This window comes from Oncorhynchus gorbuscha, linkage group LG01 (assembly GCF_021184085.1).
Source record: "Oncorhynchus gorbuscha isolate QuinsamMale2020 ecotype Even-year linkage group LG01, OgorEven_v1.0, whole genome shotgun sequence".
In the NCBI taxonomy this organism is placed as follows: domain Eukaryota; kingdom Metazoa; phylum Chordata; class Actinopteri; order Salmoniformes; family Salmonidae; genus Oncorhynchus; species Oncorhynchus gorbuscha.
Window position 1 is genome coordinate 31,042,092 of NC_060173.1, and position 123,946 is coordinate 31,166,037.

At 42.7% G+C, this 123,946-nt stretch overlaps 4 protein-coding genes across 8 annotated transcripts; 3 read left to right on the forward strand and 1 right to left on the reverse strand.

Annotated features, from left to right (window-relative positions):
* Positions 1-24,008: 24,008 nt before the first annotated feature.
* On the forward strand, positions 24,009-44,699 carry chkb (choline kinase beta). Of its 3 annotated transcripts, none has more exons than XM_046349733.1 (12): positions 24,010-24,232; positions 24,476-24,837; positions 25,057-25,165; positions 30,760-30,873; positions 33,943-34,076; positions 34,249-34,353; positions 37,458-37,516; positions 37,912-37,999; positions 39,162-39,270; positions 41,782-41,888; positions 42,216-42,297; positions 42,556-44,699. In XM_046349733.1, exons 2-12 carry the CDS (start codon positions 24,491-24,493, stop codon positions 42,610-42,612), a joined length of 1,311 nt encoding a protein of 436 aa, XP_046205689.1. In that variant the 5' UTR covers positions 24,010-24,232; positions 24,476-24,490; the 3' UTR covers positions 42,613-44,699. The 3 variants fall into 3 exon arrangements, 2 of the variants coding, with proteins under 2 accessions (XP_046205689.1, XP_046205699.1); XM_046349743.1 differs by having other exon boundaries at positions 24,010-24,219; XR_006838813.1 differs by having other exon boundaries at positions 24,009-24,837; positions 41,782-41,949; positions 42,556-42,608.
* Positions 44,700-48,228: 3,529 nt separating this feature from the next.
* On the forward strand, positions 48,229-61,822 carry LOC124035901 (carnitine O-palmitoyltransferase 1, liver isoform-like). The gene is made up of 19 exons (XM_046349764.1): positions 48,229-48,392; positions 49,254-49,413; positions 49,657-49,796; positions 49,952-50,123; positions 50,290-50,391; positions 50,551-50,688; positions 50,819-50,896; positions 50,990-51,097; positions 53,469-53,553; positions 53,754-53,949; positions 54,043-54,228; positions 58,328-58,433; positions 59,108-59,224; positions 59,379-59,543; positions 59,636-59,770; positions 60,374-60,526; positions 60,655-60,768; positions 60,940-61,032; positions 61,130-61,822. The coding sequence occupies exons 2-19, from the start codon at positions 49,273-49,275 to the stop codon at positions 61,241-61,243; spliced, it is 2,343 nt and encodes a 780-aa protein (XP_046205720.1). The 5' UTR covers positions 48,229-48,392; positions 49,254-49,272; the 3' UTR covers positions 61,244-61,822.
* A 2,499-nt stretch (positions 61,823-64,321) lies between these two features.
* On the reverse strand, positions 64,322-72,008 carry LOC124035902 (selenide, water dikinase 1-like). 2 transcript variants are annotated; one of them, XM_046349780.1, is made up of 10 exons: positions 71,857-72,008; positions 67,653-67,781; positions 67,243-67,339; positions 67,061-67,164; positions 66,740-66,847; positions 66,387-66,541; positions 66,116-66,206; positions 65,818-65,917; positions 65,468-65,680; positions 64,322-65,347 (listed from the first exon to the last, which is right to left on the reverse strand). In XM_046349780.1, the coding sequence occupies exons 2-10, from the start codon at positions 67,746-67,748 to the stop codon at positions 65,133-65,135; spliced, it is 1,179 nt and encodes a 392-aa protein (XP_046205736.1). In that variant the 5' UTR covers positions 67,749-67,781; positions 71,857-72,008; the 3' UTR covers positions 64,322-65,132. The 2 variants fall into 2 exon arrangements, with proteins under 2 accessions (XP_046205736.1, XP_046205745.1); XM_046349789.1 differs by having other exon boundaries at positions 71,843-71,902.
* Positions 72,009-85,211: 13,203 nt separating this feature from the next.
* On the forward strand, positions 85,212-96,603 carry prpf18 (PRP18 pre-mRNA processing factor 18 homolog (yeast)). Of its 2 annotated transcripts, XM_046349800.1 has the most exons (11): positions 85,212-85,388; positions 85,767-85,844; positions 87,648-87,674; positions 94,004-94,108; positions 94,209-94,322; positions 94,567-94,716; positions 94,921-94,989; positions 95,205-95,345; positions 95,429-95,500; positions 95,619-95,774; positions 95,925-96,603. In XM_046349800.1, the coding sequence occupies exons 1-11, from the start codon at positions 85,323-85,325 to the stop codon at positions 96,003-96,005; spliced, it is 1,059 nt and encodes a 352-aa protein (XP_046205756.1). In that variant the 5' UTR covers positions 85,212-85,322; the 3' UTR covers positions 96,006-96,603. The 2 variants fall into 2 exon arrangements, with proteins under 2 accessions (XP_046205756.1, XP_046205765.1); XM_046349809.1 differs by lacking the exon at positions 87,648-87,674.
* Positions 96,604-123,946: the final 27,343 nt, after the last annotated feature.

The window sequence follows — 123,946 nt, forward strand, 5'->3', positions numbered from 1 at the left end:
AAATGCAAACTAGTAGTGTATTCAAGGTTTAAAAAGATTTGGCCTTACTACAAATGCATCAACTCCAACAAAAATATAAATGAATTATAATCCACAGAATAATTGACATTTTCTGGTGCAGGATTATTTTCTTGCTGTGACAAACGGGTCAAATGATCTCTAAAAGGAAGATTGGTGATTTTAATCTATCCGATCCCTGACCATCAAGATGAAAGTTATTCTCTCTAACCTTACAAGTTATTTAATGAAATATGTTCCCTAATAATTTCATAGACATTAGTTAAGTGGCTGGTTGACACATTTTATAGAATCTATGCAATTGGTTATTAGGAAAAAATCCAGCCTCTTAGCAATTGGGCCATTGCTGATGCCCTCGACAACCCTCAGCAGCCACTAACCAATACATATTTTACATTAACAGTGTAACTAGACACCATCTATAAAGGCTGTGAAGTAGTGGCGTCAAGTGATATACGTTATATTGATGAATATAAAATATACAGTTGAAGTCGGAAGTTTACATACACTTAGGTTGGAGTCATTAAAACGTTTTTCAACCACTCCACAAATTTCTTGTTAACAAACTATAGTTTTGGCATGTCGGTTAGGACATATGCTTTGTGCATGACACAAGTCATTTGTCCAGCAATTGCTTTACAGACAGGTTATTTCACTTATAATTCACTGTATCACAATTCCAGTGGGTCAGAAGTTTACATACAGTCAACTTAGTGTGCCTTTAAACAACTTCGAAAATTCCAGAAAATGTCATGGCTTTAGAAGCTTCTGATAGGCTAATTGACATCATTTGAGTTAATTGGTGGTGTACATGTGGATGCATTTGAAGGCCTACATTCAAACCCAGTGCCTCTTTGCTTGACATCATGGGAAAATCTAACGAAATCAGCCAAGACCTCTTGGTGAGCGTTTTCTTGTTTGCTTATGGCAGAATATAACACATTCAATGCAATCTTACTGCCAACCTCTGACTGAGGTGGTATGTAAACAGCTATGAAAAATACAGATGAGAACTCTCTCGGTAGGTAGTGTGGTCCACAGCTTGTCCTTCTGTAGCTCAGTTGGTAGAGCATGGCGCTTGTAACGCCAGGGTAGTGGGTTCGATCCCCCGGGACCACCCATACATAGAATGTATGCACACATGACTGTAAGTCGCTTTGGATAAAAGCGTCTGCTAAATGGCATATATTATTATTATATTATTATATTACCTCAGGCGAGCAACAGCTCGAGACTTCCTTAGATATAGTGCACCAGCGTATTTTTTTTTACAAAAATACATAGTCCACCACTCCTTGTCTTACCAGACGCTGCTGTTCTATCCTGCAGGTACATTGTATAACCAGCCAGCTGTATGTTGATATTGTTGTCTTTCAGCCACAACTCTGTGAAGCATAAGATGTTACAGTTTTTAATGTCCCATTGGTAGTTTCAACTTCTGTGTAACTCGTCGATTTTATTGTCCAAAGATTGCACGTTTGCTAGCAGAATTAAAGGAAGTGGGTTATTCGATCGCCTTAGAATTCACAGAAGGCAGCCCGCTCTTTGGCCCCTGTTTCTTCGCCTCCTCTTCACGCAGATTACGGGGGTCGGGGCCTGTTCCCGAGGGAGACGTATATCCTTCGCCTCAGGCTCGTCAAAGTCGTGAAAGAAGAAAAATGATTCTGCTAGTCTGTGGTGAGTAATCGCAGTCCTGATGTCTAGAAGTTATTTTCGGTCACAAGTGACGGTATTGGCAACGATATGTACAAAATACGTTTTCAAAAATAAGTTAAAAACGCAGAAAAACATACAAAAAACACAATCGGTTGGGGGCACATAAAACGTCTGCCATCTTGTTGTCACCTTAGCTTGCTACATAACTTCTGTGTGATTGGAAGCACGAGCACCATCAATCAGCCTACACCACTGTGAACACACCTGTCGTTACTATGAAAACTAGCCATGTCAGCAAATGACTGCTGTCTGAACACACACAAATCCAATTTGGTCACTTGTAACTTGCTGTTTGGACAGTCAGTATTCCAAAACGGATGTCAAAAACAAAACTGAGCATTAAGGTCTGTAGTGTGAACTAGGCTTCAGAGTGTGATGTTGGAATGTAGTGTATATGACAGGATTCAAGACTTTAACACTCTAAACTGGGTAATTCGAGCTCTGAATGCTGATGCGCTGAAAGCCGTAGTATATGAGAACATATACCCCGTGTATGACAAGATTTATTTGTAATATTCTAATTACATTTGTAATTAGCCAAATTGAAAAAAGGGGCCGATCCTTAAGAGGTTTTAAGGACTGGGGAGTTTTTCAGGATAAAAAATAAACAGAATGGAGCTAAGCACAGGCAAAATCCTAGATGAAAACCTGGTTCAGTCTGCATTCCATAAGACACTGGGAGAGTCATTCACCTTTCAGCAGGACAATAACCTAAAACACAAGGCCAAATCTATACTGGAGTTGCTTACCAATAATACAGTGAATGTTCCTGAGTGGCCGAGTTATAGTTTCGAAGTAAATCTACTTGAAAATCTATGGCAAGACCTGAAAAAGGTTTTCAATCAATGATCAACAACCAATTTGACAGAACTTAAAGAATTTAAAAAGAATAATGGGGAAATGTTGCACAATTCAGGCGTGGAAAGCACTTGGACTTACCCAGAAAGACTCACAGCGGAAATCACGGCCAAAGGTGCTTCTACAAAGTATTGACTCTAGCAAAAAGACAGTACCAGACAACAACAGATATAGACAGAAATGATACTGTACTTATCACTCCTGGACTCCTCTAGCTATGAAGCATCAGAGCCGGGACCGAGAGACTGAGAAACAGCTTCTATCGCCTGGCCATCAGCCCCACACCTTGAGACTACTGTCCCATGAACGCTGGTCACCTCATATTCTGTTTATATGCTGTTGTTTACTCACTGTGCCTTCAAAGTATTCATACCCCTTGACCTATTCCAAATTTTGTGTTACAGCCTGAATTCCAAATATTAAATTCAATATTTTTCTCACAAATCTACACACAATATCCCATGATGACAAAGTGAAAACAGGTATTTATAGAATGTATTCCAAATTAAATACAGATCCTATTTACATAGGTATTCACACCCCTGAGTCATTAAGCCAGTGACTCTGCCCCTGTAATAGGGTTAGAGGCAGAGAATCCCAGTGGAGAGAGGGGAACCAGCCAGGCAGAGACAGCAAGATCGGTTCATTGCTCCAAGGCCTTTCCGTTCACCTTCACACTCCTGGGCCAGACTACACTCAATCATATGACCTACTGAAGAGATGAGTCTTCAGTAAATACTTAAAGGTTGAGACCGAGTCTGCGTCTTTCACATGGGTAGGCAGACCATTCCATAAAAATTGAGCTCTATAGGAGAAAGCCCTGCCTCCAGCTGTTTGCTTAGAAATTCTAGGGACAATTAGGAGGCCTGCGTCTTGTGACCGTAGCGTATGTGTAGGTATGTACGGCAGGACCAAATCGGAAAGATAGGTAAGAGCAAGCCCATATAATGCTTTGTAGGTTAGCAGTAAAACCTTGAAATCAGCCCATGCCTTAACAGGAAGCCAGTGTAGGGAGGCTAGCACTGGAGTAATATGATCACATTTTTGGGTTCTAGTCAGGATTCTAGCAGACGTATTTAGCACTAACTGAAGTTTATTTAGTGCTTTATCCGGGTAGCCGGAAAGTAGAGCATTGCAGTAGTCTAACCTAGAAGTAACAAAAGCATGGATACATTTTTCTGAATCATTTTTGGACATAAAGTTTCTGATTTTTGCAATGTTACGTAGATGGAAAAAAACTGTCCTTGAAACAGTCTTGATATGTTTGTCAAAAGAGAGATCAGGGTCCAGAGTAACGCCGAGCTCCTTCACAGTTTTATTTGAGACGACTGTACAACCATCAAGATTAATTGTCAGATTCAAAAGAAGATCTCTTTGTTTCTTGGGACCTAGAACAAGCACCTCTGTTTTGTTCCTTGTTTAAAAGTAGAAAGTTTGCAGCCATCCACTTCCTTGTGTCTGAAACATAGGCTTCTAGCGAGGGCAATTTTGAGGCTTCACCATGCATACCTGTTCACTCCTCTCCTTGAAGGCTTTACAGACACTCCACTTCTTGGCTACAACCCTTCCAATTTAGTGTACCCTGCGTGTTCAACCCATGTGGAATGCCGGGTCTCTGGCAGTGTTTGGAATTGCCGATCCTCGGTCAAGAACGGTAAGTTCATCTCAGCCCATGCTGCCCTTGACTTTTTAGCCCTGATGGATACATTGATCACCCCAGAGAACTTCTACTCAAGCTTCTCTCTTCATCTGACTACGTTATCTCTCATAGTCCAAGAGCATCTGGTCGTTGCGGTTGTGACACAGGGCTACTCATTTCTCCTAACTGGAGATTCTCTCTTTTCTACCTCTCTCACCTGTCCATCTGCTCATTTGAATTCCATTCTGTCAGATGTCCACTCAAGCTTAACATTGTTGTCATCTATTGCCCACCATGCACCCTTGGAGAGTTCCTCAATGAGCTTGACACCTTAATAAGCTTATTTCCTGACGATGGCTCACCGCTCTTCATACTTGGCAACTTCAACCTCTTGACATCTGCCTTCAGTTAATACTTTCCAACTCTCTCTTTCCCCTCCTTGGCTATTTTGACCTCACCTTTTCTCAATCCCCTCCCACTCACAAAGAAGGCAATACATTGACCTCATCTTTACTAGAGGCTGGTCGCCTACTATTCTAATAGCATCCCCCCTCCAGGTCTCTGATCACTACTTTGTTTCCTTTTCTGTCTCCCTTTCCTCCAACCCTATCCACTCATGCCCTACCCAGATAGTCATGTGCCATCGCAATCTTAACCTTCTCGCTCCTACTACTCTCTCCTCTTCTATCCTATCATCTTTCCCTTCTGCTAAATTCTTCTCCCTCCGGTCTCCTGATTCTGCTTATTTGACCCTACTCTCCTCTCTTTCCTCATCCTATGACTCACATGGTCCCCTTTCGTCCCGGTCGGGCCTCCCCTCCTGCTCCGTGCCTGAGGGACTCATTGCAAATTTCCACAACAGGGCTGCGGGCAGCCGAGAATTTTTTTGAAAATATAAACTTCCAGGGGACCTATCATCCTTTCACTACGTCCTCTCTACCTTTTCACTGCATCTGATGCTTAAGCCACTTTCTATCACTCTAAATGTCAAGTTTCTGCCTCTCACCCTAGGAAATTATTTTGCTCCGCCTTCTCCCTCCTTAATCCTCCACCCACTCCCACTCCGCCGACAACTTTGTCAACCACTTTGAAAAGAAGGTTGATGACATTTTCTCCTCATTCAGTCAGCCTATTAAGTCCACTGGTCCCACTCATACGGAACTACCTTACTCCTTGACCTCTTTCTCACCTCTCTCTCCATACAGAATCCTGTGACGAGTTTTGTCTGGGCACCCGACAATCTGCCCACTCAACCCCATCCCCTCCTACCGTCTCCCATTCCTGGGGTGGCAGGGTAGCCTAGTGGTTAGAGCGTTGGACTAGTAACCGGAAGGTTGCAAGTTCAAATCCCCGAGCTGACAAGGTACAGATCTGTTGTTCTGCCCCTGAACAGGCAGTTAACCCACTGTTCCTTAACCCACTGCTCGCTCCGGGTTTGAGTGAGCGGACGCATCCGCACTTCGGTCCGCAGGAGACACTGCTAGCTAGCCAACGTCTACCGAATAGAACTTCCACACTCAACAACCCGGTCGCATTCTGCTTCGCTCCACAGGTAGTATCACATTTTCATTTCATTTCATTACAGTACAACGGTTTGATTTGTTTGATCGTAGCTAGCTACATAGCTAGCTACATAGCCGTCTTTGTATCAAAGATAATTGTGTAGTCTAGAGCGATTTTCTAGGTTAGCTAGCCAGCTATTGTCGTTCTTTTAACGCAACGTAACGTAATCAACACTGCTAGCTAGCCAGCTAGCCCCCGAATAGCAGCACTGTAGAAACTATTACACTCAACGGAACGACTTGATTAGTGTAGTGTCAACAACGCAGCCACTGCGAGCTAGCCTACAAAGTCAACAACGCAGCCACTGCCAGCTAGCCTACTTCAGCAGTACTGTATCATTTTAATCATTTTAGTCAATAAGATTCTTGCTACGTAAGCTTAACTTTCTGAACATTCGAGACGTGTAGTCCACTTGTCATTCCAATCTCCTTTGCATTAGCGTAGCCTCTTCTGTAGCCTGTCAACTATGTGTCTGTCTATCCCTGTTCTCTCTCTGCACAGACCATACAAACGCTCCACACCGCGTGGCCGCGGCCACCCTAATCTGGTGGTCCCAGCGCGCACAACCCACGTGGAGTTCCAGGTCTCCGGTAGCCTCTGGAACTGCCGATCTGCGGCCAACAAGGCAGAGTTCATCTCAGCCTATGCCTCCCTCCAGTCCCTCGACTTCTTGGCACTGACGGAAACATGGATCACCACAGATAACACTGCTACTCCCACTGCTCTCTCTTCGTCCGCCCACGTGTTCTCGCACACCCCGAGAGCTTCTGGTCAGCGGGGTGGTGGCACCGGGATCCTCATCTCTCCCAAGTGGTCATTCTCTCTTTCTCCCCTTACCCATCTGTCTATCGCCTCCTTTGAATGCCATGCTGTCACAGTTACCAGCCCTTTCAAGCTTAACATCCTTATCATTTATCGCCCTCCAGGTTCCCTCGGAGAGTTCATCAATGAGCTTGATGCCTTGATAAGCTCCTTTCCTGAGGACGGCTCACCTCTCACAGTTCTGGGCGACTTTAACCTCCCCACGTCTACCTTTGACTCATTCCTCTCTGCCTCCTTCTTTCCACTCCTCTCCTCTTTTGACCTCACCCTCTCACCTTCCCCCCCTACTCACAAGGCAGGGAATACGCTCGACCTCATCTTTACTAGATGCTGTTCTTCCACTAACCTCATTGCAACTCCCCTCCAAGTCTCTGACCACTACCTTGTATCCTTTTCCCTCTCGCTCTCATCCAACACCTCCCACACTGCCCCTACTCGGATGGTATCGCGCCGTCCCAACCTTCGCTCTCTCTCCCCCGCTACTCTCTCCTCTTCCATCCTATCATCTCTTCCCTCCGCTCAAACCTTCTCCAACCTATCTCCTGATTCTGCCTCCTCAACCCTCCTCTCCTCCCTCTCTGCATCCTTTGACTCTCTATGTCCCCTATCCTCCAGGCCGGCTCGGTCCTCCCCTCCCGCTCCGTGGCTCGATGACTCATTGCGAGCTCACAGAACAGGGCTCCGGGCAGCCGAGCGGAAATGGAGGAAAACTCACCTCCCTGCGGACCTGGCATCCTTTCACTCCCTCCTCTCTACATTTTCCTCCTCTGTCTCTGCTGCTAAAGCTACTTTCTACCACGCTAAATTCCAAGCATCTGCCTCTAACCCTAGGAAGCTCTTTGCCACCTTCTCCTCCCTCCTGAATCCTCCTCCCCTCCCCCCTCCTCCCTCTCTGCAGATGACTTCGTCAACCATTTTGAAAAGAAGGTCGACGACATCCGATCCTCGTTTGCTAAGTCAAACGACACCGCTGGTTCTGCTCACACTGCCCTACCCTGTGCTCTGACCTCTTTCTCCCCTCTCTCTCCAGATGAAATCTCGCGTCTTGTGACGGCCGGCCGCCCAACAACCTGCCCGCTTGACCCTATCCCCTCCTCTCTTCTCCAGACCATTTCCGGAGACCTTCTCCCTTACCTCACCTCGCTCATCAACTCATCCCTGACCGCTGGCTACGTCCCTTCCGTCTTCAAGAGAGCGAGAGTTGCACCCCTTCTGAAAAAACCTACACTCGATCCCTCCGATGTCAACAACTACAGACCAGTATCCCTTCTTTCTTTTCTCTCCAAAACTCTTGAACGTGCCGTCCTTGGCCAGCTCTCCCGCTATCTCTCTCTGAATGACCTTCTTGATCCAAATCAGTCAGGTTTCAAGACTAGTCATTCAACTGAGACTGCTCTTCTCTGTATCACGGAGGCGCTCCGCACTGCTAAAGCTAACTCTCTCTCCTCTGCTCTCATCCTTCTAGACCTATCGGCTGCCTTCGATACTGTGAACCATCAGATCCTCCTCTCCACCCTCTCCGAGTTGGGCATCTCCGGCGCGGCCCACGCTTGGATTGCGTCCTACCTGACAGGTCGCTCCTACCAGGTGGCGTGGCGAGAATCTGTCTCCTCACCACGCGCTCTCACCACTGGTGTCCCCCAGGGCTCTGTTCTAGGCCCTCTCCTATTCTCTCTATACACCAAGTCACTTGGCTCTGTCATAACCTCACATGGTCTCACCTATCATTGCTATGCAGACGACACACAATTAGTCTTCTCCTTTCCCCCTTCTGATGACCAGGTGGCGAATCGCATCTCTGCATGTCTGGCAGACATATCAGTGTGGATGACGGATCACCATCTCAAGCTGAACCTCGGCAAGATGGAGCTGCTCTTCCTCCCGGGGAAGGACTGCCCATTCCATGATCTCGCCATCACGGTTGACAACTCCATTGTGTCCTCCTCCCAGAGCGCTAAGAACCTTGGCGTGATCCTGGACAACACCCTGTCGTTCTCAACTAACATCAAGGCGGTGGCCCGTTCCTGTAAGTTCATGCTCTACAACATCCGCAGAGTATGACCCTGCCTCACACAGGAAGCGGCGCAGGTCCTAATCCAGGCACTTGTCATCTCCCGTCTGGATTACTGCAACTCGCTGTTGGCTGGGCTCCCTGCCTGTGCCATTAAACCCCCTACAACTCATCCAGAACGCCGCAGCCCGTCTGGTGTTCAACCTTCCCAAGTTCTCTCACGTCACCCCGCACCTCCGCTCTCTCCACTGGCTTCCAGTTGAAGCTCGCATCCGCTACAAGACCATGGTGCTTGCCTACGGAGCTGTGAGGGGAACGGCACCTCAGTACCTCCAGGCTCTGATCAGGCCCTACACCCAAACAAGGCACTGCGTTCATCCACCTCTGGCCTGCTCGCCTCCCTACCACTGAGGAAGTACAGTTCCCGCTCAGCCCAGTCAAAACTGTTCGCTGCTCTGCCCCCCCAATGGTGGAACAAACTCCCTCACGACGCCAGGACAGCGGAGTCAATCACCACCTTCCGGAGACACCTGAAACCCCACCTCTTTAAGGAATACCTAGGATAGGATAAGTAATCCCTCTCACCCCCCCCCCCCTTTAAGATTTAGATGCACTATTGTAAAGTGGCTGTTCCACTGGATGTCATAAGGTGAATGCACCAATTTGTAAGTCGCTCTGGATAAGAGCGTCTGCTAAATGACTTAAATGTTAAATGTATGTAGTAAAATAAAGGTAAAATAAATAAATAAAAATTTAAACATTTAAATTCCTCACTTCCCTCAACTCATCCCTGACCACTGGCTGTGTCCCCTCTGATTTCAAAATGGCCTGAGTTGCTCCTGTTATGTCTGTACAGTAGGATAGTCACTCAACAGGTTATTGGTTACAGTTGTTGACCCTGGTGTTATGTTACACCCCACATTCTGTATTGTTCAGTTGACATTATGGTTGCTTCTATCCTTTAAACTTAACATTTGGCGACTAGGATGGCTGAATTTTCCCTACCACCACCCTCTCCCTTTGTCGCTCTGCCTGGTGAGCCCCCGGTTCCATGGATTGGATGGATTAAATCTTTTGAAATGTACATTGCTGCCCTGGGCTTACAATACATGAGTGAAGCTAGGCTAAATGCATTGCTGCTACACTGCCTAGGCACATAGGGACAGCGCATGTTCGGGACACTCTGTTATGCTGAAAAATATGGCAATACTGTGACTATCTTAGAGACACTCTTTTCTACACCCCCCAAAGTGCCCTCCTCCCTCGGTTTATGTTCTGACAGAGAAACCAGCTGCCTTGTGAGTCTATAAACCAGTATGTGACAAATCTACGGAGCTTAACTGGCGCATGCAAATTTGGGGCAATGCAGGATGAAATGGTGCCTGACCTAAAGTTAGAACATACAAACTACGAGAAAGTGCATGAAAGACCGTTACTTAAACCTGATTATTTGTCATTGGCAAAGGCACTCCAGCTGGCTTTTCAAGTGGAGTCAGCAATAGAATGCCCTCTCTCCAGTCACTTGCTTTCACTGACACGGACAGCTCAGCTCAGACACTAATACACACAGGCGCTTCACCCCAACGAGAGAGAAAGTGATTCAAAAGCTATGAGAGCATGTTACTCGCTTCAAAACCACGTCATCCCCGTGGAAACTGCAGCTCCTCTGCCCACAATTCCAGAGATCAAAACTGTCCGACACGCGGCCAATCATGCTGGAATTGTGGCAAATTCAACCACTTTGCTAAAGTCTGCAGGTCTGCACCAGCTGACACTCAACAACGGTATGTTCCAACCACCATCATTCACAATATCAGCTCTGGACAAGATGCATTTAAAACATGCACTCTGATGATTGATGAGGTCATCCTGCCCCTCCTCAAACTTATTCTCCCATCAACCACTGGGCACCCGCTCAACTTCCCTATGTGGTTAGGGCAACTCCAACATTGACATTGTGGGGTCCCTCCAGCTTCCTGTTAAATACAGTAATAAAGCTTTGCCTGCTGTTCAGTTCCACATGTCTTGCCATGGTGCCAACCTCCTGGGCCTCAACCTGTTAAGCAGCCTAGGCTTCTCCCTCTTGGACACCAGTGGTTCAGAGATCCTCACTATCACCACCCCATGGCAGCACCCTAAACTGTTCGATGGCTTGGACTGCCTCACCTCCTTTGCACACTAGACCCCCGTCATACAACCTGTACGCCACATCCCACTGGCCCTTCGCGCAGACGTTGATGCCAAGCTCTGGCGCCATATAGAGGAAGACATCATCGAGCATATCGATGCATCCCCCTGGATCTCAAACCTGGATGTGGTAAAGAAAAATGTATCATCAGTGGGCCTGCGTACCTGTGTAGACAAAACAAGGCCATCATCCCAGACAAATACCCCCTGCAAAAGAGCCCACTGACCTGTTCTACGGCTTCACTGTGTTCACCAAGCTGGACTACATCAGTGAAACCTACAGGTGCCGCTACACCCCAGAAGCTGCAACCAACTTAGGGGTTTTCCGCAACAGGTGTCATGTTCTTTTGGCAGCAGCTGGGGGAAGAGCTTAATCCAAATGCATGGGAGGGAATCCCAGGAATTGTTCATTGGCCCACCACCATGGTCCATGATGAGCACCTACACAGCGTGTTGACTGCACTGCTAAAACACTGTCACTCTCAATGGAGAAAAGTGTTTATTCTCTGTCCCGGCCATTGACTTTGTGGGATTTCTCTGTATGCCTGGCAGATAACTCTGCTTGGATGTCGACCCACCATCTCAACCAAGACGGAGCTTCTCATCCTCCCAGGGAAGGCCTGCCCTCTCAAAAACCTCTCCATCAGTTGACATCAACAGTGTCACCCTCTCTGTGTGCAAAGAACCTTGGCATGACCCTGGACAACAACATCGTTCTCTGCAAACATCAAAGCAGTGACTCGCTCCTGCAGGTTCATGCTCTACAACATCTGTAGAGTATGACCTCACACAGGAAATGGAGCATGTCCTAATCCAGGCACTTTGCCCCAAACGTTTTGTACTCAGGACAAAGTAAACTCAGTAAAAAAAAAGAAAAGTCCTCTCACTATCAACTGCGTTTATTTTCAGCAAACTTAATGTGTGTAAATATTTATATGAACATAACAAGATTCAACAGAAAAACTGAACAAGTTTGTCACGTAGAGTAGGCCAGAAGGCTAAACTGGATAACCTAACCTCTATCAAAATAAAAAGATGGCGGAGCCGCAAAAGTTATTCTGTGCAAAGGTGTTTATTTACAAGTGATTCCGGAACAAAAAACAACAGTACTGCCATCAACGTCTACCTTATGGGACAGCTTAAAAACAATGCTGCCCCATCCACAGCTCAATCCAAAAATGCCTTTCCATGACTGAAAGAGAGGCTCCTTTTGTAGGGCTAGCCCCTCCCCTCAGAACAATTAACCCTAATTAATTAATCAATTAACAATACAAACCTACATTTTCCATGAACTAAACATACTAAAGGATATACATTGCAACACGGTTTTAAACAATATCACAACATACCATTTACAACATTACATCACTACTGACAATATCTTTCAATATGCCCATATGCATTAATGAGCCATTTGGGACAGGCACTATAAAGCCAACCCAATTCCCTTAGCTCGGGTCCTTTTCCAGCATACCCGGAAGCTACAGAGATGGAGAGAGAGGAACAGAACAAACAAACAATGCGCTCATCCACAACATTGATAAGTATAATAATTATTTTATCTCTCAAATATGAACATTGACAAGTGTGAAATGCATGCACCAAGAGAGAAGTTAAATTTGTGTGTCGACCCACATTGTTAACTTATCTTAGAATGGCGCAGGGAGGAGTGATGAATATGTGTGTGCGTTAACGAACCAAATGCTGCCCGCGGCCAGTGACGGACTTCTACGTCACATTACCTTCCTCCTCTCCTGAAGCGACCATGTTCGGGAGCCTTGATAGGTAGTCCGCAGTAACGTTCTCTTTTCCTGCCTTGTGACGGACACAGAACCTGAAGGGCTGGAGCTCCAGATACCACTTGGTCACACGAGAATTCCGGTCCTTCATGGTCTGGATCCAGGTCAGTGCTCTGTGGTCCGTGTGCAGGTCAAATTCCCTCCCAAGAAGGTAGTATCGGAGGCTATCTAGGGCCCACTTTATAGCCAGGCACTCCTTTTCGATTGTAGAATACCTGGTTTCCCTGGGCAACAGCTTCCGACTCAGGTACAGCACAGGAAGCTCTTCTCCTGGCTCCCCTTGGGCCAGTACAGCTCCAATTCCTACAGCCGAAGCGTCCACCTGCACGAGAAATCTCTTCTGAAAATCAGGGGTCTGAAGAACAGGGAATGAGCACAGTCGGTTTTTCAGTGTCATGAAGGCTTCCTCACACTCCTCAGTCCACTTCACAGGGTTGCTGGCCCCCTTCGAAGTGAGGTTGGTCAGAGGGACAGCGATGGTCGAAAACTGTGGAATGAATCTCCGGTACCACCCTGCCAGACCTAGGAAGGACTTCACCTGTGTCTTGGTTCTGGGTTGAGGGCTATTCCTGATGGACTCCACTTTCTCCACCTGAGGCCGAACTTCACCCTTACCCAGCTGGTAACCCAAGTACTTTGTCTCCTGTTTCGCCCACTCACACTTCAGGAGGTTAAGCGTGAGGCCTGCTTCATGGATCTTCCCCAGGACTCTGCTAAGATGCTGTATGTGCTCCTCCCAGGAGTGGCTGTAGATCACCACGTCGTCCAAGTAAGCAGCACAGTAATCGTCACAGTCCTGGAGGACCTTGTCCATCAGCCTCTGGAAAGTCGCAGGGGCCCCATGAAGGCCAAACGGCATGACCTTGAACTGGAACAGGCCCATTGGCGTCCGGAATGCAGTGTAGGCCTTGGATTGTTCATCCAGGGGCACCTGCCAGTACCCTTTGCATAGATCCAATGTGGTGCTGTAATGAGCTCTACCTATTCTCTCCAGTAAGTCGTCAATGCGGGGCATGGGATAGGCATCAAACTGGGAGATGGCATTCACCTTACGGAAGTCCATGCAGACGTGCAAAGAGCCATCCTTCTTTGGGACAATGACAATAGGGCTGCTCCATTCACTTGAAGATGGCTCAACAACATCCATCTCTATCATGGTGTGGACCTCTTCCTTGAGGGCTACCACCAGCCTCTCAGGTACACGGTAAGGATGCTGGCGGACAGGGTTCTGGCCAGGTTTCAAACGAATGACGTGTTCTAGGACTTTGGTTCTTCCTGGTCTCTGACTGAAGAGGGCCGGAGACTTGCCAAACAGCTGCTTCAGCTCATCTTGCTTGTCTTCTTCCAGGTGAGCCAGTATGACTTCTGCTCGTTCTTTCCATGCCTCTGTGACCCCATCCGACTCATCCTCTTCTACTCTGCGGACCAGAAAGGACTTTCCTTTGGAGAGTTCCTCTCTCTCCTCCCAGGCCTTGAGAAGGTGGAAATGGTAGGTTTGCTTCTTCTTACCCTTGTCCGGGTGCAGCACCTTGTAGGTCACTGGGCCCATCTTCCTCCCGATTAGGTACGGTCCTTGCCATTGCGCAAGGAGCTTGCTGGTAGACGAGGGAAGGAGGAGCAGGACTTTCTGTCCTGGCTCAAACTCTCTGTGGCGAGCGTGCTGGTCATAGCCTCTCTTCTGGGCCTTCTGGGCTTGCTGAAGGTTTGCTCTAGCTTCCTCACGGTACTGTTCCAACCTGTCTCGCATCTGGAGGACATACTGGACAATCCCCTGTCCTGAGGTAGCTACTGGGGAACCTTCCCAGCACTTCTTCAGCAGGTCCAGTGGTCCTTGCACTGGCCATCCATAGAGGAGTTCGAATGGCGAGAAACCTGTCGATGCCTGAGGCACCTCCCTGTAAGCAAAAAGCAGAAAGGGTAACCACTTATCCCAGTCTTTACCAGTGTCAGCCACAAACTTCCTCAGCATGTTCTTGAGCGTTTGATTGAATCTCTCTACGAGCCCATCCGTTTGGGGATGGTAGGGAGTAGTCCTCAAGCCTTTAATGCCCAGCTGTCGGTGGAGTTGAACCATCAGTCGCGAGGTGACGTTTGTCCCTTGGTCCGTCAGGATTTCATCTGGGATTCCTACACGAGAGAAGAGCTGAACAAGAGCACTGATTATTTTTGGAGTGGTTATGGAACGGAGTGGGAAGGCTTCTGGGAACCGGGTGGCATAGTCACAGATCACCAATATATACTTGTAACCTGCACTACTCTTCTCCAAGGGTCCAACAATGTCCATTGCAATTCTCTTGAATGGGGTAGAGATAACTGGCAGTGAACATAGAGGAGCCCGTTCAGACCTACGGACAGCACTGGTTTTCTGGCACGTGGGGCATGATTTGCAGTATTTTTGTACATCAGTATACACGGAGGGCCAAAAGAAACGGGAGCCTAGCCTAAGATAGGTCTTATGTTGCCCTAGATGGCCTGCCCATGGAACTGTATGTGCAAGGTTGAGAACAAGTGGTCTACAGGTAGATGGCACCACCAACTTCCTGCTATCTGCCTCTGACCCAATGTAGAGTATGTGGTTGTCTACTGTGTAAATCCCCCCACATGAAGATTGACTGTCCCCAGCTAAGGCCTTGTCAAACAAACATTTCAAGGTTGCGTCAGACTTCTGCAGTGTAGCAAAATTTTGTGGAACATCCCATTGCACCTCTAACCCAGACACATCAGCAACAGGTACAGGGGTTCCCACATACTTCTCAAGACGCCGCTGGCGGCGTGACTTTCTGGGCCCTTTGGTTCCCCCCTCGCACAGACTATCACACAAGTCAGGCAGAGGTTGTAAACCAGCTTTGGCCTGGGCACGAGTGACAACTGAACATGCCATCTGAACATCAGACTGGCAAACTGACTGCTCATATAGCTGACCCCCCACACTTCCCAACAGATCAGAGAGTACAGGCACATCCCTCCCCAAAAATCATCTCAAAAGGTAGCTTCTCCATTACCCCAACTTTGAGGAGGTATTTCTGACCCTGAATCTCAACTGTGAGCTCAGCTGTGGGCTGCTGTGACTGGTCCCCATGGACACATTGGATCAGTGTCTGATGACCATAATCAATGTCATTAACAGGTACATTACCTTTTCTGATCAATGACAGGGAACTGCCGGTGTCAATCATTGCAGTAAGACCTTTACCATTCACTTTTACAGGTACCAAGCATGACCCTTCCCGAGTCTGTCTATTCTGAACACCATCCCCCTCTCTGGGTACATAACAGTAACCTGAGAGCTTGGATTTACGTAGCGGACACATTGAAGCTTTGTGCCCCTGCTGCCGGCAGTAAAAACAGGTCAGACCCCTCCCATCAGAGTGAACTGCATGATCCCTTACCTCCCTCCCAGACACATAACCCCCAGAGTTACCTCCACCATCTCTGGCGTTTCTGATGTCCCTTGTGTCTCTGAGACTCCTTGGAGCGGGTGCTGCAGGTTGTGGTGGGCCCCCTTTACGTGCATTAAGATACTGCAGTGCAAGCTTGGCCGCCATAAGCCCGTCCTTGGGCTCGTGCTCTCGGACCCAGGTTCGAATGTCGTGTGGTAGAACTTGTAGAAGTTGCTCGAGGATGATGACCTCCCCGATTTCGTCCTGTGTCTTCTCCCCCGGTCGAACCCATCGTCGGTAGAGACCCTTGAGGCGGTGGTACGTCTCTGTCGGCGACTCACCCGATGGCGTTGATGCAGCTCTGTAGCGTTGACGGTAGGTTTCCGGTGAGATGTCAAACTTCACCAGCAGTGCTTCCTTCAAGCCCTTGTAGACATTGGACAGCCCCTCATCCATTGCTGTGTAAGCCTCTAAGGCCTTGCACGTGAGCAATGGGACAAGCCTGCAGGCCCACTCTACCTCAGGCCACTGCCACGTCTTAGCCATGCGCTCAAACCTCAGCAGGTAGTTTTCAATGTCCTCCCCCTGCTGGTATGAGGGCATCTTTGGCTCCTTCCTCAGGAATGCTGGAAGATGGACGTTAACACTGCTGGACTGTTCTCCTGGTGCTGGCCTCATTACTGCTTGGGGTGCCTGCTGTGGAGTTGAAGTCCCTGCTGCATCGAGCCTTTGTCGTCCTGGTGTTGGAAGACCCAATCTTGGGCTCTCACTGACGAGTTCCGCCTGGTGGGGAGCTGTGAGGATAGATTGGCGTAGGCCACGTAACTCCTGCTTGAGGTCTTCGTCCCTCCCCTCAAGGCAGGTGAAAAGTTGCTGAAAAAGGGTTACCATGGTTGGGTGTGGTTCTGGTCCCCCAACTGCTCCTTCAGTCATCAGCTCACCCAGTTCTGGTTGTCTTTGGCCCCGCGGTCGGGCTCCTAGTTTCTCATACTTGACCTCTTCTTCAACAGACGATTCCATGGTATTCCACCCCGGTTCAACTTCAGGTACCTTTTCTGACAGTTGATGCTGTTGCTGAGAACGCAATCCTGTACGCATTCCTTTACCTCTCTTGTTGGAATTCACTGATTTGCGGTACGCCATCCCACCACTGCCACCATATGTCACGTAGAGTAGGCCAGAAGGCTAAACTGGATAACCTAACCTCTATCAAAATAAAAAGATGGCTGAGCCGCAAAAGTTCTTCTGTGCAAAGGTGTTTATTTACAAGTGATTCCGGAACAAAAAACAACAGTACTGCCATCAACGTCTACCTTATGGGACAGCTTAAAAACAATGCTGCCCCATCCACAGCTCAATCCAAAAATGCCTTTCCATGACTGAAAGAGAGGCTCCTTTTGTAGGGCTAGCCCCTCCCCTCAGAACAATTAACCCTAATTAATTAATCAATTAACAATACAAACCTACATTTTCCATGAACTAAACATACTAAAGGATATACATTGCAACACGGTTTTAAACAATATCACAACATACCATTTACAACATTACATCACTACTGACAATATCTTTCAATATGCCCATATGCATTAATGAGCCATTTGGGACAGGCACTATAAAGCCAACCCAATTCCCTTAGCTCGGGTCCTTTTCCAGCATACCCGGAAGCTACAGAGATGGAGAGAGAGGAACAGAACAAACAAACAATGCGCTCATCCACAACATTGATAAGTATAATAATTATTTTATCTCTCAAATATGAACATTGACAAGTGTGAAATGCATGCACCAAGAGAGAAGTTAAATTTGTGTGTCGACCCACATTGTTAACTTATCTTATAATGGCGCAGGGAGGAGTGATGAATATGTGTGTGCGTTAACGAACCAAATGCTGCCCGCGGCCAGTGACGGACTTCTACGTCACAAAGTTCCACAGACATGTGACTAACAGAAATGGAATAATGTGTCCCTGAACAAAGGGGGGGGTTCAAAATCAAAAGTAACAGTCAGTATCTGGTGTGGCCACCAGCTGCATGAAGTACTGCTGTGCATCTCCTCCTCATGGACTGCACCATATTTGCCAAGGCACCTGCATGTTACCGGACATTTCTGTGGGGAATGGCCATAGCCCTCACCCTCTGATCCAACGGGTCCCAGACGTGATCAATGAGATTGAGATCCGGGCTCTTTGCTGGCCATGGCAGGACACTAACATTCCTGTCTTGCAGGAAATCATGCACAGAACAAGCAGTATGCTGGTGGCATTGTCATGCTGGAGGGTCTTGTCAAGATGAGCCTGCAGGAAATGTACCACATGAGGAAGGAGGATGTCTTCCCTGTAAAGCACAGCGTTGAGATTGCCGGCAATGACAACAAGCTCAATCCGATGATGCTGTGACACACCGCCCCAGACCATGACGGACCTTCCAACTCCAAATCGATCCCGCTCCAGAGTACAGACGTCGGAGTAACGCTCATTCCTTTGACGATAAACGTGAATCCGACCATCCCCCTTGGTGAGACAAAACCAAGACTCGTCAGTGAAGAGTACTTTTTGCCAGTCCTGTCTGGTCCAGTGACAGTGGGTTTGTGCCTATAGGCGACATTGTTGCCGGTGATGTCTGGTGACATCCCTAGGTTGGCTGGTGCTTGAGGGGCGTTTATCAATACCGTGGAGCAAACTCACACTTCCTGCATGTTCCAAAGAGGGATTTTGCTTCAGATGTTGAAAGAGATTTGTCGTATTACCAGACTTTTTATCAATAATATATTTGTTGGAAGCTGCTCCTTCTCCATGGCTATCACTGCCACTGTTTTCACCTATATCACTCATTTTTCGTGGTTAAATAGTGGCTACTCCATCACTCGAGGTGCTAAGTGGGCGTATACCTCTCCACGTGCATATCGTCACTTCTCTGCACGTTCTTGCTGCGTCAGAGGTGAAATGGACTGCTGTACCTAATTATTCTATATCGACATTATCAAAAATGAATCTCAACATTTTTATATCGTTAGAGGGAATAATTACCTCAATAATTATTGATATTGATTTATTGCCCAGCCCTAACGGACATTGCAATTTCTTGCCCTGGCCACATCTGCAGTCCTCATGCCTCCTTGCAACATGCCTAAGGCATGTTCACGCAGAGATGAGCAGGGACCCTGGTCATTTTTCTTTTGGTGTTTTCCGGTGTCAGTAAAGGCCTCTTTAGTGTCCTAAGTTTATCACTGTGACCTTAATTGCCTGCCATCTGTTAGCTGTTAGTGTCTTAACGACCGTTCCACAGGTGTATGTTCATTAATCGTTTATGGTTCATTAAACAAGCATGGGAAACAGTGCTTAAACCCTTTTGCAATGAAGATATTTTGATTTTTACGAATCATCTTTGAAAGACAGGGTCCTGAAAAAGGAACATTTCTTTTTTGCTGAGTTTATATTTCTTTGCCACATCACTTTAGTGCCTTATTGAAAACAGGATGTATGTTTTGTAATGTGTTTTATTCTGTGCAGGCTTCCTTTCATTTAGAATAGTATTGTGGAGTAACTACAATGTTGATTGGTCAGTTTCTTCAAGTGCAGTTGCAAAAACCATCAAGCGCTATGATGAAAGTCGCTCTCATGAGGATTGCCACAGGAAAGGAAGACCCAGAGTTACCTCTGCTGCAGAGGAAAAGTTTTGTATTTATTATGGAGCCAAGGCATCAACTACTCTTCCTGAGGTCCAGCAAAATTTAGGCAGTTATACAATTTTAAAAACATTACAATACATGAATTACAGAATTCACAACACACTAAGTGTGTGCTCTCAGGCCCATACTCCACTACCACATATCAACAACACAAAATCCATGTGTGTGTATAGTGCGTATGCATGTTTTGTGCCTGTTTGTGTTACTTCACAGTCCTCGCTGTTCCATAAGATGTATTTTTACCTGCTTTTTAAATCTGATTCTACTGCTTGCATCAGTTACCTGATATGGAATAGAGTTCCATGTAGTCATGACTATGTAGTACTGTGCACCTCCCATAGTCTGTTCTGGACTTGGACTGTGAAGAGACCCCCCATGTCTTGTGGGGTATGCATGGGTATACCTTCAGCTTGTCAACAACTCAGTTCATTAGAGTTACCAGCCTCAGAAATTGCAGCCCAGATAAATGCTTCAGAGTTCAAGTAACAGACACATCAACTGTTCAGAGGAGACTATGCAAAATGTTTTAGCTTTAATTTACAATCTGTAAAAACAGCAGTACCAGTCAAAAGTTGGGACACCTACTCATTCAAGGGTTTTTCATATTTTCTAATAATATAATATGCCATTTAGCAGACGCTTTTATCCAAAGCGACTTACAGTCATGTGTGCATACATTCTACGTATGGGTGGTCCCGGGGATCGAACCCACTACCCTGGCGTTACAAGCGCCATGCTCTACCAACTGAGCTACAGAAGGACATTGTACATTTTAGAATAGTGACATCAAAACTACGAAATAACACATATGGAATCATGTAATAACCGGAAAAAAAGTGTTAAACAAATCAAAAATATTTGAAATTCTTCAAAGTAGCCACCCTTTACCTTGACAGCTGTACACACTCTTGGCATTCACTCAACCAGCGTCACGGGGAATGCTTTTCAAAACAGTCTTGAAGGAGTTCCCACATACAGTGCGGCAAAAAAGTATTTAGTCAGCCACCAATTGTGCAAGTTCTCCCACTTAAAAAGATGAGAGAGGCCTGTACTTTTCATCATAGGTACACTTCAACTATGACAGACAAAATGAGAAAAAAAATCCAGAAAATCACATTGTAGGATTTTTAATGAATTTTTTTTGCAAATTATAGTGGAAAATAAGTATTTGGTCAATAAAAAAAGTTTATCTCAATACTTTGTTATATACCCTTTGTTGGCAATGACAGACGTCAAACGTTTTCTGTAAGTCTTCACAAGGTTTTCACACACTCTTGCTGGTATTTTGGCCCATTCCTCCATGCAGATCTCCTCTAGAGCAGTGATGTTTTAGGGATGTTGCTGGGCAACACAGACTTTCAACCTCCTCCGAAGATTTTCTATGGGGTTGAGATCTAGAGACTGGCTAGGCCACTCCAGGACCTTGAAATGCTTCTTACGAAGCCACTCCTCTGTTGCCCGGGCGGTGTGTTAGGGATCATTGTCACGTTGAGATGTGTCTGTTACTTGAAGTCTGAAGCATTTATTTGGCATTTATTTGGTTTATCTTCTGCAGAAGAGGTAACTCTGGGTCTTCCTTTCCTGTGGCGGTCCTCAGGAGAGCCAGTTTCATCATAGCGCTTGATGTTTTTTGCGACTGCACTTGAAGAAACTTTCAAAGTTCCCGTATAGACTGACCTTCATGTCTTTAGGTAATGATGGACCGTTGTTTCTCTTTGCTTATTTGAGCTGTTCTTGCCATAATATGGACTTTATATTTGACCAAATAGGGCTATCTTCTGTAATACCACCCCTACCTTGTAACACAACTGGTCGGCTGAAATGCATTAAGAAGGAAATAAAGTAACTTTTAACTAGGCACACCTGTTAAATGAAATGCCTTCTTGATGCTGGTTGAGAGAATGCCAAGAGTGTGCAAAGCTGTCAAGGCAAAGGGTGGCTACTTTGAAGAATATCAAATATATTTTTGTTTAGCACTTTTTTGGTTACTACATGATTCCATATGTGTTATTTCATAGTTTTGATGTCTTCACTATTATTCTCAAATGTAGAAAATAGTAACAAATTTAAATAAATAAAAACCTTGAATGAGTAGGTGTGTCCAAACTTGACTGGCACTGTATATTATGTAGGAAAAAGTCAGTTATAAATTATTCTGTCTTGGTTAAAAACAAGTTGTCATAGGCATTTGATTATATTTTCAATATACTTGCCCTCTCGTAAAATTCTGTAAGAATAATGTGAACACCAATTATTTATAGTAACAAAAATAAAGGGTTAAATACATAAAACAAATAACGTTCTGATCTTTCTTATATCGCCCAGATATAGGACATACACTTCAGAAAAACTTTCTGTTCCATGTAGTGAATATGTTATTCAATGTGTTTGTATGGGCTAATAGCAGTATGTCCAAATACAATGTTCATCAAATACTTATTAAATATTGTTGGGGGATACTTCAAGCTGTCTTAGAATTAAAACAGCAATAGTATCCTTGGTATGACCTTAAAACAATTCCATATAGCTTAGTAGGCATGATTACCAACAATGAGACCCTCGGAGTGTGGTGTCAGGTAAATAGCCTCTCACTCAATGTCAGCAAAACAAAAAAGAGATGATCGTGGACTTCAGGAAACAGCATTGGCCACTTTAATAAATGGAACACTAGTCACTTTAATAATTCCACGTTAAGAATGTTTACATGTCTTGCATTACTCATTTCATGTACAGTGCCTTGCGAACCTCTGAGACTATCACAGTGCAGGTGCATTTATACAGAGACTTGATTACACACAGGTGGATTGTATTTATCATCATTAGTCATTTAGGTCAACATTGGATCATTCAGAGATCCTCACTGAACTTCTGGAGAGAGTTTTGCTGCACTGAAAGTAAAGGGGCTGAATAATTTTGCACGGCAAATTTTTCAGTTTTTGATTTCTTAAAATAGTTTGAAATATCCAATAAATGTCGTTCCACTTCATGATTGTGTCCCACTTGTTGATTCTTCACAAAAAAATACAGTTTTATATCTTTGTTTGAAGCCTGAAATGTGGCAATAGGTCACAAAGTTCAAGGGGGCCGAATACTTTCGCAAGGCACTGTATATACTGTATCCTATCTATTCTTTACTTTATCTATTGCATCTTAGCCGCTGTCATTGCTCATCCATATATTTTCTACTTATATATTCTTATTCTTTTACTAGATTGTGTATTAGGTTTTGTTGTGGAATTTGTTAGATATTACTGTTGGACATAGAAGCATAAGTATTTCGCTACACTCGCAATAACATCTGCTAACCATGTGTATGTGACCAATAAAATGTTCTTTGATAACTTCACCCGCTTCTATTCATAATATAATGCCATTTTTAAAAAAGAAATCCAGAAAATGTTTTAATTAATCAGTATATTTGATGTTAAGTGGCATGATGGGATGCATTTACTCATGCTTTTTCCATAACCTAGTCCTCTGATTGGAGAAAAACAGCGGGAACCGGGATTCATCAGACCAGGCAATGTTTTTCCAAATGTCCAGTTGTTTCGTTCTTTAGCCCACACAAATGTTGTACTGGACTGTCAGTTGACTAATTGTAGCCCGTCTGTTGCTCTGCACAATTTGCCTCCTTTGTCCTTTTTCATCAATCACCCGTGTTCAACCACCGGCCTGCGGGTTGGCCAGATGTTCTTTGGGTGGAGGACTATTGATACACACTGGAAACTGTTGAGCGTGAAAAACCCATTAGCGTTGCAATCTAGTGCACGGGACACCTACTACCATACCCTGTTCAAAGGCACTTCAATTTTTTGTCTTGCCCATTCACCCTCTGAATGGCACACATACACAACCCATGTCGAAATCCTTCTTTAACCTGTCTCCTCCCCTTCCTTCATCTACACTGATTGAAGTGAATTTAACAGGTGACATCAATAAGGGATTATAGCTTTCACCTGGTCATATGTCATAGAGAGGGGTAGAAAGTGCCCCATGAAATAACATTATATATAGATTCTACAGACCCTAGTGAATAATCCCAACACCTAAACAAGTTTTCTCTCTAAAAACCAATGTATAATATACCGTGTATGCATTGGGGGCATTTATTTGACCTTGGAACATGTTTTAAACCCCAAATGTAATGAAAATATCACTCAACAATATTTAATATTCCTTAATGTTTAACATTTAAACATTTTTTTTTCATATATCATGAATAAATACAGATTAATATTGGAACTCTTCTACTATTACATGAGAGACTTTTATTATGAACGTTTCCAAAATTCCGTGACCCGGAAGTACTTTTTGAGTGTTGCTGATGACACACTGACGCTGGTCAAATTCAGCAGAAAACGAGGAAGCGGAGATATGAAGTACTGTATCTCTGGAGAAAGTATCTAACGGGTGGCATACAGTAATCTACCGAGAGGACATTACCACAATTATAAGAAAGAGCTAGAAACTAACAAGGTTAGTTACAAATATCTTTGACATTACTCTCCAGCCTTCAAGGTGGACATCTCACCACTGGTAACGTAATACAGTATCCTTTCATCCCCGTTTTATTTTTGTAGCTAGCTACTGTAACTTTAGTTATTTTTGTTGAAGTTAGCTAACCTAACTAGCTAGTTAGTTTTCTAACTGTTACTGCCTAATTAACAGTTTTTATGCAATGTTATTGGTAGCAAGTTAACTAGCTAGTTATGTCTGATCATTCAAGTTAATTTAGCCAGCTAACTGAATCTGACAGCGAGTTGGGACTCAATTCATTCTGAACTACAACCAGCCAAGTCAAACAGCGATGCAGTCGGGCCAAAATGTGATGGAGTGTCACAGCGAAGGGGCGCTTGACAAATCTGACAAGACTGCTACTTTGAGATACATTCCCACTCTGAAGACTGACACTGGTCCAACCGTGGATAATAAAAATGTTGGGGACACCCTGGTCATCAATGAGAGCAACCTCAGGGCGCCGAGTCCCCGTGGAGCAAATGGCGATGACGACTCTGAAGCGGAGTCGTACCGGGATGGGCGGACAGAGGTGGTGGACATGGATATGAAAGGCAGAGCGTTCGCCTGGTGCCGAGACTTCCTTTCCGGGTCATGGAAAAGCATTCCCGAGGCAGATTTTCAGATCAGCATTGTCAGGTAATCTGGGATGAGGATTGAAAGATCTGGGACTTTTTCTCACACAGGCAAATCATAATCTCTCTCTCTCTCTCAAACACACACTTAAAATAATGCCACACTATCTGACAACTTTGAGTATCCTATATGGTATTGTACTGTGCTCCACTCCGTCCATGTTAGCACACATGAACGTGACAATCCAATGTCCAATTTCTCTTTCTCTCTGTTTGTCTACAGTGGTGGACTCAGCAACCTGCTGTTCATGTGCAGTCTGCCAGACCATGCCCACACTATTGGAGATGAACCTCGCAGGGTCTTGTTGCGAGTTTATGGGGCCATCCTACAGGTCAGCCACCTTAAATCAAGCCGATAATTGTCCCAGATGGCTAATGGAGTTTGTCTAGCTATAGCCTAGATTTAGTTTAACTCTTCCTGTTCACATTGAAGTGACTGGGAATTTATAATCAGAATTAGAATCGCCTTGATTCGCCAAGTAAATAAATACATCTAGCTGATACTGGCTTTCTAGAACAGTCTGAATTAAAGCTTTGCAAAAACTTGGCAAGTTTCTGTACAAGCCAGAATATTGAATACAATTACAATTGAAGTCGGAAGTTTACATGCACCTTAGCCAAATACATTGAAACTCAGTCTTTCACAATTCCTGACATTTAATCATAGTAAAAATTCGGATCACCACTTTTATTTAAAGAATTTGAAATGTCAGAATAATAGTAGAAAAAAATGATTTAATTCAAGCTTTTATTTCTTTCATCACTTTCCCGGGTCAGAAGTTTACATACAGTCAATTAGTATTTGGTAGTATTGGCTTTTAAACTGTTTAACTTGGGTCAAACATTTCGGGTAGCCTTCCACAAGCTTCCCAAAATAATCTGGGTGAATTTTGTCCCATTCCTCCTGACAGAGCTGGTGTAACTGAGTCAGGTTTGTAGGCCTCCTTGCTCACACATGCTTTTTCAGTTCTGCCCACACATTTCTATAGGATTGAGGTCAGGGCTTTGTGAAGGCCACTCCAATACCTTGACTTTGTTGTCCTTAAGCCATTTTGCCACAACTTTGGAAGTATGCTTGGGGTCATGGTCCCATTTGTGACCAAGCTTTAACTTCCTGACTGATGTCTTGAGATGTTGCTTCAATCTAGCCACATAATTTTCCTTACTCACGATTCCATCTATTTTGTGAAGTGCACCAGTCCCTCCTGCAGCAAAGCACCTCCACAACATGATGCTGCAACCCTGTGCTTCACGGTTGGGATGGTGTTCTTCGGCTTGCAAGCCTCCCTTTTTCCTCCAAACATAACGATGGTCATATTGGCTAAACAGTTCTATTTTTGTTTCATCAGACCAGGAAAAAAAAAGTACGATCTTTGTCCCCATGTGTAGTTAGTTGCAAACCGTAGTCTGTCTTTTTTATGTCAGTTTTGGAGCAGTAGCTTCTTCCTTGCTGAGCGGCCTTTCAGGTTATGTCGATATAGGACTCGTTTTACTGTGGATATAGATACTTTTGTATCCGTTTCCTCCAGCATCTTCACAAGGTCCTTTGCTGTTGTTCTGGGATTGATTGGCCCTTTTCGCACCAACGTACGTTCATCTCTAGGAGACAGAATGCGTCTCCTTCTTGAGCGGTATGACGGCTGCATGGTCCTACCGTGTTTATACTTGTGTACTATTGTTTGTACTGCCTTGTGGAGGTCCACAATTTTTTCCCGAGGTCTTGGCTGATTTCTTTTGATTTTCTCATGTCAAGCAAAGAGGCACTGAATTTGAAGGTAGGCCTTGAAATACATCCACAGGTACACCTCCAATTGACTCAAATGGTGTCAATTATCCTATTAGAAGCTTCTAAAGCCATAACATAATTTTCTGGAATTTTCAAGCTGTTTAAAGGCACAGTCAACTTAGTGTTTGTAAACTTCTGACCCACTGGGTGTGAGATACAGTGAAATAATCAATCTGTAAACAATTGGTGGGAAAATTCCTCGTCATGCACAAAGTAAATGTCCTAACCGACTTGCCAAAACTATAGTTTGTTAACAAGACATTTGTGGAGTGGTTGAAAAATGAGTTTTAATGACTCCAACCTAAGTGTATGTAAACTTCCGACTTCTACTGTACATACACACTGATTATACAAAACATTACGACATAGCTTTCACATGACATCAATAAGGGATTATAGACTGAACACCTGTAAAATCGACTATGTACAGAAATTGCTGCAATTTCTAAATGATTCACCTGATATGTGTAAAATAAAAAATACCCTCAAAGCAAAGCTGACAGTCTGCACTTACAGAGCCAAAACAATGAAATGTGTCACTGTCCAAATACTTTTGGAGCTCACTGTATTGGAACATCAATTTTCAATATTATCGCATCGCAATACATATAGAATCGCAATACAATAGTATCGTGAGGTCCCTGGCATTTACCCTAGAATATATAGATGAGAAGAATAGACTATGTGCAAGTGACATTATCCTAAGTCATACTGCTGGGGTCATGTCCTAGCTCTTTTGAATGTGCTTCAAGATTGTCATCATATTCATGAAAATGTGGTCATTTAAGTGTGTGTGTGTGTGTGTGTGTGTGTGTGTGTGTGTGTGTGTGTGTGTGTGTGTGTGTGTGTGTGTGTGTGTGTGTACACTGCTCAAGAAAATAAAGGGAACACTTAAACAACAAAATGTAAGGCCGTCAATCACACTTCTGTGAAATCAAACTGTCCACTTAGGAAGCAACACTGATTGACAATAAATTTCACATGCTGTTGTGCAAATGGAATAGACAGGTGGAAATTATAAGCATTTAGCAAGACACCCCAATAAAGGAGGGGTTCTGCAGGTGGTGACCACAGACCACTTCTCAGTTCCTATGCTTCCTGGCTGATCTTTTGGTCACTTTTGAATGCTGGCGGTGCTTTCACTCTAGTGGTAGCATGAGACGGAGTCTACAACCCACACAAGTAGCTCAGGTAGTGCAGCTCATCCAGGATGGAAAATCAATGCGAGCTGTGGCAAGGTTTGCTGTGTCTGTCAGCGTAGTGTCCAGAGCATGGAGGCGCTACCAGGAGACAGGCCAGTACATCAAGAGACGTGGAGGAGGCCGTAGGAGGGCAACAATCCAGCAGCAGGACCTCTGCCTTTGTGTAAGGAGGAGCAGGAGGAGGAGCCCTGCAAAATGACCTCCAGCAGGCCACAAATGTGCATGTGTCTGCTCAAACGGTCAGAAACCGACTCCGTGAGGGTGGTATGAGGGCCCGACGTCCACAGGTGGGGGTTGTGCTTACAGCCTAAAACCGTGCAGGACGTTTGGCATTTGCTAGAGAACACCCAGATTGGCAAATTTGCCACTGGCGCCCTGTGCTCTTCACAGATGAAAACAGGTTCACACTGAGCATGTGACAGATGTGACAGAGTCTGGAGACGCCGTGGAGAACGTTCTGCTGCCTGCAACATCCTCTGGCATGACCGGTTTGGCTGTGGGTCAGTCATGGTGTGGGGTGGCATTTCTTTGGGGGGCCGCACAGCCCTCCATGTGCTCGCCAGAGGTAGCCTGACTGCCATTAGGTACCGAGATGAGATCCTCAGACCCCTTGTGAGACCATATGCTGGTGCGGTTGGCCCTGGTTTCCTCCTAATGCAAGACAATGCTAGACCTCATGTGACTGGAGTGTGTCAGCAGTTCCTGTAAGAGGAAGGCATTGATGCTATGGACTGGCCCGCTCGTTCCCCAGACCTGAATCCAATTGAACACATCTGGGACATCATGTCTCGCTCCATCCACCAACGCCACGTTGCACCATAGACTGTCCAGGAGTTGGCGGATGCTTTAGTACAGGTCTGGGAGGAGATCCTTCAGGAGACCATCCGCCACCTCATCAGGAGCATGCCCAGGCATTGTAGGGAAGTCATACAGGCTCGTGGAGGCCACACACTACTGAGCCTCATTTTGACTTGTTTTAAGGACATTACAACGAAGTTTGTTCCGCCTGTAGTGTGGTTTTCCACTTTAATTTTGAGTGTGACTCCAAATCCAGACCTCCATGCGTTGATAAATTTGATTTCCATTGATCATTTTTGTGTGATTTTTGTTGTCAGCACATTCAACTATGTAAAGAAAAAGTATTTAATAAGAATATTTCATTCATTCAGATCTAGGATGTGTTATTTTAGTGTTCCCTTTCATTTTTTTGAGTATACACATACACACACATACACACACACATACATGCATAGATATATAGCAGTGAAAAAGTATTTTCCCTGTTGCTGATTTTTGATACTGAATGTTATCAAATCTTCAACCAAAACCTACTATTAGATCAAGGGGACCTGAGTTAACAAATAAAGTTATGCAACACCCAATTCCCCTGTGTGATAAAGTAATTGCCCCCTTACACTCATTACTGGTTGTGCCACTTTTAGCTGCAATGACTGCAACCAAATGCTTCCTGTAGTTGTTGATCAGTCTCACATTGCTGTGGAGGAATTTTGGCCCACTCGTGCGTGCAGAACTGCTTTAACTCAGTGAGATTTGTAGGTTTTCAAGCATGAACTACTCATTTCAAGTGCTGCCACCAATATCTCAATTGGCATTAGGTTTGGACTTTTGACTAGGCCATTCCAAAACTTAAAATGTTTAGCTTTTGAAGCATTTTCATCTTGACTTGATTTTGTGTTTTGGATCATTTGTCTTACGGATGGCCTGACGTTCTCAAGTAGAATTCACTGATACGGAAAATAATGAATTGTTCCTTCTATTAAGGCATGTCGTCCAGGTCCTGAGGCAGCAAAGCATCCCCAATCCATCACATTACCACCACCATGCTTGACCATTGTTATTCAGTATCAAAAATATGCAAAAGTAGAAAAAATTAGAAAGGGGCAAATCCTTTTTCACAGCACTGTGTGTATATTTATAATTATGTTTATTGATTTAGCCATACCTGATTTCCTTTCATCAAAATATTTGACGCTCAAGAAGTAAGACACATTGCCAAAAGTCTTATTCGGACCACGTCTCCTGCTGCTTTGCTAGTCAGTGTTCCTGCTGAGGATTTAGAGGATGGTAAGAACCCATTAGTTACAGGCCATTTGTGTATTATATTAGATTAAGCAGTTAAAAAAAAAAAATCTTTGCCAGCCAATACTTTTTTTCAAATGTTTAATTGTAGACCAGCAAGCTGTCAAAATATTTGTAGTTCATGTCTTTAGATTTAATGAAACGGATTAAACTTTTTTGGGTCGTGCTACTTCTTGGCTGTAAAATACGGCAAGTTAATTCACTTGGAAACACGTTTTAAACAGTTTAAAATATATATATCTTAATTCGTCACATTTTCATGACTTTGACGGTGCAACTTTGAGGCTCATTCTTAACCTACAAAATAAGTAATACAGAAATAAAATGACGTTTCGCTTGCACATCGTATTATAATTAAACAATGCCTTTGTTTATTCAAAGCAACTTAGTCATGATGTGTGCTTACCTTTGAGTAATCCCGGGAATCAAACTGACTATTCTGGCGTTGCAAGTGCAATGCTCTACCAATTGAGCTACATGGGCTAAGCATTGCTACACCACATGAGCTAAACATTGCCACATTCCATATACAATATGTACATTGTAGATCTACACAGGATGAGAATTCCTGTGTTGAGATTAGTCATGTAGAACTGACAGATGGATAGATAAGCCTATTGTCTGTTTCTCATATTTGCTTTATGTACAAAAAATGCACTGCGATAGGGAAGGATTCATGACAAAGACATGGCAGAGGCTAGACCTTCCATCAAACATACAGATTACTGTTTAGTACTCAATATTACACAGTCCCTGAGCAGAACATCTTCAGTCCTCATCAGCAACCTATGAATTGCTTCAATGGTTTCTGACTCATCTCGTGTGTGTGTGTGAACAGGGAGTGGATTCTCTGGTCTTGGAGAGTGTGATGTTTGCCATCCTGGCGGAGAGAGCCCTGGGGCCACGGCTCTATGGAATCTTCCCTGAGGGGCGCCTGGAACAGTACCTGCCGGTATGTACACACACACACACACACACACACGCACAAGAATAATCAAATCTATAAATATTGTAATATCCAGACCTTGCAACTTTTGCTGTGTGTTAGGTAGGCACACATTCATAACTGACTGAAATTTTGAAAAGGCTTTTAATTAAGTACAACTGGAATTTATATAAATGCCTAGAATATTTAAATTTTGGAGAATCTCATACAATGGTTTAAAGTTATGTATTTATTATGGATCCCCATTAGCTGCTGCCAGGGCAGCAACATTTATTTGAAAAACATTACAATACATTCAGATTTCAAACACTGTGCCCTCGGGGCCCTACTCCACCACTACCACATACAGTGCCTTGCGAAAGTATTCGGCCCCCTTGAACTTTGTGACCCTTTGCCACATTTCAGGCTTCAAACATAAAGATATAAAACTGTATTTTTTTGTGAAGAATCAACAAGTGAGACACAATCATGAAGTGGAACGACATTTCTTGGATATTTCAAACTTTTTTAACAAATCAAAAACTGAAAAATTGGGCGTGCAAAATTATTCAGCCCCCTTAAGTTAATACTTTGTAGCGCCACCTTATGCTGCAATTACAGCTGTAAGTCGCTTGGGGTATGTCTCTATCAGTTTTGCACATCGAGAGACTGAATTTTTTTTCCCATTCCTCCTTGCAAAACAGCTCGAGCTCAGTGAGGTTGGATGGAGAGCATTTGTGAACAGCAGTTTTCAGTTCTTTCCACAGGTTCAATTGGATTCAGGTCTGGACTTTGACTTGGCCATTCTAACACCTGGATATGTTTATTTTTGAACCATTCCATTGTAGATTTTGCTTTATGTTTTGGATCATTGTCTTGTTGGAAGACAAATCTCCGTCCCAGTCTCAGGTCTTTTGCAGACTCCATCAGGTTTTCTTTCAGAATGGTCCTGTATTTGGCTCTATCCATCTTCCCATCAATTTTAACCATCTTCCTTGTCCCTGCTGAAGAAAAGCAGGCCCAAACCATGATGCTGCCACCACCATGTTTGACAGTGGGGATGGTGCATTCAGGGTGATGAGCTGTGTTGCTTTTACGCCAAACATAACGTTTTGCATTGTTGCCAAAATGTTCAATTTTGGTTTCATCTGACCAGAGCACCTTCTTCCACATGTTTGGTGTGTCTCCCAGGTGGCTTGTGGCAAACTTTAAACTACACTTTTTATGGATATCTTTAAGAAATGGCTTTCTTCTTGCCACTCTTCCATAAAGGCCAGATTTGTGCAATATACGACTGATTGTTGTCCTATGGACAGAGTCTCCCACCTCAGCTGTAGATCTCTGCAGTTCATCCAGAGTGATCATGGGCCTCTAGGCTGAAAGTTTAACGGCCAGGTCTTGGTAGATTTGCAGTGGTCTGCTACTCGTTCAATGTCAATATTATCGCTTGCACTGTGCTCCTTGGGATGTTTAAAGCTTGGGAAATCTTTTTGTATCCGAATCCGGCTTTAAACTTCTTCACAACAGTATCTCGGACCTGCCTGGTGTGTTCCTTGTTCTTCATGATGCTCTCTGCGCTTTTAACGGACCTCTGAGACTATCACAGTGCAGGTGCATTTATACAGAGACTTGATTACACACAGGTGGATTGTATTTATCATCATTAGTCATTTAGGTCAACATTGGATCATTCAGAGATCCTCACTGAACTTCTGGAGAGAGTTTGCTGCACTGAAAGTAAAGGGGCTGAATAATTTTGCACGCCCAATTTTTCAGTTTTTGATTTGTTAAAGTTTGAAATATCCAATAAATGTCGTTCCACTTCATGATTGTGTCCCACTTGTTGTTGATACTTCACAAAAAAATACAGTTTTAAATCTTTATGTTTGAAGCCTGAAATGTGGCAAAAGGTCGCAAAGTTCAAGGGGGCCGAATACTTTCGCAAGGCACTGTATCTACAATACAAAATCCACGTGCATATGTTACTGTGTGTAGGCACAGACGCATGTTTGTTTGTTGCTTCACAGTCCCTGCTGTTCCATAAGGTGTATTTATTTGATCCATTTTCGAATAATGCTGTAATGTATCAAAATTTGGAAAAGGGGAAGGGATCTGAATACTTTCTGTAAGCACTGTATATATTTTGTGTGTTTTTTGTTTTAATATATGGGGGGATTGGAAATGATGCGTAGATTGCAGCTTCCAATGTATCTGCAATATTAAAGCTGATCTCCCACCATAATAATATATATTTATTTTATTTATAATTACTTGAATATAACTTGTGAATGCCTCATGAGCTTAGTTTAACTGTAGTACCTGATCAGAATCCCAAATAAAAGCTTTTTTTTTTACATCATTGTAAACAAATGTATACCCTCAACATGGTTAACTATAATCTCATGAATGGTCAGTCCTTGCTTCAGCCCCATCTCTTTGCTGTTAACCAAATTAGTGGTGGGAATATCCCTTTGTTATTGTTTGAACAGCAGACTGCCCCTTTAAAAACAGTATCAGTTTAACAATGTGCAATACCTATGCATCGCTATATTGATCAGTTTGAAATGGAAACCATTCACAAGTGCTTCCAGAATGCATGATGATGACGGGTCTTCTCTCTGACCATCACATTACTTGTAATTTCTTATTTACACTTTCTGACAAAGCCTCGAATAGATTTGACATTCGCAAACTGTCCGTTTCAACCATGTGTTTGACAGTATCTCTGCCTTCGTGTTTTTCACTGTGAGCTAAATGTATACAGATTCACATTCCATGTGTGTAGAGAAATGTCTGCATGTCCTTTTTTGTCCTGTGTTTATTTTACCATACGCACTTGTCATGTGTGTTCATAAAAATGTCTCTCAAACTCATATCGAACTCAACATACAGGTTGACAACATATCTCAATTGATAGTTTTAAGTTAGCATCTTTGTACTAATTGAGGGAGGACAACCGGCGCTGGGATTTATGACTGACGAATGCACCTTCTTTTCCATAAAGGTCCAGACTTTTGGGCAGATGTTGCAGAAATGTCACATACATTTTAAGTGAATATGAGTGTAAAGTCCTGTATCTTTGTGCTTATCTCCCAGAGCAACCGCCTGCGTACAGAGCAGCTCTTTGTTCCGGAACTGTCCGCTGAGATCGCCTCAAAGATGGCCCGCTTCCATAGGATGGTCATGCCCTTTAACAAGGAACCCAAGTGGCTGTTCGGGACCATTGGCAGGTGAGGATAGGATGGAACTGCTCTCTCCAAGTCAAAGCCTACACCAAGTATTGCCTGAGGAGTACTGTAAAATGATGTATTGATTTGAATTTGAGGTAACTGTTTGCAGGTAGAACTTTTCATCAGCTGTTTTCCACAATACTCAATAATGCTCTGTCTGGTGTTGTCTCAGGTACATGGATCAGGTGATGAACTTAAAGTTTGCCCGGGAGGCTCACGTCAAGAAATACAACAAGCTGATTAAGTACGACCTCCCAGCAGAGCTGGAGAGTCTCCGGTGAGTCAGGAGATGCTGGGGAAGGGAATGGTTGGAAAGGACAATGATCTGGCAAGGGAGATGGGAGGAGGAGGGAGTGGCCAGGGAAAGTAATGCTATGGCGGGGGAGCTAAAAGGGAAAAACAGGAATGTTTAGGGAAGGCGGGAGCGTTGGTAGATCCATGTCACAATAGACCTCGCTCAACTGCACACACACACACACACACACACACACACACACACACACACACACATACACATGAGCAATCTCTCACATCCACAAACATGTTACTCTCTAATAAATATGTAGTTCTCTCTGCAGCCGTTAGAAAGTTGACCTCTCCCCCAGTGCCTTTCTCTGACACTGCCCTATCAGGAGACTGTTGGACTTTAGCTTCCTGTGACACCACACACACCCAGACCAGCAGTGTGTGCCCCATAGAGATAGTTGGAGAAGGACGCAACTTTGTATTTGGCCTATTATGCGTCTCTGAGAGCATGGGCAGTACCATTGAGGCCATCTCCATTTTGAAGTAGTACATTTTCTTCTACTCCTTCTATGAGTTGGTAACAAACTGAAAGGGTGCATACTGCCACCTGAGGGGTATACCATGTACCAGGTTTGAGGAGTTAGTGAGGTAACATTGGTCAACTCTGAGTTCAACTCAAGATAACCGGTCATACGAAATGGCTCACCTGTTAGCCAGGTACATTTCTATGGCAATGAATCCTTCAGAACTAACCTGCTATGGGCAGGCTAACTCAGGGCTAACTCCATTTTATCCTGAATGAGCCACAAGTTGAGGACTAATGAAATCAGATGCCCTCCCTCTGGCAAAGATTGTCATCATCCCCTTCATTTGAGGAAGACAACTGATCAAATATTTTACTAATATAATTTAAAAAATCACATCACACATTTAGTATGATAGCCTTTGCATTACAAACTGTATGTATTTCGTGGTTGTAGCCTTTGCTAGTGTACCCATGAGTTGAACAGTCAAATTAAGGTTCCAAAACCCTTCTATGGATGATGTCTATGACCACAACGCGTCAAGCTGTTCCACAGATAGATGGAGCAATAGGAGTGTGAAAATGGTGCTCGTGCATTAATAAGCACACCAAAGACGCCATTAACAATAAAGACTGCACATAAAGGCCTATTTCACACCATAGCCTGCTGATTTTGCAAGATAATGTTTCTTTCATTTTGATATTGGCACAAATGAAAATGTGGCACTGAGTCGCCCAAGGATTCACGTTTCAGCATTGTCTCAATGAAGAGTTCGGCCTTTCACAAGCCATGTGCGAGATGCACGCACAGTTACAAGCCTGCTAGAGTTAGCGGCAACTGGACGAGCAATATTCACCGTCGTAGTACGGATAAAGCTTGACCTGGAATGTGAAGCTAACTGAAGCTGGATAGCTTTATAAAAGCCTGAGTAGATTGCTCTGTAGTATACCTCTCCAGAGTGTGTTGTTTGAACAGGTATAAGGCAAAGATTGGCGATTATTGCCACTTGCTGTTTATGGAATGTTTGCTCAAGTGTAATTCAATGGCTGATCATTCCCAATGACTTGGATGGAATTATTTGAACCTTCCGTAACCCATAGGAAGTCCCACTGAGTTAACTACTTCAAAATGTTAACTCAATGGTGCTTCGGCGCTGCCCATGCTCAAATGTGCTTTTGGGCACTAGAGATGTCTATCTAAGTCTATGGTGTGCCCTTACTGTCTGGCAGCCAGTCCCCTACACACCTCAAGGTCGCCTGCTCTAATAATAATGATAGCTCACATTCATATAGTTTTCTACTACGTCAAGGTGCATTCAAGCAATCAGTCACATTTTATCACATGCTTAACAGCAACCTGGACCAATATTATACGCATCTGTACAGCTTTGTTCTATCATTAGTGGTGTATCTACATGTCAATGTACTAGCCACAAATTGCTTTGTAATAGTTGTAGAGCTACTGAAAGTGTTACCACATACAGTGCCCTCAGTAATTATTGAGTCAGTGACAATTTGTTGTTTTGGCTCTGTACTCCAGCACTTGATTTGAAATGATACATTATTTACAGATCTCATACCCATCCAGCATCCTCACTCATCACTCATTCAGGGCTATCTGTAATCATGGTAGCATCCACATTAATGTGGAAGTGTTTAGAAACATATTCTATTATTTACAATAAAAGTGATTCCAAAATGACATGATACATTATTTACCATTCATTTCTATTGGGCACAAAATAATCTCAAAAGCAACCAAAAAAACAGCAAATGGATCCAACAAGTTTTTAGTGTCCCAAACTTGATGAAGTCTTTGTGTGCTAGGAATATGGGACTAAATACTGAACTTTTGCCTACTTTAATACCTACATAAGTGAATTTCTTCCAATACTTTTGGTCCCCTAAAATGGGGGAGGGACTATTTACAAAAAGTGCTGTAATATCTCAATTGATTAAACTCTCTAAAATTAAATCTATCTGTACTATAACCTCATAGTCATTGTATCATTTCAAATGAAAGTGCTGGAGAACAGAGCCAAAACAGCAACACATTTGGCACTGCATCTAAACCTACAGCCACTGCACAGTTGGCTAATGTTAGTGTGGTTGAGACTTCTGTATATCTACCTGTGACTATATCAGGAGCATAGATCAACATATCTTACAGAACCGGCATTCTGAACATGGCTGCTCAATCAATCACATATCACAATCGCGTACTTTACTTTTGCTCAGTTCATTTCCTATTGAGCTACCCTTGGAGAGGCATGCATGACATGCCATTATTGCACAATCCAACTAAATAGTTACTCCTCTGCTATGTCATGGTGTCCAGTACTCATTGCTTCCCATAACTACTCTACCGTCATGATCATGCACTTGAAATCGTGAAGGGAGTAATCAGGTCTACCAAATAGTAAAGGGAATGTGTGTTGTGTAATTCCGTAGTCTGTCTTTGTCTACAATAAAACATATATTTTTTGATATTGTACAGACTGATAACCTATGAGCTGTTGACATGTACCATAACCTCTGCCACTTAAAGTTAACTGAAAGTTGAAGTGTGTACATAATACATTAATGTCATGTTCTCTCTCCCTCTCTGGCAGAGTGTTGTTGTCAGCGACCCCATCTCCAGTGGTGTTCTGTCATAATGATGTGCAAGAAGGTAAAGGTCTATCTTCGTGCTCTCTTCCCTTCACTCTCTCTACCCATCACCCTCGCTCCCCTCTAACCATATTTACCTCTAATTTGGGCTGCTTGACCCTCCCCCTGGCTCAACAGTGGATGTCCGTCACTTCCTGAAATGACAGGATATTAACGAAGTTGGAGAAAGAAGGGGTGGAGGGTATCTATTTTTAGAGACTGAACACATTCATATGCAACACCCTCAGGCAGGTGCAAACCAATAGAGTACATGGTACAGGTGGTGGCTGTAGATTGCCTATGTATACATGCAGTTGACTCCTGAAGTGCACATCAGGACACACTGTGAATGTACAGTCATATTTAACTCTGGAGGAGGAAGTGGGAGTGTTGTAACCTCCTGTCTCTTGTCCTCAGGTAACATTTTGATGCTGGAGGACAGAGACCACACCTCCACTGGGAAACTCATGCTCATAGACTTTGAGTACAGCAGCTACAACTACAGGTAAAGGCCTTTTGTGTACATACACACTCAACTCTTACACCTGTAGTTTTAGTTGTGACCACAAATACTCTCAGCTACAACTACACAGGATGCTGGAGGAAACTGGTACAAAAGTATCTATATCCACAGTAAAACGAGTCCTAGATCGACATAACCTGAAAGGCCGCTCAGCAAGGAAAAAGCCACTGCTCCAAAACCACCATAAGAAAACCAGACTACGGTTTGCAACTGCACATGGGGACAAAGATTGTACTTTTTGGAGAAATGTCCTCTGGTCTGATGAAACAAAAATAGAACTGTTTGGCTATAATGACCATCGTTATGTTTAGAGGAGAAAGGGGGAGGCTTGCAAGGCGAAGTACACCATCCCGACCGTGAAGCCCGGGGGTGGCAGCATCATGTTGTGGGGGTGCTTTGTTGCAGGAGAGACTGGTGCACTTTACAAAATGAGTGGCATCATGGGGGAGGGAAATTATGTGGATATATTGAAGCAACATTTCAAGACATCAGTCAGGAAGTTAAAGCTTGGTCACAAATGGGTCTTCCAAATGAACAATGACCCCAAGCATACTTCCAAAGTTGTGGCAAAATGGCTTTAGGACAACTAAGTCGAGGTATTGGAGTGGCCATCACAAAGCCCCGACCTCAATTCTATAGAACATTTGTGGGCCGAACTGAAAAAGCGTGTGTGAGCGAGCGAGGAGTCCTACAAACTTGACTCAGTTACACCAGCTCTGTCAGGAAGAATGGGCCAAAATTCACCCAACTTATTGTGGGAAGCTTGTGGAAGATTACTTGACACATTTGACCCAAGTTAAACAATTTAAAGGCCAATGCTACCAAATACTAATTGACTGTATGTAAACTGACTCACTGGGAATGTGATGAAATAAATAAAAGCTGAAATAAATCATTCTCTCCTATTATTCTGACATTTCACATTCTTAAAATAAAGTGGTGTTCCTAACTGAGAGGGGATTTTTACTTGGATTAAATGTCAGGAATTGTGAAAAACTGAGTTAATGTATTTAAACTTCTGAATTCAACTGTATGTCTCTACAAGTAAAAGGGACAGATCTAAGTATTATATTATCCATATGTAGTGGCGATTGTCTCTTTCTTTGATTGTCGTCTTAGATTGTGCTGCAATGTGTTTGTTTAGGGGTTTTGACTTTGGGAACCACTTCTGTGAGTGGTGCTATGACTACACATACAACCAGTGGCCCTTCTACAAGTGTACACCTGACAACTACCCCAGCAGAGAACAACAGGTGACTATAACCTCTACCACACCTATATCAAAATGCCCTCTAACATATCTATGCAAACACAGTGGTTGTGTCCGAATACCCATGCTGACGTACTGCATACTATGTACTCGTCGTTGCATACTATTTAGTACATACTGTTTAGTAAAAAGTATGCAGTATGCCATGGTCGTAACGTAATATTGGTTGGTGACCGGTTGAGTGGGTGCGGTAGGGCAGAGTACGGGTGGATTTTTCCAAATTTGACAGACATGCATCGCATTAACCAGTCTGATAATAGCTCATTTCCAAATTCACTACATTTCTCTGACTAGAATAGGAAGAGTTATATTCCTACCCGGGCTGGTTATTGGCATCACGTTCAACCTATACCATAGCCCATCTATCCAATAACTGAACACAGAAACCGATAATTTGGTTCAATTTCAACATGATTTATTAGTGAAACCAAAGTGCTGTAACGTATATAAATACAATTGCTTTGTACACACACCCTTTTTAAATGTTCAACTCAAAAGGCTACTGCACAGAGAAATGTGGACGGTCAGGTGATGCGCTAATTCAGAACCACTGGACATCAACATAATAAACTAAAGCACTGATTATCAGAATGATTGCCAAGGCTTAAATTAAATAATTACATGGGTTCAAATCAAAAGGCCTGCTTTAACATGACATCAACAACGCAGCCGAGTCCCCGTGCCAACACATTCAGAAATCAAAATATGGTTTTGCATTTAGTTTAAAAGCTCTGACAAAGGTCAAGAGAACAAGAAACACTTTTTTAATGAGAAAACAGAAATCCACTTTGGGTTTAAAAAAAGACGTTTTTTCAAAGATGTAGCCTACGATGAAAAATCTAATTTTAAGGAGAACAAAAACAACTTCATTTGAACACAACCGCAGAAGCGTTGCTATTCGGCATCTTCCCAATTAAGTAACATAGTTTTGTTGTTTGGCTAAATAAAGATAACTAAGGTCTATCACGCGCAGCCCACCTCTTCCAATGCATTGTGGAAAAGTGTACATCAAATTTTACCAGATGAAGAGCCAAAATTAATATCATCCTGGCATTTAAACCATACTAGATTTTAGAAAATTCACGTACTATTAAATTCTGTTTTCGCATACTGAGAATACGTCATGTGTAATTGCGTTGTTTCCCGCTATTCGTTGATTTCCCCACATCTAACTGATCAGCTGTTGTCAAAGCCAAAATGAGTATGACATCTGGGCATTTAAAGTATACTCCATTTCTAAATGTGGAATACTATGAAATTTTATTTTTTTGCATATTCAAACGGCCTACTATTTAGGATGCAAGTGTGGGTATTTGGACTCTTTCTCTCATGCATACTTCTCCCCATTATCACACTCCCTTTTCTCCCTATGAACTATCAGTATGAAGTTTCTGTCTCTTGACTTTACTTCTGGTAGTAGTGTGATGCAAAGGTTCGCATCCATACAAGGGAATACCGTTAATAAGTGATCATTTCTAGATCAATGGGCGTGTTCGAGGGGATCTATTTTGTCTAGTCGGTTACCATCATTAGTCACCACTTTTAAAAGTGTGTTGTATTATGGGGATAAAAATTTAATGACTTGCAACTACATGTCAACTGCATGTTTTTTTTTGTTTAAAAAATCATGATCAAAGGTCATGTAGTTTTTTATGAAGTTGCTGCAGTTGCTTCTCACCAACTTCACCATGCAGCCATTGACGGGCTAGTGAGAGGCACTATTTGTCAATGGATAATTAGGTTGTTTTTGGTTGACCAACGCGACCATGACCTGACTAAAACAGGAACCAACTTTTGCCGCGATTCTAAAGCTACAGGGGATACAAATTAAAGTGATATTCAAGATCTCTCTCTAACCAATTAATTGTACACATACATTTTCAGTTTGAGTGTGTGATATAGAAACATGTATTACAATATTAATAAAGAAAAACCTTTAAACAATAGCAGCTATATTAACACTGCCTTGTTATGAGCCTTGCTATTGGAAAACCACTACAATGTCTGACTTTCATCTGTCGCAGATGCACCTACCCCGACTTCAATCATTAACTGTCTACAGTCAAACACCCATTATCTGTCATCAGTCACTATAACATGTTCATGAGTCCACCACAGAAATCCTTCCAGTGAGCACATGTCACGTTCACTGTTGGTATCCCAATCTTACATCATTATTCTAATAAACACATTATAGCTAGTGTAACTTTCTTTACCAACCACACCAGTAGCCTCCGTGTATCTAGTTTTCCTCATTGTGGGACATAATGTATGTCTGTCCAGTCTTGTAGATAACTGTTTTTCTGACCACATTGTCTAATTGAAACAAAACTATGCATGCACATTTCCAGAACTCATGAAGTCAGCTGGTCTAATCCAATGAAGCAATTGCAAATGCATTATTTTTAAGTTAATGATACAAGCCAGGGAATTCCATTTATAGATGAAGTCGATGTGGTGTCCCTCATCTCTGAGCGAGTGTGTTTCTCTGCAGCTGCATTTCATCCGCAACTACCTGGAGGAGACTGGAGGCTATTCAGAGAGCACCATGCACGAGGACCAAGCTCGTATAGAGCAAGACTTGCTGGTCGAAGCCAATCGGTAGGACACAGACTTCTACCACAGATGAATCCAAAAAGGACAGTTCACTCATAAATCAAATGTATATATATTTTTTTTTATTATCTTAAAAGGAGTCTACAATATGTGCTCTGTTTTGTAACAATGGATTTATATTGCTTTTCCACCTAGAGCTTTACATAATAAGAGGGAAGAGTCACCTTTACCACTACCAATGTGGTACCTTCTTTTGAAAATGTCTAATCAGTGTTGATTTTGGTATGAACTATTCAATGCTACTGTATCCACATGTACAGTAAGTGGCCAGTCTTTTGGCAGTTAATCTAGGGATGAATGATTTCCCCACAGATTCGCCATGGCATCTCACTTCCTCTGGGGCCTGTGGTCTATCATTCAAGCCAGGATATCCAAGATCGAGTTTGGCTACATGGTAAGTACATTAGTAGACTTTACTTCACCTGGTGAGATAGACTTCACCTCACTAGAATGAAAGGATCCAGTAGAGCTTCAGCGTACTGGAACATTGATTGTCATTCACGTGACATTGCAGGTGTTTAGTGGTCACTCTTCCCTGTCGCTCTTGTTTATTTGCCGAGCAATTTGTTCTATGACCTGGCTAAATAGTGCTTCGAAAACACACGATCCCTCTTGAAGTTTACACCTGTTCATTTGATCTCTGTCATTTCAGGACTATGCCCAGTCACGATTTGATGCCTACTTCAAGCAGAAAAAGTTATTTTCCTAAATCTCTAAAAGAACAGATTGACTTCAATGGAATGTACTGTCATTTTTATATCTGCTGATTCTTCCTGTAGGCAACTGTCCTGATGCAGAAACGTAGTTAGCTACGCATATCTGTTAAGTGTTGAAACCAAACCAAATGAGGGGTAAACGCCCACTGAAGAGTCTTAGGTGGATTTTTACAAAATGATCTATTGTTTGAACTTGATGTTTCTAATATACCAGGACCCCATCCATCTAGTAGCATCCAATACGTTGCTCTGACTGCGACAAGTAACAGTGAAGCAGGGACTCAGCTGCACTCCAACAAAATGCACTTATCTTCCCCTACTATGAAATGTGAAATTCTGTGAAAATGCACAGCAAAAAAAGCATGTTATTTGTTTCCATTAGTTACGATCTACTGGTTCCATACATTTGTTTCAAACCCTGTAGTCATGTGCTTTATTTTAGTCTTTCAACTCTGCTTCTTTCTTTACCCCACCTCGTAATTTAATTGTTGTTGAACTTCAGAACGCCCTTGAGTTCAGGGTCGAAATATGCTCATTTTTAGCCGTCTTTTTCCTTTTTGCTTGACTTGTTTGTTAAATGCCTGTTCTATGCATGGACACATTACAGCATGGCAGAGAATCAAGCTGCATATCACAACTCTGTTCCTACTGTAGTTCTGTTTCTTTGTAGTGCAGTAGGGAAATCTGGACTCTTGGCCCTATTCATTCAGAACTAGTAAGAAAAGAACATGCTCCATTGCATAGTAAGTCAAATATGTTCTTAAGCAGGATGTTGTTTTTGACCTTTCTCTATGACTGGTTCTGATTGAATTGGGCTTAAACCCCATGTATGACCTGTCTGTTTTAGCATTTTCTCTTGTCAAACTATATATAGAGGGGTTGCAGTTGTCAGAAATCACTTAGCAATCATGCCAGGCGCCATGTTGGAAGACCAGTCACTGTGGTGGAAGAATGGTGCAGCCTGCTGGCTGTTTGTGAGCATGCACACTGCATTGCACTGCCAATTGTTTCTTAGCAAGGCAATTTGTTTTCTCAGCTACAATATCTTGGCTGCCAATAACGGCACAGAAATTGACCATGGTGATGAACCAAGTAGGTTTAGGCACTTATCATTCAGCTTGGGGTTGCCATTCAGTTGTCAGAAGAATTGATGTGGTGGTCTTCCAACATGGCTGCCAGGAGGTGTCGCATTTCACCTCCTGGCACAAGTGTTGTGTGTCATTCTACCTCTTCACAACAATGGGGGTCATTTTATATTGAATGATAAATGAGCAAATGTAGACCTGAAACAAAATTATTAAAAAATGATTTTTGTTATAGACAATAACAGCTTATTGCACAAACTCTCAGAAGAGAGCAGTATATGAAAAACTATATATATATATAGCTTTTGTCTGGCTTTGATGTCATTGCATTCTGGCTAGGTTTACCATTAATTCTAAAGCTGTTCCATTACTAGTAAACTGGTATAGAACTGTCTGTCACGGTTTGACTCTGCCCAAGGTTTGGATGTTTGTCCTTTTCCATTTCTGACCAAGAACCACAATGGTTAAAGAAAGCTGTCCATGACTTTGAACAACAGATGTTGTATCTTATTTAAATGTGCATTTGGCTCCTGTGCGTGTCTGCCTGCCTAACATTATTAAAACAAAATGGAATATCTGCATGCTTTTGGAATTCAGATCCAAAGATTTTGAAAATGGGATCATGTTTTTTTTTTTCTCCAATGGCAATTATTTGAACACATGGAAATGTTTTTCAGTATAATTCGTTAATTTATTTGTTTGCCCAGTGAAGTGCTCTTTGTTTTGATGTGAGTTATAATAAAGGTGGACCTGTGAGTTTACCCTTTTGTATAATGTTAGAATATATGTTGTGGATGTAGGCCAATGTTCGATTTCCGAGAATATGAAACTGCCTAGTATAGAAGCCAGTGTCTCGTCAACGAGCTAAATTGAGTAACTTTCTTTCATTGCACATCAATCCTGTCCAAAACCCTTTGATGTTCTTGATATTCCCCCTGCAATGCAGCTGCTGTGTAAGTATAACTGAACTGCAAATAAACATGCTTGATACCTGATTGAATATGTCTTCATTTATTGATGATTAGAAATTAAATCAAATGTTATGGCAACAGTTATTTTAATCTCAAATCTATACTGTAGAAAATACATTTTCAGGAATGGGAGCTCCCCCTAATGGGACGTCCTATTTCTAACTTGCAGACTTGGTCCATTTCAAATCGATCCCTGGCTTCATGGCACTTCATGTCAGTCTGCAAGAATTGGATAGATATTCAATATGCCAATAGCTGCACCTCTTACGAGCTGGGAGTTTCACTGTATCACTTATCTGTTCCTAATTTCCAGTGCATAGAAGGTAGGGGATATGGGGTAGCTAGGGCATGATTTATAATAAGCACGAGTCCCCCATGAGGCCTAAAATCAGTCCTGTAAGCGGTTTTCCTGCAGAGTTCCAATGTGGGTATATAACTGACTGTCTGCTCACTCTGCTCTCACATGGGATCAAAGCTGGATTTATGCAAATTTGGGATGTCATTTTTAGGGGTCCAAGCACAGTTGCTGGAGGCCAATTGTATTTCTTGCCATTTGTTCTGTTGCGTATCCACTGGTGTGTGGTGTTCAGGCCAGTCTTATAACTGCTGGTCTAACTTCTCAGACAAGTTACTCTGAGCTGCTACCTATCAAGGAGATAAATGTTTGTTAGGACCCTGGAGTGTCTGTTCATTTTCCATCGTGCTCTGGATTGTTTCTGTATAATGTTAGCGCTTCTTGTTCTCTCTAGCAGGATGTTGTTCAATGTTTCCAGGATCTAAGGTTAAGTATCTGTTTCTCACAGTTGGAGTCGAGTGTAGGCCCGTTTCTCTTCCTGTGACAAAATGACTACAATATTAGCATAATTCTTTAAGAAATTATACAGATTTGACAAGTCCCAACACTGTTTTAAGAGAAAGTTCTGTACAAGAAAGGTACTTCCCTTTTAATATTAGGGTGCATTTGTAAATTCAACTCTGGCTAGCTACTCTGATTTCTGCGCACTCTCGTCTGAGTGTGCCAGAGTGCAGAATATCTGATGAATTTATGAACGCTCAACACCTGTTGAATATGACTGGTGTCAGTAGAATTGCAATTAAATTGTTCCCAGTAGCACAGTTCGTCACTAACAATCTAGAACTCTGTCCAACCATAGGTGTGTGTGTGTGCTACACTGCAGGTTTGTTGTCTCCTTTCTGCCTCTGACTGACTTTCAGTTCACCCTGTTCCTGTCCCATGACCTCCCTCTGGCCACAAGCCTGGACCCCTGTCTCTATGTCCTGGGGAACATCCAGAGGACTGGAGAAAAGCTGCTACTACAGTATGACTCCAGGCAAGGTCAAACAGTCTTGTCTCAGGTAGTGAGTGGTGTTGTTAATTTCAACCTTACATGTTGGTCAATTGCAAGCTGCAATCTAATGAATAACAGCATTGAACCACCTTACACACACACCTGTTCTCTCTCTTTCCCAGAATTGTGGTCTGAGCTGCTCCCTACCCTAACCAAAGCCACTGTTGACCTTCCCAGTCTCTACTTCCTGGGCACCACCGACCGGCTGTTTGTGATTGGAGGAAATAACTCAGAGAACGTGGTGGCAGCATTCTGTGTGGTGTCTGGGCAGTGGGGGCAGGTGAGACAACCACCTGAGTGTTATCTTGAATGAGATTAAGTTGTTTTAAATGCCATAGGCCTATCTATCTAATCCTCCCGTATCTGGTCATAGGTGAAAGGGGCTGAGAAGGTGGCTTTAGCTGGTGTGAGCGGACCAAGTAATTGGGCGTCACTCTAAAGCGGAAAGGTGGAATAAACGAGTCAGGAGTAGGTTTTCTTGATTGAACACAGTTCTCTATTGAGGGCATTTGGGCAACACAAACACTCCAACATAATCAATGAAAATCTCCCAAGGACAAAACATACATCTTCTTCTCCAGATTTAACAGGAACACAATACGACTATCTTTAAACTACAACAAAAGTCACGGGATTGTCACCGTCTTCATGGTTAGCTCCTCTTGTCTCGGTGGCCATCTTCCAGAGATAGTTTTCACCCCTTCTCTGCTGGTTCCATTCTCTCTCTTATAGGGGAAGGAGAATGTCATTAGTACCGTCAGCTGTGCTTAATTGCCTCTGGCTACCTTGTCTACCATGCCTTGTTGGGCTACTATTCGTGAGCCCAGCCTGCCCTCTGGTGGTCCTTCCACACTGGACAAGGGACAGTGTTGGGTGACCAGGTATACATGCCAGGTATAGAACACAGCACTGCTGTAATGCTGGATCGTCACTCCCTCTCTCACTGTCCTCCCTCCTCTACCCATCTGCACCCGCTATGAAGTCCTACTTCAACTCTCCTTCTGACACAAACGTTCATCAATCAATCTGATTTGCCTTGGTTTGCTCTGTTTGGGGTTCAGGCCCAGATTTTTTGTGAGTGTATCTGGTAGCCTAGTGGTTAGAGCGTTGGCCTAGTAACCGAAAGGTTGAAAGTTCATTCCCCGAGCTGACAAGGTACAAATCTGTTGTTCTGCCCATGAACAGGCAGTTAATTAACCCACTGTTCCTAGGCCTTCATTGAAAATAAGAATTTGTTATTAACTAACTTGCCTAGTTAAATAAAAAAAAATTGCTATATGAGGACTGTACCCGTTCTGTGTCTGCAACAATAAGCCATGCTTTCACTCTGCCTTTAATGACATCTTGAGGAGAAAACTCACCAGACAATTGTCGGTACAGTAGGGGGTCATTTGTTTGCCATTCGTTCACTTGGTGACGGCGCGTTGTGTAATATCATGCGTATATAAAAAAATATATACTTTTCTCCGGTTTCTACATATCGAATCGGTTTGGCTCGATTTGCAAATTACGTTCGGAACTCTGTTCAGAGGGGCTAAGTACTCTCAGCTGGCAGACAATCGACAATACTACCGATCTGTACATGCCTTAAATCTCTACCCAGAGGAGGATGGGCTCCCAATCTCGTTTCCGTCCTTTTAAAGAATTCCTATGGAGTTTGCCTTTCCCACCGTTGCCTTTGTTTACTCTTTTTGGGGGGTTTACTTACTAATAAGCACTTTGTGACAAACGTTTTTGTGAAATAGAGGTTAAAGAGCAGTTAAACATATTTGAAACATAAAGCCGTTGATCTTAACTAATGAGAGAAATAGTGAGTGAGATATCCACAAGTGTAGTGCCATTAAAAGGGAACATGGTGGGTTATTACATGACATAGCCACTATAGACGCACTGCTTACCGAGAGACAGCGAGATGAAACTTGCCTCAAAACATGCCTTATAACTATTCATTATTAATGAACCATTTGTCACTGGTTGCCCTGAATGACACTTAATATATATGTAAATAGATTGATGAATCAACATAATGTATTTATAAGTGTACTCTGTAGGGGTTTGAACACTATGTGGTCAGCAGACACGTGAGGTTACAGTCTAGCTCTAGATAGTGTCCAGTTACAGATAGAAAAGTCTGAGAGGGGGGGCATAGGGGAAGTACAGAGAGAGGGGGGGGAGGGAGGGGGGAGAAAGCATAGGGGATAGCATTGCTCTCAGTACCTGAGGAAAGCCACTTCAAGGGCATAGGAATCACACACAGAACACAGAGAGGTTCAGCCCCAGTCCAGAGGAATTCCACTGAGAGAAACCACAGTCAAGGCCTTCTTCTGTTTCACTTCAGAAAGTTTGAATTGAATCCCTAAGCAAAAAGGTATGGAATTACTGAATGTTTGGTTTTTAGATTGCTATAATGTGTAATTTCTTAGGCTACTGTAGCTGTCCATGACACACTAATGTATGTAATCTGTAGCCTAGCATAGTTAGATACCATATGGATTTGTTGTTGGTGCTGGCTATTGTGCATTTCAGATGTTTGACAAACAAAGCAAGCCAAAAGTTAGTAATTGTGTAGGCTCCTTGTGGCACAAAGCCTATTTATTGGAATATGTTTTTATGAATTCACCTTGCAAAATGTTTCATTATGTGGTTTGTGGTGTAGTAGACCTTGCATGCTCTTCCTAGTCTGCAGTGTTTATATTTTTAAACCAGTCCTACATCTGAGCGCATGCCAGTAGCCTAGGCTATATCTGTCATTTCAACTTTGCCCCACTTAGCTGCTGGCCCGTCATATGACATGGAAAAAGAAATTCAAGCCCACTTTTCAGTCAACCGGGCCACAACATAAACAGACTTATGACCTCCACATAGTTAGAAAATATTTAACAAATCCCTGAAATTACAAGAGGGCCGGATTACCGAACGCGCACGCAGGGCATGTGCCATGGGGCCCCTGAGATGGCATATGAACACCTCATAAGCAATGGCAAAATGTGTAGAATTCCAGGAAATTAGCTTTAAAACTGCAACAACAACAAAAAAGGAGGTAGCAAATGTGGTAATGCAGCCCTGTTTCTCTCACCAGAAATTGATTAAGGGTTGACTTTGATTCCCACATCCATCCATTAGCCTAACGTTCGTTTGGTTTGATAATTGTGCAAGAGCAAACATTTTAAAATAAATTCACATGTGTAAACAATTGAAGTTCAACGTCCCTGTCTATCTATCTTAACAGGGTCTTCAACGTCACCGGGATGGCGGAGGCACATCAGGCGGTTGGCTTCCAGTTCACCGTCACCCCAGATGGCATCGACCTCCACCTGAGCCGCGAGGTACTCAAACACATCTACCTGTCAGGAGTGACATCATGGATAAAGCGTGCCATAAGATTTAAGGTTTGTTTTCGAATGATTAAGTAGCCCTACAGTCATTACCAAACCTGAACCTGATAGCTAGTTTGGTTTTTGTTGCAGTCCAGCACTAAAACAACTGATTCAAGTTATTATTATGGCCTTGATTGAATCAGGTGTGTGTAGCCTAGTGCTTGGCTGGGACATAGGCTAGCACATCCAGGACTAGCCTTGTTGGTCTGTTTGTAGGCTAACTATCTAAATTAACATTAAATTATTTTATTTCAGAATGGGATATTGACAGGGGTCTACCCTGCCAGCCCATCCAGTTGGCTGATTGCTGTGATAGCCATCATGAGCACAATGTATGCCAGGATAGACCCATCACTGGGAATGATAGATACCATCAAGAGGACCCTGCCTGTCAGGTCAGTGAGCAAATCATTTAATGATGAAGAGGCATTGGGGAAGAGCGATGCATATTTTTTCAGATTAAGTATGTAACTGTTGGTATCCGTTGATAGAATGTCCTGTTAAAGGACAATAAACATAATTTAGATGTGAGGTTCTCTCCTCTCTCCAGTGACTACATGACAGTGCAGACCCAGACAGTGCTGAGTGCCATCCTGTTTGCCACGGGCCTGTGGCTCTCTCTCATCCTCATGCTGAGGTACATTCTCAAGGCCCTTCTCTCCTACCACGCCTGGATCTTTGAGTCCCACGGCAAAATGAGCTTCTGCACCAAACTCTGGCTGGTACGTCCGTCAAATGTCTCTATTTCAATAGAAACATGACCAAAAGAGCAGCTCACTTATAGTTCAGAATCAAGACAATATATTTTCTGAGCTCTTATTGTCATTTATGAGTATTTGATTATTCTGACAATTAACCCAGTCATTGTGTTGTGTTGTTTCTCTTCAGAGTCTGGTCAAGATGTTCTCTGGGCGCAGACCTCTCCTCTACAGCTTCCAGGCCTCCCTACCCAGACTACCAGTGCCTAGCGTGGACGACACCATAACCAGGGTGAGAGAGGGGGGGTTATGTGTCTCATATACTTAGATTAAAAACAATATGAAACTGATCAAATTTTTTCAGGAAAGTGATGGACCAGGACCAGTGTAGAACCATATATGTACACTACATATCAGTATTATATCATATAATCGCTTTGTGACCTTGCAGTACCTGGAGTCAGTGCGCCCCCTGCTGGATGATGAGCAGTACAACCAGATGGAGGTGGTGGCCAATGACTTCAAGAGAGATGAGGCACCCAAACTCCAGAAATACCTCATCCTCAAATCCTGGTGGGCTACTAACTACGTACGTATTCTGAAGTGTGATGTCAGGTTACATGAAACGATAATGTGGTAACTTTATTTATTAAGTTGTTTTGGTGAGTGCTCAAAGTGCTCTTTAGAACAAATGATTGTAATAGATTATGTTTTTACAGGTGAGTGATTGGTGGGAGGAGTACATCTACCTGAGAGGCAGGAGTCCCATCATGGTCAACAGTAACTTCTACGCCATGGTAAGACATGTCTATATGGGTACTCATACAGGGAACATGGCATTGCTCGAAATGTAACCTTTACCTAATGATGTATTTGATGATCTGCTTTAGGATCTGCTGTACGTGATTCCCACACACAGACAGGCAGCTCGGGCAGGGAATGTGGTTCACGCTATGCTGCAGTACCGACGCAAACTAGAGAGAGGAGAACATGCACCGGTAACGAGTACCCCTCTCTCTGTCTCTCTCACCCTCTTTGTACCCTTGAGAGTATTCAGGTCCCTCCCCCATTTCCCCTTTGGCCCTCAGCCCTCTCTCTACCACTTAAATAACCCAGGTCATCTCCCTCCTTCTCTGTTAACCTAAATCCTCCTCCCACTGCCTTCGACTTGTTTCTGGTCTCAGGGCATTTCAAATGCCCCATGAGCACTAACATATGAAGTCCATAGGAACACATCAAATTTGGTGTCAAATGAAAGCTAAGAGTCTATTTTTTGAAGAATTAAGGCATATATACATTTTCCCTGCTAAAAATTAGGAATAAGCAAAGGCTTAGATCTTTGGTCAAACTCATGGAAAAGAGGTCCTAGAAAACATCTATCAGAAAAAGTATTTAAGGTATTAGAAATACATAAAAAACACAATAACAAATATCAACACTTATATTTTGTTTTGCAGAAATGATTTGCCTTCTGTAAGTTTAACTCTCAGAACTACCCATCCCGGATCCAGGAGAATTGTCATCAACTACACTAATTAGCATAGCGCAACGGTCAAAAAATATTACTAGAAAATATTAATATTCACGAATCACAAGTGAAATATAGTTAAACACAGCTTAGCCTTTTGTTAATCACCCTGTCATCTCAGATCTTGAAATTATGCTTTACAGCCAAAGCAAGACAAGCGTTTGTGTAAGTTTATTGATAGCCTAGCATAGCATTATGTCCAGCTAGCAGCAGGAAGCTTGGTCATGAAAATCAGAAAAGCAATCAAATTAACCGTTTACCTTTGATGATCTTCCGATGTTTCCACTAACGAGACTCCCAGTTAGACAGCAAATGTTCCTTTTGTTCCATGAAGATTATTTTTATACCCAAAATTCCTCCATTTGTTTGTCACTTTATGTTGAGACCGGAAATAGCGGTCACGACAACACCGGGAAAAAAATCTAATTATATCCATAATAAATCGACAGAAACATGGCAAACGTTTTTTATCATCAATCCTCAAGTTGTTTTTCAAATATCTATTCGATAATATATCAACCGGGACAATAGGCTTTTCAGTAGGACCGAGAGGAAAAATTACTACCTCTGTCTTTTACGCAATAATCACTCTGAGATCACTCAGCTGGCCTCTTACGCAATGTAGTCGTTTACGCTCATTCTTCAACATAAAGGCGTGAAACTACGTCATAATGCTGTAGACACTTTAGGGAATACGTAGAAAAAGGAATCTGGTTGATATCTCTTTCAGTGGCCAATAGGGGTGCATAGGAAGACAACGGTTTCAAAACATGAGTCACTTCCTGATTGGATTTTTCTTAGGCTTTCGCCTGCAATATCAGTTCTGTTATACTCACAGACAATATTTCGACAGTTTTGGAAATTTTAGAGTGTTTTCTATCCTAAGCTGTCAATTATATGCATATTCTGGCATCTAGTCCTGAGAAAAAGGCGGTTTACTTTGGGAACGTTATTTTTCTAAAAATGAAAATAGTGCCCCCTAGTTTCAAAAGGTTAATTCATATATATTTTATTTCTGTGACCAAATACCCACATATCTTTGAGATAAAAAAGAAAATATATAATTAAAGTTCAGAGGTAAAAAGTAAAGGTAGACCTACCAAATAGTTAGTGTTTTTACTGATAACAATTTGGTTGATGATATATTAAGTGATTAAAACGTGTCATGAACTGGACCCATTATGTTATGTTACCACCGGCTGTTATTCCACTTCACTAACCAAAATATATGTTTTTCAAAATCAAGCGGTCATATCATAGCTGTCACCCGATTCTTTCTGCAAAGATCTTTGAATCATAATTCGGAGTAGATATTTAAGAGTTTGTCAGCATATTTTGGTGGGATTCCATTAATAGCTAGTTTTCAGTTTTCCCTTCCCCACTCAGACCACTCCCAGACAGTCCTAGTGAAATTCCTGCTTGAGAAATTGCTCTTTGCTAAGAAGATTTTTCTGTGCATTTTTGACCAAGCATAGTAGTACGATTTATACATTTATTTTATTTAACTAGTGAAGTCAGTTAAGAACAAATTCTTGTTTACAATGACAGCCTACCGGGGAACAGTGGGTTAACTGCCTTGTTCAGGGGCAGAACAACAGATTTTTACCTTGTCAGCTCGGGGATTCGATCCAGCAACCTTTCAGTTACTGGCCCAACGCTCTAACCACTAGACTACTCCCCACCTAGTGGTTAGATTAAGGTACTTAATTGTTACCCAGAAATGATTTGTTGTGGTGATAAAACTGGCTGCTTTGGACTTTTAAATGTAGTCCTTGTGCATAGAGTTGTATGGTTTGTTTATCTTTGCAGTCAATGGTTTTTGTTTGGCATACTCTCTCTAGTTGAGGGCTCTGGGGGTGGTGCCCATGTGTTCCTATCAGATGGAGAGGATGTTCAACACCACACGTATCCCTGGCATAGAGACAGGTGAGCACACTGCTGCCTTCTGGGGGCATAACACTATCAAACTATCGCTGGGTAGTTTCATGAATCAATATGAACATGAGTTTGTGTCAGACACATCTTCTGACCATCTTAAACAAAAACTTTCATTCAAGAGAAGTGTGCATTCCCCAACCCCTTATAATGTTCTATGTCCTCACCCCCTCTCCTACTCCTTGGTCCAGACTTTGTTCAGCACCTGAGTGACCGGAAGCACCTGGTGGTGTACCATAAGGGACGCTTCTTTAAGGTGTGGCTGTACTACGGGGGGCGTCACCTCTGGCCCTCTGAGCTGGAGACTCAGTTCCAGAGGATCCTCGACGACACCACGGAGCCACAGCCTGGGGAACTCAAACTGGCTGCCCTCACAGCCGGCAACAGGTATACACACATATAGGCACGAAAGCGCAACCTCCCCTCCTTCCTCACACACACACATCAGAAATAAAATGTTCACCTCTTATCCTCTCCCAGAGTTCCTTGGGCGCGGTCTCGTCTGAAGTACTTCAGCCAGGGTGTTAACAAAGCCTCTCTGGAGGCCATCGAGACGTCAGCCTTCTTCCTCACCCTTGACGACGAGGCACACGGTTACGACCCTGACAAGCTGAGATCATTGGACCTGTACGCCAAGTCCCTGCTGCACGGGAAGTGTTATGACAGGTGAGACAAATGGGAAGTGTTATGGCAGGTGAGACAAACGGGAAGTTCTATGACAGGTGAGACAAATGGGAAGTTCTATGACAGGTGAGACAAATGGGAAGTGTTGAGACAAATGGGAAGTTCTATGACAGGTGAGACAAATGGGAAGTGTTGAGACAAATGGGAAGTTCTATGACAGGTGAGACAAATGGGAAGTGTTCTGACAGGTGAGACAAATGGGAAGTTCTATGACAGGTGAGACAAATGGGAAGTTCTATGACAGGTGAGACAAATGGGAAGTTCTATGACAGGTGAGACAAATGGGAAGTTCTATGACAGGTGAGACAAATGGGAAGTTCTATGACAGGTGAGACAAATGGGAAGTTCTATGACAGGTGAGACAAATGGGAAGTTATATGACAGGTGAGACAAATGGGAAGTTATATGACAGGTGAGACAAATGGGAAGTTATATGACAGGTGAGACAAATGGGAAGTGTTATGACAGGTAAGACAAATGGGAAGTGTTATGACAAGTGAGACAGATGGGAAGTTATTACAGGTGAGACAAATGGGAAGTTCTATGACAGGTGAAACAAATGGGAAGTTCTATGACAGGTGAGACAATGACAGGTGAGACAAATGGGAAGTGTTATGACAGGTGAGACAATGACAGGTGAGACAAATGGGAAGTGTTATGACAGGTGAGACAAATGGGAAGTGTTATGACAGGTGAGACAAATGGGAAGTGTTATGACAGGTGAGACAAATGGGAAGTTCTATGACAGGTGAGACAATGACAGGTGAGACAAATGGGAAGTGTTATGACAGGTGAGACAAATGGGAAGTGTTATGACAGGTGAGACAAATGGGAAGTGTTATGACAGGTGAGACAAATGGGAAGTGTTATGACAGGTGAGACAAATGGGAAGTGTTATGACAGGTGAGACAAATGGGAAGTTCTATGACAGGTGAGACAAATGGAAAGTGTTATGACAGGTGAGACAATGACAGGTGAGACAAATGGGAAGTGTTATGACAGGTGAGACAATGACAGGTGAGACAAATGGGAAGTGTTATGACAGGTGAGACAAATGGGAAGTGTTATGACAGGTGAGACAAATGGGAAGTGTTATGACAGGTGAGACAAATGGGAAGTGTTATGACAGGTGAGACAAATGGAAAGTGTTATGACAGGTGAGACAAATGGGAAGTGTTATGACAGGTGAGACAAATGGGAAGTGTTATGACAGGTGAGACAAATGGGAAGTTCTATGACAGGTGAGACAAATGGAAAGTGTTATGACAGGTGAGACAATGACAGGTGAGACAAATGGGAAGTGTTATGACAGGTGAGACAATGACAGGTGAGACAAATGGGAAGTGTTATGACAGGTGAGACAAATGGGAAGTTCTATGACAGGTGAGACAAATGGGAAGTTCTATGACAGGTGAGACAAATGGGAAGTTCTATGACAGGTGAGACAAATGGGAAGTGTTATGACAGGTGAGACAATGACAGGTGAGACAAATGGGAAGTGTTATGACAGGTGAGACAAATGGGAAGTGTTATGACAGGTGAGACAATGACAGGTGAGACAAATGGGAAGTGTTATGACAGGTGAGACAAATGGGAAGTTCTATGACAGGTGAGACAATGACAGGTGAGACAAATGGGAAGTGTTATGACAGGTGAGACAATGACAGGTGAGACAAATGGGAAGTGTTATGACAGGTGAGACAAATGGGAAGTGTTATGACAGGTGAGACAATGACAGGTGAGACAAATGGGAAGTGTTATGACAGGTGAGACAAATGGGAAGTGTTATGACAGGTGAGACAAATGGGAAGTTCTATGACAGGTGAGACAAATGGGAAGTGTTATGACAGGTGAGACAAATGGGAAGTGTTATGACAGGTGAGACAATGACAGGTGAGACAAATGGGAAGTGTTATGACAGGTGAGACAAATGGGAAGTGTTATGACAGGTGAGACAAATGGGAAGTTCTATGACAGGTGAGACAAATGGAAAGTGTTATGACAGGTGAGACAATGACAGGTGAGACAAATGGGAAGTGTTATGACAGGTGAGACAATGACAGGTGAGACAAATGGGTAGTGTTATGACAGGTGAGACAATGACAGGTGAGACAAATGGGAAGTGTTATGACAGGTGAGACAAATGGGAAGTTCTATGACAGGTGAGACAAATGGGAAGTGTTATGACAGGTGAGACAAATGGGAAGTGTTATGACAGGTGAGACAAATGGGAAGTTCTATGACAGGTGAGACAATGGCAGGTGAGACAAATGGGAAGTGTTATGACAGGTGAGACAAATGGGAAGTTCTATGACAGTTGAGACAATGGCAGGTGAGACAAATGGGAAGTGTTATGACAGGTGAGACAAATGGGAAGTTCTATGACAGGTGAGACAATGACAGGTGAGACAAATGGGAAGTGTTATGACAGGTGAGACAAATGGGAAGTGTTATGACAGGTGAGACAAATGGGAAGTGTTATGACAGGTGAGACAAATGGGAAGTGTTATGACAGGTGAGACAAATGGGAAGTGTTATGACAGGTGAGACGAATGGGAAGTTCTATGACAGGTGAGACAATGACAGGTGAGACAAATGGGAAGTGTTATGACAGGTGAGACAAATGGGAAGTGTTATGGCAGGTGAGACAAATGGGAAGTGTTATGACAGGTGAGACGAATGGGAAGTTCTATGACAGGTGAGACAATGACAGGTGAGACAAATGGGAAGTGTTATGACAGGTGAGACAACATGAGACAAATGGGAAGTGTTATGACAGGTGAGACAAATGGGAAGTGTTATGACAGGTGAGACAAATGGGAAGTTGAGACAAATGGGAAGTGCTATGACAGGTGAGACAAATGGAAAGTGTTATGACAGGTGAGACAATGACAGGTGAGACAAATGGGTAGTGTTATGACAGGTGAGACAAATGGGTAGTATTATGACAGGTGAGACAAATGGGAAGTGTTATGACAGGTGAGACAAATGCGAAGTGTTATGACAGGTGAGACAAATGGAAAGTCTTATGACAGGTGAAACAAATGGGAAGTTCTATGACAGGTGAGACAAATGGGAAGTTCTATGACAGGTGAGACAAATGTAAAGTGTTATGACAGGTGAGACAATGACAGGTGAGACAAATGGGAAGTGTTATGACAGGTGAGACAAATGGGAAGTGTTATGACAGGTGAGACAAATGGGAAGTGAAATGACAGGTGAGACAAATGGGAAGTGTTATGACAGGTGAGACAAATGGGAAGTTCTATGACAGGTGAGACAAATGGGAAGTTCTATGACAGGTGAGACAAATGGGAAGTGTTATGACAGGTGAGACAAATGGGAAGTGTTATGACAGGTGAGACAAATGGGAAGTGTTATGACAGGTGAGACAAATGGGAAGTGTTATGACAGGTGAGACAAATGGGAAGTGTTATGACAGGTGAGACAAATGGGAAAGTGTTATGACAGGTGAGACAAATGGGAAGTGTTATGACAGGTGAGACAAATGGAAAGTGTTATGACAGGTGAGACAAAGGTGAGACAAAAAGTGTTATGACAGGTGAGACAATGACAGGTGAGACAAATGGGTAGTGTTATGACAGGTGAGACAAATGAAGTGTTATGACAGGTGAGACAAATGGGAAGTGTTATGACAGGTGAGACAAATGGGAAGTGTTATGACAGGTGAGACATGGGAAGTGTTATGACAGGTGAGAAATGGGAAGTTCTATGACAGGTGAGACAAATGGGAAGTTCTATGACAGGTGAGACAAATGGGAAGTTCTATGACAGGTGAGACAAATGGGAAGTTCTATGACAGGTGAGACAGACAAATTATGACAGGTGAGACAAATGGGAAGTTCTATGACAGGTGAGACAGATGGGAAGTTCTATGACAGGTGAGACAAATGGGAAGTGTTATGACAGGTGAGACGGGACAGAAAAGAAAAAAAGATGCGTTGTAAAGTAGGCCTATTTCAGTGAGGATAGTTTAGCGCTATATTGCTTTTCTGTGCACTGCCTTTATGATGTGTGTTTCAGTGTTTAACCTGATATGCCTCCTCTCTCTCTCTCTCAGGTGGTTTGACAAATCCTTCACCCTGATCGCTTATAAGAATGGTAAACTTGGTGTCAATGCAGAACACTCGTGGGCAGACGCTCCCATTGTAGGACACATGTGGGAGGTAATGTTATTGATGCTCACGGCAAAAGAAAATGTGGGGAAAAAAAGGAGAAAAATGTACAATTTATACCTAATTTCCTGCAGTTCTACCCATGTTGCATGTGGTGGAGAGACATTTCTGCAGTGTTAAAGCTAATTTTCACAAATTCTACACAATTTGCCATGACTTATTGTGACAGTATAACTTTAGACCGCCCATACCCGCGCAAACCAGGGACCCTCTGCACACATCAACAACAGTCCCCCACGAAGAATCGTTACCCATCGCTCCACAAAAGCCGCGGCCCCATATTAATATGACATCTGAGTGAGAATGACTAACATAATCTATGTGGGCCCCCAGGAGGTCAGGGCCCCTGGGCAGGTGCCCGGTCGGTATTCGGCCATGATTACTACAAGCTGGCTAGAATAACTACAAATAAAAAAATGTGCATGGCTGCACCTTTTGTTTTTACTATTCTTACTCTGAACAGTTAGTTGAGACCCTGACTGAGTTCCTTTTTTGGGGGTTGGGGCCCCCTAGCGACCGCTTATGTCTGGAGCCGGCCCTGTTGATGGTGTATTAATGATGTATTACAAACATGTTATTCTAAAACACAATATATGACATGGTGTGATTCATTGGGAAGTGTGTTGTGTGAATCTAATGGTTGCTGTGCTGCTGTCTCTGTGTAGTACGTCCTAGCAACAGACTGCTTCCATCTGGGTTACACAGAGGAGGGACACTGCAAAGGAGACATCAACAAGGGCCTGCCTCCCACCGCCAAACTACAATGGGACATTCCATTGGAGGTATGGCTTCTAATGTGTTAAGGATCAAAAGTTGTAGCTTTAGTAAAGAGGAAAAGCTAGTTTAGTGTGTTCAGTAGACCAGTCAGTAGTTTCTACAGGCTGTCTTGTGTCTTGTCTGAGCCTTTCTGTTCTCTGGTCTCTCCTCATCACTCAGTGCCAGGAGGTCATTGAGGATTCCTACATGGTTGCCAAGGAGATAGCTGATGACGTGGACTTCCATGGCTGTCTGTTTGATGAGTTTGGGAAAGGCCTGATCAAGAAGAGTAGGACCAGTCCTGATGCCTTCATACAGCTAGCACTGCAGCTGGCTCAATTCAGGGTGTGTGTGTGTGTGTGTCAGTCATGAATAGACAAGACAAACAATATCATGTCTCTAATAAACTGAATGTATTTGTTGTCTATGTATTGTAGGATAAGGGGGAGTTCTGTCTGACGTATGAGGCCTCGATGACCCGGATGTTCCGTGAGGGTAGGACAGAGACGGTTCGCTCCTGCACCATAGAGTCCACAGCCTTCGTCAGAGCCATGCAAGACAATAACACTAAGGTGAGGACACACACCTCTCTTACTGTGTACCTTTGTTAATAATTTCAGAGGCAATATAGAATGCACTAATGACAGCACAGGAGCAGTAACAGTTCCCTTCCACATACATGCTATGCATGCTAGATATAGATCATCAGATGTTTGACTATATCTGTGGTTAAACACAGTGTGGGTGCAGCACTGCAGGTGAGTAGCCTTGTCTGTGGGAGTTACTGATAGACAGTGACATGATGTAACTCTGTCAGTGAGGCTCAGGTCATTCTGACTCTGAGAACTAGGTGACCAGGACCCACATGTCTGTTTCTTGTACCTATCAAGCCAGAGGAGGGTGTCCTCTAGAGCAAGCATGACCAACCCTCCTTCTGGAGAGCTACTGGCTATGCACGTTTTGCTTTTGTTCCAGCCCTGCACTAACATACCTGATTTAGCTATTCAAAGTGCTGATGAACAGTTGATTAGTACAATCATGTGTGTCTGAGTAGGGCTGGAGCAAAACCCTGCAAACCCAGTAGCTCTGCAGGTGGAGGACTGGCCACTACTACACTATCTTTTGTGTTTTTTAGGTTTTGATTGAATATCATCTGTTGTTGTCTCTGTGAGCAGAGTGCCCAGAGGTTGGACCTCTTCCGGAAGGCTGCAGACAAACACCAGAATATGTATCGTCTGGCCATGACAGGCTCTGGCATCGACAGACACCTCTTCTGTCTTTACATCATGTCCAAGTACCTCACCATCGACTCACCATTCCTCAAACAGGTCAGCTCGCTTCTGAGTGTTTGTGTAGTCAACACCATTATATGTCTTAAATTATACTTTGGCAGCCAAGTGATATGATATCAGAGATTTACACTTACCCATCTTCTCAATTTACCCCCCCTGTGTAGGTGTTGTCAGAGCCCTGGAGGTTGTCCACTAGTCAGACTCCTCAACAGCAGCTCAACATGGTCGACATCAACAAGTTCCCAAGATACGTGGGTGCAGGAGGGGGGTTTGGCCCTGTGAGTCTACCGCACGCACACAACACACACAAACACATTAAGAAATTTGCTGGGACCAGATTCTCAAGTCCTACTGCCATTGTGTCCTCTGTTACTTCATATGTCTGCTTCTTACTTCTATGAAGTAGTCAATGTTAGGGGTGATTGGTACTGTCTCTCCTGCGCCCCCAGGTGGCTGATGACGGCTATGGCGTCTCTTACATCATTGTAGGAGAGAACCTCATCACATTCCACATCTCCAGCAAGTTCTCCAGCCCCGAGACGGTGAGACGTGTCACACTACATGATGAACATACATACTACCTTAATGACAATCTAGCTGGATCTTTATCAGGTCAAACAACTGTCTCTTTCTCTGTAGGACTCGTACCGCTTTGGACAGAACATTCGACAGGCCATGCTGGACATTCGTGCGCTATTCGACCAAAACGACAAGAAAGATGTGATGAGTAGACAGGCTGAAAGGTCTTTATAGACTTCATACCACATTTTCATGCTCTGTGACATTACATTATTTCCAAAATGGCTAGTCTCTTCTGGATAATGCCTTTAGAATGGGTCAAGTTATAGATCTTTTGGATATTTACTCAGTTAGCAGGAGGGAACTGTTTTGTAGAAATAAATATTTAATAAAGCATTATGACTTTATTTCGCACTATCCCTTCTATAAAATGGCAGTGAATTTTTAACATAGTATTGAACCAATTTTGGCAAGAGCAATGAAGCACAAAATGCCTTGGTAGCCTTAAAGAACATTGATTCATATGATATAGTAATGTAGGTTAAGGATAGACAAGGCATCTGTTTAGTTCAAAGGCAGTTGTATTTGCATCTGATTGTAATATGTGTACACTTGTAAATAGCACTGTTTTGAGTATTTAAGTGTTGTAATATATAAGGTAGTATATCTGAAACTGTTATCTGAATCGTATGTACAGTTGAAGTCGAAAGTTTACATACACTTCTGTTGGAGTCATTAAAACTCTTTCATCAACCACGCCACAAATTTCTTGTTAACAAACTATAGTTTTGGCAAGTAATTTTTCCAACAATTGTTTACAGATTATTTTACTTATAACTCACCATCACAATTCCAGTGGGTCAGAAGTTTACATACACTATGTTGAATGTGCCTTTAAACAGCTTGGAAAATTCCAGAAAAGTATGTCATGGCTTTAGAAGCTTGTGATAGGCTAATTGACATAATTTGAGTCAATTGGAGGTGTACTTGTGGATGTATTTCAAGGCCTACCTTCAAACTCAGTGCCTCTTTGCTTGACATCATGGGAAAATCAAATGAAAATCAGCCAAGACAAGCAATTTCCAAACGCCTGAAGGTACCACGTTCATCTGTACAAACAATAGTAAGCAAGTATAAACACCATGGGACCACGCAGCCATCATACCCGCTCAGGAAGGAGATGCATTCTGTCTCCTCGAGATGAACATTTGTTTGTGCGAAAAGTGCAAATCAATCCCAAAACAACAGCAAAAGGACCTTGTGAAGATTCTGGAGGAAACAGGTACAAAAGTATCTATATCCACAGTAAAACTAGTCCTATATCGACATAACCTGAAAGGCCGCTCAACAAGGAAGAAGCTACTGCTCCAAAACCGCCATAAAAAGAGCCAGACTATGGTTTGCAACTGCACATGGGGACAAAGATCGTATTTTTTGGAGAAATGTCCTCTGGTCTGATGAAACAAAAATAGAACTGTTTGGCTATAATGAACATCGTTATGTTTGGAGGGAAAAGGGGGAGGCTTGCAAGCCGAAGAGCACCATCTCAACCGTGAAGCACGGGGGTGGCAGCATCATGTTGTGGGGGTGCTTTGCTGCAGGGGGGACTGGTGCACTTCACAAAATAGAAGGCATCATGAGGGAGGAAAATGATGTGTATATATTGATGCAACAGCTCAAGACATCAGTCAGGAAGTTAAAGCTTAGTCACAAATGGGTCTTACAAATGGACAATGACCCCAAGCATACTTCCAAGTTGTGGTAAAATGCCTTAAGGACAACAAAGTCCTTAAGCCACCCAACTTATTGTGGGAAGCTTGTGGAAGGCTACCTGAAACTTTTGCCCCAAGTTAAACAATTTAAAGGCAATGCTACCAAATACTAATTGAGTCTAAACTTCTGACCCACTGGGAATGTGATGAAAGAAATAAAAGCTGAAATAATAGTTCTCTACTATTATTCTGACATTTCACATTCTTAAAATAAAGTGATCCTAACTGACCTAAGACAGGGAATTTTTATTAGGATTAAATGTCAGGAATTGTGAAAAACTGAGTTTAAATGTATTTGGCTAAGGTGTATGTAAACTTAATTCAACTGTATCAGGTCAAACAACTGTATGTGTTTAGAGTGTATTATAATAAAGGATATGTTGATTGTTTGTTTTACCTCTTCTTTGGACTTGAACACATAAAAATGTATACTCTCATACCTGAACTGTGTGGCCAACTACACCACATACATTTCCAGTTGCCATGTATAGCAGAGGAAGTACATTCTGGTGTGCAAAATGCTTAGTTACTACATGGCATAATGACAACATCCTGCTTTAAGAAACAATAGGAGAGAACAAACACAGTCATTCAGTGTAAGAGAGGATCCAGTGTTATTTCAGTTTGTAAGCAGAGTGCCATACAACCCTTTATGGTACCAGACATGAGAAAAGGCCTTACATCAGAAGACTGGAGTACTAAGGGCTAGATTCAATCAGATTGACATCTGCATAGCGGTTGATTTGGCGATGTTGGAACTGCATAGAGCTGTCAAATCCACAAGCGTCTCATTGTGTTACCTTATTGTGGACACTGCCGTTGGATACACTGAAACCACACCAGACTATAATGCAACATCCCATGCAGCCACGTTAGAAGTTCAATCACTTGAATGAGACTGATACGCTATAAATTCCCCATTCAAATGAACAAACATGCTTTAGCCTAACATCAATGGTTTGACATCTAATTAATTATTTCTTAACACCGATAGTCTACACTTTCTAGAGCCGTTTTGAACTTCTAACCCGGTAGGATTAAGGGAGTGGTTTGTGACATACAGAAGCAGCCACTCACCGATAGAATATCTCATACCGCAGTTACAACTCTAAAACATCTGCTATGCGGATGTCGGCCAATGCTGGTTAATGCTCCATCTGATTTGAATCTAAGACTACACTTATCCCAACCAGGATGATTAGACGCAGATTGTACATTTATTGGGATAGTGTGGCAAATCTAGTGTTGGAAAATCTGAGCAAAGTACTTTACCGGCATACAAATTGTATGGAACCTCTAGGTACTGGAAGATTCTATAGAAAATCAGCTAGTGTATGCTCTGCTGCAGATGGATGCACTGGTACTATTTTCATGGAGCAAAGTGTCAACCAAGATTTGAACACTCACCATTTCATCTGCCTCTTACAATACCTGCTTCCTTAAAAAGGTATGTGTGTGCAATACAACAGAGTTGAGACACCATGCTCAGACTTCTTCCGAATCCTTCTCAGTATGATCACATCTCCCATAGGCAAGTATATCAAACTATACCAGGACGTTCTGTTTATTGCCTGTAAGATGACAGAATGGATTTAATGTCCTTGTAACTGATTCTATCACTGATTAGAAGTACAAAACAGCAATATGAACAGAGGGAGTCCAATTTGATAATGCATTCCTTTAGATCCATCAATTTGATAGTGCTCTTGTAAAACTGGCAAGAAAATAAAAATCTATTTGATTTATTTGTTTTTTGGGGGGATACAAAAAGTTAAAGTAAAAAAGCAACCCTTATGTTCACTCTTTCCAGGCATCTGTTACAGCTTTAAACTACAACTAAGCTTTTAAACTGTACACAAAGTGAACGGACAAACAAAAACGCTATATATCACTACCCATCGCTTTAAAAAAAAAAAAACTCTTACACGTACTTGTCGAGAACAAGCACCCTTTAAAAAGAGCCCTGGAGGCAACGGACACCCGAGTCTCCTAAAGATTCTAAATGAATCAACAGAATCGGATAATCATAATCTATTCTTAAACCCAGAAGCTGCCTGCCTCTTCAGTCAAACATAACAGATTACAACAGACAAAAGGCAAATGGATTTTTGCTTAGTTTTCTTTTTAGGGATTTTTTTGTTTTTGTTGATAGTGCGTCCATTGTGTGATGACCTGCCCCTAAGGCTTCTGTCGGTCTGAGGCAGGTGTACATACACCTCAACCCAGTTAATTGTATATATATATATATATACGTATATACATTTGACACACTCTAGGATGGTTTTCTGAGTCTAAAAAACTCGGCCGAGCTCTGTGGTTCCGGTCTGCATTGCAGGGGGAGAGGAAAGGTATTATGAGGTTGCACCGGGTGTGGGATTGACATTCTGTGTGGAGAGCTGAGGAGCGACCTCAATGATTCGTGGTTTGTCGATGATGCGGGCGGTGCGGTTGCCCTTCTCCACAATGCCGATGATCCAGGCCTGGTGGCCCTCGCCGTATTTAGGAGATTTGATCTCAGCACAGAAACGAGCTGCCTGCTCCCTGGGAAGACAGATCAACAGACCCCCTATAGATAGAGACAGAGATGGCTGATGAGTATGTGTGTGAAAGAGGTGAGAGAACCTAGGACAGACAACAGGCCGACAAAAATACATGCACGGCCAGAGACACAAACATTCACACATACCTGATGTCTCGGGGCAGGTGCCGTGCATGAGTCCGAACATGTTCCCGCAGGCCTTGGACACAGCTGCCATCTTGGCGAGCACAGGGAGGTTGTGAATGACGAATGAGACCTCGCTACGCTGTTGCCGTGCCAATGTCTGGGCGTGGCCCAGAATCCCGAAGCCAGTGATGTCAGTGGCGGCGTGAGCGTTGAAGGTGTGCATCAGACCTGCAGCTGGAGAGATAAAAACAACAAATACATCAATATTCACATCACATTCATCCAAACAATGGTAGAAGTTAGACAGGAGAGAAGGGGGAGAACAAGTTGAGGACAGGTACTTGTTCTGTTGAGTCGGGCGGTGTGTGTACCTGTCCTGTTGAGCCGGGCCATGTTCATCATAGCTTCCTGATAGGCCAGCTCTACATCCTCCTGAGTCACCACCAGCTTGATCTTATTCCACTTGTCCGGCTGAGGGACAGACATATACGCACGATTTTAGACCACTTTTGAGGCACGGCAATGACTGATAAAGCGCTGATTGGGTCCAGCTGTCCCTCCCATTGATATTTTTTGAGGGATACAGACATCTCGTTCATTACATTGACATTTTGGTGTTTAAGTTATAATACAGTAAATCAAAGGAGAGGTTTGTGTATTGAGACTTACAATGTCCAGCCACTGGTGTACCGCCACAGCCACCTGAGTCCCAAGAGGTTTGGTGAGAATCAACACATCTCCTGGCACTGCGTTGTCTGGCCTGGAAGACAGAAGACATCACATCATCACCATAGCTATCATTACTATCACAACACAGCACACAGCTCAAATGATCAAAGCAATTAGAGTTTAGAGGCTCAGAGAGAGATCTGAATAATAGTGAAATCCCCAAAAGATTGAAAGACAGGAGGGCAGCTGTCTGTGAGAAGAGGGTTCTTACATGATGAACTCATTGGGTTGACAGACCGTGGTGGCCACCCCACCCAGGACCACCCAGGGGTTAAGAACCGTCTGTCCCCCCGTAACAGACGTGCCTGCTTCCTCCGACGCATCTTTGAACCCCTGGATGATCAGAGGCATCACCTTGTCCCGCTCCTGACAGGGACTCAGAGACAGGGGAGGGACTATTTAGGGCTGGGTGCTACACATTGGTGTGTGTGTGTGTGTGTGTGTGTGTGTGTGTGTGTGTGTGTGTGTGTGTGTGTGTGTGTGTGTGTGTGTGTGTGTGTGTGTGTGTGTGTGTGTGTGTGTGTGTGTGTGTGTGTGTGTGTGTGTGTGTGTGTGGCCATGCACCTTTTCTGACAGTTTGTTACTGATCCCCAGCAGCATCAACATGTTGTCACATTCCGTCACTCCCATTGCGTACAGGTCACTTAGAACATTGGCACACGCAATTCGCCCCTATAGACACAGACAGGAATAAAGAAGGCATTATTGACATGATTTACTGTAGATTTGAATGAAGATAACACATACTCTGCTCAAGGTGAAAGAAACGACTCCAGTCCAAAGCTCTCAGTAACTACTCAATCTATACGATACTCACAGGACCTAAAGCATGTAAGGTATGCCTGAAAACATTAACACAAAGAGGGGTAGAGAATGAGAACCTACCATCATATAGGGGTCGTCCACTATGGGGTAGATGTAGTCTGTCGTCTGGACTAGAGAAAGGCCCCCATGCCTGAGGGGGATGACACAGGTGTCCATACCAATGCCTGCAAAGAACAGTTAATATTAAAACTGTAAAAGTTATCTGAAAAATGGATGTGAATAAAGTGTGTGTGTGTTCATACCAAGTCTGGGCATGACGGCTCCAAGGAACTGTTCATCCTCCTGATAGTGGTTCTCCTGCAGGGCTTCTAGAAGCTTCTGTAGCACATCCTGGGGTACCTATGGAATAACAAGCAGATTACCTCCGAACTACAAGTCAAGCTTAATCATCATCCTAATGTGTTGCATTTGTATTGCTTTTCTCAAACTCACCAAACTTTACATTGTATAGTTATGAAAATAAAGTAAATGTCTGCTCATTGCTCCCAAACATGACTTACTGTTGACGCTAGAGACACCAGCAAGGAAACTTTTGAAAGCAGCAAAGACTAAGTGGCCAATAACATTCTATTCACTGCCATTATACCAGTAGATGGTCTTCGATGTACCCTAATAACTCTGTTCACAGCGCCAGGGGTGTAGAGAAACCCACCTTGCAGCCCGTTCCTTTGAGCTCAGTGAAGCGTGTGAGTCTGAAGCTCTTGTCTAGCTCGTAGCTCTCTGGGTTAAACGACTCTCTGACAGACATGGCTGGAGACACTTTGGGACCTCAGTCAATAACCTGAGAACAGAAGATAGGGAGAAGGGGAGAGAGGGATGAGAAACATGGCTGGAGTAACACTGGACAGTCACCCCTGACTACATATCTTCTCTGTTCAACCAATTAGCATCCAGGATCAGGATACAGCAAAAAAGGAGAGAAGGACCGAGGGATGAGTAAAGGAAAGAGGTTGTGAAACTTGAAATATTCTGTTTTGGTGTAACTACTACTAAACTGAAAAGGCATAGTGGATGCTTATGCAGACATTTGATGAGAACAATTTTGTACCTCAAAGTGCTATTAATGAAGATTAGGTTATATCTCAAAAATGTCCAAAGTAAGTAAAAATACAAAAAACTAATCTAACTAAAAATAGCTGTGCATATATGTACAGTGCCTTGCAAAAATATTCACCCCCTTGGCGTTTTTTCCTATTTTGTTGCATTACAACCTGTCATTTTAATGGATTTCTATTTGGATTTCATGTAATGGACATACACAAAATAGTTCAAATTGGTGAAGGGAAATTAAACAACTTGTTTAAAAAAAAAAAATGCATGCATTTGCATTCACCCCCTTTGCTATTAAGCCCCTAAATAAGACCTGATGCAACCAATTACCTTCAGAAGTCACATCGTAAGTTAAACAAAGTCCACCTGTGTGCAATCTAAGTCTCACATGATCTCAGTATATATACACCTGTTCTGAAAGGCCCCAGAGTCTGCAACACCAAGCAAGCACCACTATGAAGACCAATGAGCTCTCCAAACAGGTCAAGGACAAAGTTGTGGAGAGTTCGGATCAGGGTTGAGTTATAAAAAAAATATCTGAAACTGAACATCCCACGGAGCACCATTAAATCCATTGTTCAAAAATAGAAAGAAAATGGCACCACAACAAACCTGCCAAGAGAGGGCCACCCACCAAAACTCACAGACCAGGCAAGGAGGCCATTAATCAGAGGCAACAAAGAGACCAAAGATAACCTTGACGGAGCTGCAAAGCTCCACAGCTGAGATTGGAGTATCTGTCCATAGGACCACTAAGCCGTACACTCCACAGAGCTGGGCTTTACGGAAGAGTGGCCAGAAAAAAATAAGCAAACATGTTTGGTGTTCACCAAAAGGCATGTGGGAGACTCCCCAAACATATGGAAGACGGTCCTCTGGTCAGATGAGACTAAAATGTCGCTTTTTGGCCATCAAGGAAAACACTATGTCTGGCACAAACACAACACCTCTCATCACCCCGAGAACAACATCCCCACAGTGAAGCATGGTGGTGGCAGCACAATTATTTTTTTTTTTACCCCCATCGGCAGGGACTGGGAATCTGGCCAGAATGATGGATGGCACTAAATACAAGGAAATTCTTGAAGGAAACCTGTTTGTCTTCCAGAGATTTTAGACTGGGACGGAGGTTCACCTTCCAGAAGGACAATGACCCTAAGCATACTACTAAAGCAACACTCGAGTGGTTTAAAGGGAAACATACAGGTGGCTCTACAAAGTATTGCCTTTGGAGGTGTGAATAGTTATGCATGCTCAAGTTTTCCGTTTTCCATTTGTTTAACAAAAAATATTTTGCATCTTCAATGTGTTAGGCATGTTGTGTAAATCAAATGATACAAAACCCCCAAAAAAATCAATTTTAATTCCAGGTTGTATGGCAACAAAATAGGAAAAATGGGGGATGAATACTTTCGCAAGCCACTATCTTTAAAGCTGAATCAGTTGATCAATGGCTTGAACTTGTTGCAAAATCCAATAAATCATAAATTAATCACTCAAAAAAAGGGAAAAGTTAATTTCTTAGATCAAATTGAATTGTATTTGTCAAATGCGCCAAATAGAAGTTGTAGACATTACCGTGAAATGCTTACTTACAAGCTCTTTACCAACGATGCAGTTAAATAAGCCATATACAAGGATTACCAATACCATATCAATGTGCAGGGATACATGGTAATTAAGGTAGATATGTACATGTAGACAGGGGTAAAGTGAATAGGCATCGGATAGATTGAAACTAGCAGCAGCGTATGCGTGTACATATGTGATAATGTGTGCGTTAGATTTTTTATATGCGGGATAAGTCCATCCACACAGATTGTTCCAAAGATCATCTAAGAAACGAGAGCTAGTATTTGATTGTTCTAGTGAGCACAGGTGTGGTTTTCTGAGATAATAAATTAACATCCCATCATGCTTTGGGCCATGTGTAAAAATGCCCAGTTGCCCATTATTTTGGCTACCACGGCAAGAAGAGGTCTCAGTCACTTTGAAAGAGAGGTCTCAAAGTAGCATAGGGGGTTTAAAGGTTGTGTGTCTCAGTCACCAGATCTAAACACAATTTAACACTTATGGGAGATTCTAGAGCGGAAACAGAGACGTTTTACACCACCATCAACAAGACACCAAATTATGGAATTTTTCTAGAAAGAAAGGTGTCGCATCCCTCCAACAGAGTTTCAGACACTTGTAGAATCTATGCCAAGGTGCATTGAAGCTGTTCTAGTGGCTCGAGGTGGCGCAACACCCTATTAAGACACTATGTTGGGTGTTTTCTTTATTTTGGCAGTTACCTGTAGTTTTGGCCAAATTCACAAGTCTTCCATTTATATCCTTTAACATAAACACCTGTTTACAGTGACAAGTACAGCCGAGAAAACACAGACTAAACGTGGTTTCACATTGAGCTATGTTTTCCTCTAGTTCTGCAGAGTATAAAAACTGTGCTTTTGTTGACCACTCACTGACATAACAACCAGAGACCAGTTTCCATGTATTTATTCACATATTTGTTTCACTTTGCTGTGACATATTAAATGCAATGATTTATATATAAACCTTGATTTGCTGATTCTATGTATTGGCCAATAAGAGGCTTTGAAGCAACAAGTTAGCCATATTGGCACTCGCCAGAAGCAGTCCCTCCATGGGAATGAATGGAATTCTACAGTATTTCAATTAAATGTTTCAGGGACAAAATTACATGTATTTAAGTATTTTGTTGTTGTAGTGCAGACAGTAACATTGAAACTTTCAAAAAAGGTAGCTGTAAATGACAAATGTTTTTGTATATGTTTGTTTATTTTATGTTTAGCACACATTAAACTATGCATGAAGGTGTCTAATAGAATAAACAAATCTAGACATTAATACATGCAACTTTGGGGGAGTGCCAAGATGGTGGATTCAAAACAGCGCCTCCTGTCAGTCATCTAGAATATACCATTGATGAGAAGCGTGGACGTTGGACAGAATCAGACCTAACTAGTCGATCTGGTCTCGGGCAATTTCATGGCTAAATAAAACAAAAATAGAATACATTAAATATTAAACACAATCCCAGGCGTCAATGTGTGATCCTGTATTTTATCATGGCTCCGGATAAATTGTTGCGCTTGGGGTCCTAGTCAGTTTGGCTTCTGAAACAGTGCAAGGAGGATATGAAGTTGGGCTGGTGTGCACCGGCTCAAATTAAATCACGCACCAGACATTTTCAGCCAAATCAAATTCGGCAGTCAAAAGTTACCAATATTAATCAATTAGCTAACTATAGACATTAAAATAATCTGTTATCAATAATTGTGTGAGTTTTTCCTGTCTTGCAGCTGCATGCTTGTAGCCTGCCAGAGAGCTAACATTGGCTAAGTAATAGCCTGTTTGCTAATCAATGAGTTTAGCTAGCTGATGTGCTAACTATTAATCAAGTGGGACATCATTTGTGTGACTAATCGAGCTTCATACAATAATTCAAATGCGGATAAAACAAAACTGTATTATTAATCATTTAAATTAGCGAATCCAGAACGAAAAATAGCAGTTTATGTTTCGAAGTAACCGGGAAAGCAGTGCATAAAAATGTCGGCGGTGGAAAAAATTAACCCCTTCCTGTACAGCGCCATGCGAGACGTGCTACAACAGACTTTGTAACAATAAAATAACGCCATACATGCAATTTGCACACAGTTTGTAATCATATGCTGCATTACATATATGTAAAATACCCCCCCTTTGCATTTATAGGGCTGAACCAGAGTTATATTCGTATAACATTTCCCCTTTAATTGCTCTCACCAGTTTATCCTTACCGGTTTTGCTTTAGCGGCGGGTCTCCAGAAACAAGAGAAGGGACAGTACCAGAATGCATTTGGAGTAAATCGGGTGTCCTTGAAGATAGCCTGACGAAAAATCTATTAACTTTTATTTTTTGTTTTACAACAGAATATATTTCATTTTATCGCGTTGGGAAATGCATAAAATAAATAGATGTACATGCATCAGATAATATCACAAGGTGAGGACCGTCATCACAACGGGGGAAATCTTGAGGTAAAAGCACGAGATCACAAAGGGTCCTTCGCAAGGAGACTGGCGCCTTTAACTCCCCTTTAAAGAACCGCAGAGTCTGGCAATAAAAAGTCAACAATGGATTGTACCTTTAAATTAGTCTTCCCTCCAATATGATAGAGATCAGTATGCAATCACAAATGTTCTAATCAAGTTTATAGCGTTTTACAATAGAAACAGTGCATGCATAATGTTATATGATTGTACATTCATTGTGAAATTAACTCTGAATTCCAGGTTATATGTACAGTATCCGTTTTTATAAAATGTGCGGTTTTAACCATGTGGGAAGAGACTGATAATTTTCCTTTTAAATTAATGCCTGAATTAAAGGTTTGCATTAGCCGACTTGCTAAATGTAATTCCAATCAGCTCATACAATTATACACCTTATATGTCAGGACTAAGACACTGATAAAATGAAGGGGTACCATAGCATTGATGCATCTGATAATAACTGGATAGACCTGACATGACATACTGGTCTCATAGACTAGACGTAACATAGTAAACGTAAATCCGGGAAGGTCAAATTGGTATATGTTACGTTTGGTGTGGTTACATAAGGAAGCATGTTACTTAATGAGGTACAAACAAAAGGACAGTGGTTGGCCGGGTTGGATGGGTAGGCATATAATGTGAACGTCTAGCCAACCCAAAGGTTGTGTTCGAATCTCATCACAGAAAACTTTAGCATATTGAGCTAATTAGCAACTTTGCAACTACTTACCATGTTAGCTAACCCTAAGCTTTTAACTGAACTCCTAAGCCTAGCTAACATTAGCCAGCTCGCTAACTTTAGTGTTAGCCACCTCTAGCTAACGTTAACCATAACAAATTGGAATTTGTAACATATTGTACATTTAGCAAATTTGTAACTTCCTACATTTGCAAATTCGTAACATGTCGTTCGAATTACAAATTTGTTCAAATAAAATAAAATATTATTTGTCAAATACACATGGTTAGCAGATGTTAATGCGAGTGTAGCGAAATGCTTGTGCTTCGAGTTCCGACAATGCAGTAATAACCAACAAGTAATCTAGCTAACAATTCCAAAACTACTATCTTATACACACAAGTGTAAAGGGATAAAGAATATGTACATAAATATATATGGATGAGTGATGGTACAGAGCAGCATAGGCAAGATGCAGTAGATGGTATTGAGTACAGTCTATACATATGAGATGAGTATGTAAACAAAGTGGCATAGTTTAAAGTGGCTAGTGATACATGTATTACATAAAGATGCAGTAGATGATATAGAGTACAGTATATACGTATACATATGAGATAAATAATGTAGGGTATGTAAACATTATATTAAGTAGCATTGTTTAAAGTGGCTAGTGATATATTTTACATCAATTCCATTATTAAAGTGGCTGGAGTTGTGTTGGCAGCAGCCACTCAATGTTAGTGGTGGCTGTTTAACAGTCTGATGGCCTTGAGATAGAAGCTGTTTTTCAGTCTCTCGGTCCCACCTGTACTGACCTCGCCTTCTGGATGATAGCGGGTTGAACAGGCAGTGGCTTGGGTGGTTGTTGTCCTTGATGATCTGTATGGCCTTCCTGTGACATCGGGTGGTGTAGGTGTCCTGGAGGGCAGGTAGTTTGCCCCCGGTGATGCGTTGTGCAGACCTCACTACCCTCTGGAGAGCCTTACGGTTGTGGGCAGGAGCAGTTGCACTGCTGCGCCTTCTTCATGATGCTGTCTGTGTGGGTGGACCAATTCAGTTTGTCTGTGATGTGTACGCCGAGGAACTTAAAACTTACTACCTTCTCCACTACTGTTCCATCGATGTGGATAGGGGGGTCTTCCCTCTGCTATTTCCTGAAGTTCACAATCATCTCCTTAGTTTTGTTGACGTTGAGTGTGAGGTTATTTTCCTGACACCACACTCCGAGGGCCCTCACCTCCTCCCTGTAGGCCGTCTCGTCGTTGTTGGTAATCAAGCCTACCACTGTTGTGTCGTCCGCAAACTTGATGATTGAGTTGGAGGCGTGCGTGGCCACGCAGTCGTGGGTGAACAGGGAGTACAGGAGAGGGCTCAGAACGCACTCTTGTGGGGCCCCAGTGTTGAGGATCAGCGGAGTGGAGATGTTGTTACCTACCCTCACCACCTGGGGGCGGCCCATCAGGAAGTCCAGTACCCAGTTGCACAGGGCGGGGTCGAGACCCAGGGTCTCGAGCTTGATGACGAGCTTGGAGGGTACTATATGGTGTTAAATGCCGAGCTGTAGTCGATGAACAGCATTCTCACTATTTGGGCGGTAAGCAAATTGGAGTGGGTCTAGGGTGTCAGGTAGGGTGGAGGTGATATGGTCCTTGACTAGTCTCTCAAAGCACTTCATGATGACGGAAGTGAGTGCTACGGGGCGGTAGTCGTTTAGCTCAGTTACCTTAGCTTTCTTGGGAACAGGAACAATGGTGGCCCTCTTGAAGCATGTGGGAACAGCAGACTGGGATAGGGATTGATGAATATGTCCGTAAACATATGTGTTATTGACTTGTTAATTTTTTACTCCATGTGTAACTCTGTGTTGTCTGTTCACACTGCTATGCTTTATCTTGGCCAGGTCGCAGTTGCAAATGAGAACTTGTTCTCAACTAGCCTACCTGGTTAAATAAAGGTGAAATAAAAAATAATAATAATAAATAAAAACACACCAGCCAGCTGGTCTGCGCATGCTCTGAGGGCGCGGCTGGGGATGCTGTCTGGGCCTGCAGCCTTGCGAGGGTTAACACGTTTAAATGTTTTACTCACCTCGGCTGCAGTGAAGGAGAGTCCGCATGTTTTGGTTGCGGGCCGTGTCAGTGGCACTGTATTGTCCTCAAAGTGGGCGAAAAAGTCATTTAGTCTGCCTGGGAGCAAGGCATCCTGGTCCGTGATTGGGCTGGTTTTCTTTTTGTAATCCTTGATTGACTGTAGACCCTGCCACATACCTCTTGTGAGTTACGTATCGTACAGATGTAATTCATAACATTTTGTAATGAAACAAGCAGGGAGCAGGTCTCAAACCCTCAGCCTTCTGGCCCAAAATCCAGTGTGCCATCGACTGTGCCCCAAAAGCATGCTCAAGTGGCAATGTCGATATTCGCGCTTATAAACCCAGGGTCATTACACAACTCCCTCCTTTCAAAGTGCGCGTCCTCATGCTAGCTTATGTCGTGGAGGATCGTTACAAAATATAACACTTACAAGAACTTGTGAATTCAATATAGGCTTTTAATACAAACATATCAGAAGCCTAGATGGTCCGAGGAACACACACTTTTCCAGAGCACTGGCTCTGTTTTTATACACATACAACATATGAGTCCATCCCACATGCAAATTAAGTTACTTCCCTCAGTCCATCTGCCACCATTATATCCCAATCTGTGCATCCTGCTTGTTCACGCCCAATAACACTTATATCTGCTTTCAGTCAAGTTATAATGGTGACAGGACCTCATCATGTCCCAAAAATAATACATGCCCATCTTATCCTATGGGCCCCTTAAGTTTAGCTTGGTGTGTTCTTTGGTATGTCTGTCCTTATTAGGAATAGTAAACTATGTGTCTCTTCTCTTCATGTCCTAAAAATATATGCCCTATGTCTATAGTCCATCAGTTGGTCATTTGGCTGACCCTCTCCTTTGTGTGTCCCTCTGACCTTGGTATGTCCAGCTGTCCTATGCTCTCATGGCCTTACTTTGGTTTCCTGTCCAATACAATAGACAATGCATTTTACCAGAATGGCAAATTCACTCTAAGTGTATCTTTCTCTTGTGGTACAGTATTATGTTTCTCCCTATATGTACATCTTGCTCCCACACTTACAACTCAATGTCTTATAGGAACATGCTCAATGGCCAAGCACAAGCACTTTCGTGGATGCAAGGTCACTTCTGACACCAATATAATGAAACCCAGGGTCGTTAGAATATTGTTCGACTTACATTCGTAACATATCATGTGAGATGGATGATGGGCATCCACAAATTAATACATACCATACGAAATGTAACATATATTGTAGCAAATTTGTGTGGGAAGCTCCAACCGGAACTCGAACCCGGGTCCAGTGATTGTCAAACCAACGCCTTATCCGTTATGCCAAGAGTCCCAAACCTCTTGATGAAGTCGCTAGGTGTTGTGTAAGGTCACTACATAATCCCCTTCCTCTGGGAGAGTGTGTCCCCATGCTTCTATATACTAAGTCCCTCACATGGACATGCCTTTCCAATGGCCCCACGGCCACCATCCCACTTTTGACATCACTGTAGATAATGTTTGGGGTTGCTCCAACCGGCGATTCGAACCCGGTCCTGCGACTGTCTAGCCAACACCATAACTGTTACGCCAAGAGGTATGAACTTCTTGACGCAGTCACTAGGTGTTGTGTTAAGGTCGCTACAATATTATACTAAATGGAGTGTCTTGGATTTACATACAGAATAATACGACATGCTCTGAGACCACATTAAATATGAGGGTTAAACCACGAGAACATAAACCATAATTTACAGTAGACAATTCCTAATTTCAAAATGTTTTCCCCTGTGAATAGTAAAGGGGAGAAGGCTTCCCAGCTGAAAAGTTATTTGCTGTGAAGAAACAGAATCATTAGATAATTTATTCAGGTATTGTCCGCATGTAGCTTGTTTCTGGTCACAGGTTCAGGAATGGCAAAAAAAAATCAAAACATGAATTTAAATGAACCCTACAAATAGCAGTGTTGGGTGATTTGGAAAGCCATAGTCAATCAATCAACAATATAATAATGCTCTTAGGAAAAATGTTAATCTTTAACGTACAATCTGTGGTACTATGCGATTAGAGAAGTTCATGATTCATGTGAGACATCACAGCACAGTAAAGAAATATATGGCGTGTGGAAATCAAAAGGGGGTGATCAATGGAGATAGGTGAGATGGGCTGAGAGTAGCAGAGGGCTGGGTTTAAAAATCTCATGATGGTAATATTTATTACCGGTTGTGACACTGCTGTCAAGGCAACGGAAGGAGGGTGGGGAGATGGCGGAAAAGGAAATAAGGAAGAAAGAGGAGGATATTCTGAATAAAGATGGAGTGGGGATTACAGAGGCCTTCTGAAAGATCTGGTGAAGAATATGATGGACAAGAAAAAAGGAGAGATATGGATTATGCTTTGAGTGAATATGGAACGCAGGATCGCTCAGAACTTTTGGAAGAGCTTGAGGGGGAAATGGAACCTGATGAGAGTGAAGATGAATTAAATGTGGTGGCAGGTGCAGTGGTGACTGCTGAGAAGAAGTTGAGTGTAGAGGGAAGTAGTCATGTGAGGAAGGTGGGTGTCAAGTGTAAAAACAGCAATACCTGCTCCAGTAGTTCGGAGATGGAACTTGTTGAGAGTGAGGGTGAAGTACCTGCGGCGAGGACCACCAAATTTGGGACTTTTCCCAAGAATGATAATGATGATTTTACCACAGTGGGAGTGAGATTTGTAGAGAGAATGGATCCTTGCTTTTTGGTTGATCCATATGTGGTGTCAGTTTGGGTAAAGGAAAGGTTGGGGACTGTTGAGTTGGTGAAGGTAAATTGGACTCGTGATTATTTGTTACGTTTCCTCCACCCAGAGGGAGCGGGCGCTCCAGATTACAAGATTATGGACAAGAATTGTAACCTGCTTTGCTCTCCGGAGTGTGGTATCGGTGGGGAAAGTTGTGTGTGTTAGTTGTGGGGGTGATCATGGGGCTGGAGATCGGAGGTGTCCGGTGAAAGAAAGGCAGGTTGAGGTTGAGGTTGCCAGAGTTAGAGTACAGTAGTACAGAAAGTGTCGTATGCCGAACCAGTGAAGAGAGTGGTAGAGGAAGATGGGTACAGGGTGAGGGGTCCTGAGAGGGATCCTGAGAGGATTCCTGTGAGTAGGCAGAGATCAAGAGAGTGATGGGAAGAATATGTGCTGCTTTTTCGACTCTCCCTCTCTCTGTCTCTCTCTCTACTGCACCTGCTATCTCGACCTCAGAATCCTCAATTATGAAAAGCCAACTGACATTTACTCCTGAGGTGCTGACCTGTTGCACCCTCTACAACCACTGTGATTATTATTAAAAAAGGGAGTTAGCAATCAGTTGACAACAGATACTCAAAACAGACATATTTTTGCCTCTAAAAATAAAAGTTCAATACAAACATTTGTAAAATACGGAAAATTATTAATTTGATAATCCCCAATAAAACCATAACCATTGTATCAGATAGAACACTCTGACGGAGCTGATGTTAGACAAAAATCTGACAGAGTTGATGTTTTACAGAGTTGACAAAAATAGCATTTGTCAACCTAATTAAAATGTAAGTGCATTCAAGACCCCTTGACTTTTTCCACATTTTGTCACGTTACAGCCTTATTCTAAAATGGATTAAATAGTTTTGTTCCCCTCATCAATCTACACACAATACCCCATAATGACAAATCCAAAAGAGGTTTTACATGTTTTAGCTAATTTATTTTAAAACATTTAAAAAACAGAAATACCACAGTATTCAGACTCTTTACTCAGTACTTTGTTGAAGCACCTTTTGCAGTGATTACAGCCTTAAGTATTCTTGGGTATGACACTACAACCTTGGCACACCAGTTTTTGTGGAGTTTCTCCCATTCTTCTCTGCAGATCCTCTCAAGCTCTGACAGATTGTAATGGGGAGTGTCACTGCACAGCTATTTCCAGGTCTCTCCTGCATTGTCTTGGCTGTGGGCTTAAGGTCGTTGTCCTGTTTGAAGGTGAACCTTTGCCCCAGTTTGAGGTCCTGAGCGCTCGGCAGCAGGTTTTCATCAAGGATCTTTCTGTACTTTGCTCCGTTCATCTTTCCCTTGATACTGACTAGTCTCCCAGTCCCTGCCGCTGAAAAATATCCCCACAGCATGATGCTGCCACCACCATGCTTCACCGTAAGGATGGTGCCAGGTTTCCTCCAGACGTGAATCTTGGAATTCAAGCCAATGAGTTCAATCTTGGTTTCATAACACCAGATTATCTTGTTTCTTATGGTCTGAGAGTTCTTTAGGTGCCTTTTGGAAAACTCTAAGTGTTATGGCTTCCGTCTAGCTACTCTGATTGGTGGAGTGGTGCAGAGATGGTTGTCCTTCTGGAAGGTTCTCCCATCTCCACAGAGGAACTCTGGAGCTCTGTCAGAGTGACCATTGGGTTCTAGGTCACCTTCCTGACTAAGGCACTTCTCCCCCGATTGCTCAGTTTGGCCCGGTGGCCAGCTCTCGGACGAGTCTTGGTGGTTACAAACTTCTTCCATTTAAGAATGATGGAGGCCACTGTGTTCTTAGGGAACTTCAATGCTGCAGAAATGTTTTGGTACCCTTCCCCAGATCTGTGCCTCGACACAATCCTGTCTTGGAGCTCTACGGATAATGGGCCGATGACTCCTTGCTGTCCCCAGTCCACCTGGGCATGCTGCTGCTCCAGTTTCAAATGTTCTGATAGCGGCTATGGAACCCTGACCTGTTTAATGGACGAGCTACCTTGTCCCGGGCCTGCTGTTTTGGACTCTCTCTCTACTGCACCTGCTGTCTCTAACTCTGAATAATTGGCTATGAAAAGCCACCTGACATTTTCTCCCGAGGTGCTGACCTGTTGCACCCTCTACAACCACTGTGATTATTATTATCTGATCCTGCTGGTCATCTATGAATGTTTGAACATCTTGGCCATGTTCTGTTATAATCTCCACCTGGAACAGCCAGAAGAGGACCAGCTTGGTTCCTCTTTATATTTATTCCTAGGTTCTGGCCTTTCTAGGGAGTTTTTCCTAGCCACTGTGCTTCCACATCTGCATTGTTTGGGGTTTTAGGCTGGGTTTCTGTACAGCACTTTGTGACATCGGCTGAAATAAAATACATTTGATTAAATTCCTTCGACCCCAAGGCTTGATTTTGTTCTCTGACATGCACTGTCAACTGTGGGACCTTATATAGACAGGTGTGTGCCTTTACAAGTCATGTACAATCAATTGAATTTACCACAGGTGGACTCCAATTAAGTTTTAGAAAAATCTAAAGGATGATCAATGGAAACAGGATGCACCTCTACAACTATATGTAAATAGTTGCTATTATTTTTACAATGTAGCTACTTCATCGTTCACATATAAGAATAACAATCCAGTTAAGCCTATGTCTTCCAAAGACAGCCATTACTTCAAATTTCCAACCCTTAGTCCTTTTTTAAAATGTATTTATTTTTCTATTTTATTTTTATTAACAACAAATCAATACAGGAAGTACATGTGGGAACACAAGTATATATGTATAATATACAATGGACAATTGGGCTAGGGGGTTCAATATCACCTTACACAAGGACCTTAAGGGACATACATACACTTATTATTCTAACAGCTTTTTTGTTAGTGTAAGATCTTCATAAATGTGTTTAATTATAAATCTACTGATGTCTACAGTTTTCTTACATGAATACAATGCCAAAAAAGATGCAACACTGTTTCTGGGTGGTCATTACAAAAGGAGCCATTTGAGTTGATGTTTTCCTTAAACTTCTTCATATAGTGGTTGGCAGGATAATATTTATGAATAATTTTAAAGGAAACTTCCTTAATTTTTTAACAAGTAGGTATGTGTGTGGCAACATCCAAACTTTTTTCCAACAGATATTATCAATAAATCCATTCCAATAAGGCATGACATGAGGTAGATAGATACAAACCTAGTTTCAGCAGGATGTTGTATCTGTCAGAGTCTAGGTGATGTGGGTAAGGCGGAGTCAGGCGCAGGACACAGAGATGAGTAATAATAGTAACTTTACTCAAAAATAATCTTCCAACAAGGAGAACGAAAATCCAGAATCACATAAACGAGACAACTGACAACAATAAACACGCACAAAACCATGATGGCTCCAGAGGGTTAAATAGGGAAATAATAAAATAAAATAAATAATTAAACATAATATATATTAATTAAATAATTCAACAAAATAAATACTATCGTAATGGGAACCAGGTGTGTACAATACAGACAAAACAAATGTAAAAATAAATGTAGATCGGTGGAGGCTAGAAAGCTGGTGATGTCGACTGCCGAATGCCGCCCAAACAAGGAGAGGCACCAACTTCGATGGAAGTCGTGACAGTATCGCTCTGTTGTTGAATGGACCAAAAGAGAAATGTCATGTTTTGTCTTAGATTGTCTTGTCATTTTGCTTTTCCCTCTGTTCATTTTCCCCCTGCTGGTCTTTTTAGGTTCGTTCCCCTTTTTCTCTCTCCCTTCCTCTCTCTCTTCTCTCTATCGTTCCGTTCCTGCTCCCAGCTGTTCCTATTCCCCTAATCAATCATTTAGTCTTCCCACACCTGTTCCCTATCTTTTTCCCTGATTAGAGTCCCTATTTCTCCCCTTGTTTTCCGTTTCTGCCCTGTCGGATCCTTGTCTATTGTTCACCGTGCTGTGTCTGTGTATCGCCCTGTCGTGTCGTGTTTCCCGCAGATGCTGCGTGGTGAGCAGGTGTCTGAGTCTGCTACGTTCAAGTGCCTTCCCGAGGCAACCTGCAGTTCTTGATCGAGTCTCCAGTCTGTTCTCGTCATTACGAGTGGAATTATGCCTTATGATTGTAGATTTACTTTACTGGATTAAAGACTCTGTTTTCGCCAAGTCGCTTTTGGGTCCTCATTCACCTGCATAACAAGAAACAAATCTTTCCTACTGATGAGTCAACAGGGTCAACAGAAGGCAGGCTCTGAGGGTCAGGTCTTGACACGTTCCTGAATAATAAAGCAACACCTGAGGGAATGGCATCTAAAACAATTGCAAAATATTTAGGTGTTACAGGGACCTTGTAATGTGATAAGAATTCCTTATAACTGAGTACATACCCTCTGCATTTACCAGTTGGCTCACCAATAGGATATTATTTTGGAACCAATATTCTAAAAACAAAGAAGTATTTTAATACAATATATCCCGATTATTCCATATATAATATCTGTGTGGAGAAAAATTATGCTTATTATTCATTTAGCTTATTTAGCTTATTATGCTAAATGAAGGACCATGACAAGAAAACCTTCCGATGAAAAGTAAAAAGTTTCACTGGAACTTCAATATTATAAATTGTAAACCAATATGAAGTTAAGGCCACCAAAAGTAGAGAAGACATGATGAGGAATAAAATTCCACATAGAAGTGGGTCTTCTTAGGAATTGTTTTATCCAATTGATCTTAAAAGTATTATTTGAGGTAGTAAAGTCCAGAAAAATTCAGCCCACAATTCTCATAAGTGTTCATTACAACAGTTGTCCTAATGTAATGGGTATGGTTTCTCCACAGAAAGTTGAAAAGCATCTGGTCTATCTCCTTGCTTATTTTACTGTCAAATGTGTCATATGTTAGTCGAGAGATACCTTCAGCCTTGGTTATTAGGACGCTTCCTTTAAAAGATAAGTCCCTATGTAGCCATTGATTTAGCTTCTTCTGTTTTTTTTTTTAAATAATAGGGTTAAAATTTAGTAAGCCTCTATACTTCTGATCCTTTGTAATGGTTCTGCCTAAATATGTAAGTACTTATTTTACTGGAATACCATAATATGAAGGTGTCACAATCTTTGACAGCCATGAGTTCACATTTACTAATGTTAAGATATAGACCAGAGGCTTTGGAAAAGGATTGTATCACATTGATCGATATGGGAATTTGGTTAGCATCTTTCAGAAAAAGTGTAGTATTGTCAGGCTTATAATAATTTCTTTACAGCTATGGAAATACCTTGTACAGGACTATTATTTAAAGAATTTGTAAGAAGTTGGGTGATTAATAAAAACAGGTATGGAGAGATAGTGTCATGTATTGTCATATTATGTCTTGTTCCTGTTCTTTCTCTTCACTCCGTCTCCCTCTACTGGTCGTATTAGGTTACCTTCTCTTCCTCTCCTTCCCCAGCTGTTCCTCATATTCTCTAACTACCTCGTTCACCCTTTTCCCACCTGTTCCCTTTTTCCCTCTGATTAGGTCTCTATTTCTCTCTCTGTTCCTGCTTCTGTCTTTGTCAGATTCTCGTTTGAGTTTCTCATGCCAGAACCAAACTATCGTCTCGTTTGCTTCACCCTTGTCCCGTCCTGTCGGAATCTGCCTGTTCATCTGATGCTACGTGTGATCAGGTACCTCTGTCCTCTACGACCCACGCCTACCCAGAGAGACCAGCAGTCTGTCGCCGCTAACCCAGCTATTCTCCTCTGCTGCTAAGAAGGGGACGCTTCTGAAAATATCAGAAGGACTTTATGATTCATTTGTCGCCCTCTCTGCGGGTTGTCTATTTTGCCATTATACACATCTGAAGAGGATCTATGTCTTCCCTGTGTTTTGACATTAAAGGACTCTGTATTTGTTAAACCGCTTTTGGGTCCTCACTCACGTGCATGACAGATAGGACAACCTTGCCTAATTCCTCTCTTTAACTCAAATCTAGGTGAGGTGCCATATTTCCATTTGATAGAGCTGTTACCATTTGTATAGAGGGCCATAACAGCCTTACAGAAAAAATCCCCAAAGCAAAGTCTCTCAAGGGACTGGAAGAGGAACTGATGCTCCACTGTGTCAAATGCTTTATAAAACTCTAAAAAGAATATGAAGTATCCTCGGTTATTAGGTCTGAGTAGTCAAGTATGCCTGGCCGGTTCCCCTCTTTCCACTGGGATTCTCTGCCTCTAGCCCTATTACAGGGGCTGAGTCACTGGCTTACTGGGGCTCTTTCATACCGTCCCTAGGAGGGGTGCGTCACTTGAGTGGGTTGAGTTACTGATGTGATCTTCCTGTCTGGGTTGGCGCCCCCCCTTGGGTTGTGCCGTGGCGGAGATCTTTGTGGGCTATACTCGGCCTTGTCTCAGGATGGTAAGTTGGTGGTTGAAGATATCCCTCTAGTGGTGTGGGGGCTGTGCTTTGGCAAAGTGGGTGGGGTTATATCCTTCCTGTTTGGCCCTGTCCGGGGGTGTCCTCGGATGGGGCCACAGTGTCTCCTGACCCCTTCTGTCTCAGCCTCCAGTATTTATGCTGCAGCAGTTTGTGTCGGTGGGCTAGGGTCAGTTTATTATATCTGGAGTACTTCTCCTGTCCTATTCGGTGTCCTGTGTGAATTTAAGTGTGCTCTCTCTAATTCTCTCTTTCACTCTTTCTTTCTCTCTCTCGGAGGACCTAAGCCCTAGGACCATGCCTCAGGACTACCTGACATGATGACTCCTTACTGTCCCCAGTCCACCTGGCCGTGCTGCTGCTCCAGTTTCAACTGTTCTGCCTTATTATTATTGGACCATGCTGGTCATTTATGAACATTTGAACATCTTGGCCATGTTCTGTTATAATCTCCACCCGGCACAGCCAGAAGAGGACTGGCCACCCCACATAGCCTGGTTCCTCTCTAGGTTTCTTCCTAGGTTTTGGCCTTTTCCTAGCCACCGTGCTTCTACACCTGCATTGCTTGCTGTTTGGGGTTTTAGGCTGGGTTTCTGTACAGCACTTTGAGATATCGGCTGATGTACGAAGGTCTATATAAATACATTTAATTTGATTTGGATTTAATACTAGTCTGACATTGTTAGAAATGTCTGTTCCTCATGAAGCCAGACTGTGTTTCATAAATGATTACATCCAGGACTTCTTTAATACTTTTTGCAAGTAGTAAGGCCCATATCTTATAGTCATTATTAATAAGACAAATTGGACGCCAGTTATCGATGAGCAGCACTTATTTTTTGGGCTTCAGTGTTATTAACCCCTGACTCATTGTAGGAGGGAGAACATTGTTTTTAATACTCTCTAAAAAATACTTCAAATAGGAAGGGAGCTACTCGTTCAGAAAATCATTTGTAAAATTATGATGTAATTCCATCAACACCTGATGATTTATTGTTCTTTAGATGTTTGATAGACTCTATAATCTCTTAAAGTTTGATGGGTTCATCACACTGTTTAGATGCTATATCACTGATAGAGTGAACATTATTCAGTGAGTCAAAAATCATATCTGTGGATTCCTAAGAGTACGTAGAGCTATTCAATTTTCTGTAAACATTGCTACGCCATGACGTATATATGCACGTTGGAGGAAATCATATTCACTTCCGGGTCAGATTGGGAAAATGCTGGAAACAAACAGCTGATCCGGTCTACATATTTGAACTGTAAAGACTAATGAAATAACGACATATTTGATAATTAATATGGATTTCTTAAAAGCTGAAATCGTGAGGAAGAGAAAACTAATTGAAGACAAAGATCTTATTAATGTGAGTAGCTGCTAGCTAGTATGTTTACTAGTCAGCTAGCTAAATTGAGCTAGCTAGAGTTGCTTTAAGTTAGCTAGGCTAGGATAATTAGCTAGGTTGCTTGGCGTGGGCAGGTACATGAACGTTTAATTGAATTTTTAATCAAAATAGTAGCTAGCTAGCCAACGTTAGCTTAAAAGTACAAGTTGGGTGAGCCTGCGTCATGATAAAATTAAGAGATATAGGGCTCTGAGGTTAGCGGCATGCTTGGGCCAGCTAACTAGTTATCTTAGCTTATTTTCAAGAGCTCATCTACGTTAGTTAGCTAAGTATTATTTTTTACATTTTAAAATGTTGCATTTTATTGTTGGAATGCGGTGTCAATGATTCTATTCACAGGATTCAAAGAAATACTTCAAACGAGCCGATCTTGCCCGAAAAGAAGAAGATGAGTATTTCGAAAGATGTGGCTACAAGGTAATATCACAGCGTTTCTATTTTTTACATTTTATTTTATTTTGTTTAACAGCGTTTCTAAATCTAGAGGCGAGACTTCCAGGAAAACTTGCGAAGGAGACTAAAGAAAGGCGTATGCATGCTTCCCAGCCGAAACAGTTCGTACATATATTATGACGACAGTTTGGGACGTTTTAGACTTTGGACACTTTGTTGTTGTTGACTCAACCCGAAGTCTACGCTACTTCGTCGGTGATTGGTCAACAGTAGGGATTCTTCAGGGATGTCTTTGTCATTCAATGAGGGACTAATTTTCATGCGAATTGTTTTCATTCAGAAATCGTGCACCAAATGACTTAGAAGTACAATTCTGTGACTAAGGTTTTCTTTGGCAAAAACTCAATTAGTCATTAATTGACCTATCTTTGATTAATTCTGATTATTTTAAGGAAGGGTGTACTGGCCATGGTGTCTCAAAATGGACAAACAGTAGTATTTGAAAAATGAGGGGGGAAAGCACAAGGTCTTAAAGGAGTATGCAAGCACACTTGTTTGGTTTGCCTAGTTCAGCTAGCCTCCAGCCGAACTGAAGCATGCCTTTAGTAGACCATTCCGGGGTTTGGGATTTGAAGTAAAATAAATAAACACTTTACCAGGTAAGTTGACTGAGAACACATTCTCATATTCATCAATGACCTGGAGAATAGTTATGGGGGGATGAATGAGCCGATTGGGAATTTAGTCAGGACACTGGGGTTAACACCCCTACTCTGATAAATGCTATGGGAACTTTAGTTACCACCGAGAGTCAGGACACCTGTTAAATGTCCCATCTGAAAGACGGCACCCTACACAGGGCAATGTCCCCGATCACTGCCCTAGGGCGTTGGGATATTATACTTTTTTTTAGACCAGAGGAAAGAGTGCCTCCTACTGGTCCCCCAACACCACTTCCAGCAGCATCTGGTCTCCCATCCAGGATCAACCCTGCTTAGCGTCAGAGGAAAGCCAGCATTGGGGTGCAGGGTGATATCCTGCTGGATTAAGTCGATGAGAGAAGTGAAATTCTTCCTTAGATATTCATTTTCTCAATCTAAACGTGAATGTGTACAGTTCTAGGAACACAAATCCCTCTACTTTCATATCACATCAAAATGCACTTACTGTGCTGTTTTGAGACGGTTTTAATAGTTGCAGTCGACAGTATTTTTCAGTGACAACACGTTTGTGGCCGCCTGCTGTTTACACACAGGTGTTCGGAGATGCCGATGTAGTCCCTCTGTCTTGTCTGTTTTCCGTAAACAAGTGCTGAAACATGGAAATATGACCGTGTGGGAACCCTAACCCTATAAAAGTATCAGTTTTGTTTTTTGAAAAATTCTCACTGATAGAATAATAAGGACCTTATCTTTCATAAAACTATACTGCAAGCGATGCGTGGTAATGTTCAGACCGAGTGCCGGGGCTCTTAACAAAACTCCCCTTCATCCAATGACTCTTCTGTGTAATGTAATAGAACTGCGATTTATGATCAAAGGCTCATTGTCTGTTCTCTCTTATTCTCTCTCCCTTGTGCCCTTCATCTTACTCCTTGTTTCGAGATTCTCTTTTCCTCTCTGTCCGCCACCTTCTTCCATTCCCTTCCTATCTCTGCACTGTCTGTTCAATCTCCACTTTTTTTTCTCCCCTCAGTGACTTGTTTTCAGAGTTACAGTGCAGCCTACGACTAGACCCCCTTACAGGGTTGTGTGGTGGTGTTTGTCTGATGTTTTATAGCCTGTGTTGACTGTGCTCTCTTCCCACCTTGTGAACGCTGCCCTGCAGGTTCAGAAAGAGGCACCTGAGAGACAGGTAGGGGATGATGGCACAGCAAAGGCAGGGAGCATGTCTCGAGGATGATTGACCGTAGGCAGTGGTGTGTCCCAAAAATCTTGCAAAGCTCCCCTTTCCACTGCTTCTTCCCTTCAATTGTACCTGTCTGCAAGGACTTGATAGAAGTTCAAAATATGGAGGAAATGTATCTAGCAGCAAGCTAGCTATATACAGTCCAAAAATAACCCATTACCTATTTCTTTCCTCCAGGCTGCTTCAATGTTACCTGAATGTAAGCACAGTGTAAAAATATATTATGATTGCTCCACCCATCCTTCCAATAAGCTTAGAGCTTCAGTCATGTTGCTTAGACCGGTCCAATTTAAGTGGTGGATGTGTGGGTTGTAAATTCAGTCCCTTCACTGATCAGTTGTCTGGAAGGAGAGGGGGCAAGGAATGGAGAGTTGGGACATAGCCATGTTGAGCATGAGTTTAGGCTCTGTTGTCAGTTTATCCTTTTGCTTTTTAAAGTTTTGGGTTAATCAGGCTTTGCCTCTTATATTTCAAATGAGTTTGATATGGGCCTTTGTAGCAGAAACAACTTTGTTTTTCCCCGTTTGTGTTTGCAGGTTTTGCCTTACTTTTGAGAATCGCTCATGTGTGGGGAGAACTGCATTTCAATTCAGCTGACTAATACAGCTCTAAATGTGCCTATAAAGTGGGTTTTAGCTTACAAATGCAGCACCTGCACCTGACTTGAATTCTTTGTGCATTTTGGGGGCTTTTGTGTTGTACTTTTTTAAATGATTTTGATTGTGCTCTTCCTAGAAACACAATCTTAAGGTGAAGAGATGCATGTGCTTCTAAAAGCATGACCCATCAGTAGGGTTGCACATTTTGGGGAATATTCAGAGGTGGAAACTTTCCGTGGGAATTAACAGGAATATATGGGAATTAACATTAATGCATTGAATATATTTACCGTATCATATGGAGACAAACATAATTCTTCTATCTTATCATGTAGATATGATTAAATCCTAACAATAGAAATAAAAAACAATTAAAGTTACGCATTGAACTTTAATTAATTGAGTTGACTCACATGGGGTAATTTCACTGAACAACAAAATGGAATGTTGAATGATCCCCAATGATCCATCGCACCTACCCCAAAAAAAAACATTTTCAACATGCAACTGTAAAATAATCTTCCTCTCGGGCTTCTCTCTTCTCCCTGGACCTCTTCATGTCCACCTCTTGAACATAAGACTGAGGCCTTATCTTCACTGTCACTTTCCAACCTTGGGAATGGCTTGTTGTCAGGCAACAAAAAAAAGCCTAACATTTGCCCAGGTTTCCACCAATTTTTCAACCCTCGTATTGGTCAGCCTGGTGTGTGTGTGTTCCCAAACAAGGACCAGTTGCAGCTGTAGTTGGTGGGATTTGGAGGATCATGGAGGCAACAGGGGAAAGAGCCTCAGTCCCTTCCGCCAGGTGGCTGATAGGATACAGTTGAAGTCGGAAGTTTACATACACTTAGTTTGGAGTCATTAAAACTCATTTTTCAACCACGCCAAAACTATAGTTTGTTAACAAAAAATTTGTGGAAAGTCTGTTAAGACATCTACTTTGTGCATGACACAAGTAAATTTTCCAACAATCGTTAACAGACCGATTATTTCGCTGTATCACAATTCCAGTTGGTCAGAAGTTTACAAACTGAGTTGACCGTGCCTTTTAAACAACTTGGAAAATTACATAAAATTATGTCATGCTTTAGAAGCTTCTGATAGGCTAATTGGCATAATTTGAGTCAATTGGAGGTGTACCTGTAGATGTATTTCAAGGCCTACCTTCAAACACAGTGCCTCTTTGCTTGACATCATGGGGAAATCAAAAGAAACCAGCCAAGACCTCATAAAAAAATTGTAGCCCTCCACAACTCTGGTTCATCCTTGCGAGCAATTTCCAAATGCCTGAAGATACCACATTCATCTGTACAAACAATAGTACACAAGTATAAACACCATGGGACCACGCAGCCGTCATACCGCTCAGGAAGGAGACGCGTTCTGTCTCCTAGAGATGAACGTACGTTGGTGCGAAAAGGGGAAATCAATCCCAGAACAACAGCAATGGACCTAGTGAAGATGCTGGAGGAAACCGGTACAAAAGTATCTATATCCACAGTAAAACGAGTCCTATATCGACATAACCTGAAAGGCCGCAAGGAAGGAGCCACTGCTCCAAAACCGCCATAAGAAAGCCAGACTACGGTTTGCAACTGCACATGGAGACAAAGATCATACTTTTTGGAGAAATGTCCTCTGGTCTGATGAAACAAAAATAGGAACTGTTTGGCCATAATGACCATCGTTATGTTTGGAGGAAAAAGGGGGAAGCTTGCAAGCCGAAGAACACCATCCCAACCGTGAAGCACGGAGGTGGCAGCATCATGTTGTGGGGGTGCTTTGCTGCAGGAGGGCCTCGTGCACTTCACAAAAAGATGGCATCATGAGGAAGAAGAATTATGTAGATAGATATATTGAAGCAACATTTCAAGACATCAGTCAGGAAGTTAAAGCTTGGTCACAAATGGGTCTTCCAAATGGACAATGACCCCAAGCATACTTCCAAGATTGTTACAAAATTACTTAAGGACAACGAAGTCACGGTATTGGAGTGGCCATCACAAAGCCCTGACCTCCATTCTATATACATTTGTGGGCAGAAATGATAAAGCGTGTGCGAGCAAGGAGGCCTACAAACCTGACTCAGTTACACCAGCTCTGTCAGGAGGAATGGGCCAAAATTCACCCAACTTATTGTGGGAAGCTTGTGGAAGCCTACCCAAAACGTTTGACCCAAGTTCAGCAATTTATAGGCAATTCTACCAAATACTAATTGAGTATGTGAACTTCTGACCCACTGGGAATGTGATGATAGAAATAAAATCTGAAATAAATCTCTACTATTCTGACATTTTCACATTCTTAATAAAGTGGTGATCCTAACTGACCTAAGACAGGGAATTGTTACTAGGATTAAATGTCAGGAATTGTGAAAAGCTGAGTTTAAATATATTTGGCTAAGGTGTACGCAAACTTCTGACTTCAACTGCATGTTGGCACAGCTGCCATATTGCATCTCCATCCCAAAGCCCTTGCTTGGAAGTGCCCTTGGCCAGACTGCCAAGAACTTTGCTCTCATCCAGGCTAAGGTGGCGAGACGACACTGTAGTGATGGCAACATAGGTCTTGTTGATCTCTACACCAGACAGGATACTCGTGCCAGCATTCTTGGGGTTCAACATGTACACTGGCGTGTATGGGCTTCTGGCAGAAGTCTTCACATTTTTGGATGTTTTTCAAAACTGCAGTTTCCTCTGCTTGGAGCATCAGTGAAGTGTGCAGCGCAATATGGATTTCTTCTTACATATGCAAGCAGAGTCTGAATATCAGACATGATGGCATTGTCTCCCTCATTCCGTGCAATGGCTACTGCTATAGGTTTCCGGCTGCTTACCACTCTCTCCCAAAATACATCATCCAGAAAGTTTCTCTTGATGGGGCTCTCCATATCGGCAGACTGTGATATGGCCATTTCTTGGAGAGCCTCCTTCCCCTCCAGGAGACTGTCAAACATGATGACAACACCACCCCAACGGGTGTTGCTTGGCAACTTCAATGTGGTGTTCTTATTCTCTCTCTTTGCTTGATGAGGTAGATTGCTGCTATAACTTGATAACCCTTCACATACCTAACCATTTCCTTGGCTCTCTTGTAGTGTATCCATTGTTTTCAGTATCATGATGTCCTTGAGGAGCATAGTCAGTGCACGAGCAGCACAGCCAATGGGTGTGATGTGAGGGTAGGACTCCTCCACTTCAGACCAAGCAGCCTTCATGTTTGTAGCATTGTCACCAGTGCAAATACCTTCTGTGGTCCAAGTCATTGACTGCCTTCAGCTCATCTGCAATGTAAATACCGGTGTGTCTGTCCCTTGTCTGTGCTCTTGTAGAATACTGGTTGAGGGTTGGAGATGTAGTTAATTATTCCTTGCCCACGAACATTCGACCAACCATCAGAGATGATTGCAATAGTCTGCTTGCTCTGATTTGCTTGATCTTCACTTGAACTCAGTTGAACTCTGCATACAGCACATTAGTAGATGAAGCATGTCTTGTTGGAGGGGTGTATCATGGGTGAAGAACATTCAGAAATCTCTTCCAATACACATTGCCTGTGAGCATCAGAGGTGAACTAGTTGCATGCAAGGCATTCATCAGCATTTCTGACTACGCTCCTCCAATGAGTCAAAAACACTTCAAATTCCAGGAGAACCATGAGCTGTTGCCACCGATAAGGTGCCTGATTCATAATTTTCACCTCGAATAGAAGTAGAGGGACTTTTGTCAGGTTGTTTGTTGTGAACGCTGAGGGAACTTTATGCACTTGGCCAGATTCTGCATCTTTGTTGCATTCTTCACATATTTGCCACAGTATTTGCAAATGTACACAGCTTTTCATTCTACATTAGCTGTAGTGAAATGTCTCCATGTACAGATAAATAGTTAAGCAGTTAGATTAAACAACTCCTTTTGTAAGATGTTTTAAAGAGGTCTTAAAATGAAACATGTATGGAAACAGGTGAATTAACACTCCTCAGTTAGCAGGCTCAAGCAAGCTAAAACCCACATGGTAACAAACTAATCAGCAGAAATGAACAAGTTAGAAATGATTTAAACACACTTTGCTGTAGGCTACTATTTACTAGTTAACAAAAATCATGTCAGAAAATATATTCACCCCTCCCTGTATTGTAATCAAAACCTACCAAAAAGCATGTAGTCCTTGGCTCGGACAGTACTAGTGTGGGCTCAATAGCATCTCATTAGTGTGCAAGATCTTGAGAATCACCTGAACATGTGATGGAAGAGTGCACTGTGCATGCAGAGGTTTGCAATTCCATTGAATTGGTGATAGTTTAACCAAAATATGCCACAAGACCTAGAATTGCCATGTGTATCCCACAAAGGTTCCCTGTTATAGGCAAACTTAAAAAATATATATATAATCTAAGCAAAATTCCCGGGCTTAATTTCCCATGGAAAATTTCCGACAGTTTCCGACCCTTTGCAACCCAATCCGACGTATATTTGAAAGATGAAATGGCTATGCAGTGGTTTAATAATTTAAAACATGATTTTTAACAGCCATGAAGATGGTCTACGTGCAACAGTGTTTTTTCCTATGTTCATGCTGCTTTAAAATGGTATGATGGATTTGTATACCAGCAGTCTTTCTATTTACAGTATTGGTTTGCTTTGGAAGAGACTGCTGGTCCCAGGTGAGTCAGCAGCAATAGATAATGTCTCTGCATGACAGTACGGAGTGAGCACGCTCTACCTCTTCTGCAGGCATTTTCGCCGTTTGAGGATGATTATGATAAAACTTCACCAGCTGAGAGAGGAGGTTTCACTCTCGCCAAAATCTGTCCCAAATAAGCCCAATGCGTTTCTATGGGCTTATTTTGGACCTAAGCTTGTTGAATGCCTTCCTGCTAATACCTATTGTTAGGACGGTGACATGAGCACCTTGTCATTATATATACAGATCTCTGGTGAGAGCCAATTATATTGGAGACATCTGAGTTTAGCCACTAGAGCCCCACAGTGGAGGTGTCATAATACTTATAAACCTAGCGGTCAAACAGGGAAATGGTTTGAATACTTTTTTCCACTATTCATTTTTCTCATAGCGTTTATTTTAAGTTATTCTAAAATACCCTGTGTTTTGTGTATCCTTACCCTGACGTGACATTGAGAACCATGTAATTATTTATCAATATATTAGTCTTTACTCATTTAAAAATTCTGATTAGCATCAAAGTAGACATGCAAAACAACATCCTTGCAAGCTTCTGCATGTCATCTCTAGCTGACACCTTTTGCTAACAGGTATTGTGTCAATTTAAAACTTGCACAAGACAGTTCATAAGATTGTAAATGTAAGATTTTGCCAATTTATTCAGTACTACATTTAGCTAATATTAGATTTGGCAGTCTCGTCCAGATCATGGCATTTGTAGCTCTTTTTGCTAGCCTAATTAGCATTTTTGGAGGTAAATAGATAAGTCACGTTGTCAAAAAAAGATTTACACGTTTATCAAAACTCCATGCCAGGTTAAGCCTACATGAACAGCCCTTATTTTAAGTGTTCCTAAAATCCCCTTTGGAAAAAATGAATGGAACCTGTTTGAATGCTGGTTATTATGACTCATACTGTGGTACACTATAGCAGTGAAAGCAGGAAACTAACCCATGCCCCTCTCTCTCTCCATTTTACCTCTGTGTTATCTCAAAGATGGAGAAGAAAGAGGAGAAAGCAGATCCCTCCACCTCGTCCAATAGCACTTTAGAGTTGGAGCTGACTGAGGAGAAGCTGCCAATGTCGCTCTCTCGGCAGGAGGTGAGTCAGCCAATCAGAGATGGTTTTTATTGTGTCAAGCCTCCTGGGTTCTGTTCAGTTGGTATGAACAGGGAGGAGACGTGCTTGTTTGTTTGTCCAGGTGATCCGGCGGCTGAGAGAGCGAGGGGAACCGGTGCGTCTGTTTGCAGAGTCAGACTACGAGGCCTTCCAGAGGCTCAGGAAGATTGAGATTCTCGCTCCGGAAGTCAACAAGGTAACATCCTGTCACTGTTATGAGGCAGGGTGGTGGTGCGAACTTGCTCTTTGTTTTTGTGGTGGGTTTTATATTGTTTTTGTAAGGTTAAAGAAGAGTTGGACACACTTTTAAACACTCACCTCTCATTGTCCCTGGTAGTGTTGTGTACATGCTAGCCCAGAACATTATACGTGACTTTTCAGGAACTGACAACCTGTGATGTAAAGATGATCACCTGTGTTACTGTGTATTCTCTGGGCAGGGTTTGAGGAACGACCTGAAGGCAGCCATGGATAAGATTGATGCACAGTACCTGAATGAGATCGTAGGGGGCACTGGGGAGCCTGGTGAGGTGGACACACAATTCGACCTAAGAGTACACGAGGCAGACACAACCATCGAGGAGCTGGAGGTACACGGCGACTGGAGAGTCACTAAAGCCACTATATTTGTTCTTAACTCAGGGTTTAAGGGCCACATTTAAATCCACAATTGTAAATAAAAAAGTGCTGAATGTCCGTCTTCTACCACAGATCAAACAAAGTCCTATGTGTCAATGCATCATAAGAACAATCTTTTCCCTTTGTCCTCTTGTTTGGTATTTGTTGTCCTACAGGCCCTGGGTAAATCTTTGGGAACGGGAGATGACAATGGGGACCAGGATGTCATCGACAAAGTCCTTAGGGTGAGACAGAGCGTAATGCTCAGCTTTTTGCTTCAGGGAGAGTTGTTTGCTAATTCAACAGTTGCTGATGTGATCTCTATCCAGTGTTGTAATTATTTATTGTAATGCTGCGATGGAGATGTAAAAAATATATATAACGTTTGTGTGCTTAACATGGTTGTGTTATGGTCAGTAGTTTCTTGGCAGTTGTGGATATAGTTTGTTGTGGTCTGTAGTTCCTGCTGGGAGTCTGGGCGAAGGACCTGAACGGTCGAGAGGACCACGTGAAGCGCAGCGTCCAGGGCAAGCTGGCCAGCGCCACCCAGAAACAGACTGAGTCCTACCTCAAACCTCTATTCCGGAAACTACGCAAGAAGGTGTGTTCACCTCAGAACTGCCCCATGTGAAATGAGTATGGTGGATATGGTCTTGTTTTATTGTCATTCTTTATGTTTTTTAGAGTTTGCCAGCAGACATCAAAGAATCAATCACAGACATCATTAAATTCATGCTGCAGAGAGAATATGTAAAGGTATTGAACTTGTTTTCTACCTGTTGTCACATCACTTATATTGGGTGTTTTGTGTTTAGTATGATGTAACTAAACTAAGATTGGGCGGTTGTCCTTAAACTGTGCTTGTCTGTTCCAGGCGAACGATGCATACCTGCAGATGGCCATTGGTAATGCCCCCTGGCCCATCGGGGTGACCATGGTGGGCATCCACGCCCGCACCGGGCGAGAGAAGATCTTCTCCAAACACGTGGCCCACGTCCTCAATGACGAGACCCAGAGAAAATACATCCAGGTTAGGACCTCCGGGTTAACCTCTGAATATAACTTGGATCAAAGATGACCCCTAACCTCTGGGTTAACCCAAATAGAGTGTCATAAGTAAGATAGCTGACTGCTCAGCCTTATTGTGAACATATCTTAACGTCTGCTCTCTCTTCAACAGGGACTAAAAAGGTTGATGACTATCTGCCAGAAACACTTCTCCACAGACCCCTCAAAGTGCGTGGAGTACAATGCCCTGTAGTACACTGACTGTCTACACCTGTGGTTACCAAGCCTTGTCTTAGAGTCCTGGGGTGCGCAGGCTTTTGTTCCAACCTCGTGCTACAGCACCTAATTCAATTGACTATGGTCTTAGTGATCATAAAATACGTTGAATCAGGTGCGCTAGTGTTGGGTTGGAAGGAAAGCATACCTGTATACTTTGTAGTCTTACAGGATCAGGATTGGTATCCACTGGTTGGTTACACGTCTGTGGAAATCACAATAGTTGAGGAAGTCTCTGTACTTCTGTCTACATACCTGTCAATGGAGATCCAGCTGTTCATGTATATTTGGAGGCTCAATTTTTGCCACTGTTTACCGTTTTGGCTTTTTTTTTGGGGTGTACAGGTTACTCAAATTAACGATTTAAATATCCCTTCTAAGATTAGTATTTCTCCAGTGTGCTAGTTCTATATCTTTGTAAGAATGGCCATGATGTGTAAGTTTTATTATGCAAAGCTTTGAAAAAAGAAGCTTTAAATTCAAGAATGAGAAAACAGCAGTTGAAACCTGTCAAAGTATACATCTCTGTGAATGGTAAACTGTTCTTATTAATGCAATACATCTTTCTAAATTCAGGGGGTGTTTGGTGTCAGTCCATTTATTCCTTTATTGAGAAGTAATATTATTTAGAGAATAAATTTTAATGGAACTTTTAGATAACTGCAAATGTTCCCTAGCTTTATAATTTCCCAATGCACAAGAAGATCATTAAATGAGAAGCGTTCGCTATACAGCTGTAAAATTATTAATCTATAAACTCCAGAGGCCAACAGCAGAGCCAATGTTTATTATACACTTGTCTGTCCACAGACCAACGCATTGCTGCATATCTTTACGCGCTGACCAGACACTGCTGTGAATGTTGCCAAATAAATTTAAACATGTTAACAAATGTTTGTGCACGTCTGCGTGGCCAGGCACTAAAATGGAATTTGGTTATATTTGTGAAGTTTAATGGCCTGCAAATCCTGCCTCTCCCATCTCATTTGTTTTTAGGAGCATATACACATGTGATTGAAAGATGAATTGAGGTTCATACTCCAGTCAGTTGTGGTAATCCACCTTTAAAGTTGGTTGCCAACTGCTATATAAAATGTCAAAAGAAGAAAAACCTGAAGGAGAGATTATGAGAAACAAATTTGGTTGACTGTTAATCTGTGGATTAATTGTAGGAGTAGAGATCCTTGATCATTTCAGGTAAAATAACAACCCAAATTTCTATCCCAGGGCAAACTAGCTAACAGCTAAATTGCCGTACATGTTTAACGCTTCTCGACCAGTCCTCAAATTAATATAGTTGGTTCAGAGTTAGTTTTGATATTTCAACCTGCATGTACTGATCGAATCTGGTGTGGGGGGGACGCAATGGTGTAGGCAGCCTAGCGCACCGTCAATGCAACTAGTTAGGGTCCGTCAAAGTGCATGATCACAATATTCAAAATGTCAATACCTCTTCAACTGCTTGATTTAGCAACCTCATTTCAATTGTCCATTATTCCTAACATGGAGAGAAATGTTGCACACCCTTGGGTTTTCTCATACAATTATTCATTTTATACATGCAGTGGGGCAAAAAAGTATTTAGTCAGCCACCAATTGTGCAAGTTCTCCCACTTAAAAAGATGAGGCCTGTAATTTTCATCATAGGTACACTTCAACTATGACAGACAAAATGAGAAGAAAAAAATCCAGATAAATCACATTGTATGATTTGTAATGAATTTATTTGAAAATGATGGTGGAAAATAAGTATTTGGTCACCTACAAACAAGCAAGATTTCTGGCTCTCACAGACCTGTAACTTCTTCTTTAAGAGGCTCCTCTGTCCTCCACTCGTTACCTGTATTAATGGCACCTGTGTTTGAACTTGTTATCAGTATAAAAGACACCTGTCCACAACCTCAAACAGTCACACTCCAAACTCCACTATGGCCAAGACCAAAGAGCTGTCAAAGGACACCAGAAACAAAATTGTAGACCTGCACCAGGCTTGGGAAGACTGAATCTGCAATAGGTAAGCAGCTTGGTTTGAAGAAATCAACTGTGGGAGCAATTATTAGGAAATGGAAGACATACAAGACCACTGATAATCTCCCTCGATCTGGGGCTCCACGCAAGATCTCACCCCATGGGGTCAAAATTATCACAAGAACAGTGAGCAAAAATCCCAGAACCACACAGGGGGACCTAGTGAATGACCTGCAGAGAGCTGGGACCAAAGTAACAGCCTACCATCAGCAAGGGCATTGAAGATGAAATGTGGCTGGGTCTTTCAGCATGACAATGATCCCTAACGCACCGCCCGGGCAACAAAGGAGTGGCTTCGTAAGAAGCATTTCAAGGTCCTGGAGTGGCCTAACGTTTGACCTCTGTCATTGCCAACAAAGGGTATATAACAAAGTACTGAGATAAACTTGTTATTGACCAAATACTTATTTTCCACCATAATTTGCAAATAAATTCATTAAAAATACTACAATGTGATTTTCTGGATTTTTTTTCTTCTCATTGTCTGTCATAGTTGAAGTGTACCTATGATAAATTACAGGCCTCATCTTTTTAAGTGGGAGAACTTGCACAATTGGTGGCTGACTAAATACTTTTTTGCCCCACTGTACATGTATGTGTTCCAGTCAAAAGTTTGGACACACCTACTCATTCAAGGGTTTCTTAATTTTTACTATTTTCTACATTGTAGAATAATAGTTAAGACATTAAAAATATGAAATACACATATGGAATCGGCGCTACAGGGAGACAGGACGGACAGCTGATCGTCCTTGCAGTGGCAGACAATGTAACACCTGCACAGGATCGGTACATCCAAACATCAAACCTGCGGGACAGGTACAGGATGGCAACAACAACTGCCCGAGTTACACCAGGAACACACAATCCCTCCATCAGTGCTCAGACTGTCCCCAATAGGCTGAGAGAGGCTGGACAGTGGGCGTGTAGGCTTGGTGTAAGGCAGGTCCTCAGCAGACACGACTGGCAACAACATCACCTATGGGCACAAACCCACCGTTGCTTGACCAGACAGGACTGGCAAAAAGTGCTTTTCACTGATGACTCACGGTTTTGTCTCACCAGGGGTGATGGTTGGATTCGTGATTATCGTTGAAGGAATGAGCGTTACACCGTAGCCAGTACTCTGGAGCGGGATCGATTTGGTCGTGGAGGGTCCGTCATGGTCTGGGGCAATGTGTCACAGCATCATCGGACTGAGCTTGTTGTCATCGCAGGCAATCTCAATGCTCTGCGTTACAAGGAAGACATCCTCCTCCCTCATGTGGTACCCTTCCTGCAGGCTCATCCTGACATGACCCTCCAGCATGACAATGCAACCAGCCATACTGCTCGTTCTGTGCATGATTTCCTGCAAGACAGGACTGTCAGTGTTCTGCCATGGCCAGCAAAGAACCCAGATCTCAATCCCATTGAGCACGTCTGGGACCTGTTGGATCAGAGGGTGAGGGCTAGGGCCATTCCCCCCAGAAATGTCCGGGAACTTGCAGGTACTTCCGACGCCGACAGAGATTGCCGCCTCGCTTCGCGTTCCTAGGAAACTATGCAGTATTTTGTTTTTTTATGTGTTATTTCTTACATTGGTACCCCAGGTAATCTTAGGTTTCATTACATACAGACGGGAAAAACTACTGACTATAAGAGCAACGTCAACTCACCATCATTATGACCAGGAATATGACTTTCGCGAAGCGGATCCTGTGTTCTGCCTTCCACCCAGGACAACGGAATGGATCCCAGCCGGCGACCCAAAATATTGACGTTGTAATAGAGGCAAATGAAGCAGTCTTCTGGTCAGGCTCCAGAGACGGGCACATCGCGCACCACTCCCTACCATACTACTCGCCAATGTCCAGTCTCTTGACAACAAGGTTGATGAAATCCGAGCAAGGGTAGCATTCCAGAGAGACAGAGACTGTAACGTTCTTTGCTTCACGGAAACATGGCTCACTCGAGAGACGCTAACGGAGTCGGTGCAGCCAGCTGGTTTCTTCACGCATCGCGCCGACAGAAACAAACATCTTTCTGGTAAGAAGAGGGGCGGGGGGGTCTGCCTTATGATTAACGAGACGTGGTGTGATCATAACAACATACAGGAACTCAAGTCCTTCTGTTCACCTGACTTAAAAATCAAATCAAATTTTATTTGTCACATACACATGGTTAGCAGATGTTAATGCGAGTGTAGCGAAATGCTTGTGCTTCTAGTTCCGACAATGCAGTGATAACCAACAAGTAATCTAACTAACAATTCCAAAACTACTGTCTTATACACAGTGTAAGGGGATAAAGAATATGTACATAAGGATATATGAATGAGTGATGGTACAGAGCAGCATACAGTAGATGGTATCGAGTACAGTATATACATATGAGATGAATATGTAGACAAAGTAAACAAAGTGGCATAGTTAAAGTGGCTAGTGATACATGTATTACATAAGGATGCAGTCGGTGATGTAGAGTACAGTATATACGTATGCATATGAGATGAATAATGTAGGGTAAGTAACATTATATAAGGTAGCATTGTTTAAAGTGGCTAGTGATATATTTACATCATTTCCCATCAATTCCCATTATTAAAGTGGCTGGAGTTGTGTCAATGACAGTGTGTTGGCAGCAGCCACTCAATGTTAGTGGTGGCTGTTTAACAGTCTGATGGCCTTGAGATAGAAGCTGTTTTTCAGTCTCTCGGTCCCAGCTTTGATGCACCTGTACTGACCTCGCCTTCTGGATGATAGCGGGGTGAACAGGCAGTGGTTCGGGTGGTTGATGTCCTTGATGATCTTTATGGCCTTCCTGTAACATCGGGTGGTGTAGGTGTCCTGGAGGGCAGGTAGTTTGCCCCCGGGTGATGCGTTGTGCAGACCTCACTACCCTCTGGAGAGCCTTACGGTTGAGGGCGGAGCAGTTTCCGTACCAGGCGGTGATACAGCCCGCCAGGATGCTGTCGATTGTGCATCTGTAGAAGTTTGTGAGTGCTTTTGGTGACAAGCCAAATTTCTTCAGCCTCCTGAGGTTGAAGAGGCGCTGCTGTGCCTTCTTCACGACGCTGTCAGTGTGAGTGGACCAATACAGTTTGTCTGTGATGTGCATGCCGAGGAACTTAAAACTTGCTACCCTCTCCACTACTGTTCCATCGATGTGGATATGGGGGTGTTCCTTCTGCTGTTTCCTGAAGTCCACAATCATCTCCTTTGTTTTGTTGACTTTGAGTTTGAGGTTATTTTCCTGACACCACACTCTGAGGGCCCTCACCTCCTTCCTGTAGGCCGTCTCGTCGTTGTTGGTAATCAAGCCTACCACTGTCGTGTCGTCTGCAAACTTGATGATTGAGTTGGAGGCGTGCATGGCCACGCAGCCATGGGGGAACAGGGAGTACAGGAGAGGGCTCAGAAAGCACCCTTGTGAGTTTATATATGTTATGCAGGTGAATGAGGACCCAAAAGCAACTTGGCGAAAACAGAGTCTTTAATCCAGTAAAGTAAATCTACAATCATAAAGCATAATTCCACTCGTAATGACGAGAACAGACTGGAGACTCGATCATGAACTGCAGGTTGCCTCGGGAAGGCACTTGAACGTAGCAGACTCAGACACCTGCTCACCACGCAGCATCTGAGGGAAACACGACACGACAGGGCGATACACAGCACGGTGAACAATAGACAAGGATCCGACAGGGCAGGAACGGAAAACAAGGGGAGAAATAGGGACTCTAATCAGGGAAAAAGATAGGGAACAGGTGTGGGAAGACTAAATGATTGATTAGGGGAATAGGAACAGCTGGGAGCAGGAACGATAGAGAGAAGAGAGAGAGGAAGGGAGAGAGAAAAAGGGGAACGAACCTAAAAAGACCAGCAGGGGGAAAACGAACAGAAGGAAAAGCAAAATGACAAGACAATCTAAGACAAAACATGACAGTACCCCCCCCACTCACCGAGCGCCTCCTGGCGCTCTCGAGGAGGAACACTGGCGGCAACGGAGGAAATCATAGATCACAAACGGTCCAGCACGTCCCGAGAAAGAACCCAACTCCTCTCCTCAGGACCGTAACGGAAAAACGAAAACAAGGGAAACTAGGGTACTACTCTAAAAAAAAAATGAGACACGGGTAGAGAACTGAAAGCTTTAGAGCAAACAGGACCAAACAGGCCAGGAGAGTAACAACTAGGGACAGACTGAGACACAGCAAGGGCAGGAACAAGAACAGGAGAGATGCGATGGCAGGGAACAGACTGAGACCCAGCAAGACCAGGAGCAGAAGCAGAAAAAAAATTACCAGACTTCTTCTGCGCGCAGTCCGAACACGCAGCCACGAAACGGCGCGTGTCACGCTCCTGAGTAGGCCACCAAAACCGCTGGCGAATAGAAGCAAGCGTACCCCGAACGCCGGGATGGCCAGCTAACTTGGCAGAGTGAGCCCACTGAAGAACAGCCAGACGAGTAGAAACAGGAACGAAAAGAAGGTTACTAGGGCAAGCGCGCGGCGACGCAGTGTGCGTGAGTGCTTGCTTAACCTGTCTCTCAATTCCCCAGACAGTCAACCCGACAACACGCCCAACAGGAAGGATCCCCTCGGGATCGGTAGAAGCCACAGAAGAACTAAAGAGACGGGATAAAGCATGAGGCTTGGTGTTCTTAGTACCCGGGCAATAAGAAATAACGATTCGAAACGAGCGAAAAACAACGCCCAACGAGCATGACGCGCATTCAGTCGTTTGGCAGAACGGATGTACTCAAGGTTCTTTTGGTCAGTCCAAACGACAAAAGGAACGGTCGCCCCCTCCAACCACTGTCGCCATTTGCCTAGGGCTAAACGGATGGCGAGCAGTTCGCGGTTAACCACATCATAGTTACGTTCCGACGGTGACAGGCGATGAGAAAATACGCACAAGGGTGGACCCCATCGTCAGTATCGGAGCGCTGGGACAGAATGGCTCCCACGCCCACCCCCGACGCGTCAACCTCAACAATAAACGGTTTAGTGACGTCAGGTGCAACAAGGATAGGAGCGGATGCAAAACGCTTCTTGAAGAGAACAGGACAACAATCATACGACCGGTGAGGAGGAAGGGAGTTGGTTCTGGACCGACTGAAGACCGTGCGCAGACCATGATACTCCTCCGGCACTCCTGTCAAATCACCAGGTTCCTCCTGAGAAGAGGGGACAGAACAAACAGGAGAAATAGCAGACATTAAACACTTCACATGACAAGAAACGTTCCAGGAAAGGATAGAATTACTAGACCAATCAAAAGAAGGATTATGACACACTAGCCAGGGATGACCCAAAACAACAGGTGTAAAAGGTGAACAAAAAATCAAAAAGAAATGGTCTCACTATGGTTACCAGATACAGTGAGGGTTAAAGGTAGTGTTTCATATAATATACTGGGGAGAGGACTACCATCCAAGGCAAACATGACCGTGGGCTCCCTAACTGTCTGAGAGGAATGTCATGTTCCCTAGCCCAGGCTTCGTCCATAAAACAGCCCTCCGCCCCAGAGTCTATTAATGCACTGCAGGAAGCTGCCGATCCGGTCCAGCGTAGATGGACCGGTAAGGTAGTACAGGTACTTGACGGAGAGGACCGTCTAGTAGCGCTTATCAGTCGCCCTCCGCTTACTGATGAGCTCTGGCCTTTAACTGGACATGAAATGACAAAATGACCAGCGGAACCGCAATAGAGACAGAGGCGGTTGGTGATTCTCCGTTCCCTCTCCTTAGTCGAAATGCGAATACCCCCCAGCTGCATGGGCTCAACACCTGAGTCAGTGGGGGAAGATGGTAGTGTCGGAGAGAGGGGAGACACGGTTAACGCGAGCTCTCTTCTATGAGCTCGGTGACGAAGATCTACCCGTCGTTCAATGCGAATAGCGAGTTCAATCAAAGAATCCACGCTGGATGGAACCTCCCGAGAGAGAATCTCATCCTTAACCTTAGCGTGGAGTCCCTCCAGAAAACGAGCGAGCAACGCCTGCTCGTTCCAGTTACTGGAGGCAGCAAGAGTGCGAAACTCTATAGAGTCATCCGTTATGGATCGATTACCTTGACATAGGGAAGACAGGGACCAGGAAGCTTCTTTCCCAAAAACTGAACGATCAAAAACCCTTATCATCTCCTCTTTAAAGTTCAGATAATTGTTAGTACACTCAGCGCTTGCCTCCCAGATAGCTGTGCCCCACTGCCGAGCCCGACCAGTAAGGAGTGATATGACGTAGGCAATCCGAGCTCTCTCTCTTGAGTATGTGTTGGGTTGGAGAGAGAACACTATATCACACTGGGTGAGAAAGGAGCAGCACTCAGTGGGCTGCCCAGAATAACATGGTGGGTTATTAACCCTAGGTTCCGGAGGCTCGGAAGACCCGGAAGTAGCTGGTGGCACGAGACGAAGATTCTGATACTGTCCTGAGAGGTCGGAGACCTGAGCGGCCAGGGTCTCAACGGCATGCCGAGCAGCAGACAATTCCTGCTCGTGTCTCCCGAGCATCGCTCCCTGGAACTCGAGAGTAGAGTAGAGAGAATCCATAGTCGCTGGGTCCATTCTTGGTTGGATCCTTCTGTTATGCAGGTGAATGAGGACCCAAAAGCAACTTGGCGAAAACAGAGTCTTTAATCCAGTAAAGTAAATCTACAATCATAAAGCATAATTCCACTCGTAATGACGAGAACAGACTGGAGACTCGATCATGAACTGCAGGTTGCCTCGGGAAGGCACTTGAACGTAGCAGACTCAGACACCTGCTCACCACGCAGCATCTGAGGGAAACACGACACGACAGGGCGATACACAGCACGGTGAACAATAGACAAGGATCCGACAGGGCAGGAACGGAAAACAAGGGGAGAAATAGGGACTCTAATCAGGGAAAAAGATAGGGAACAGGTGTGGGAAGACTAAATGATTGATTAGGGGAATAGGAACAGCTGGGAGCAGGAACGATAGAGAGAAGAGAGAGAGGAAGGGAGAGAGAAAAAGGGGAACGAACCTAAAAAGACCAGCAGGGGGAAAACGAACAGAAGGAAAAGCAAAATGACAAGACAATCTAAGACAAAACATGACAATATAAATATTTTAAACTTTATAATTTCTATAGCTCTTCAACCACATGACTTAGCATCTACATTTCAACTTTAATTTCTTCCTTACATAGAGAGTTTATGTTGCACAGCATTTGGCTTTTTAATAAAAATGATTCAATAACTCCTTGACCATGTGACCTAAACACCTCAAAAAAAACATTGGAATGTTCACAAAGTAGGGACACATCGCACACCCTTTGGAGTTCTGAAAAAGGGTTATATTTATTTTACCTTCATTTATTCCTTACAAGAGTTAGGTTGCACAGCCTTTGTTTTCTTCCCACAAAATTATTCCAATATTATTTTTTGACCATATTACTCCAGTGCCAGCCTCTCTACACTGGCTTCCTGTTAAAGCTAGGGCTGATTTCAAGTTTTTACTGTTAACATACAAATCATTGCATGGACTCGCTCCTACTTATCTCTCTGATTTGGTCCTGCCGTACATAAAGTACCTACACGTCGGGGCTGTGGCAGTCATACATTTTTGTCAGCCAGTGATTGTCAAGCAAATAACTGCATGTCTCAAGGTAATTGACCATTAATTAACATAAACTCTTATCTCCTGGTTTTCACGCGTAGTCTACAAGCCACTGATGCAGACCTTTGGAACATCTACATTTACAAAAAATAATATAGCCTATACTATCACAATAAATCTATTATTTTAGATGGGTCTAAAGAAACATCATATGAAGAAAATGTAATTTATTTCAGAAGAACAGAATAGTTGTCCTTGTGTTAGGCCCTGATCTGGCTCTGACATATGGCTGTGGGCTACACTAGTTAGTTTAGTAGACAAGATTTGTTTTGAATTCCATGGCATTATTTTATAGTATAAAGATTACAATTGAACATAGCTGAAGAAACACCTACTTTTGTACCTGTTTCCTCCAGCATCTTCACAAGGTCCTTTGCTGTTGTTCTGGGATTGATTTGCACTTTTCGTAAACAAAGTACGTTCATCTCTAGGAAACAGAACGTGTCTCCTTCCTGAGCGGTATGATGGCTGTGTGGTCCCATAGTGTTTATACTTGCATACTATTGTTTGTACAGATGAATGTGGTACCTTCAGGCATTTGGAATCGGACTTGTGGTCTTGGGTGATTTCTTTTGATTTTCCCATGATGTCAAGCAAAGAGACTCTGAGTTTGAAGGTAGGCCTTGAAATACATCCACAGGCATGCCTCCAATTGACTCAAATGATGTCTATTAGCCTATCAGAAGCTTCTAAAGCCATGACATAATTTTCTGGAATTTTCCAAGCTGTTTAAAGACACAGTCAACTTAGTGTATTTAAACTTCTGACCCACTGGAATTGTAATACAGTTAATTACAAGTCTGTTCACAATTTTTGTAAAAACTACTTGTGTCGTGCACTAAGTAGATGTCCTAACCAACTTGCCAAAACTATAGTTTGTTAACAGTACATTTGTGGAGTGGTTGAAAAACAAGTTTTAATGACTCCAACCTAAGTGTATGTAAACTTCCGACTTCAACTGTATATTCTTAATTTATAGTTGTTAATGCAACTTTAGTTGAGATATAAACATTGGGCTGGATTTTTAATACATTATAAGGCTGCATGATATGACTAATGATACATGAAAGGCATGAGCTCTGCTTTGTTTTTTTGTACAGGCTGCTCACACTTTATCAGTCTCTCATTTACAATTTGGCAAACACTTGATAATGCCTTCAATTTCCCAGTGGCATTCCCTTTGTGTGGCCTTATTACCTCCTAAAAAGACATGCCTTTTGCGGGTAGTGGCCGTTGTGCCCTTTTGGTTGATTATAATAATTATAATTCCCTTCTCCTGGCTGTGTGCGCCGAAGTTTATCTCACTCACATGGCTCTCTCAGACATCTCAATTCTTATTAGCCGATGCCCGTCACGTGATCGGGTTCATCTCACAAGCTACAGTTGAAGACAGACACATCAGGGATGCAACTACACGAGTCCTTATTGAATAACGAGGCTGAAGAGCTGTCCAAGAGCGTATTGAATAACGAAGAGCTGTCCACATTTACTGCCATCAGCCAACAAGATGAGTAGGGCTAATGAACAGCAAAAGCACCTTCCTATGTCAATCTACTACCACCCATATTTATAAAGTTGACCTAATCTGTGCGAGAAATAAAAATTCCAAATATAGTCTGGGACAGTTATGGGATGCGATAGATCTCAAATAATACAACCACCAGCATCAAACAAATGTGTTAAAGCAATGAGGCTGACGCAACAGATCAGAACGTTTAGCTTACAATGTTGATAAACTATTAGGCTATTTCTTCACACTATCAGAATAGCAATGCGCACACGGCAGTAGGCTATAAACTACACGCGACTGTTCCAAAATGCAATCAATTAGCGGGAAAACACCATTCTCAAAAGTGACTGGGATTATGCATGTCATGCTTTTATTATAAAGGTGCATTTTTTATGGTGAAAATGATCTTCCTCAAACTTGAAACTCTACACCCTTTGTAAAGCGGATTCATGTGCTTAATTGTAAGAAGTTACTTGACCATTAGTTGTGATACAATCCTTATCAAAACATATAGGCCTATGGGAAGCCTAGTTACTGTGACTAATCAGTCACGTGGAATTTGACTGCAGTCATGACTCCTGACTGCAGGTGTGGCGGTAATACGGTCATCGTAACAGTCCTACCAACAGGTACTCTGCTGTCACAAGATGCAGGCCTCTTTATTGTCCCTATAATTTCAAAGGAAACAGCTTTCGGCAGGGATTTTATGGAGTGGTCTGCCAATCCATGTGAGGGAAGTAGACTCGATGTCAACCGTTAAGTATTTTCTAAAGACTCATCTAATTTCAGTAGGTCCTATGATTGAGTGTAGTGTGGCTCAGGGGTGCGACGGTGAACAGCAAGGCACTGGCTAGAGGAACCACCCTTGTTGTGTCTACCTGGCTGGCTCCCCACTCTCTCCTGGGATCCTCTGCCTCTGACCATTTTACAGAGGACGAGTCACTGGCATGCTCGCGCTCTCTCAGGGTGCATCACGTCATGCCAGGCTCTGTTCACTATACTCGACTCCCTTGGGTGGGTCGAGTCACTGACGTAATCTTCCTGTCCGGTTTTGCACCCCCTAGTGCTTGTATGGTGGGGGAAATCTTTCTGGGCTATACTTGACCTTGTCTCATGGTAGTAAGTTAGTGGTCTGTTGTTTTCCCTTGATTGGTGTGGGGGCTGTGCTTTGTCAGAGTGGGTGGTATTTATCCTGCCTGATTGGCCCTGTCCGGGAGTAATTTTGGATGGGGCTACAGTGTTGCCCAACCTCAGTCCCTGTATCTATGCTGTAATATCCTATGTGCCGAGGGGCTAGTGTCAGTCTGTTCTCCTCTATCTCTATTTCTCCACTCACACACACACACACACACACACACACACACACACACACACACACACACACACACACACACACACACACACACACACACACACACACACACACACACACACACACACACACACACACACACACACACACACACACACACACACACACACACACACACACACACACACACAGATTGATTTTTATCTTATTGTTGTACATTTCTCATTCCAAGTGGAACCCTCTGCATAGATTTCTTACAAATGTGGTTCCCTTATGAGGACAAGCAGAAGTAGACTATACATTCTACTTAGTAGCTTTTTTCCTAGGAGTGTACAACAGTAATCCACTCTCATTTGCCATTCAGTTCCTGTGATGTGTTGCTGGAATTATGTAATTTATCATAGTTTGTCAAATGTTTTTAAAATTGAATATTTAAATCCAATTTCTAGTGGTATATTTATCTTTCAAGTCCCTGCAGGGTAGGATGCAGTCCAAGAAGTCGCCCAGCCCTGAGAGGGTAGAGAGGAGCATCCAATTGTTCGCGGATAGATGTAGGAGGATGAGAACAGAGGAGATAGGCAGCTTTGGCAGTGGGGAGAGCCTTCATGACACAGAGGAGAGTAGTCTCAGTTGATTGACCCGTCTTGAAGCCCGACTGGTTAGGCTGAAGCCGATTGTTCTGAGAGAGATGGTGAGAGAGTTGGTCAGAGACAGAACGCTCAAGTCTTTTGGAAAGAAAAGAAAGACGGGATAGTAGGCTGTTATTTTTCACATCAGAGGGGTTGAGTGTTGGGTTCTTGGTGAGGGGACATTTGCAGTCAGAGGGGATGCAGAGTGGTGGTCAGGGATCTGTTGATGAGGGAAGTGAGGAATGAGAGAAGGTCTCCAGAGATGGTCTTGAGAAGGGAGGAGGGGATGGGGTTGAGTGAGCAGGTTGTCAGATAGCTGGGCCTCATGAGTCGCAGGATTTCATCTGGAGAGAGAGGGGAGAAAGAGGTCAAAGTGTAGGGTAGTTCTGTGTGAGTGGGACCAGTGGAATCAATAGGCTGAGTGAATGAGGAGCCTATGTCATCAACCTTCTTTTCAAAGTCGTTGACAATGTTGTCAGCAGAGAGAGGGGGTGAGGTATTAATTTCAAGTTGTATGTGCACAAGTACAGTGAAATGCCTTTCTTGCAAGCTCCAAACCCAACAATGTAGGGATGAATATCAATGTAGTACTAAAAATAACATAAGGTAGAACAAAAACACACAAAATTAAATAAGAAAAACACACGGTAAGAAGCTATGTGCAGGGTCAGTTCTAATACCATATTTACAATGTGGCAGGGACATTGGAGTGATAGAGGTAGATATGTATATGTGACTAGGCATCGGGATATGTGATAAACAGATTAGCACCTGTGTAAATGATGATTGAATGTGAGTGTGTGTCCATGGGTGTAGAGTCTGTATAAATGTTTATGCATGTTATGTCTGAGTTGGCGTGTGAGTGTGTGTAGAGTCCTATGAGTGTGCATAGAGACAGTACAAAAATAATAAAATACAAGGGTCAACTCAGATAGTCCATGTTAGGTATTTAGCAGTCTTATGGCTTGGGGATAGAAGCTGCTCAGGAGCCTGATGGTGTCGGACTTGCTGCTGTCTATGGCTTGAGTGTCTGGAGGTAGAAGAGTTTCCTAGGGTTAGAGGCAGAACCTTGACATTTACAAGCTGGAACAGTTTCCTAGGGTTAGAGGCAGAAGCTTGACATTTACAAGCTGGAACAGTTTCCTAGGGTTAGAGGCAGAAGCTTGACATTTACAAGCTGGAACAGTTTCCTAGGGTTAGAGGCTTGACATTTACAAGCTGGAACAGTTTCCTAGGGTTAGAGGCAGAAGCTTGACATTTACAAGCTGGAACAGTTTCCTAGGGTTAGAGGCAGAAGCTTGACATTTACAAGCTGGAACAGTTTCCTAGGGTTAGAGGCTTGACATTTACAAGCTGGAACAGTTTCCTAGGGTTAGAGGCTTGACATTTACAAGCTGGAACAGTTTCCTATGGTTAGAGGCAGAAGCTTGACATTTACAAGCTGGAAAAGTTTCCTCGGGTTATAGGCAGAAGCTTGACATTTACAGTGATAGAAAGTGGCTTTAGCAGCAGATACAGAAGAAGAGAAAGTCGAAAGGAGGGAGTGAAAGGATATGTCCCTCTAGGAAGTTTAGTTTTCCTCCATTTTCAATCAGCTGCCTGCAGCCCTGTTCTGTTAGAAGGGTTGCCACCAAGGGGTGGGGAGAGTTTGTAAAGCCTGCAGTGAGAGGAGTGAACAGGTATAGAAAACACACATCATTGACAAAGCCACAAACGAGCAACATGAGATCTAAAATAACTAGATAAGACACTCAAGCGAGAGAGTGGTGTGGTGGAGCCCTCCTCTCTTTCCTTCCCTGGCAGAACCATTTTTGTTTCGGCGACCGCCTTAGTTTGACCCTTTAATCCTGGCGTATGTGTCAACAATCATCTGCAAGTTATAAGCAGTCAGCAGCTCACACACCTAGTAGGCTACTGGGAAGACAGACAGCACTTAAAGTAGATGGCCCTAGCTAGCAAAAATATAGTACTAGACAACAGATTAAGACAAGAATTATACTTCTCACTCCTGGAGATATCAGGAGTCCTCTAGCTATAGCGAGGGATTGGAGATATATTTAGAAACTGGAGGTAGACATGGTAATTGGCGATCATCAGCAGTGTCTGGAAACATGGAATAAAGTATGAAATAAAGATGCATAACAAATTGGTAATAAAAGTGATAGACTTGTAATAAGCAATGGCTTCTATTAAAGAGTTATAGACCATTCACATAAGACACAAAAAAAATGCATATATTGCATATCACTGTGTGGAGAAAGCAATGATTTTGATACCTCAGTTGACCCTCAATTGAGAACAGGTAGAGAGGTTCAGCAGTTTCAATTACTTGGGGACTATCAGAGAGAAGCCTCAACATCAAGCTGAGGAAGGTAGTCAGTATCAAATCCAATTTTATTGGTCACATACACATATTTGTCAGATGTTATTGCGGGTGTAGCGAAATGCTTGTGTTTCTAGCTCCAACAGTGCAGTAGTATCTAACAATTTACAACAATACACACAATCTAAAAGTAAAAGAATGGAATTAAGAAATATATGAATATTAGGACGAGCAATGTCGGAGTGGCATTCACTAAAATACAGTAGAATAAAATACAGTATATACAGTACTAGTCAAGTTTGGACACGCCTACTCATTGAAGGGTTTTTATTTTTATTTTATTTTTTTCCTCATTGTAGAATAATATTGAAGACGTCAAAACTATGAAATAACACCAAAAAAGTGTTCTTCAAAGTAGCCACACTTTGCCTTGTAGTTCTTGAAACGTTCGCATTGACTGACTTTCATCTCTTAAAGTAATGATGCACTGTCATTTCCTTTTGCATATTTGAGCTGCTCTTGCCATAATATGGACTTGGTCTTTTACCAAATAGGGATATCTTCTGTATTCCAACCATACCTTGTAACAACACAACTGATTGGCTCAAACTCAAATTCCACAAATTAACTTTTAACAAGGCACACCTGTTAAGTGAAATGCATGCCAGGTGACTACCTCATGAAGCTGGTTGAGAGAATGCCAAGAGTGTGCAAAGCTGGCATCAAGGCAAAAGGTGGCTACTTTGAAGAATCTCGAATATAAAATGTATTTTGAATTGTTTAACACTTTTTTTTGGTTACTACATGATTCCAAACGTGTTATTTTCATAGTTTTGATGTCTTCAGTATTATTCTACAATGTAGAAAATTGTAAAAAATTAAGAGAAACCCTGGAATGAGTAGGTGTGTCCAAACTTTTCACTGGTACTGTACATTTGAGATGAGTAAAGTAGTATGCAAACATTATTAAAGTGACGAGTGTTCCATTATTAAAGTGGCCAGTGATTTGGGGTGGCAGGTAGCCTAGTGGTTAGAGCTTTGTGCCAGTAACCAAAAGGTTGCTAGATTGAACCCCCGAGCTGACAAGATAAAAATCTGTTGTTTGGCCCCTGAACAAGGCAGTTAACCCACTGTTCCTAGGCTGTGATTATAAATAAGAATTTGTTGACTTGCCTAGTTAAATAAAATAAAAATGCTATGTCCATGTATAGGCAGCGGCCTCTAAGGTACAGGGTTGAGTAACCAGGAGGTAGCTGGCTAGTAATGACTATTTAACTGTTGTGTCGTTGGAGAACATGATGATTGAGTTGGAGGCGTGCATGGCCACGCATTCATGGGTGAACAGGGAGTACAGGAGGGGGCTGAGCACGCGCCCTTGTGGGGCCCCTGTGTTGAGGATCAGAGAAGTGGAAGTGTTTCATATCTTCACCACCTGGGGGCGGCCCGTCAGCGGGGTTTAGACCCAGGGCCACAAGCTTAATGATGAGCTTAGAGGGTACTATGGCATTGAATGCTGATCTATAGTCAATGAACAGCATTCTTATGTAGGTATTCTTCTTGTCCAGATGGGATAGGGCAGAGCGATGGCGACCTCATCACTGTGGATCTATTCGGACATTAAGCAAATTGAAGTGGGTCTAGGGTGTCAGGTAAGGTAGAGGTGATATGATCCTTAACTATCCTCTCAAAGCACTTTATGATGACAGAAGTGAGTGCTACGTGGCGATAGTCATTTAGTGCAGTTACCTTTGCTTTCTTGGGTACAGGAACAATGGTGGACATCTTGAAGAAAGTGGGGACAGCAGACTGGAATAGGGAGAGTTCTTATATGTCCTTAAACACTCCAGCCAGCTGGTCTGCGCATGCTCTGAGGACGCAGCTAGGGATGCTGTCTGGGCCGGCAGCCTTGCGCGGGTTAACACGCTTCAATGCATTACTCAAGTTGGCCACGGAGAACTAGAGCCCACAGTCCTTGGGAGCAGGCCGTGTTGGTGGCACTGTGTTATCCTCAAAGCGGGCGAAAAAGGTGTTTTAGCTCATCCGGGAGCAAGATGTCGGTGTCCGTGACGTGGCTGGTTATCCCTTTGTAATCCGTGATTACATACGTCTTGTGTTTGAGCCGTTGAATTGCGACTCCACTTTGTCTCTGTACTGAAGTTATGCCTATTTCATTGCCTTACGGATGGAATAACGACACTGTTTGTATTCAACCATATTATTAGTCACCTTGCCATGGTTAAATGCGGTGGTTTGCGCTTTCAGTTTTAGGTGAATGCTGCCTTCTATCCACGGTTTCAAATCAAATCAAATTTATTTATATATCCCTTCGTACATCAGCTGATATCTCAAAGTGCTGTACAGAAACCCAGCCTAAAACCCCAAACAGCAAGCAATGCAGGTGTAGAAGCAGTTGATTTGGTTTGATTTGATTCGATTTGATATCAATGGTTTCTGGTTTGGTAGGTTTTAATAGTCACAGTGGGAACAACATTTGATGGTGAGGTTTTCTAGGTTAGGTGAACAAAATAATTTGAGTTTCTGTATGTTATCACAATTTACTCACTTACTTATGGCGCTGCCTATTCCTGATTATTCGTTTTTCAAATCATATGAGCAATAAATATTTTGCTTTATCTGGGATGCTAAACCAGACAAGACAAAGCATGCCTATCTAAAAATGAATATGAATTAGGTGGGTTGAGATTATTAAATATAAAAGCACTAAACCTCTCTAAAAGCTTCACTTATCCAAAAGTTTTACTTGAACCCTAAATGGTTCTCAATTAGATTACTAAGAAAAGCTTATCCATTGTTTAAAAATTGTATTTTTGCCTTTGTGCAGATTGCCATGTCTCATTTTTTAATAATTGAAAATTATACTTTTTTCAAAGTATCTATCTTTTTCAAACAAGCATTGCAGAGCTGTCTACAATTTCACCCCCCTGAAAAGATAGAACAAATATTATGGTTGAACTCAAATGTGCTGGTTGATAAAATACCTGTATTTATGGTTAAGATGTTTGAAAGGGTATTTTGCTGCAGGTGGCAGCGGGAGGAGGTACTGTAGGGAACTGGTCTGTCTGCCCAATATAAAGGACCAAAACTGGAGGAATAAAAATAGCATAAATAGGAAAGTATACCAGTTTCATTTGAAGACCAGGATGTTGACAGCTGTGCCATACAGATTGCAAAATAGTTGGGAAGAGATTTTTGATGTACCGATTCCATGGTATAGTGTGTGAGTTGATATATAAAACGACACAAGATTCAAGACTTCGTGCTTTTCAGCTAAAATTATTATATAGAATTCTTTCCACCAACAAAATGTTGATAATTTGGGGCGTACAATCATCGCAGTTCTGCAGATTTTATTGTGAGGATACGGAATCAATAGACCATTTATTTTGGTATTGCCTTCAGGTAGCCTGTTTCTGGTCTCAGATTCAGGAATGATTGAAATGCATAGCATTAATCTAAAATTGACCCTAGAAATGGTACTGTTGGGAGATCTGGAGAGACCGGGTCATTCAAGTACAATATATTCTAATACTCTTGGTAAAAGTATTTATCTTCAACTCACAATCTGTAGAATCTATTAGATTAGATTGAAATTGTATGTTAAACATCACAGCATAAAGTATATGTAGCGTAGAAATCCCAAGAGGATGGCCAGCGGAGATAGGTGGGATGGGCTGAGGGAAGCCGAGCATTTGGATGTGTAATTGGAGAGAAGTGGGAGTGGAATTGCTGGGGGGGAGATAGAATGACAGGAAAAATAAAAAGTCAAAGAATTTAGTCAAAATAAAACAAAAATGACACTGCGGGGTCTTGGAGGGCTGGTGGCCTGGCGGTTGGGAGCTTGGGCCGGTGGTTCGGGTCCCCGCTTTTAGTCCTTGTTGGAGATCTGTCGACGTGCCCTTGAGCAGAACGTTGACCCTGGTTGCTTCTGTGTGTCGCTCTGGATGGGAGTCTGTCAGATGACTAATGTGATGTAGTTGTTGAACGGCTTCACTGCAACTATATTATATGTTTTAAATATTCAATAAAAATCTATCCTTGTGAGGACCTGAAATCCCAAATGTCCCCACAAGGATAGAAAAACAGGAACATACACACAGTGAGGCTAGGATACTGTATACACACTTCCATGGCCCCTGTGTGTGTGTTTGGGGGTGGGGGTTATACTTTTTTAAATAATGTTTTTTTAAATGATTGTTTTTACAGGGTCCAGCGGTAGAGAACAGTCTCACCTGTACCCAGCTCTGTGTCCATGAAGAGTGACCGGTCTATGGGAATATCAATAAGGTTCACAATGGTAGACTCGTAATCACAGAAAGAGGACATTCACAATGAAGCAAAGAGGTAGGCGGGACACAGAAAACAACACATAGACAACATGATACTCATCGCCATGTGAGAGGAAGTGCTACTTTTCGCTCACAAAGATTTGTTTATGCTCCGCTCTTCCATTTTGTGGAATGAAAGCATTTTCATCAAGGACCTCTCTGTTCTTTGTCCGTTCATTTTTCCCTGGATCCTGACTAGTCTCCCAGTCCCCGTCGCTGAAAAACATCCCCACAGCATTTTTATTTTTAACCTTTATTTAACCAGGCAAGTCAGTTAAAAACAAATTCTTCTTTTCAATGATGGCTTAGGAACAGTGGGTTAACTGCCTGTTCAGGGGCAGAATGAAAGATTTGTACCTTGTCAACTCAGGGATTTGAACTTGCAACCTTCCGGTTACTAGTCCAACACTCTAACCACTAGGCTACCCTGCCACACCAAGCATGATGCTTTCACTACTATGCTTTACCATATTTTATTATTATTTGACTAGGCAATTTAGTTAAAGAACAAATTCTTATTTACAATGACTGCCTACCCCGGCCAAACCCTAACCCGGACAACGCCTGGCCACTCTACCATAAAGGTCTGATTGGTAGAGTGCTGCAGAGATGGTTGTCCTTCTGGAAGGTTCTCCTATCTCCACAGAGGAACTCTGGAGCTCTGTCAGAGTGACCATCGGGTTCTTGGTCACCTCCCTGACCAAGGCCCTTCTCCCCCGATTGCTCTGTTTGGCTGGGCTGCCAGCTCTAAGAAGAGTATTGGTTGTTCCAAACTTCCTCCATTTAAGAATGATGGAGGCCACTGTGTTCTTGGGGACTGTCAATGCTGCAGAAATGTTTTGGTACCCTTCCCCAGATCTGTGCCTCGACACAATCCTTTTCTCGAAGCTCTACGGACAATTCCTTCTACCTCATTGCTTGGTTTTTGCTCTGACATGCACTGTCAACTGTGGAACCTTACATAGACAGGTGTGTGCCTTTCCAAATCATGTCCAGTCAATTGAATTTACCACAGGTGGACTCCAATCAATTTGTAGAAACATCTCAAGGATGATCAATTGGAACAGGACGCACCTGAGCTCAATTTAGAGTCTCATAGCAAAGGGTCTGAATACATATGTAAATATGGTGTTTCTGTTTTCAATTATTAATACATTTGCAAAAAAGTCTTAAAACCTGTTTTCGCTTTGTCATTATGAGGTATTGTGTGTAGATATGATGAGGATAAACATGTATTTAATCCATTTTAGAATAAGGCTGGAACGTAACACAATGTGGAAGAAGGGAAAGGGTCTGAATACTTTCCGAAGGCACTGTAGCTCCATTCTTGTGTATTATTTTATTCCTCTAGTGATTCTATTTTATTTGAAACTCTGCATTGTTGGGAATGGCTCGTAAGCAAACATTTCACGGTTAAGTCTACACAGTTGTAATCGGTGCATGTGACAAATAAAATGTCATTTGATTTTGAGTTGCGTACATACAGTAGGTTTGTGGTGTTAAAACCGAATATGTCGTTATGTAGAATTGTAGGTTTTCAAGTCATCACAACATAAATGCACCTGTACAGAGCCCCTTTTTGTCAAAACATCAAGTTAGTTAGCTTGCTGTTACATTAGATTTGTGTCTATGGCAACAATAGTGTTTTCTTTTCTTTTTGCAGACTATCATGCTGTAGTGTCACAGAGATTGGTTGTGGTGCTCTCGCTTCAGCTCTGAGCTTAACGATGTATTTGCTTTCATTATTGACTAGATAACATGATTTTTATGAAATTATTGCCACCTCACAAACCCTTCTACCGTACATTCTCAAGCTTCATTTTGGGTCATCAATGTTCATGCAGTTTGGGCTTAATTTCAATCATTGGAAAAACATGTATAAATGTATCTACAAACAGGTGTGTGGTTTTGACCTATTAGGAGCTGTATGCTCAATCCAGCAGTTCCATGTAACCATAAATTCCAAATACAGATTTTCTGTAAAAAAAAAATATATATATATATAAAAGGCCCAATGCAAAATATTTTTACATCAATATCAAATCCCTTCTGGGTTACAATGAAGTACCTTACTGTATTAGATTCCATTAAAATGGGCAACAATAGCATACATTCAGATATTACATATATTTCTAAGACAGGACACTACTAGGTGTGTGATGGCATTTGAGATGTTTGAATAGACCAGAAGAGGGCAGCAGTTACAACACAAGTCTGTTTGTGCTTTCATTCCAGTCTATGGTATTCAGGGTTTATAACATTTAAAAACTGTTCCAAAGATTTGCAATTTAGTTTACTGTGAACTGTTTCACTTGATTGTCAACATTGTTTCATGGTTGAATTGTGGCTGGAAATGTTTGCACCATCAGTACAGTATGCCAGCACAAAAACATCCTGTGGTGTTCGCATTAGCATCCAATAGCCCCCGTGATATGCAACTTTTCAGGGAAGTAAGGAACAAATATACTCAGGCAGTTAGGAAAGCTAAGGCCAGCTTTTTCAAGCAGAAATTTGCATCCTGTAGCACAAACTCAAAAAAGTTATGGGACACTGTTAAGTCCATGGCGAATAATAGCACCTCCTCCCAAATGCCCACTGCACTGAGGCTAGGAAACACTGTCACCACCGATAAATCTGCGATAATTGAGAATTTCAATAAGCATTTTTCTACGGCTGGCCTTGCTTTCCACCTGGCTACCCCTACCCCTAAACAGCCCTCCACCCCCCACAGCAACTCGCCCAAGCCTCCCCACTTCTCCTTCACCCAAATCCAGATAGCTGATGTTCTGAAAGAGCTGCAAAATCTGGACTCCTACAAATCAGCAGGGCTAGACAATCTGGAACCTCTCTTTCTAAAATGATCTGCCGAAATCGTTGCAACCCCTTATATCGTCTGAGATTCCAATAGATTGGAAAGCTGCCGCGGTCATCCCCCTCTTCAAAAGGGGAAACACACTAGACCCAAACTGCTACAGACCTATATCTATTATACCCTGCCTTTCTAAGGTCTTCAAAAGCCAAGTTAACAAACAGATCACTGACCATTTCGAATCCCACCGTACCTTCTCCACTATGCAATATGGTTTCAGAACTGGTCATGGGTGCACCTCAGCCACGCTCAAGGTCCTAAATGATATCATAACCTCCATCGATAAGAGACATTACTGTGCAGCCGTATTCATCGACCTGGCCAAGGCTTTTGACTCTGTCAATCACAACATTCTTATTGGCAGACTCAACAGCCTTGGTTTCTCAAATGATTGCCTCGCCTGGTTCAGAAACTACTTCTCTGATAGAGTTTAGTGTGTAAAATCGGAGGGCTTGTTGGCCGGACCTCTGGCAGTCTCTATGGGGGTGCCACAGGGTTCAATTCTCGGGCCGATTCTCTTCTCTGTATACATCAATGATGTCGCTCTTGTTGCTGGTGATTCTCTGATCCACCTCTACGCAGACGACACCATTCTGTATACCTCTGGCCCTTCTTGGACACTGTGTTAACAAACCTCCAGACGAGCTTCAATACCATACAACTCTCCTTCCGTGGCCTCCAACTGCTCTTAAATACAAGTAAAACTAAATGCATGCTCTTCAACCGATCGCTTCCCGCACCTGCCCGCCCGTCCAGCATCACTACTCTGGACAGTTCTGACTTAGAATATGTGGACAAATACAAATACCTAGGTGTCTGGTTAGACTGTAAACTCTCCTTCCAGACTCACATTAAACAACTCCAATCCAAAATTAAATCTAGAATCGGCTTCCTATTTCACAACAAAGCATCCTTCACTCATGCTGCCAAACATACCCTCGTAAAACTGACCATCCTACTGATCCTCAACTTCGGCGATGTCATTTAAAAAATAGCCTCCAACACTCTACTCAACAAATTGGATGCAGTCTATCTGTCACACCCTGACCATAGTTTGCTTTGTATGTTTCTATGTTTTGGTTGGTCAGGGTGTGAGCTGAGTGGGCATTCTATGTTACATGTCTAGTTTGTCTAGTTCTATGTTTGGCCTGATATGGTTCTCAATCAGAGGCAGGTGTTTGTCATTGTCTCTGATTGGGAACCATATTTAAGTAGCCCGTTTGGTGTTGGGTTTTGTGGGTGATTGTCCTTGTTACTGTCTCTGTGTTACTTTGCACCAGTATTAGGCTGTTTCGGTTTTCGTGGTACGTTTATTGTTTTTGTATTTGATTCGTGTTTACTTTGTTTCATTAAACATGGATCGCAATAGCCACGCCACATTTTGGTCTGACTCTCCTTCACATACAGAAAACCCTTACACTATCACAGTGCCATCCGTTTTGTCACCAAAGCCCCATATACTACCCACCACTGCGACCTGTACGCTCTCGTTGGCTGTCCCTCGCTTCATACTTGTCGCCAAACCCACTGGCTCCAGGTCATCTACAAGTCTCTGCTAGGTAAAGCCCCACCTCGTCTCAGCTCACTGGTCACCATAGCAGCACCCATCCGTAGCATGTGCTTCAGCAGGTATATCTCACTGGTCACCCCCAAAGCCAATTCTTCCTTTGGCCGCCTCTCCTTCCAGTTCTCTGCTGCCAATGACTGGAACGAACTGCAAAAATCACTAAAGCTGGAGACTCTTACCTCCCTCACTAGTTTAAGCACCAGCTGTCAGAGCAGCTCACAGATCACTGCACCTGTACACAGCCCATCTGTAAAAAGCCCATCCAATCTACCTCATACCCATAATGTATTTATTTATTTATCCTGCTCCTTTGCACCTCAGTATCTCTACTTGCAATTACTTCGCTACCATGGCCTATTTATTGCCGTACCTCCCTTATCCTACCTCATTTGCACACAATGAATATAGACTTTTCTACTGTATTATTTATTGTATGTTTGTTTATTACATGTGTAACTCTGTTGTATGTGTCGAACTGCTTTGCTTTATCTTGGCCAGGTCGCAGTTGCAAATGAAAACTTGTTCTCAACTAGCCTACCTGGTTAAATAAAGGTGAATTAAAATAAATGTTTAAAAATGGTGTGTCACTCAATAGTTTCCAAACTAGGAGTGTGGTAGTCCAGTTTACCTTATCATCTGTACTTAAAAGACATCAGTGAGATCTGTTATCTGCCTGATTTATGTTATTCTATAAATAATCCACATTGGTTATTAATCCTTCACATGATATGACAAGCCTGTCTTGATGTGTGAAGGAACAGCAGGAGGATGTGTAACAGAATAGACACCGATCTGCTTAAGGTCAGCTTGATGGTGTCTTTTTTTTCTGCTGAGATCCATCTCCTAATAAATGGTTCAGCTGACTATATAGCACGGTCCAATCATTATTTGAAACAAGTAGGATTTGGTTCCAGATAGCCTACCAGTTTTGTTGGATTCTTTGATCTTAAAACTAAAGAAAGTATTAATGATATAACACATTGATGAAAGTATCATACATTCTGCTATATTACGTGTGGAATATGCTTTCTGTTACTATACAATTGAGGGACAAATAGGCCAACAATGGTTAGCATTGATTTGTGAAACATTTTCACTGGCTATGTACTGGTAACTGCCAAAATAAAGGAAACACCAACATAAAATGTCTTAATATGGCTTTGGGCCTCCCCGAGTTGACAGAACAGCGTCAATGTACCTTGTCATAGATTCAACAAGTGTCTGGAACTTTATTGGAGGGATTTGACACCATTCATCCACAGGAAATTCCATAATTTGGTGTTTTGTTGGAAAACGCTGTCTCTGGCACCGCTCCAGAATTTCCCATAAGTGTTCAATTGGGTTTATATCTGGTGGCTGAGACTGCCATAGAATATGGTTTACATATTTTTCATGCTCATCAAACCATTCAATGACCACTTGAGAGACCACAAATGATTCACCAAAAGTTGAAGGTGATCACACAGAAGAGCTGTTAATTGCCACTTACCTTGCCCTCTAAGTGGTTGACAGAACCTAAACCATGCCATTAAAATGCACCCCACACCATCAGAGCTGCCAGAACCCTCATTTCGTCAAGTGTTTCCTTTATTTTGGAAGTTACCTCTGTGTGTAACCATACAGCGATGCATAGAATACAGCAACCGTATTATATTGTGTTACCATGGTAACTTCATCTGTTCCTTTCTGTTATTAGTCTGTTCTCCTGCTGTAAGAACACACACCACTGTTCTACTGTATGTCTCTGCTCTGACTAAATCAAACATTACTGCTCTATGACTGTTCTACAACTGCTATGTTTTATGTATTTGTGTTCATAGGGGTTCATAGTATCTCTATTCCTTTTATGTGTCCTTCAGATTAAGAAAGCTCTCCTTCACAGCTTGCTGGCTTCAGTCCAACCCAACCCCTTTGTCCCACTGCCAACAGTGATTCTCAGTTTTACTAGGATTCAAGGTCATTACTTCATATTCCCATGAAAAGCATTTGCACTTATTTTCATCTCAACAATGGCCCTCCCTATGAGCATTATCAAAGCACAGAAGGTTGTTTTGGTTCTGTTATATCTAAAAGCCAGAGCAGAGAGAAGCTTAGCGGGAACACTTTACTCTGGCTGACCGGGCCTAGTACAGACCACCCTGAATTTGAAATGGATAGACAAAACTTGTGTAAATGTTCTTCTGGGCCCCCCTCCCTTTCTACCTTCTATGGTAGATGATAGAAATAATCTTGTTTTAGAATATGAAAAACAAATATTGATACTCACTCCCTGTTTGATGAGACACTGATTCTGAAAAGATTTCAGGAGGCTTTGCTTTGTGTGAGTTAACGAAAGCTGGCCATGCAAACTCCTGACCCATATGAGGACCTCAACTATCTCCCTCCCCCGTCCCTCTGGTGCCCTGACCCGCCATCGCGTGCTGAAGCACTGAGCATTCTGGCACCAACCATGTCCTTCATACTCTACCAAAGGGTTTTAACTTGGTGGTATGCATCCATGACTGGAAGTTATTTTTTCGCAGCAGATTAGGATAATTTACACAACAGGTTAGGATAATTAGGTTAAGTTCGGAAAAGGTTTAGGGTCGGCTAAAATCCTCTTATTACCTGCCTCGAAAAGTCACTTTGGGTCATAGGTGTACTCCATCTAGTCACAACCAATGATATGTATACATAAATCATTGATCACAACCCTATGAAAGGGACTCCTCATTTGTTGACAACATTCTCAAACAAGAAGCACTGGGGACAAGCAAAACAGAAGAGTGAAATTAACTCTGATGTTCTTCTGATTCACATGTTCTTTGGATTGACATTTATTATAGGCCTACTCTATGCGTTTCTAGTCATGGCATCATGTCAACAAATTACATGTTGGTTTTCATAGCGTGCTACATCTGATTGGGGAAGGCAGAGTTGGGGATGTCTGATTGTTGACAGGTTGAATAAAGGAAGGTAGAGCAAGAGAGGGAGATAGGAGTGTTGGTATTGGGGACGAGGGGACAGTGGGTCAGGGTGCATGTTAATGTCTCTGCTCTCAATAGACAGAGCCTGACAGAACAGACACCAGGGCTAGATCAAATAAAATACAATTCTATTGGTCACATACACGTGATTAGCAGATGTCATTGCGGGTGTAGCGAAATGCTTGTGCTTCGAGCTCCGACAGTGCAATAATATCTAACAAGTTACACAACATACACCCAATACACACATCTAAGTAGGAATGAATTAAGACTATATACAGATGAAGTTGTAAGTTTACATACACCTTAGCCAAATACATTTAAACTCAGTTTTTCACAATTCCTGACATTTAATCCTAGTAAAAATTCCCTGTCTTAGGTCAGTAAGGATCACCACTTTATTTTAAGAATGTGAAATGTCAGAATAATAGAGAATGATTCATTTCAGCTTTTATTTTTTTTCTTCACTTTCCCAGTGGGTCAGAAGATAACATACACTCAATAAGTATTTAGTAGCATTGCCTTTAAATTGTTTCACTTGGGTCACTGTTTCAGGTAGCCTTTCACAAGCTTCCCACAATATGTTGGGAGAATTTTGGCCCATTCTTCCTGACATAGCTGGTTCACAAATGTTCTATAGGATTGAGGTCAGGGCTTTGTGATGGCCACTCCAATACCTTGACTTTGTTGTCCTTAAGCCATTTTGCCACAACTTTGGAAGTATGTTGGGGTCATTGT

Excerpts from the sequence above, each read along its gene's own strand:
- chkb (XM_046349733.1), top strand. The coding sequence starts at position 24,491 with ATGCAGTCGGGCCAAAATGTGATGGAGTGTCACAGCGAAGGGGCGCTT. Across the intron at positions 25,166-30,759 it reads TTTATGGGGCCATCCTACAG|GGAGTGGATTCTCTGGTCTT; the intron begins GTCAGCCACCTT and ends GTGTGTGAACAG. Across the intron at positions 39,271-41,781 it reads ACCCCAGCAGAGAACAACAG|CTGCATTTCATCCGCAACTA; the intron begins GTGACTATAACC and ends GTTTCTCTGCAG.
- LOC124035902 (XM_046349780.1), bottom strand. The coding sequence starts at position 67,748 with ATGTCTGTCAGAGAGTCGTTTAACCCAGAGAGCTACGAGCTAGACAAG. Across the intron at positions 66,542-66,739 it reads GTAACAAACTGTCAGAAAAG|GAGCGGGACAAGGTGATGCC; the intron begins GTGCATGGCCAC and ends AGTCCCTGTCAG. Across the intron at positions 65,918-66,115 it reads TACACCAGTGGCTGGACATT|CCGGACAAGTGGAATAAGAT; the intron begins GTAAGTCTCAAT and ends TCTGTCCCTCAG.
- prpf18 (XM_046349800.1), top strand. The coding sequence starts at position 85,323 with ATGGATTTCTTAAAAGCTGAAATCGTGAGGAAGAGAAAACTAATTGAA. Across the intron at positions 94,109-94,208 it reads TGTCGCTCTCTCGGCAGGAG|GTGATCCGGCGGCTGAGAGA; the intron begins GTGAGTCAGCCA and ends TTGTTTGTCCAG. Across the intron at positions 94,990-95,204 it reads TCATCGACAAAGTCCTTAGG|TTCCTGCTGGGAGTCTGGGC; the intron begins GTGAGACAGAGC and ends TGTGGTCTGTAG.
- LOC124035901 (XM_046349764.1), top strand. The coding sequence starts at position 49,273 with ATGGCGGAGGCACATCAGGCGGTTGGCTTCCAGTTCACCGTCACCCCA. Across the intron at positions 49,797-49,951 it reads AAGAGGACCCTGCCTGTCAG|TGACTACATGACAGTGCAGA; the intron begins GTCAGTGAGCAA and ends TCCTCTCTCCAG. Across the intron at positions 50,392-50,550 it reads TGGACGACACCATAACCAGG|TACCTGGAGTCAGTGCGCCC; the intron begins GTGAGAGAGGGG and ends GTGACCTTGCAG.